Source organism: Cornus florida, unplaced genomic scaffold (genome assembly GCF_030987335.1).
Source record: "Cornus florida cultivar Cherokee Brave unplaced genomic scaffold, ASM3098733v1 CherokeeBrave_3.0.0_Hap2_Chr11, whole genome shotgun sequence".
Lineage (NCBI taxonomy): Eukaryota > Viridiplantae > Streptophyta > Magnoliopsida > Cornales > Cornaceae > Cornus > Cornus florida.
Window position 1 is genome coordinate 87,327,288 of NW_026775581.1, and position 130,585 is coordinate 87,457,872.

The window sequence follows — 130,585 nt, forward strand, 5'->3', positions numbered from 1 at the left end:
GGCCCACTGGTATTTAAGGCTGTCAAGCTCAATACCAGAGGCATTCCTTATACCGACTTTTTTGACAAATTTAGTCTATGTCCCACATCGGATAGAAATAGAAAAGAAACGCGGTTCATATATGCGTGGTCCACAACATTTGGCTGCCAAGAAGGGAGTATCAGTGGAGGCGGGTATCTAAAGTCAGCAAATGGAAACTTCGCAGCCACTGTTACTCGCTTTCTTGGCCTCCTATCATTTTTGAGTCCTCGGCCTCATGATAAGTGGTTTGAGGAAAAATATAAAACAAACCTCCCCTCAGGCTCAGCGCCGGGGAGTGATTCATTCGCCTCGGACCTTAAGTGTCCGGTTCGGCACAACCTCCCCTCAGGCTCAGCGCCGGGGAGTGATTCATTCGCCTCGGACCTTAAGTGTCCGGTTCGGCACAACCTCCCCTCAGGCTCAACGTAGAGGAGTAGTTATCTCGCCTCGGACCCTAAGTGTCCGGCTCGGCAAAACCTCCCCTTAGGCTCAGCGCCGGGGAGTAATTCATTCACCTCGGACCTTAAGTGTCCGGTTCGGCACAACCTCCCCTCAGGCTCAGCGCCGGGGAGTAGTTCTCTCGCCTCGGACCCTAAGTGTCCGGCTCGGCAAAACCTCCCCTCAGGCTCAGCGCCGGGGAGTAGTTCTCTCGCCTCGGACCCTAAGTGTCTGGCTCGGCGAAACCCCCCTCCGGCTCCACGCCAGGGAATGTATAATTCGCCTCAGCAGCTTCGGACCCTAAGTGTCCTATTTCCGAGACAGCTTCGGACCCTAAGTGTCCTATTCAGCAATATCCCTCCACACTTAGTGCCGAGGAGTAATTTGCTTTAGACCTCTGGTACCCGGATCATAACTCTTCCCACCAGACTCCAAGCGTTTAATACCCTGTGGATGCAGATATATCATAAGTTCATCATACTCTACCTCACATCAGGAACACATGAGAAGGAAAGAGTATGTATACGCCTACTACAGGCAAGTAAAAGGCAAGGGTTCATTTAACAGTTAAATCATTGTCCATATGAATCATCCTGCGATATCAACTAAACTATTAAAAGGATCTCCTTTCTCCCACAATCCTTGAGTTTTCACGGATAGCATAAATCCGAAGCATAAAGACAATGTTTAGTGTTTAAACACGTTACCAGACAGAGAAATATGAACAGTATCAAGAGCATACAGCAAAAACAAGTCAGGCGAGCCTAAAACGAAAAATTATATTCATTATCCCAAAACAGGCTGTTCATAAAAATACATGGCTCTACTTCCTCTTCGGATTGAAGGGAGTAGATTCAAAAGCATCTACTACATTAGGATTTGAGGTAGGAGGAGTTGAAGCCGCAGGAGCAGGGGAGCTAGGAGTACCCTTCAGGTGTGCCTTCACCATCTCGGCAAAGCGGATTTCAGCTTCCAAAGCCTCTGGCCCTTCATCGTATGGGAAGTGCACCCCCACTTTCTTGTCAAAGGCGTCCGGATCCATCGTCTTAGGGCCTGAGCCCTGATTATAGCCAGGCCGGAACGCTTTAGCACTAGCCAGGTGCGCCAGACAAGAGTAGCGCCCCTACATTTGCTTCCCCGCCTTGAAGCAAGTAGTAAGAGCCTCGGTCAGGCCCTGAACCTCGGCCTGAAGATAATCCACCTTAGCCTCAGAGGCTGACAACTGCCTCTTATACGCATCCTTGGCTTCAGAAGCTATCTTCAGATTGGTAGAGGCAGTAGTGGCTCTCTTCTCTGCATTATCAAGATCCTTTTCCAACTTCTTGATGGAGAGGGATTGAGCTTCAGCAGTGGAGCAGAGGGCCATGGTGTGGTATAGACTCTGTTTAACAAGGAAGCAAATATAAGCATAAATAGAAACATAAGCAAGCAAGAGTAACTTAATTCTGAAGGAGCAATGCGAACCTCTATGGCCCGGACTGGGGCAGAGGGGAGTAGTTGCTCCAACCCCATTTGGCTGATGGCTTCCTCGTCCTTTGGGAGCCACATTCCTCGAGCCACCGCCAGTGCAGCTGAAGGGTCTGTAATCACAGAATCCCCTGAGTGCAGGACTGACCTGTCAGCCCTGGTGAAGGAAGGAGTCCAAGGAGCCCCAGTCTCGGCTAGAACAAAGGCCCTGACTTCGTCTTCAGGTTTGGCCTCTCCAGCCTTTTTCCCTCTGCTTTTAGAAGAGACCTTGCCCTTGCCAGAGGATGAGGGGTTGAGGCGAGATTTCTTCAATGGTGGTTCCTCAACCTCCACTTCATCCTCAGTTGATCCAATGACGACCAAGGGTTGGGCATCCTCGGCTTTCTTTTTTAGCCTCAGCCCTCTGTATCTCCTCCTCAGTCATGGGGAAACTGTCAAAGGATGTTAGAGACAGATCTATGAGGTCTGCAGCAACGGCACTGGAGGCAATGTCCTTGCGGTTTGAAGAAGTTAGCAGGTCCTCGATAGGCGAGGGGTCACTCCAGACTCGTTCCTCAAGAAAAGAAAGTCTGTTCCTTGCTACGGAGGATGGGAATGTAGCTGAAAAAATACCAAGAAACTCATAAATACGGCGAAATATTAAGACTTGGCAAGGAAAACAGCCAGAACACTTGGTATGAAGGGAGGTTAAATATTCTATACCTAATTTCCCGAATTTGCGCGGGATAGGGAGCGCAATTGATTGGGACACGAACCATTTTCCTTTAACTACAACCATCCTTTCCTTCCATTTCTTTTCGGATGAAGGGAGGTTCGTCCATATCCTCTGATGAAGGGGAGAAGTAAAAAAGAAGCGACCAGGCTCGGTCCCGTGCTTAGATATATTGTAAGTAAACAGAAGGTCGGCAAGGGTCAAATCCAGAGCCTCTAATTTTCGGCGCACCAACAGTGCCGAAAGGATGCGAAAGAAATTGGGATTTACCTGAAGGGGGGCAAGACCTAGCTTATTGAAAGCTAAATGATAGAAGGGATGAAGAGGGAATCGGAGGGCGTTAAGGTGCCCTACCGAAAGAAGCAACTCATCCTCCTCAATTCCCTCGCCGGAGGTGAAATCAGTACCCTCGGGATATTCTGCAATTTTTACTCCCTCAGGAATATCAAATTCTTCCATTACCGAAGCAATAGAGAACTTGATGCGGCGAATAGAGATGATTGCTTCCTTCTCTTCATGGGTAAGAACATAATCAGAACCTGAGGTGGATGTTTCGGTTGGAAGAGGGGAAGTACCTAATGGATTCAACGAAGGGCGATCTGTAGAAACCCTAGGAGGGGGAGCCCTAATGCGAACGGGGGAAGATGAAGGTGTGGATTCAGAATCCCCAAGGTCTACACGTTCGGGAGTAGATGAAGTACTCATAATGAAAGATTGAAGAGAAAGATGCGAAATTAACCTGACAAAGCGAAGGAAGCGATGGAATGAAGGACGCAGAGGTGCAACAAGGGCAAATGTAACTCTTGCAAAATCTTGTGTGACGGAGTAATAATGAAAGACCACGAACCGTCTCTGAAGCAAAGTAAAAACCGGTGTCAATTCCCTCTTTAATAGGAGCCGTCACTCAATTAAAAATGGAATTTGGGGCAAAATGTGGAGGGAAAAAACGCCCTCCAATAAAAAGCGCACACGTCACCACTACCCATATCTACATTCCAAGGACGTATAAGGCCCATCATGCTCAAGCCCAAGTTGAGGGTATTTATAGCCCAAGACCATTGTTATTTGTCCTCCAATTTCCATCAAGGCCGAATCAAGAAGTCATCAGCCCAGCTTATGAGTATTTAACATCTGGCCTGTTACTCAAGCCCAGCCGGATCAGAATATATTCGGCCCAAGAATGCACAAGTCCTACCATATGGAGGATTTACTGTAGAAGAAAATTCTATAGGAAGTTCTGTACAAGGCAAGTTCTATGTATGGAAAATTCGACAATGGAAAAAACCCTATTAGCAAAGAATGGTTATATAGAAAGAATTGGAGGGCAAGCAACGCGAGTCCTACCATAATCTTGCAATCTTTTGTATATAAATAGAGGCTAAGACCTCCAATAAAAGATCAAGCAATTATACGCTTCTCTACACACTGTTCTTATTTATTTTTATTGTTTTTAAGTGAGTTGTTTTATTTCTCTCAATCATTATTGGTTGGGCGAAATTTTGCACCTACAATATTCCATATATATAAATGCATTTAAATATTGTATCTAAAATACGCCGTCTTCTTCCATGAAGCTTCCATTAATTAACTCTTCAAAGACTCACAACAACTTTTGAACTTCAAAACTTCACTTCAAAACCCAAACACACTTCAAAAACCCATGTAATTGTACGTCGTCTTCTTCATTTCTCTCTCTAAAAGCTTCATCAACTTCCATTAATGGACTCTCCAAAGACTCAACGTAACTTTTGAACTTCAAAACTTCACTTCAAAACCCAAACACACTCCAAAAACCCATGTAATTTCATTGGACTATTATGCAGAAACTCCAGAGTATCATCTATAGATCTAAGCTTTGTTCATCTAATCTCAATTTTGGGTCTGTTTTTTCTTATCTGATTAAAGAGCACAAATATGACTAGTTCACACTCTCTTTAGTATAATTTTGTTGGGATTTTACGTATAACATAAACATGAAATATAGTTAGTATTGCTTGGAATACAAAATACATATTGCTTAGGATGTTAAGTAAGATTATGTTGGGATGTTACGCACAACTTATACTGACTTAAATTACAAACTGTTGGGATGTTATGTACAAATAATGCGCACAACTTATATTGACTTAAATTACAAACTGTTTGGGATGTTATGCAGTACACAAATAATTAAAAAAAAAAAACCATACCAGTCCAGATGTTGTTCTGTTCCTATATTGCTATGTTAATTTGGAATAAAATAACTTAGCATACAAAGAAAGTGAGAAAAATTTATGGAAATTGAGAAATAGATGTGTGATTTGTTTGTGATTCGTTTTGAAAACAAATCAAAGAAAATTATTTAGATTTGAAAGAAGAAGAAGAGAATAAGTAAAAAACGATCTCTTTCTCTCTTCGAAACCTTTGGGCAAATCTAAGCAACTGGCGGGATTTGGGTTGATTGATATTTTTTGTTAAAATTAACAAAAGACTCACAACAAACAATATTTTGGAAAGAAATAAAAATTTGGGTTGTTGAAATGGCATGATTTTAGAAAGAAATCAAAATCAATATTTTGGGAGAGAAGAAAACGGCGGAATTTGGGTTGCTGAAAATAAGGGAAGGAAGAAAAAATAGTATTTGTGAACATATACATATATATAGAAAGAGAGAGAGAAAAAAATTGTGTATAAAACAAATAAGCATTTTTACCACCTTAATAACTACTATTCTCATTAACAAAAATGGAGGAAATAGGCTACTGTTGGGCTGGAGGTGATCCTGGTCCTCCACTTACAGTCCAACTCCAAAGGTATGTTTCATTGACTTTCAATTTTTAATTTTTTTTTTTTTAATACATGAATAAAAGTGCTTTAGTAGCCATTAAAAAAAAGAAAAAAGAAAAAAAAAAAAGGGGATTAAAAATGGATTAATCTATTCATTCTTTTCATAAATATAAATAAAAATTGTGATCCAAGTGTTAAGGTTTATTTCATAATGATTAAATAATGTATTATTTTTAAAGATTAAGGATTTAAGTCTCTTACTAGAATAATAGAGTGCTTACGCGTAATTTATTTATCAAATAAAAATTGAAAAAGTTCGTTGGTTGGAGATGAAAATAGCAAGGAAGGAAACGAAATGAAATTTTTTTAAACACTTCAAAATTTTGGATAAAAAATTTCTAAGTAAAATGTTTATAACCACCTAACTCCTATAAAAAAATTTCTACAATAAATAATGGAAAAAAAAAATGATTTCTTGATAAATTTTATGATTTTATAATAACGTCCTCTTTTTTTGTTTGGTGGGTTTCATACATTTCAAATTAGAAAATACAAAGTTTTCATTGGTGAAAGTATTTCATGCTGATGAAATGCATATTGGAAAATTTATTTTATTTTTCACTATTAATTTTCATTTTCATCCTATCAAATGAATGTAATTTACCATGTGTAGGGGAGGGCTAGTTGTTAGAGGGAGAGAGAAAAAGGAGGGAATCTAACGACTATTCAAGACACCAACAACCTGTCAAGAAGATTAGGTGAAGGAGAGAAGAGGAGGATGGGGTTTAAATCCCAATTCCGCGCTCAATTATTGAACACTTCCAACCATGTCATGACAACAAATTGTCACTCAAACAACTTTCTTCTTTTCGGACCATTCGGAAAAGAAAAAAAAAACTTTCTTTCTTTTCGGTGCCACGACTTACCAAGTAAGAATAAATTTATAAACACTGTCATATACATAAATATATATGCACACACAAACCCTAATGAACCGCAATCATATTTTTGATAAAAATCCATGGGACTATTTATTTTATTGCTTTTCCTAAGTGACTATATATTAATATATACATCCAATATTATGAATTTTACCATTATTTGTTATGTAAAAGGTTAATGGAATCATTGAAAAATGACAATAAGGAAATGCACTTTGGATGGTGGGGGAGGTTTTCACTTATAAAATTGGTGGTGGAATGAAAAATAAGTCTCAAATGGAATTTGTGTTCCCGGGTTCATATTCATGTCATATCATGATATGAATATTTTGTTAGATTTGTCGATAAAAACATGATACTATTATTAATTGTATCAAGAAACTTGAACTTGATATGAATTATACGGTAATAGAACACGACACACGATTTAATAAATGGGTCAAAATTTAAGTCATTTTTACACAAATACGACATGTTTGTCTGACATATTTAGCTAAATAGATCATTTTTAAAACAACAAAGTTATTTGAAGTTAAACAAATTATAAATGAGTTAGTGGTTCAAACATAAACACAACATGTTTAATTACCGTGAACCCAAACTCACTTATCCACGTTGCAGGAACGGAGCCAGTGAAGGCCTTGGGGACACGTGCCCCTTGAGTTGGCCCGCAACCTATAATATATGTGGTAATTTTTTTAATTCTTTCCATATTTATGAAAAAAAATTATACAGTGCTTCCTCAATTTTGTAATTCCTAAAATTATATCTTTATTTTTTCTTTATTTTCTCTTTTACTTTTCAAATTCATTAAATTTCCTTAATATAAAAAGTCAAAATTTCCTTCCTCAATTGAAACTTTTTAACTTTTTCCTTTTAAAGTTCTCTCATTTTTCTTTCCTTTTTCTTTTTCTACTTCTACTCTAAAAAATCTTCTTTTTAACTTACATATTTGAATAATTTTCTTCTTCGTTGTCTTTTGAAATTTATAGTTGTTATATTATATATATATACACTCCCCCCCCCCTCCCCGCCAACCCATTTGAAATCCTGCCTCCGGCACGCCGTGTTGTGTCAAATACTGTCACCCGGCCCTGCCTCAAGCTGAAGCTGATAAAACTGACACTCACTACCATGTGGGAACATGACCTGAAGCTTAGAGAAGATTGAAGAAGGCCCATACAGACTTTGCCCAATGTAATCCAGGTTGGGCTCTCGATTGATTATAAGGCCTTTATTATAAGCCCAGCATCCTTTAGGCCTGGGTTTGAGCGAACAGAAGACCAGCCCAGTATTCCCCCTTAGCATTTGGATCAGAGTTGTAGCTTGGTATGATTCTAGTCCTACTACATATAAAATGGGCCTGAATTTCAGCCCAATACAAATTTATCATACGATTTGTTTGGTAGAGTGGAATCCACTATTATGGAGCAAGTTCTAAATTTTGACGTACATTATCTTCAGTTCCATTTCTAAGACCGAGTTTCGTGTTACCAAACACTTCGCAGGTTATGTTATAAACCGTAGTTTTATTTGGTCATGTTGACATATATATCCTAAGAAAATTAAGGAAATAAGGATAAATCATTATGGTCTTTTCCCTAATTTAAAAAACTTTTTCCAATTTACGAATAAAATTAGTATGAATCATATATGTATGTCACTTTTGTTTATTTGTTTTTGTACTCCCTCTCTAAGTTATATAATTATTCTAATATGGTGTGATTATCTCAGCGCGCTATAATTTAAATTTTGCACGTCAGATAGCTCCCTCCACCCCCCTTTATTATCATTTCCCTTTTAGAAAACACAAAAGTGCTCTATGATATATATACATTGAAATAGTATATATTTTAATCTTTGTTTTCAAGTACAAATTTTCAAAAAATGCTCAAATAGAGCAATTATCAAACTGTTTTTTTTTTTTATTTTTTATTTTTAAACTAGCATTAACTCGGCTATTTATGACTCATCGGCGCTCTCTAAACCCCTGTTTTTTACACAATTGCATATCTCAGCCGAATTGTAGACAAAACCTTCTAGACATGCAAGTCCAAAACATTGTCTGTGCTGGCAAAACACTGTACCATTTCTTAAAAAGATAAGACAACAAAGCCCTTGAAAAGTACCTACATAGCTCCACCATAACAACACCATAATTGTTCTGTTGAATGCAGTTGACATTATTTGGATTTTGGACCTCATCAGTAGGCCCCACCTAACATAACAAAAACATGGGACCCACCACTGTCCCGTACCATCTCTTCTATATCTACAACCACATGTTTGCCTTCTGTGGTGTCAAACTCTCGTACGTGGCTCCTTCTCAGTCGTAGAACACCTTCCAACCCAGAAAGCAACAGTACGGCAATTTTTTTACAGTGGCGATGGATAATATCAACAAACGTTTTTTCCATTTCCTTGCTGTGGTGTGCATGACGTCAGCACTGGCTTCATCAAATGATAGGACCGTGGCTCCACGCGCCATTCTCTCTCCTCGTTTTTATTTGTTTGGGGCTCAGATGATGGGACCCAGGTGATATGTGCCGCGTCAGCGGGGCTGAGAGCCGTTGATGTATGGAGGGACCGTGGAGATGCCTTGTTTGTAGAGCTCAGTGAGGACACTGTCAGTGGAAGGAGGTTTTAGCCCCAAAGGCAGGGGAAGCCATGGCTTGCTGATTGCCTCCTTCACAACCTTATCAATTACCTCCTCCGCCTGCACAATTCATATCAAATTTAAGGTCACTTTTGACATTTTGACTCCACATTTCCGGGTTAGAGGAAGCACCACAATGCATCGCGCTGGACGGCTATAATCACTCACACATGTGAAACGGTCACAGTTGAGTAATCACAGCCATGCAGTTCAACACTGTGTTGTGCACCTTGGAGGATCCAATCCGGACTCCATTTCCTAATGAGTTCCCGCCAAAGAGTTTGAACCAAATGGGGAGCCGCAGACTCCCTATTCAATGAATACACTCAACCAGGTCCTACATCACTCCTAATTGAGTCTAACGGATATCACATCAGAGACACGGTTCTTACTCTAAAATAACATGCCTTGGCTTTTACCATTATGATACAAACAGTTTTGCTATCTAATTAAATGATTGAACTCAACCAATTAAGAACCATGACAATGAAAAATAAAAAACATGACAATTGATCCAATAATAAGAACCATGACAATGAAAAATAAAAAACATGACAATTGATCCAATAAAAATAAGGATGGCAATACTTGTAGCACAAACTCAATTTATTTCACAAACACCTTAATCGACAAACTAGGATTGAATACAAAAATAGTCCAACCATTACAAGGAAAAGCATGGTTCTCATTACTATTATTGTAAATTTGGCACTCTTAGCAAGTTGCAAGCCTACAATTCACATCTTGGTTTTTCAGAACCCATTTGGACACGCTCTCATATGCATATTAAACACTGAGCAAGACAATGGCATATAATTCATATCGTAAAATTGGGAACCAGGAATGTATTAGTTCAAACTTTATACTATAATCTAATTTCAAGTCAACATACTGATTTCATGCTGCCAATTGCAACACACAACAAAATTTTCTAATTCTAGGACCTCAGGATTTCATTTCTAAATCAAGCAGACTAAAATTGTTTTCAAAACATTAAATAATGAAAGATGTTCAATTACCGGTTGAAGGTCAAAAGAATTCTGAGGCATGCTGTAGCTGTTATGCATCGTATCAGCTATATGAAATCCAGACATGTTCTTCATTTTCCAAGCAAGACACCGTCAGTCCAACTAGCATAACTTCACTTCATGAATGCATAAGTGCAAGAAAACACTGTTCAATGCATAAATGTAACATAAAAGTTTAAACCAGAATATTCACCTGAGGGAAGGAGGGGTATGTTCCATGTGGTGGCGGCATCACAGGGCAACCCCATGCATCAGCTTGCATCTGAAACATTGTAATTTCAACACATCAAATATTACCGTGTGATGTAAACACCACTGGTCACCAGGCTTCTCTGGCTAAAAAAGAAAAATGGAAGCATTTTCGATTTTGAAGAGAAAAAATGTTTTACCCCAGGATAAGGTTTCCAATGCCAAGTTTCTGTAGGCTGCCACGCAGGATAGCAAGGTTGATTCCACATCTGGACACCGGCCGTGTAACTGCTAGGTGATCCCCACGCGGGATAGACCTGACCAGCTGGGACGGTGTGATTAGAACAATATGGAGGGAAGGCCATGACTGGCTTATGTGGATAATAATTCCTTTGCGAAGGATCTCCCGGATTAGGCCATCTCCTGTTATTTTCCTTTGGCAAAATGTGTCGTCGATGCATTCTGTATTTCTGGTTGGAAATGAAAACTTATCCTCAGCTAAGAGAATTAGGAAAAACAAAACAATATGCAAATTAAAACACTACATCCTCGTGACATAGCTCCAAGTTTTGGTTCCGATATCAATTGTTGCACTGAAATAATAAGTATTGAGGTAGCATTTTTAGACAATTTCTCAAACTTTAGTAAAAATATAGGATCAGATTAGTCATCACTTTAGGATTAAACAAATTTCAGATGACTTGGAACAAAAATGAGAGGTGAACATTTTGGTAGAATCATCATGTTGGTCCCCCAGTTTTTGTGATTGACTATCACCAATACAAACTTTAACAACATGATCACGAACCATATTCAGTTTTTATATTATGTCAAGTTTAGTTATGCATAATAACAAGCGAAAAAAATATGACCTTTTCACGAATAATGAACTTTTGAACATGAACAAGAATGAACTATAGTAATCTAAATGTTATAATATCTGAGATATCATACAGAGCGTGTTTGACTATTTACTCTTTGAGGACTTGACAGAACCATATCCGAAGGAAATTTCATTTTCACCAAATAAAATGTTATTCAGATTTTTAGGCTACTGAGTTTCTACAAGTGATTGACTGAGCTTTTCCACCTGATTTTTAAATTTCTCCTAAAATTTACTGAAGAACATGCCACTATTCTGAAAAACAAAAAATAAAATTCATACGAAACATCTTATGTGCAATTAGGTAGAGTTAACAGTACCTCCCACTAATTGATACATGAATTTTCTGTCAAAAAGAAATGACTTAATTGAACTAAATGGAGAAGTATCAAAGGGAAATGTCTACCAACCTGGAGATGACTTGCCACATTATGTCTTGTCAAGCCTTCCACTTTCATCAGCTCTAATATTCGAGAAGGAATGGCCTGATCTACACCTAGTTGCTCTACAGCATGCACAAATTTTTTGTGAAGTTCAGGAGTCCAGTCTACCTGAAACCCAAACATAGACGAATGAAAATCTATATATGTTTATACCAAAATTACTCAAGATCATTTGAGAATTAGCTAAGTTGATTGTGGACAGTTTCATATTTAGAATGTAATCCGATATTTGTGAAGAATTTGAAGTTTTAACCAAGAAAATTGAGGCACATAAGACGAGAAAAACTAGTTTACATTTTGTACTTCTACAGAATCTGAAACATTAGTAGTTATGACTTGCTTGAGCAACTATTCGTGGAACGTTGTAGTGAAAGAGTCATGTTGCTTGTGTAGACTGAGAAGGAAGTGCTCTCAAACGGATGTATTTTACAGGACTAAGAAGATAGTGAAGCCATAGCTGAGGCATGGCATTTTGTAAGGGAAGCGACCACAATGAAATTTTGCTGTTTGATCTTATAACAGTTCGAAAATGTCTCCAGAAAACAAAAACTAGCCAAAGTTGGAATAGAGTTCAATTGAAACTAGATAGAAAACTTAAGTCTCTAAATAGAATACTTGCTTGGACCATTTGAATCAAAATATCTGGGGATAATACACGAGCATAAACAAATTCAAAACTGGGGATAACAAAGACATGCAATTCTTTACATTTGAAGTTGTTATGTACTATTCTTATGCAATATATTTCTCATGGGTGAGGGAGAGAGTTTTATGGAATTATTTTCAGTAATAACTGGGAACTATTGATAATAAAGTGGGTAGTTATTGGATTATACAAGATGAAATCAGGTTATGCACTTCTATTAAAAATTCAGGCGGAGTTCAGAAGTTTAAAAAATTACTAGCAATGCTCGCTCATGTACCAACTCTACCTTAACCTTCTTCTTATTTGATTTAGCCCCACAAGAATTTTTCAGCCCAGATGCTTTAATGGGGTTTCCAGCATCACCAGCAAAACCGTTGAGACGGTCTGTATTTTGAGGACGAGGAGATATATTACTTCTTTCATTTTTAAAACCATCAGTTGATTCATCCTCCTCCTTAATAACGGTATCCGACATTGTCGGAGGTGGGCTTGCCTGAACAGCAATCTCAGCAACTGAATTGCCACAAGTAGTTTCGACGGATTTAGATTCCCCATCTTGCTCCCCACTATCTTTCTCCACTGAACTATTAGTTTGATCTTGGCAATCTCCATCATCCAGTAATCTCACTCCATGTTTAAGTTGCGGAGTTGAAGGAGCCGGGTACTTATCACTTCCTGCCGAGTGCTCTCGGTCATGTTCATCAACTGGAGCCACATTTTCTGTTTCTTTCGACATTTGATTATTTGATTCACCCTTTTCCAGTCGGAGCTGCAGCATGGAAATCACAGATTCTTTGACGGGCAGTAGTGTTTTGGAGAGATCATTTCCTGCATTGAATGCCTGCTAAAAATGTTAGATGCAGAATCTTCATTTTCAGACAATAGCATTGTGATTTAATAGTATAAGTCAATAAAGTGAAGCCGGTCGTAGACTCACCTTGTGAACTACATGCTGCCATATATTTCTAAGTTTTTCCTCAGAAAGTGGTTTTAAGAGAAACTCAACTGCACCAAGCTGAAAAGGTCAAAGAAACCAGTATGAAAAAGGCTTTCCGTATCTTAGAATTACAACTTCATCATCAATGTCAGTCTCAGCCAAAAGTTGATTTAGAATGTTTAGGTCAAGATCAGTTAACTTTGAAATGTTAAAATATTTGCAACATGATTTAGTATCATAACAGGATGTGAAAATTTATAATAGTGCTCATGATCATAGAAATTTGTAAATGCATGGTAAGTAATATAGGAGCTTAGATTAAAAATCTCACCGCTATGCACTCCATCATGGTGCTCAGACATTGCACATTTGAAGTCACTGAAATTAAAGAGACATAACATATCAGGAGCTGTTAAGTAATTTTTAAATAAAAACCATTTATACATTGATTTAACAAATTAGCCAAAAAGACAAAAAACTTAAGACGCCGTTTCAACGATAAAGTTGTAGAAAGCAAAGCAAGCTAAAGCTATTGCATAAAGCCAAAATCTACTATTACTTTATACAAGAATCAGTGTGTTCAGCAAAATTGGAACATATTCACTTACTAATGGTGGGCAAATCCTTTGTAGTTTCGAGAAACTTTAATCTACCATGGCTGTTGTCTGTACTGACCTGTGACATTGGATACAATTTAAGTCAACTAGACCTGTGAGAAATACTCTGTTTGGTTTAACAAGAAACAAATTAGGGAAGAAGTGAATTTATGCTATAGGATGTGGTGAATATAGTTCCTTCGATAACTATGCAATACTATAACTTACCTATAGATTAATTAGAAATGAATGGAACATGTAGCCTGACCTATCTTCCAATATCGACTTTCTGAAAAATAATGAGTCAATCTAGTATTTGATTTCCTTTCAAAAAAGTAGTGTGTGCTCCTCGTATATGAGTTTCTGTTCTAGCAAAACCTTCCCCGTGTCACTTTTTCATAATACCAAATGCAGCCTTATTTGTGGACTTCCTAATACATGTATGCAAATGATTTTGTATATATAGCATATTACAAAGCTAACTATTTTTGGCTCTTGAGATGGAACTATTTTTAGTTCTTGCAATTTGTTGGAGTTCATTACCTCTACAATAGCAACATGGAAGCTCTCAGAGTTGTTCAAAATTGCAGACAAAGCTTCACTCTCATCGCAGAATGTGGAAACTGTAAATGACAGCCATAAAACGATGTCATCAAAAGTATTTACATTTTACACATACAGATACACACAAAAACATATAGAGAGAGTTTTTAAGTAGGACCAGAAGAACAAAAATGCAGATGCATAAAATGGCTAATCGAGATTCGAGAACAGATAAAGTGTACTTATCCAAAGATTTAAAAAAAAAAAAGAAAAGGAAAAAAAAAAACAACTATCTTGAATATAACACAACAAATCACAAGTATGTAATATCTAAAAATTATTATTTCTCATTGCTCAGTACATTTCAGAATATTCAATGCTCACAGGATAGACAAAATTGCAAGATCAGAATAATATAAACAGATACTAAAATGGGGAACCAACAAAAGGGGGAAAAAAGGAAGGAAATAATGAAATTCAAATTTAAAAGAAGCATTTTAAAATTGTCATCTTCTATTCCAATAAAGTTTAAATCCACAGGAAAAGAAGTTCAATGCAGTAGCAAATTTTTTTTTTCCTCCTATCATTTATCAATTTGAGAACTATAGGCATTGCAAGAAGAAAAACAATTACTCTATGAAGTGCCAAATCACATAAAGCTAAAGAATCACTCACATTCATTTAGTTAGGCATTGCATGGTCACCATAAGTTACCACTTAGGGAAAAGGTGGGGACCAAAATAAAGAATGTGTGGATTGAAATAAACCATTTCTATATCGGAAATAAAAACTGCTTAAATAGAGCATTAAAACTCTAACCAATATAGTCCATTTCCTCCAGCTTTGATCTTATTTCGGCTGCAGAATTATTGTCTTCATCAAGAATAAGGACCCTAAGGCCCTTAGGAAAATCTTTCCACTCTAATAAATCATTAGCAGTCCAAACCATTGCTGATTTGGCATCGTTCTCAGGCCACCGACAATTGTGCCACTACCGAGCAGAAATGGAGGATCATAACACTTGACAGATGATCCCTGCTTGAAAAGAAGGAGACAATACCTCTTGTGGGGACAAATCGAGTTTCAAAAGCCCATTTATCAAAGATCACCACTTATCAGCATATAATTTATTTCTGCAATAACCACATAACATTTCATATCAAATTTATCATCCCCTGATTTACAATTGTTAAATTCCTAACTCCAACAAATATAGATGTATATTGGGGTAGAAAAAGAAAAAAAAAAACCATTATAATCTTGAAATATGGAAATTTCCCAATAAACATCCAACAGATTGGAGGCACCCAACGTAAAATAAAAAAATATTTTACAGTATCAATAAATTAAACAATGAACATAGAGCTTAAATTAAATAACTCAGCAATTAAGCATAAAAAGGCTATAAGGCAAGTTTGACACTTCACATGAATGCTTCTATTATTGGATCATATATTTAATTTCAATTTCTGTACCAAACATTGCTTATTCAGAATATCCATATGAATAAATGATGAAAAAGGCATAGCAGTCTATGTTAAGTTTAAGATCATATTATTAGCTAATGTCACTTTTAAATAAAATATATATGAGATCTTAAGAGCAATGATAAAAAGACAAAAGTAAACACACACACACATATCAATTAGTCATAGAGAAAAATATGTAGGAAATCATAAAAAAACCATAAGAACACCTGAGAATACTACATAGTGCAACTAGATACAGGGAGAAAATTAGCCAAAATCTTCACAAATGCATGCATGCATAACAAGAAAATCACAATTCACAATGGTCCACTAAAATCCCAGAAATATAGTTCAAGTCATGTGTACATATATACATAAACACATATTATATATATATATATATATATATATATATATATATATATAAACTAAGTGTGATTATACCTTTGATAAAGGAAGAAAAACTCTTGATCTCTGGTCTTCTTATACTGCTAGTTGTATATCAAGATTAATGTTGGGGGAGAGTAAAAACAGAAGTGCAGAGAGAGAAATACAGAGGAGAGAGAAACAAAATTCAATGAGGGGAGTAGAGACTAGAGAGAGATTGGTTTAAGTGCGCTTTCTGGAGCTGTCTGTGACTTCTGTACACTTTTCTGCGGACCACAGAATATGCAAAAGACTCTCTCCCTATGGTCAATACAAACTTTTCTTAAACTTTTTTTTTTTTTTTCCTTACTTTTAAGTTTTTCAACTTTTTCCCAAAATCTATGTAAAATTACTAAACTTTTTTAACCTTTTATGGGTAAATACAAGACTTAACGACTCGACACTGACACTTTTCATCATGAACCACTTTAGGATCACAAAGTGAAAATTTTTGGCATGACCTTTTTATAAGGAGAAAAAGATTACAAATAATTAAAAAATTATTATATATTTTGAAAATTGTGATTCTATCATGAAAACTAGTTCTGAATTCTTTATTTTACATACCTTTCGAAAAAAAAAAATTCTTTATTTTTCATTTTGAAATTTGTGAGTCTAATCATGAATACTGGTTATGAATTTTCTCTTCATTGTCATACTTAAAAGTATGAAAAATAATTGGCGCCTTGTATTCTGAAAATGGACTGAAAATGATATGAGATAAATCTTAACAGTACTTTTAGGGGTTGTAATCTAATTATATTTTCTTATCTATTAAAGTAAAGGGTTGAATATTCAAATTTAGTAAAGTAAGTGCGTATTTCTCACCGACTTAAAAAATAGAAGAACGAAAAAAAAGTCTTAATCATAATAATTTAGTTATTTTTATTGAATCTCCATTTGTATGAAATTTTAGTATTAACTTTTTACACAAACCGTTGAACATCCAAAAGTAGGAAAATATTATAATTAGAATAATCGTTCTTGCTTTTTTAATACTTTTTACTAGTGTAATTTTTTGATAAATTATCTTAACAGACAAATCACACGTGTCAAGAACACAATCAACTACTTAAAACATAAATTGTGCATCACAGCAATACAAAAATATTTATGTGGTTCGGTGCATAATCTACATCTATGGTAAAGATTGACGAAAAAAAAGGAGATCACAAATTTTCAAATACTCAAACCTATCTATCTTTATTTCGACTTTCTCTCGGTCCGTGCTTTAAACTCTATCACTTTTACATGTTACGTTACAAGATATAAATGTCTATACAAGAAAAAAAAACAAGTCAAAAATGGATAATAATTTTGAAAGCCATGTTGTTACCAAAATTAAGCTAACATGTGACTCGAATCAAAACAAAATTCGAACAAACCATCAAACACCTCATTTATGGATAAGATTGGCACTATGAATTTGCACAAATTAATTGCCCTAAACGCTTATACGCGTCCTTACGCTTTCAACTCTCACTTATTTTCGTGTACCAACGAAACATCCAACTAAAGTTTTTAATGAGTCACAAGACTCACCAAAGTCTTTGATGAAGGTAAGTTGTGGTGGTCCTAGGTACTATTTTTGTTCATCATTTATTATTGTAGTTAAGAAAAAGTAAAAAATAAAATCAAGTACTCTATTACTCCTTTTTATGGTATGATGACAAAGATTAGACTATGTTTTCTGATTTCCTATATAAAAAATTTTATTTCTTGCTTTGGCAAAAGAATTAAAAAAATAAAATAAAAATAAAATGTCGTGTTAGGTAAATTACACATAAATGGTTGAAGAAGTTGTTGCACCACAAAAATCATACAAGAAATTGCTTGAAATATCAATGTGTCCTGTTTCTATAGAGTCATAACTCGTGCATAGAATTGGAGTGCAATGGAAAATATGTTTTGACTTTTAAGATTTATAATATGAAATATTTTTGTATAGAAGTTTATATATATATATATATACCATAAAAGAATAACAAAAAATGATATATATATATATATATATATATATATATATATATCATTTTTTGTTATTCTTTTATGGCATAAAAATGCCACTAGTTTGTTTCTGTTTTGTTTACCCATTTTTACTAGTGTTTTTTTTGTAAATTTTTTATCTCTCTTCATTGTTTTGTATTACTGATTTTAAATATAGGGGAAAAAATTCTAAATATAAAAAGTACCTATTTTGAATATTTTATACATGTTGATATTTGCTTACAAGAGTATTTTCGACAAATAGCCTAAGTATATACTTGAAAAATAACTTTAAGAAAAAAAAAAAAAAAATTTCTAAGGTCAAGTTTTGTGTCCTACTTCAATTATTTTCAAGTATAAGCAGCTAAACTTATGACAATAATGTCAAGAAAACCTTTCAAAAAATATATATATATTTTTTTGTCAAATCGAAATATTCCAAGCTGAAAAAGTAAAAGGTTGAGGGAGGACAAATTCGAAATCTTCAGCCTTAAGGAATTGTTCAAGGATAAGTCGGTAGTTAGTTTAGTTAGCAATTTATAAGCTAAAGAATGATTATAAGATTCACTTAAGTCCATTTTATTATAGCCAACGTGTAACCGATTAGTATACCAAAATTTACATATTATTTGTTCCCATGGACATTTTTAAGAAGGACAAGTATTTGTGTGGTTTCGTTATTAATATTTTTTAAATACGTGTGAGACACTAAACACTTTACATAAATAAAAATAAAGAATTATTATTTTAGACACTTATATTACACTTTTCAATCACTTAAGTCTGACATTTTTCACATTTCTAACATAATTCTTATATACACATTTTTTCACATGTGGAGTAGTGATGTCCACAGTAACCATGAAAATAATGCCAACAAATTATAAAGTGTTTAACTTTTTTATTTAAGAAAAATTGACATGATATATATGTGAAACATAAAATGATACTTGCAACTCTTAATATAAAACTTAAAGAGTAAATTACAGTGAAACTCTTGTACAAGTTAATTCTTTGTTTTTTTTTTTTTTTGATAATGACACTTATCACATGTTGGATCCAAATAGAGCTAAATAAATGTGAATTGTCTAGTTTGTCCTTCAATAAAATATTAATTTTTGACGTGAAATATCAGCTCATTTAAATGACGAAACTACCCTGGTGAGTTTTTTATCTCGGTGCAGTTGCAGCAAGTCTATTGAAATTGTAAGCACAATAATTGGTCCGGATATATAAAGGTCTGACATGTTTGATCAGTTTTTGGCTACTCTGCTTTTTTGCTTGAAAAGGTAGTGAGAGTCGAATTGGTGCATTAAAAGTACCATGATTTAAGTTAGGCAAAAAAGCATTAAAACGTCCTTTCGCTGTTAAAAATTAGCATTTTACTTATTTGGATTACAAAAATCGGACAAATCAGTATCTCAATTATAAAAAATGAGCAGTTTAACCTTCTGGCAGTTCTTTCTGGCTCATTGTCGATCACTGACATTGTATATTTATAAAAACACCCATTATAATTAATAATTAAAAAAAAACAAAAAAAATTAAAATTGTGAAATACTACCAATACCCTCATAGTTATTCTAAGTGTAAAATTGAGTTTGTGACTAACAAAAAAAAAAAAAAACAAAAAAAAAGTATTATCCAGTTATGCTTAAAATCTATATATATATATATATATATATATACATATATGTATATATATTACATGTATCAAGGAAGACTTTTACAAATAGTGCACAAGTATTTCTGAGACTAACCACTTTTAAATGATAGGAACCAACAATGACGACGAATGGCAAGGACTTATCGGCGAGTATGCAAGTCCAAACTGACTGTCGGTGAGTGAACTGGCCAGCACGCAGGTCTAAACTGCAGCCACAGAACTTACCGGCGAAGACGCAGGTCTGAACTGCTGCCATGGAATGAACAGGCAAAGTGCGGACTGAACGGACATGGAACTTACCGGCGAGCATGCGAATTGAATCAACGATGAGAAACAGCTCGATAGTGACGGAGTGCGAGCAAGCACTATTGGTTAAGTTCTGCAGATGGGTTGGGTGTTTGGGTTACGATTGGTGTAAGGGTTTTGCAATTGGGTATTGCACATTATTTGTTGGAACCAGTATATTAAAACGGTGAGTATCGCGGCTTAGAAGCACGTAATCGCTTCTTGAAGATAGTTGAAGCCTCTCCTACGTGCAACAGAAGACAAATGGCAGCACTATCTCCAGGATTCAACTAAGCCCGTATATCAAATCTGTGCGTTCATGAAGGTTGCACTTCTTCTTCATGAACCTGTGTATTTATCTCCGTCTGATCAACTGAAAGTATGAAACTCACACACTTAAACTCAATAGTTTGAAAACACTTTTTCAAATCTCTTTTTTTCTCTTACTTTTATTGAGAGTGCGTATTTTGTAGGATTTGTAAACTTACTATTTATATTAGTAGAAGTGGGAATGTTATTAAAATGGTATAAATGAATATATATTCATTATGTTCGTAAATAACATATTAAATAAAGTAGATTAAATGTATCAGGTGAAGAACTTTTAAGTTTAGTGTTTGTAAAATACTTAAAGTCTTAAATATAGATTAATAAAATCAATTTGAAACATAACTCCAACATTATTTACACGTTGAAGAAGATGAACAGTGACAACATGATGCTATTTGTAAATTCAGAAACTCTAAAATTCAAGCAATTCTCTCATCTGGATCTCTCTCAATCGCTCCAAAATCTTTAATTGGGGAAAATATTTGGTACTCACTTTGCAGCTAATCTATTACCTTTTTACTCTAGTAAATAACTAATTTAAAACTGCATACAAATTGAAGTTGAAAATATGTAAGTGAGGTGGTGGTGGCTTATAGATAGTGTAGGTGATAGGTGGTTTCAGTGGGTGTGGGCCCTTTGGGTTTGGATGGCGTATAATTTGCTGAATCTAGTGATTACATGAAGTTAGGGTGTGGTTGCTTTGCAAGATGGAGTCCGCTTGTGTCGCAAATTGTGATGACAATTGTGCCTTACATTCTTTTTTATTATTAATGAAGTTTTTAGATTAGTTTTCAAATTTTTAATTTTTGGCATTCCAGAAGAGTTAAACCTCTAGGTGGCTTTCTTGCAGGAACCATTACGTTTCAGTACCGATCATTTGAGCCCTATTGCTCCAAGTGCTTTCTTAACTTCTACCAGTTATGATATATATATAAAGTATAAAAATAGCTTAACTTCTTCAACTTTGATGGAGTTGTTTTTTTAGCACTTGGATAGGGGAGCAGTTGCAGTTAGATGAGGAAAAAAGGCATTTTGGAGTCAATTTATAGAAGTTGCAGGGCTACAACGGTCACATTGCAAGGGCAATTATGTAATTATATCATAAAGTAAACTCACGCACTCCATCTGTTGCCAAAAAGGACTGTCAGGGGGTCAAACTGCTCATTTTTTATAGTTGAGATACTGACTTGCTCGATTTTGTAGTTCAAGAGAGGTAAAATGCTGATTTTTTATAGTTGAGGGGGGCTTTATGTTTTTTTGCCTCTAAGTTAATTCACAAGTCAAAGGGTAATATTGTCAATTCACCTGGTGTCAAATGTGGCAGCTGATGGTTGGGAGTGTATTTGTTAACTTTTCAAACTTGATGGGTGTAATTGTCAAAAAAAAAAATGAGCTAACTTATATATGGGTGTATAAGACAAATCTTAGGGGGTAACACCTAAAAATAAATTTAAATTTTATAAATAAAAATTCATATTTATATATAGTTATATTACATCGTACCTATGCCTTACTTTTTTGGTCAATACTACCACGTGGATTCCAACTTTTAATCTTCTGAAACCCCAACGGATAGCCTAATAGTAAGGCATTCGTCTTTGAGAATTCGAATTTTTTTTAACACTCTCACTAAATTTTCCAAGTAATTGTTTGATACATATAAAATAGAGTATGTGTCTGAAAATAAATTATGAGATATTCTAAGATGCACAATACTAGTGTTGTCAAAAAAGGGTGAAAAGGAAAGAAAAAAAAAAAAAAAAAACTATGATAATTAATTTTATCATGGAGTGATTAATTAATATGCAGAGCAAGCCCCAAATTGGATAAGGGCAGGTGTTTCAGGTCACGTGCCATTCGTGACAATGCCCTTTCTCACGGGAAATTTGACTTGAGATTTGAGAGTTGAGGACCTCCAAGGACTCTATATATGTGTGTATTAATGTGTATGTATATATACGTGACTACACACAAAATGCATAAATTTGTGCACACTGCATCCATGAAAATTATTAGGCTTTCTTTAATAACCTGCTAGCATTGAACTCTCTTATAAAAACACCAGAGGTGTGTGTTTATGAGGTGCAACTCTGACCGTTTAGAGTTGACCGGATCTCACAATTAAGCTGACATTTATTCCAACAGTTTCAATCTGAGTTCATTAATGGATAGGGTTAATAGGTTACACTTGGGGTGAATTCTAATTATTAACGTTTTAATATAGTATGCTAATAATATCAATAGGGTACGGTAAACTTGGGTGGGGCTCGAGTTACATGACATGTCTGATTGAATCATAATAGACTTGATTGAGTCCGATTGCACCATCTAGACATTTACCGATGAGACTATGAATGACATTAAAATATTTGAATATTTGTTAAGGTATGTAATTGTTAAATCTTGAAATGAAAGTAATTTTTGAAAATATTTAAGAATTTAATGAATTAGATTTATTTAAAAATACCTATTTGTGAAATTAACTAAGTATTCAAAATTTGATACATCAAAACTCAAGGTGGCAATTAATGTAACTACTCCTTCCGTTCTAAAATAGTTGTCTATCTTTTCATTTTGGAATATCCTAAAAAATATGTCCCATTCCAAATTTGAATGTACTATTTTTTATAACATTTTCAAAGTATCCTTTTAACTAAACAATTACACTAATTATGTAACACTACTTTGTTTTTTAATAAGGGCATATTTGAAAATTCACTCTTATCAATACAATAAAAAACTATTAAAATTCTATTACCATAAAAAGTTGGATTCTCATACAGGACATATATTGTGGGACGGAGGGAGTAATATTCATAAATAATGCTCTACCATGAAGTCGACCTCATGCTAATTGTTATGATCTCTCTGTCTTTTTGTTGTAAATTATATACAAATTGAGACATGTATCTAATTGTTTTAAAAAGAATTGTATGAGAATTATATTGTCACACGAATCAATTAAACTTTTATATTCTCTTTCTTTTTACTCTACTTGATTAAATTATACCATCATCTTTGATTGTCTCGTATACTTTTATTTTATGCTATTTTTGGCTGATTTTTTTTTTTTTTTTTTTTACATTGAGATCCTTTGACACGTAGCCGATGCACTATTTTGTATCCAAAATATGTTAATTTAAAGAATAATTCCTGATAACTATTATGAGATAGATCTCATAATGTGACAAGTAATAAGGCTGGTTTGGTTTACGAAAGGATGATCTTACATAAATGGATCGCAAGCAAAAAATACTCATATGGGATAATGAATTTTATACGTTCTATAAAATTTTTAATATTTAATTTTAGAGCAAACAAGGACTTGACTGGTGAAAATACTAAAGTCTACCTCCATAATTGAATAAAAAAGAGGTAAAAAAAAAAAATTAAATGTAAAATGACTATAGAGTCTCTCTTTTTGGTTCATTATATATATACATAATGGCATTATCGAAAGATATATGGGTATTTAAGAAATTTTATATCTTAAAAAATGTAATTTTTAACAAAATAACGACTTCTAATCATTTTTTATTTATTTTTTCAAATTTAATGGAGTGATATACACGACATAAATAATAGAGACTTTATTTGTCTAAAATTTAAATATTGGTGATGTTTTTCTCACTTTGCCCTGCATAAATTCATCACCTTCTTTAGAAAAATAGTAAAAGGAGTCTAAGAGTTGGAAAAAAAAAAAAAAAAAAAGCTTGTCCATTTTCTTTCCTATTCTTTTTTATTTTCCTTTCCTTCAACCCGAAGGTGTTCTCAAATGGCAGTACTAAAGTTCTTTTCTGTTCAAGTTGATCCATCCAAGTCACGTGTTTAGTCAAAGTTAGGGTGATAACATGTTCTTTTTGCAAAGATTCAATAAACTAATGAGTGGATAGAGTTTAACTAATCTAATTGTACCATCTCATACCCCATCAATATCCAATTTTTTGTCAAAATTAATCTAAAGACTCCTTTTAAGCACAATAAATTTATATTTTAAAAACAAAGTGTAACGTTGTTCGAATTGTTACATTAATTCTTGTGTTTGGAACATCGTATTTGAATTTTGCCTTCTTCCTTTACTCTCTAATCACTAATTTTTAACATTCTTATCATAAACTCTCTCTCTCTCTCTCTGTATATATATATATATAACATTTTAAGTATATATAGTTTATGTCTTAAAATGTTTTATTGAAGTGCAACGGGGGTTTTAATTTCTAGAAGATGTTAATATTCAAATGTCATATAAATTGAAAATTCAACCATTTAAACTTAAAGAACATTCAAACAAACCCTTAAAACCATTAAAATTACATGTAATGTAGTCCCAAATAATTAACCATATGAAAGTGTTATACGTGTCACTTTATTCATCACAGAATGGAAGATATTTTTAAAAAAGCGTCTTTTCTAATCAGCCAATTAATTTCTTCCATATTACAACAAAATATATCTCTTTCAATTAAAGTCCACAATGGATATATATCAATATCCACATCACTCTACAAAGTACAAAGACACGTTGTTAATCTTTTCAAACACTGATGTCATATGTTGTATCATGTTTTCCTCTATAAGGGCTATAAAGTTTCACATCTTTTGGTTTTGAATTATAGCATTGGGTTTAGGCAGTTTTCCCTCATTTTCCCCGATAAACAAATGGAGAGGAGAAAATAAATTTTAGAATCTCACCTCCAAAATAGCATTTGGGGCCTTCTATATTGTTGAATTTATTATGAAATTATATCAATAGAGAAATGGTTAAACGACATTGGTTTTAATATAAAATAATGATACTTGTACCGATTTGTTGTACTAAATATTTCTGATTAGATATTTATGCATAGTACATGTGAGTGGAAGGTTTCACTTCTTTATTTATACGATTTGTTATAATGAATTGTCAAACCTATTTATTTTAATTGGTCAATTTATACATAAATAAAAAAGTAAGGTCCTCCACTTACATGTACTATGCATAAATAATCAATCAGAAACATTCGGTGCAACAAATCGATGCAAGTATCATTACTCTTTAATATATAATTTAGTTTTTGAAAGTTGAATCCAAAAGCTTCTCTTTGCGTTAATAGTAAAAGAAAAACGATACTTTTCACCAATTATCGCGTAATATTCATCTTAAATTGTGCGATGCAAATAGTTTTAAACTTAATCAAACAATAATGATTAATTTGATTGTTGAATAAAAACATGATTTGACTACATGTTTTTGGCCTTGTTATCAATAATTTCACCACTAGATTAATGCATCTGTGTTCAACAATTTATTATGAGAGTCAATAGATGCCTTTTTATTTTAGAAAACAAGGCACCTTTTCACTTTTTCAGCTTGGTGCTCTTTGATATTTGAGACTACAAGATAAATTTTGAATATATATATATATATATATATATATATATATATATAATCATTCACATATTATACATATCATTTAGAGGAGAAGGAAATAGATTGGTGAGTTGGCATATACCTATATAAACTAGAAACTTCTCATATCATGCTTTTTTGGTACATAAAATAAAATAGATGAAATTGTAAAGAGTAGTAGTACCATTTGGAAATAACTAATTAAAGGTAAAAAAGGATTATTTATTTATTTATTTGGCTCCCTTTTGAAATTAAAAATCATATTCAAATTCATGTGACATGTCCAAGAAATATGCTAGCCAACAAGCTTTGGCATTAATGCAAGAGCATCTGGAGAAAATAGTAGTTGATCAAATTACATTTATGTCATTCATGAATAGTTTCCTTCATTGGATTTTACCAAATCTTGTAGACAGAAATGGTCATAATGATAAACCTTATCCACCCCTACCTTCACTTTTTGTTAGGGGTAGTGGATGGGCCCACATTATCATACTCTAGATCTATTGTCCCCTCCAAACTTCTCTCTCATTTTTATTCCTAAACTTCAAATGATTCAATCATTTGGAAATGGTGAGAGTGTGCCTATTTTCATTACCCACACACAACTCGAGAAGTATCATTCACCACATATGAATGTCATTGCTCTAATAATTGGACCACACCTACTAGTAAAACTTTGTTGTCATTTGTAGGTTGTGTTTGGCTAACAAGGATGGAGAGACTCAATACATAATTTAGTAATTGAAATTGCATTTTCATTAAAGAGTTTTATTTATTAATTCAATTTCAATTATTAAATTCTGTGATGGATTTCTTCTGTGATGGAGAGGATCCTTATCCTGTATTTGGCAGCATGAAGTTGAAATAATAAAAAAAAAAAATTTAATTTTTTAGGTTACTTTTTTCAATTCTATTAATTTTTATTCCAAAACCACGAAAACCCAAGTCTTTTTAATTTTTTAAGTTATTTTTTTCAATTCTATTAATTTTTATTCCAAAACCACGAAAACCCAAGTCTTTTTCCCAAATTTTTAGCTACCCTTTTTGATATTGAGCTTTGCTTCATAACCACTTTTTGATTACAAGATATCATGTTTATAATAATTTTGTCTTTTGTTTCTTCTTACACTTCTTGATTATCAGGATACATGCTTTTTTTTTTTTTGTGCAGATACATGTGGTTCAACACAATGTTCAAAATAGATATGATCATGCTTTCTTTGTTTGAAGCTCTTGATTCAATGTATCTTTTTTATTTTATTCTTCACATTCATTTTACTGCTTATGGCTTTGGTGTGTCCACGTGAAGAAGGGAAAAAATAATTAAAGTTTGAATAGTCAAATATCTTTTAGCTTTCATACGGTTTGATTCAGTTTTCTGATAATAATTTTTTATTTTCACATAATTGAAAATTAAAAAATTATATAAAACTTAGTTAAAAACAAAAAAATGCAAATGTTTTCTTAACGAGCTTTAGAAAATTGTATAGTTATCAGAAAATTGTATAGAAATTGTGTTTGATTTGTAAGTAAGAAAATAAAAAATTATTTTCAAAAAAGTATAAAAATATTTTTTTGAAAACAAACATTTTTATAACAGAATTTCAAAAAACAATTATCAACAAGTGTTAAACAAATAAATTTGTGTACTGTTTTTTGATTTTTAATTCTTAGAAAATAAAAAACGATTCTCAATTATATTTGGTTGTAGTTTTTCAAGAAACTCTATTAAAAATATTTATTTTCTTCCTAATTATTGTTTTAAGAAAATAAAGAGCCTATTTGATTTGTAATTCTGAAAACAGTTTTAAAAAAAATTTTAAAATAAAAAATTATTTTTAGATTATTATAAAAGACAGTTGTCTGAAAGCATGCATTTTTATAACTGAATCTTCGTAATACAGTTTTCAAAAAATTGAATCAAACAAATTTTTTTATACAATTTTCTAAAAATAAAAAATTATTTTTAAAGTTACCGTACGAGGGCCCAAATTAACCACAAAAGACGTGTCCGGCTTGAAAATTTTGAATCCAAAAGTCCAACTTGAGTCAGTAGTGCCAAGTACTCTCTGTCTCTCTTCCTCCTGTGTGGTTTGATATCTCTTTTATGGAGTACAAAGATTTGCATGTGCCCATGTTTTATACATGTAATGTAGGATTGAAGTTGACCTACTTGTTTAAATCTAGTGACTCAACTTCAACCATCCAGTCAATTAATCAGAAGGGAAGATTTCTCTATTAGTTCCAAAGTTTTATTTATCGCATAATTAAACAAACACAAAATTTAGTAATTCGTATATATATACACCATATATGCATCTAGAAACTTCACATATAGAGCAAAAGAAAATCAAAGCAAAATAGAAGCCTATATATTATAAAGTTGAAGTTCAACTTAAATTTTCAAATGACAATATTTGAATATGAGGCTTATGAATTAGGATCAAAGTTTTGCACAATGATTATTTTTTTTTAAAAAAAAAAAGCTCCATATATAAGCTTCCAATGACATGGTTACACATTTTTTTGTCATATGAAATGTATGTAAATAATTATGAACATTTATATGCTGAGCCTCTATTAAAATATATATATTATATATATGTATTATATTCTGTTTCCTTCTCTTTTTATTTTTTTTATATATGTATAATATATTATATTCATTTTCTTTCTTTCCTCCTTGATTTATCCTTTTGTTTTCATTCTTTAATTGTGTATCAATATAATATAAACTTATCAAGAAATACAATCAATAAGAAAAATGTACTCTCAGTGACTCTTGATCCATGAATATAGGCATTAGTGCCGAACCATATATATGCTGTGTTATTTTTCTCTCTTTCATCTTCTTAATTTACATCTTATACTTTCGCATTGTAAATTTAACAGCCTCAATGGCAAATATATATGAAATGGAAGATTTTGTATTTGTCTATATATTTTTAATTTAGGCAAGTATACGTGTCATTATTTGGTCGGGTTAGGAATATACATATATATATATATATTGTCAATAAACAGAAACTCACACACCTCTAGTTGTTCAATTGGAAATTTGAATCTCACCATCCATTTTGAAAGGTAAAAGAAATACTACTAGGCCACAACTCAAAAGGCCTTGGTGGGTTAGAAATTCAACTGTTCAAAGAAATTATTACATTGCACTCATAACCACACACCTAAACAAAAATTAAATAAAATTATTATGTTTATTTGCGTGTCGAGTTGTGATTAATCCCAAATACATTTTCGAACCATGTAATTATTTCTCATATATCTTAAAATATCCATATATATATACATACATACATACATATATATTCTTCCTAAATTCCCTTGGAATCATATCACCAAATCATAGGCTGGTTCACAGCCTGGTTGGATTCAGGGGCGAAGCCAATTAAGGCCCAGAGGGGCACGTGCCCCCCTTCACTTTGCTCCAACCTACTATACATAGGTACATATTTTTGGTATATACATATACTTACAAGGTAATTTTAAATAATGCCCCCCTCAAATTTTCAAATTCTTCTAATTTCCTTTTGAAAAAAAAAAAAATTACAATATATTTTTCCTTTTCTAATTTTTGTTTCCTTTTTCAAAATTTTTTTTCCCACTTATGTATAATTATTTATATTTTTTTATTTTTTAAAACTTATTTATTTTTATTGATGACATTTGTGATTCTATTTAATTAAAATATTATTAATTAATATTTTGATTCTTATATCTGTAACTATTTTTTTTTTTACACCATATTATTTTACAACTATTTTTTTCTTATTTGCCTTTTTGATTTAAAAAAATTATACTTTCTATTTGTCATATTTATTATTTATTTATTTATTTATTTTAACAATTGCATTGTGCCCCCTCTAAAAAAAAAATTCTGGCTCCGCCCGGTTGGATTGGGTAAAAACACCAAATAGAGTGCCCAATATGTTGTACTCATTTGAATGTTTCTATTATTTTTTTTATTTTTTATTTTTTTCCTTAGGTAAAAAGTTAGGTTAAATGAGTACATGATGATTGTTCATCTCATAAATAGCATACGTACAATTACAAAAGGTGCCAATTATGAATGTATAAATATGATGGTTCATCTCATTGGTAAAATGATATATCTAGTTATATACTCGTGAGTATGGTTAGGGCTGGCAACGGGGCGGGTTTGGAGCGGGTTTTCCTAAATCCCGCCCCGCCCCGCCCCTTTTAATTTTTGTCAAGTCCATGCCTGCCCCGAGACCCGCGACAGGTTGAATTTTCATATCCAACCCCGTCCCGTTAGGAAATACTGTGCCCCCGTGCTCGCCCCACTAACAAATTTTTTTCTCCCACTTTTTGGAACTTAAACTCCTGCTATTTAAATGTGCAAAGCCTAGGAATGACACAACATAAATAAAATTATGTATTCTAACAAAAATAAAAAAAAATAACATGCACATAACATAATTCAAAGAACATAATAAACAAAAATAAAAATTTAATACAACCAAATCACAAGAAATTCTAATCTCCAACTTCCACCATAATCAAAACAAAAGCAAATTTAATACCAAGTTTACATCCCAAATTAGGATTGTAAGAGATGGGTTGGGTAAGCCGCTAAAATAACTTATTAATATATATATATATATATATATATATATATATATATATATATATAGTTATATGCGGGGCGGGGCGGGGCGGGGCCCCTAGGATATGTATATTGAACCCTTACCCGCGCCGTGACCCTCGACGGGTACAAAATTTGTATCCATGTCCGCCCCAACGGTATAATAAGTGTTCTCATATCCATTATTAACGGGGCGGAACGGGGCGGGGCCCCGGCGGGGCGGTAAAAATTGACATCCCTAAGTATGGTGATGATTCACATCATTAGTTTGTTATTAGATGCCTTTTGTAATTAATAATTATATAGTTTTGTATTATGGTAATGATAGGTATCTTACCATTCACAAAATTATTATTATAGGTATCTTTTTTACAGGAATATATATATATATATATATATATATATATATAATCTTTGAATTTGGTCACATATTGATGATGGCTCACATAATGAGTATTATGAGAACAACATTATCATTCTTGCAAGGAACCAAGATTATCTTCTATGATTCTTTTGCTTTAATGGTGTTGTTCCCTTTTTAACATATTACATATATTTTTTAGTAACACATTATATTTGAATGAAAAAATATATATATATTAAAAAAAAACATAATGGTGTTGAAAATTGTTATATAGCGGTATAACAACACTACAACATCATAATTTATAACATTCATCATAATTTATAACATAGAATATGAGGTCCTCTATAACGATGATAATGATAATGATGAATGTATGTGACGTGTCATGAGTATGGTTAGTGGACTTCAACATACAAAATCAATGTTACTAGTAATTAACCAAATAATGTACCCTTTATTCATGTCATTAGCAAAATGTCATTAGGTAATTAACCAAATAACATACTCATAACATGGTCAAATGAATCAAATTTGTTTTCGTGTTAGAAATTTAAAATATTTTCAATTAGGTTCTATAAACAAAAATTAATTGCTAATAAAATTAAAATAAATAAATATTACAATTTGTTTCTTCACATTTTTACAAACAATGTATATTCATGATTTCCATGAATCATATTCGATAAAAGAGAAATAAGAATATTCTGTTTAGTTATTTTCATTACTTTCTTAGAGATTGTGACAATTCATTAACCAAAAAAGAAAAAAAAAAAAGAAGAAGAAGAAGAAGAAAGAAGAAGCAGCTGAAAATGAGACGTGTGGCATAGGAAAATAGAGGCCTAAAAACTGAAAATACAGAGGCTCAATGACAGAAAGAGAGAGATTAAATTGGAGGCTAAAATTAAAAGTTTAAACAGTTTTAGAATTTCAAAATTATATGTACAAAATGCAAATAAAAAAAAAAAAATTGAAGGGGGCAAATTTTAGATTTTAAATTTTCTATATATATACAAAGAGAAAATTTAGAAAATTTGAGCAAGGTGGTAGTGCCTAAGTCACATAAAGCGAGAGCGAGAGTGACTTTGAAAGCGAGAACGTGAAAGCGGTAAAATTAAGTTACAAATAGTAAAAATGGGAGTGAGAGCGTGCGCGGAATATGAAAATGGGAGTGCGCTCAAAACATGTGAATGACATTCATTAAAACGATTGTGTGATTTAGGGTGACAGTTGCCCCCTAAGCCTCATTTGGATCAGTCTTTGCATATGTCCCTAATATACATGTCAAAGATACCAAACAAACACAAACAAAAACAAAAAACAATAATAAAAGAAAAAGTTGTAACTATATATTAGTTAGTTAAATCTCAACCTAAATTCTAAAATAATTATTGTTGAGGGTGAAATCTACGCGATCCGATACGATACTGTTTTCTTGCAAGGAAGAGAGGAGAAAATTAATGAACCTTGACGGCACCAGTGTGGTGCCTTCCAAGAGCTCTCCGACGATCCAGTTAGTCACCGGAGGTCTAAAAGGAAGGCAGGGATTTAATAATAATTTTTTCGCCGTACCTTATTCCCAAGTCGTCTTCTTATTTATCGTCACTTCCCTTATTCTTGATAAGGGAATATCATAATCCTTATCTCATGGAACTTATCCAATGGAAATCTTATCTTTGATAAGATTTGTCATTATCCCATGAAATTTATCCAATGGAAATCATTATCCTTGATAACGAAATATTATCTTTTGAAAGTAGTAGAGATTGGCCGGCTGGTTAACACTTAGTTGCCTCTATCGTTAAGTCAAGATAAGTTAGATTTATTTTTCCCTATCAGTTGCCTCCCATTCCCAAGCTTGCTCATCTAGCTTTGGGAATGTAAAAATATTTTTTTTTTTTTTTTTGCCTCGGCACTATTCCCGAAGGAATAAGGAATAGTGCCAGCTGGTACTGTTCATTGAACAGTAATATATATATATATTGCCCCCGAGGGAATAGTGCCCGCGGGTACTATTCATTGAACAACAATTCTTTTTTTTTTTTTTTTTTTTTTTTTTTTTTTTTTTCACCCTTGGGTACTATTTTTAGTACCCTTGGATACTCTTCCCTTGGGTATTATTTTTGGTACCTTTGAGTAATCTTCCCTTGGTAAAAGAATAAATTATACGAGCTTCACTCAGGTCGTCACTCCTTTAATAAGGGAATTAAATTTTACGAGCTTTACTCAGCTCGTCCCTTTAGTAAGGGATTTTTATTTACTATCCTTTATAGTAAGGGGATAATGATTACGGGATTCATTTAGCCCGGGTCCTTGTAATACAGGACACTCATTTACTATCTCTTATAGTACGGGGATCTGGATTACGGGATTCATTCAGCTCGGATTCTTGTAATACAGGACACTTATTTACTATCCCTTATAGTACGGGGATATGGATTACGGGATTCACTCAACCTGGGTTCTTGTAATACATGACACTCATTTACTATCCCTTATAATACGGGGATATGGATTACGGGATTCATTCAGCCCGGATCCTTGTAATACAGGACACTCATTTACTATCCCTTATAGTACAGGGATATGGATTGTTGGATTCATTCAGCCCGGGTCCTTGTAATACAGGACACTCATTTATTATCCCTTATAGTACGGGGATATGGATTACGGGATTCATTCAGCCCGGGTCCTCGTAATACAGGACATTCATTTACTATCCCTTATAGTATGGAAATATAAATTATGGGATTCACTCAGCCCGGGTCCTTATGATACAGGACATTTATTTACTATCTCCTGTAGTACGGGGATATTACATGTATAAGGATAATTGACCAAGATTCAAGGCAACTGAAAGGAATTTCATTAACGACCATCATTGCCTCAAGGCTTATTGAAAACAAGATAACACGCGAGGGAGTTACTCTCCATTTAAAATGATTAACTGAGATGCATGTCCCCAGTCTTTATTGTGAATGACTTGATAAGGATAATTCCAGTTGTGAGACAATTTTTAGTCGGTATATTCATCTGAGTCCTTCTCACGATATATGTTATCGCTCTGGCTGAAGAACGATCTCTTATATTTGGTATCATTTTCATCCCTGGCGAGAGGGGCTGGCCTCTTCTTGTCCTCTCATTCTTTCCGTGCACTCATGGTGTCTTCAGCGTTGATGTGTTTTTGCACTCTGATCAACACCTCTACCATGCTGGTGGAAGGCTTTTTTGATAAGGAGAACAAGAATCTGGAGGTTTGAAGTCCTTCTATGAAAGCGGTCAAAGCTACCTTATCATTCACCTCTTCAACCTGCAACATCTCTGTGTTGAATCGGGTGATGTATTCCCGGATCGACTCTTCCTTTTGTTGTTCCACGGTAAACAGGTAGGTAGCCGGCCTCCTATGCCTCTGACCTGCAATGAAGTGGCTCACAAACTACTTACTCAGTTCTTCGAAGGTGTTGATGGTTCCTGGCTTTAGTTTGTTGAACCAAACTCTTGCTGATCCCTTAAGTGTAGTGGGAAAAGCTCGGCACATGATTTCATCTGGCACAGTGTGTAAATGCATAAAAGCTTGAAAGGTTTCCAGATGATCGAGGGGATCTTTGGTCCCATCGAAGCTTTCGAACGAAGGCATCCTGAACTTGCTAGGCAGTGGGCATTTCATAACGGCGGGACTGAACGGCAAGTTGGTCTTTTGTACCAGGTCATCTATGGCAGCAGGACTTTTCCCTTTCATAGCCTGCATTACATCTTCCATTTTCCCCTTGAGATCATCAGTCTGCAGGTTGAAATAAGTAACTTTCTTTGTCTTTTCCTTAAGACAAAAAATTGTGCCTTCATGAGGTCGGGAACTCCGTGGGAGAGATGGGTGAACCACCTCTCTATATCGGTTTTGTAATACCCCTAGTTTTAAAAGGGATATAATTGAAATTTTACTATTTATTTTATTGTTTTCATTATTTCTTTTATTATTTTTAGGTGCTTATGTGGCTATGTGTTTTGTTGATTTCTTGTTTTATGTGAAATTTGAATTACGTGTTGTGTGAATTGATTTGTTGGTTTAACTTAGGTATATGTTTAATTTTATTTAATTGTTTAATTGTAGTTAGATTAAATGTGTATTTTATTTTTAGTTTAGAAGGATGGGCTTGGACAGTAGTGATAGACCAAACGTCTGGGTCTCATAGATTACGCGGATAGGAGGGTAATGGGTACAGTTAACACCCATAGATGCTTATACATATATTTTAGGGTATATGTATATGGGGTAAATCTAATTAATATGACTTTAGGGTTTTATATAAATATGAATCCGTAGCCGACTTATATATTATATATTTTATTTTTATATTCTTGTCTTTTATTGTTAGCCGACTTAATTATTGGATTGGAATTAGGGTTTTATTTAACTTATATAAATAGACACGATGGTCTGCAATAGGGTTTTGGGAAAACCATTATGGCAGCAATAAGGGATGAGAGAAATACAATGAGGTTTTTTAGAGAAACTGAGAGAGAAGAAGCTAAGGTTTTGGCCAACGACTTAGGCCGGACCAAGGAGAAAGGTTGGGGGTTGTTCGAGGGTTAGAACCGGAGCAGAGGAGTCCTTGACGACAGTCACGAGCGCCGGAAAAACTTAAGAAGACGACGACGATTTTTTTTATTCAAAAACCACATAGGTAAGTTCTATTTTATCTCTCTCCCTTTGGCCTGTGTTCTGTGCATACTTAGATGTTCTTTAGGATCTTAAATGAATATGAATTGAACCTTACATGCTTAATACACGTAGAATTGCTCGTCTGTATGTGTTTAATTTGCTCTTGAGTTTGGTCTTGCAAGTTTAGGTTTCACCGTTTGATCTTACTGACTAAGGAATCGGTAATTGTTTTCATTATCATATTTAATGTAAACTGTCTTAAATAAATCATAGAAAGGATGTTGGATGAAGTATAGACTGTTAGGATCACTTTGATGAAAAACAGAATGGGTTGAAACGGCCGGACACGAAGCAGAAGACCGTAAAAGTTGCAGAAGGCTCTCAAAAGAGTGAGAGCCAGCTCTCTAAAGGAGAGAACCTGCTCTAGGGCAAGGAGAGCCGGCTCCCCTTGTGGGAGAACTGGCTCCAAGCTAGGGAGAGCCGGCTCCTTCTTGTGGGAAGCCGGCTCCATGCAAAAACCTACACTATAAGTGTAGTTCTGGGATTATTTTGGGTTTCAGGGACTGCGGTGTGGATCTGAAGTTGTAAATGGGCTTCTAAATAATTTTAAATAACCTGTTAAAGTCCCAGGATGGTTAGTCTATGCAATTAAACTTAATTGACTTCATGAAATTTAATCGTTTAATTGTATGTTGTCCATGGAAGTGAATGATTTAACTATACGTTGCTGTTCTAACAAGTATTAACGGTTGGTATGATTATACTCTAAGTGTAATTTACTATGATATGCTCTGTTAGGTATCGGATTTGTAATATATCAGTCCCTGGATTTTTATTTATTTATTCGCATACTGTAACCGAATAGGGAATTGTTAACTACTTGTTGTAACTTTGGCAAGTTAAAAGGATTGGTATGGTTGTAATCAAATATAATTGAATGTAGTATGCGTGGTGGATTTTCTGATTTATATTATATCATTCTTTGAGTTATAATTGACACTTTACTGGTTGCTAATGTTGTCAACTGTTGGACTGTATTATGGGTTAGTTGAAATTTAAGTTAAATGAATTAAATTATCAATTATATGGATGGATTCTGGATTTTAACTTGATGAACTATTAAACTTTATCTCGTTAATTACATGGATGGATTCTGAATTTTTAGTTGATGAATTGTTTAAATTTTGTATTTATTAACTATATGGATTATGTGAACTTTATTTGATGTACTGCTTATAATGTTGTATCATTTATGGATCATTTGCATGATATGTACCGGTATAGGACGGAGGCATATAGAGGGATGGATTAAATCAAAACGCTAATTCCTACCCATTCATACATACGGAATGGATTAACTAAAACGGTTAAATCCTACATAATTTCATGTCATGTCAACTAAAACAGTTGAATGATATATTGGATGGTTGTTTATATTTTTATATTAGGAAGGATAGGGATTTAATTAAAACATTTAAATCCTAATTATGTGTCGTGTCTGGACGACGAACAATTGACCGGCACAACATTTTATTTGGATGGAATTTATATACATATAATTTATGTTAGTCTGCATGGCTGAACAAGCTGAACGACTAACGGGATTTCTTATGGATGAATTGGGTCGGACTTTAAATATATATTTATGGTACCGCGGTATGAGTTTGAGTCTCAGGATCGTCGGTTAGGGAGCGTATGTGCAATAAGATGCGTAGCTGGCTATGGTGGTTGAGGTATACCCTGTTAGGCTTAGGTAGTCATGCCCATTCAGGTGCGTTTTACATGTTGCCTTCTATTCAGGTTAAGACCCTCATCATAGTCCAGTGAGAGTCATGTAGTGTGGATTTATGTATATATATATTTTACGGACTATATAGATATAGTTGAGACGTTTAGGGTGTATCTGCGTATCGAGTCTCTGTTTGGATTGCAGTTAGGATAGAACTTGTTCGTGGGCCTGACCCACTATTATTTTTCAGGTAACAGACGGTTCCAGGTCTTAGAGTTTGTTCGTGCTGGGCAGAGACGTCTACTCATTCTTCCGACGACGTAGGAGTTTTCCTCATGATTTAGCATTGGAGATCTTCGGTTGTTGTTTTCAGTGTTGGTTTTTATTAGGGATCCACCAGATGGATTCCCGAGTTGTATTAGAAATGGAAAAGTTGGATGTATCTGACTAATTTCATATTTATAAAATTTTATTCTAAGATTTCAGTTTTTGGATTACCATTTTAGTTTCTTTTTAACAGTTTAATTTATTTCTGTTTATCTTAATTGTATTCTGTGTTCGTTTATTACTAATTGGTTTGATATCCTCGGGTAATCGGGCGTGTGCCTGGCCAACCCGCATCCGAAAATCCGAGGGTATCACAGGTTTCCCACCTGGCTTTGTTCCACTTCGGTCTCATTTTGGGGAGGATGATTATCACGCTCTTCAAGATTCTCATTACCTCCGTTTGGATTTGAGAGATCTTGTCGTGGCAAGCTATGTTGAACCGGTGGAACAAGATGTTATAGGAGCATTGCATTTTGCTGGATCAACTAGTCCATACCCTGACTCAGAGTTTGGACCTGTAGTTCCAACACTGCAAGCCGTTCCTGGTCGTTTGGGACGTCTAAGTTCTCACCCGACTCTTCCCCTTAACCAGATCCCTGCAACGATATTCCTTTGGTAATCATACTGGACCACAAACGCATATACCTAACTGAACAATATATAAGGAAATCGTAGTTTCCCACAGACAGCGCCAACTGTTGAGGGTGAAATCCACGCGGTCCGATACGACACCATTTTCCTGTAAGGAAGAGAGGAAAAGATCGATGAACCTTGATGGTATCGATGTGGTGCCTGCCAAGAGCTCTCCGACAATCCAGTTAGTCACCAGAGGTCTAAAAAGAAGGCAGAGATTTAATAATAATTTTTTCGTCATACCTTATTCCTGAGTCGTCTTTCTATTTATCGTCACTCCCCTTATTCTTGATAAGGGAATATCATAATCCTTATCTAATGGAACTTATCCCATGCAAATTTTATTTTTGATAAGATTTGTCATTATTCTATAGAATTTATCCAATAGAAATTGTTATCCTTGATAACGAAATATTATCTCTCGAAAGTAAAAAAGATTTGGTGGCTGATCAATACTTAGTTATCTCTATTGTTAGGTCAAAATATATTAGTTTTATTTTTTTCTATCAATTATAATTAAAATTGATCAATTGACATTATCAATAACTTAATTGATATATCGCCTAACTCTTCAAATGAATACAAGTGACCACGTGGGGAGATTTTTTTTTTCCATCAATCATATAATGTGTCTTATAAAAAGACATAAAAGGGACAAACTATATTTGCAATGTGACCCTTTGACTCAGCAGAAGCTAGATGGGGAACAAACCAAATAGATAGTACCAAGTATGCACATGTTGGAGCTACCATATATATATATATATATGTGTGTGTGTGTGTGTGTGTTGTCATGATGTTTATCACCGTTATCACCGAGAGGGCAGATAGATGGCGCGAGCCATCAAAGGTAATATTGTTGAGTCGTATCACTATAGTCAATTGGTGATTTATATATTTGTACTTTTTATTTTTCAGAAAAGAAAAAAAAATAAAATAAAATAAATATGTACGTACTCGTTTGAAATACACAAATTAGAATCCTTTAATGTAATTGTATCTGTTATATAACACATAATGATCATGATCATCCGCACATATGAGTAGAAATTCCGTGCTCGAAATCACATACCTACATGTCAAGTAGTGAACTTTGATTTGGAACCACAAAAGGGAGATATACTACGGAGTAATAAAATTTCGAGTCTTCAAGCTTGAAAACATGAGTTTGAGTAAAAAAATAGTCATATTATATTAATGATAATAGGTATATATATTAATATAGCTAGAGTAAGAGAAAACTATCATTTAGTGGATTGAAATGATTTAAATCGAGATAACATGTAATTTTAGGCTATGAAAGTGATTTTAACTTGAATTTCAACAATGCTCTTTTCAGGCTATGGAAATATTGTGCATTTGAATTTTGATATATACCATCCAATTCAAAACTGCAAATATATATATATATATAATGAGGGTAGCGTACGGCGTACCATGCTTTCTTCATACACCGGAATGATTATTTGTGTTTGGCAAAATATTTCTCTCTCTCACACACACAACACACACAATTAAGGAACTTCTGTAGTGGATATAATTTCACATTTGACCTTTGCTGATTTGATAAAATGATGAACTGCATTAAGTAATTTGCTTGACCAAAATTTAGCATGGTTGTCTGTTAAAATTCATTTTGTATCATACATTTTAGAAATATATGGTACTCCATTCTATTACATGCATAGAGAGTAATCGAAAAATCAGATAGTCTCTCTTAAAATTCTGAAGACACTAATAATATAAAATTATTTTTATAAAATTATAAAATACACTTATCTAAAAATAAAAAAATTTTAACTAAATTTTTAAAAAACATACTCCCTCTTTTTCAAATTAAGTGTCCTGTTTTGTAAGTCACTGTTTCCAAAACAGAGCACTTATTTTAGAACATTGTGAATCAACGTTTTCAAAATAGGACATTTATTTTGAGACAAATGGAGTATCTCATAAAATGTCAAGTAAACACATTTTTGTATAATATTTCTGATTTTCATTATTAATCCCATCTCACGATATTTCAATCTTGATTTCAGTATTTGCCTTCAATGATTTTGCAATATGTAATAATGTAAGGAATCAATGTCCTGTTTAGTCCTTTGTTGCAACCCAATTCAGGGTTTGATGGGAACAATTGTAGGGTAAGGGGGGTAAATGTGGTGTCTCAATCATGTAGGTGGTTTTGTGTGTGTGTGTGTCCACTACACAGAAATCACAACCCCAAGGGTGGGCCCGGGAATTTATTATCATGATCTTCATAAGTACAAAAGATAGGGTTTTTGGTCAATCAGAGTTATGATGAAATTATCCTCCAGTTATTGGTGAAACCTCCTTTTGTAGGTGACATGCACACAGAATCAGCCCACCGTTTTGATTTCTATGATTGATAAAATGTGTATGGTTTTTTAATTAGCAATGAGGCCCTTCTCAGTTCCGTCACTAGGTACTGTTTGAACATAAAATATACTGGTAGGACATCATTCATTTATGGCTTTTTATTTATTTATTTATTTTTTTTATTTTGAAAGCGAAATCTCACCCAAATAATTGTGTTGAGGTATTAGGAAAGGAATCCCAATATCCTCTAGTGCAATGAACCACATCGTAAATTCATAATACATAAATAATATAAAGTTGTTACAGAAATAAAATAACAGTACATGATGCGCGAGGATCTAAGGATTGGGCAAACATACGAAATTCTAGTTATTTCATGTGATTAGTGAAGTTACGACTTTTAATAGTAAATTTCACATTAAGTTTTCACCTATTTGTATTTATTTATTTGTAAGATTTCATCACTAAATGTAGTAAACTTCACGAATGGTATGGAATCAAGGACGGAGTCAAGATTGAATTTGAGGGGGGAGGACCAAGGACGGAGTCAGGATTGAATTTTAGGGGGGGCATAGTGTATTTAACGAAAAACAAAAAAATCCAACTAACATTAGAATATATATATTTTTTTGGACATAAAAAAAATCCAACTAATATCAGGAATTTTTTTTTTTTCAAATCAAAAGGCAAACAAAAAAATTATTCAATGCCAATATTGATTTGTTGAACTGAAAATGACAGCTAAAATACTTGACAAATATAAAAACCAAATATAGATTTTGATAATATTTTCATTGAATACCAAAATAAACATTCCCAAATTGGAACCATAGATTTTGAAATTCAAACCCAAAATGTCGACACTCACAACACACAAAAATCCGTATACAACTGGTATACATACAATATCTTACAAATTATAAATTTTTTTATAAAAACAAAAATAAATGTGAATAGTGTGAAATTCAAAAAATAAAAAAATAAACTAGAGTTTCTAATTCTTAATTGTATAAATGTGTATGGTTTGGGTTTTCTTTTTCTAATCAGCAATGAGGCCTTCTCAGTTCCGACAACAGGTACTGTTTAAAACATAAAATGTAATGGTAGGACATCATTCATCTGTGTGTCGATATTCTCTAGTGCAACAAACTATATCACAGTACGCAAATAATATAAAGTTGTTGCACATAGGGTGCAGATTTGGACTGATTTGAGAGTTTGTTTCAGAAGGTATAAAATCAAATCAAACCATTTGATTAAAAAAATCGAACCAAACTAAGTCGTAAAACACCAATTCAGTTCAGTTTCACAGTTCCTATTTCTACATATATTTTTCTAATTATAAAAATATTCATATTTCAAAATCCAAATACACAACAATAAACCAAATTGACAACACATTTGCCAATACATTCAGTTAATACATTCAAAATTGCTAATATATTCATTCTTCTATGTCACGTGGAACAATATATATATATATATATATATATATATATATATATACATACATACACAGTACACACACAAGAAGAGTGAACCTAACATTTGGGAAGCTCTTGACCTAACTCAAATGGTGCAATATGCAACTCAATTGAAACCAAAACCAATTGAAACAAGGGCGCTGGCGGCAAAAAATCTTTCAAGAGCAAAGCAATAAAAATTTAAATATCTTCACTTTGTATTCAATCAAAAAGTATCTCCATTAACTTCATAATTTGTTATTATGACCGTAACAATCATTTCCTAATTATTTGGGAAGCTACACATTCTATTCCGCCACCCTCCACAATCACATTAAAAAACATCACCTAGGATAAAATTTCACAAACGCACCAGATCAACAACGACGATCCAAAGGTACTTCTTTTGGTTGGTGTTCACTGTTCGGAAAATCCACTCATAGATGCCATCACTGATAAACCCTAGAATTCTTCCACCCAGAGCAGTTCATTTCCAGTGTGTTGTAGTGTTGTTTTCAGGTTAATTCCCATCTAATGACATGGTTTACTCGTCGTTAGAGGTGGTGTTCTCTCCGCTGCCAACCCAATACTGCTTCACAGCAACCAAAATCTTCTTGGGAACAAAGGGACCGTCCTCATGATCCATCAATTTCATATCCCATCTCATGCCTCCAGCGATTTTCTTCACCTTGTTAAGAACATCAACTCCATCTCGAAAGATGACCGACCCTTCAGGCCGCAAAATACGATCCATCTCTAGAAGGATGTCTTCAAATTTGCACCTGTTTTTATTATACAGTAATACCTCATGAAACCTTAGAAGTGCAAATCTTTAGGAAAAGAGCCCCAAATAAACAGGATGAGTTAAAGTAAAATCTTAGAAAAGAAAAAAGAAGAAGAGCCCCATGGAAAGATGAGAGTTGAGAAACTCTGCGACTTACAGCATTGATTATATTTTGCACACTTCATCAGCCAAATATACAACAAACACAAGATTTTAGAACAACGCGTGTGGGAATACTTTAGTAATCAATGAAAGCCCATAAAAAAACTCAATCAAAATTGTTCCATATCTTTTAGTTCAATAAATCTACTAGCTTAAAGCTTGGTTATCAATTTTCATGATTTTAATCAATAAAACTGGATGCTAAAATCATAATGTGACTTTCTTTATTTTTTGATTTTTTGTAATATATTCTCAAACATATATATATTTGCATGCATTATAAAGAAGGCACTCCCAGTCCTGCTTAAGCATGGTGCAAGAAGGAGAAGCAGGAGACAAACACGTCTCCTGATTTTGACATTATATTGCACAAAGTGATTATTCTCAGGCTCAAACCCGTATCCTTAAGCTTGCATAGATGACATAGAGGGTAAAATTAATAAATAAATTCTAAGCCACTGCAGGGATGTAGAGTAATCTTTTTAGAGTTGGCTTCTCTTAGCCACTTAAAGCTTCTAGAATCATGTTGCTTTGCTATTTGCCAACAAATAACAAATAAACACAACAAAAATGGTTATAAAATATTTCATTTGGGGATTCTAGAATTTTCAACATTTAAAACTGTTAATTCTTTTAGTATCAACTATCATGTGGATCCATATTACACTTTCTTTTCATATATACGTATATAAATTATAAAGTACCACATACACACCCAATCCCAATTGAGACTTAAACCTTGCACCTCCCCTTTAAAAGTAGCAAAAGACACCATTCAAGCTAACAGACGGCAGTAGTGGAGCCATTAACATAGTAATAAAACACAAACCATATTTTATGGCTTCAAATTGGCTTTAACCGGAGCAAGAAGAGACTTACTTGTTTTCGTACAAGCTAAATACACCACTGGCATGAATGAGGTCATATGTCCTTGGATATGTAGAAAAACCTTCACACCTGAAAGAAGACAGGAAATACAATTTCATTGGGATTCCAAAATAAGAAATATATGGGAAATGTAAAGATTCCAATAATGTTAACCGCTCTTGTAGAAATAGTAACACAAGTAGGAAATAACTAGAACCAACTTCAGAGTTGTTTCTGGTCCAATGATCTTAAGGAATCTAGAAGAGCCCTTGCCTTGATCACCAAATTTTTCAATAAGGGAGAGCCTATCCACAACCATCAAATTCAATATAAGTCAACGTCAATATTTATTACACCATCCAATGGTTAAAGACTTATGCAGGAATTTGTTATTGTGGAACTCCTCCCAGATAGTACCAAAAAGGCAAATACATGAACAAGAAAACCAGCCTGCTTAAAGCTCGACCATCATAAATTGTGTCACTAACATTATCTCATGCTACAATATCTCAACATTACTTCTGTTTTCTTTCTTTCTTTCTTTATTTCTTATTTTTATATTTGACGGTACAAGTTCTGAAACATATCTGAATGACTTGTCAAATAATGTGTAAGATCAAAAGGTAGAATATAATAGAGTTCTTTGATATGGACAACAAAGAGAAGATTTAAGTGAACGTACCAGTCATGATATATGCCAATAAGACCTCTCTCATAAATTACACCTAAAGTGTCCGTAGCAATAGTAGGCACAACATTCATCACCCATAATTTTGGTGATTCGAGTGCTGCTGCAAAACTTCCGAGGCCTGCATCCATATCCATTATGTTACGATATCTTGTAGTGCCAATCAATTTATTGATCCTTTTGTAAGTGGTTACATGTTTTTTCCACAGTTTATTATCCTCTTGATAAGATTCGACTGTGACTCCCGAAACAAACCCCTTAGCTATTCGGGGAGGAATTGCAAACAATCTAGCTGGGAATTTTTGTAAATCCCCTCCTGCTACTTCACTAGCAGAGGCAACCTCTGGGAAGGGGGTGATGCATGTGTCCATTTTCTTGTACCTATGATTCACCAAAACAAGAAAGATTATGATAGAAACCACAGAAACAGTTAAAACTACAAATTAAGAATTGAAAGAGCCTTAACTCATTATAGTAAATGTAAACTGACGTGAATTAGGAACAGGTTACCTTGTTGCACTTGACCCATTATTTATTTGACATACAAAAATAATTGTATACCTAATTTTGTGGAAGTTGCATAAACTTTAGTAGATGTGAATTAAGACACAATTTTATTTCTTTTTTTTATTAGTGATAAGACTCTGTTGATGGCAACAGTATAGCATCCTTATCAGTGTTGGGGAATAGTTTCTTTTCGGTAGCCATGAAGGGTGGCTACAGTGATTATTCTGAGATTTAGTGGTGATGAATTGTTGATGGTGGTGGCAAACCTCTGATTTACCTCGACTGTAATTAGTAAAAGTGACAATGGGCTAGGGACCGTGGCGAAGGGGTCATGTAATTGGCAATGATGGTTGGTGGTCTGTTTGTGGAAACTGGTGTGCTGCAAATCGTCCAAACAAACATATGCAGGACAAACTCAAATAACCCTTAATTTGATAATTAAGTTATTCATGATTATCATTCCGATATATCTCTTGTCCCCTAAAAGTAAGAGAAATAAAAATGTCAATTTGGTAATTCCTTTAATGCCATTCAAAAAATTAACCTACTAAATAGTTTCAAAGAGAATATTAATGCATTTAAAAATTCAGGGTATTTTTAGTGACACTAGACGTTCAGTTTCTCATATGTTCTAGATGCCAGAAGCCATCATGTGCTTGCCTACTGAGTATGATACACTGATGCTGGTACTGAAGCAGAAGATGAAGTGGCATTCTCTTTCTTCCTTCTTCCTTTTATACACACACACACACACATATATATATATATTGGCAAAACTCCACTAAGGAGTATGAAGGAGTGCAACCCATGTATACACCAGCTGAAATTTTGTGGAAACATTTTAAGGCTTGTGTGTCTGAATTCCCCATGAATAATGAAACGTATGTTTCTTCAAAGACGAGAATGTCATACGTGGTTTTATAAAGGAAACCGCAAGTGTGGAAACCCTATTGAAGATTCAGAAATCCCCTTTAAATGGAATATCCTTTACAACAACAAAGATAGGCTCCTAAAAAAAGGCCATCACCCAATGCTGGTCCCATCTAAGCGAGATGCAGTGAGGTACTCCTAGTTTCGTTTAATTTACTTCTGGCAGAAATTATTAGAGATGAAGCTCGTAAGAAGGCAGCATCCATCATTCCACTAGATTTTCTATCAAAAAATGAAGGCTCTAACGTGAAAACTGAAAACTGATGGATGATGCAACTTTCATCATCTCAACTGCTACCATTTACGACGGACCAATAACACAGCGACTGCCAAAATAAAGTAATTTAATGAATTAAAGATGCATCATGACTCACCAGACATCATCAGTATCCATGGAATCACATATATTTGCCGACTTCCTTTGGCAGGATTTGGCATTTACTTTTTTTTGCCAGATGGCAATATCTCCTTTCTCGTACTTCTTTTCCCAGCAAAGATTTTCAGCCAGCTCTTCAATCTTTCTTTGCTCTGCCTTGAGATCCTCCTTAGACCGTTTCCATGTTTGGTAGTAGGTCTTCCAATTAATTGGAGGGCCAGACAAGATCCAGTATCCACCAGGTCTGAGAACTCGATCAACTTCCATTAGGTACATCCCTTCTGGAAATTTTAAAGTCCATGTGTAAAGGTCATCAACTTCCAATAATGTACACATATTTGACTAATAAGATTTAAATTATCATAAACACTGAAATTAAGAAATTACAGATAAATGGAAAACCCACTAGTTCTTTTTTGTTTTTTATCCTGTTAACCACAGCTTCTATAGAAACTCGTGCAATACTTTAAGCACCTTCATAATGTTAAAAAAGACTGAATACATCTTAGATGCAATTCTGTCACTTTCAGAGTTAAAAACATTAATAACTGGGTATTAGCTAATTCAGAAGTAAGTTGTTCATCATAATCATTGATGGTGCCGATTTATTACAATTAAAAAAGGAAAAAGAAAAAGAAAAAGGAAAGACATACAAGCAGATGACTCATCAACGCATTAAAAAGTTGTTTGCAACAAACTATAATTATTTGTTTCCTTGCGAGCCATAATAATCATGTATCAATATCATATGATAATGATATTAACATGTATTGCACACAGGAGGACATTACCAATTATTAGTTAGAAGCATATCATGAACTTATGCACATATACATGATTCTGTTTGTGCAATTTAGAAATAATGGACAGATTATCCGTGGAATTATTAGAACAGCCATTTTTGAACTTATATTTTTCAAATAACTACTAGAAATTTAGAATATTGTCTTCATTACTTTTCAGGGTCAAATTTTATTTTAAGGTTATTTAATATCTTCAAGTGCTTTCTCATTCTTTTTATTTATAAATTAGCTATTTATGTATATACAAATCTCTATAAAATTTATCATTTACTTCTACTTGTTTCTATCTTTTTTGACACCATATGACAAAACGTAATTTTCTTAAAATAAAGTAGGGAAATGACACTATACAAACCTGAAAGTTGCAATTTATAACTGGACCTCATATCTTATGACTTTAAATAATACACATTGGCCGAGTAATACTCTTATCACTAAAGAATAAAAGTTGCTAGATGCAATCTTGCGACATCATTGTTTTGACCTGGTATAACAATTAAAGAAGGTCAGACTGCAAATGACAGAGATTTTGTCTATACTTCATGAATCAATATAGTGAATCATGAAAAGCTAGATTGTACAATTTGTTATCTAACCTAACTTCCAGTGCTAGATATGAAGCATTGTATGCCTTCGGGACTTTAATTTCACAGGAAAATAACCATCGGTTGTTAACTATATATCCATTGAGTACTAAATAATAAGGATTGTCACAGTAAATGCATGTTTTCCATCTATGCACAAGGCAAAGAATCTATGGCAATTCCTCCATACTCTTACTTTGATTTATATTATCTTATATTATATATATGTGATAAATAATATATAAAATAAAATAAAATAAAAATCATGGATTGACTCATCAAAATCAGAAGCGCCCCCCAATTATTGAAAACTAAAGGAAAGCTTTAAGAGGGACAGGACAGAAGACTTGTCAATGGCAATAGTTTGTTGGTTGAAAAAGGGCGGTTGCTGCCTCATTCTTTCTCTATTCTATATGATACTAATGAATAACTATATATAGTATAAGTTTTTTTTTTTTAAAAAAAAAAACATCATTCATACTCAAACAAATCTGACTTCAATTTGCCAAAGGTAAGCAAGGCAGATGGTAATGGTGTAGGCATCAAGGGCATTTACTGAGACGTCAGGCCAATAGCAAATTTCAATTATACATGTACAAAAAGATAAAAAAAAATAATAATAATAATAATAATAAATCAACAATTAGTTCCATGTTACCCAACTTGCAAAAGCAATGATTTGAAACATTAATATTGTGTTTCTAAGATAAGTTTCGAAAGAATACCTAAAACCAGGGAAGAAGAAGACCTTGACTTAGAAGTTCTCTCATTCGCCTCCCCTTTCCCTACCTTAAACAGTCTTCGATTATAAAGAAGAGAAGAGAATCTTTTTAAAAATATATATATTTTTTCCACCATTTGGTTCACTTAATAAGGAGAGAATTTTTTTTTTTTTCAAAAAAAAAAAAAAGCACATCTAGAGGATAACATGTCTCTGCTTGCCCTCAAAAACTACCAGTCTACCACCTCAGAAATTAGGGTGTTCTGGAGAGAAGTAAAATATTTAAGCAATAAGCATAAAGTAGAAGTACCTAGAATGGGAAATGAGTTAGCCCCATTTTCTCTCTTTAATTCCTATCTCTCCACTTCTTCTATAACCATTTTGTAATAAATTTTAACTTTTCTCTTTTCTCTTTTCTCTTCTCTCTTTTTCTTTTCTTTTTTTTTTTTCTTTTTCTTTTCTCTTTTTTTTTTTTTTTTTTTTAAATAGCTTTGCTGCACTTCTTTGCAATTACTTGTAGAAATCTTGTCTTCTCTGTCATATAAGAAGTTCCTTTGCTTTATGCATAAAAATAGGAGAAAAGGATGTCGTGACTATAATTGTCCCATTATAATGCATTTCTTCTAATCTTAAAAAATATATCTACAGAAGTCAGTGGACAAGTTGACGACTTTGATGTTTTTGATTTCTACATACCATTTGATGTCCACGGTATTAGACACCGCGAGCATTGAGCCATATCAAATGCTCTTGATGGGAACGGAAGACGTATTGATCCAAGAACACCAATATAAGCAGGCACACCCCGCTCCAATGCAAACTGTACCTGTGCTTCGTGATTATCCTTTGGTGCAAATGATATAGTCAACACATTTCTTTTCAGCAAGTAAGCACCCCAACTTGCAACCTATGACATCATTGGTTTCATCAGTCCAGCAACCACAACAGAATAAAGATGCAACGAAATGGTACAAAGTAGATTTCTGCAATTACTCCAGCCAAAAAGTTGTGATAAAACAAAATAATTTTAACTAGATAGCCAATACAGGAATCAGAGAGGGAAAGTCATATATCAGATATACGGTATAGAGATTAAGCCTCATTATAAGCCTTTCTTTAATAGATACTCACAGCCACATATCATCATGTATAAGTTAACCTAATTGTCTACTAATGATAGTCATTTGATGTTTAAATCTAATCTGCAATTCTTAAATGGTCCAGAAAAGATTAAAGATCAATTTTAAGAGCAAACGGTTGATTCTAATTATAAGAAGTTATCCACCTGTCAAGAAGTAGTTTCAGCCTTATTTGAGCACAGCCTATGCAGAAGACATCTTCAATGGAAGCATTATCTAAGTACAATTGTAAAAGGTTTCCAAATCATATATAGATATTTAGACCCAATAAGTTAAGATGCATTTGGTCTTCAAAATGGAACATTTTAAGCAGCTGTAAACGTTCATTTGGCCTTTGAAGTGGCACATTTTGGACAATTGGAGACCTGCAACAACTTTAGCTAAATGCAAAACCATAACTATACACATTTGTAGAGATAATACCCAAAACAAAGCAAAGAGTTCAGATGGTTAAAGTGAATGCCCGCATGTTAATTGGAAAAAATAAATAAATAATTCTAAACTATAGTTGGATTTGCAATCAATGGTACTTGAATGGAGAAAGGGACAAAAGCAACTTGAAAAAAAAAATTTTGACTTCTTAAGTATAGTTGAATGTGCAGTCAATGGTACTTGAATAAGGATAATGATGGAAGTAATTTCGAAAAGGAAAAATAACATACTCCACAACCAGTATCCAGAGCCGTTCTGACAGAGCCATCTGCAATTGGAATCACTGATGCAAGTTCATCAATATACGCATCTGCACCATGAGGGAACATTGTTCCTCCACCTGGAAATTTGAATACGTTACCCTGAAACTGTACCCAGTTCTGGACGGCCTTCTCAACTGTCAAGCTTTTGTGAGGAACATTAGCATAGTAGACATAGTCACGGCTTTTTGGCCAGGAAAATGGAGTTGTATATCCTTTGGGTGCTGGGATAAGACAATGCAACTTCTCTTCTTCTGGAGGACAATGTCTTTCTCTGTATATCATATTTTCCCTTGGGAAGGTCATAGCTCGGTCTTGTTCTTGACAAGGAGTATAATCAGTGTATTTCATATCACATGGCTTAAACACTTTGGCTTTTGGCTCAGAAGATTCAACTATCGCAATTTCATTGTGCTGAGGTTCAAAGTTCAGAGTGGAAATGACATTGCAGTCTGTTTGCTTAGTTAGTTCCAAGGCTATACTATCTCCCTTTCCGAAACCACTCTTTTGCCATGCTCCAAGTAAATAAAAGAAACAGCAAAGACCAAGTACAACAAATATTGACACTGGGCTTCGTGCTCTGTTGCCCGATGAATTATGCTTAGAGCCCATAATAAGCTTACAATAGCACACAGATGCTCACTGTAATATACAGGAAAGTTAGAAATCAATGGCATGCCACACATAATTAATGGTCAGGCAAGGCAAAACTGAGCATGAAGAAGATATTGATAGAGTAAGATTTTTTATGATGCCTCACATTTGTGTTAATTATCAAAAAAAAAAAAAAAAGAAAAAGAAAAAAAAAGGAGTATTTATGCTTACAAGTTACAACAACACGCTGATGCTCACTGTAATATGCAGGAAAGTTAGAAATCAATGACAAGCCACACATCATCAGTGGTTGGTAAGCCAAAATTGAGCATGAAATGGATATTTATAGAGTCTATGTTGGACTTGGGCATGTGTGTCAAAGCGTCAGGTGTACCAAGTATGCAAATGATACAGGGGCACTGATAAATATTTATTATATTTAATAAACAAATGTTTCTATGTAAAACTACGTTCCAAATAAGCATTTAACTCGTTTTGAAGCAATAATATTATAAAATTGAATTATTGGAGATGCTTTTGAGGTACATGTCAAACCAAATTCATCAAAACGGATCACATACCCTTTTTAGCAGTTCGTATAACATAGGATAGGGTAAGATCTCTTATGAGGCTCAATTTGAGTTAATTATCAAAAAATTGCAGGGTAAAAATTTAATACTGGCTACTTAATAATGATCATTTAAAGGAAAAAAAATATATATCAACATACCAAGAATAAACAGGCCTTGGATCAACTTTTATTTCAATCAACCAGACACCAGTCTGAAAAGTTATGCCAGTGTTCTAAATATAGTTTCTCTCAGCTAGACATCAAGCTTGCCATAAGAAAGGTTTGTTGTTAGATTAGGAAAGAGGATTAAAAAGGAAAAAAAAAACAAGCATATGTGGAAAAGGTAATGAATTTGAAGTTATTTGTGTGCATTTATAAAGGATATATGCTGCCAAAATTCTTACTATAGTTGCCCATTCAGTGTACAACGGTCACATTCCTAATCTTTTTTCTCAACCCACGACCAGATCTACGGCCTCAACACACAACAGAAAGTCACATCAATATTACAAAACAAGCTTTTAGAGTAAATCGAGAAATTCAAAGTCGACACTCTCTACCCACCAAGATTTCTCTTCCCAACAAATGTTTCACCTGAAAATTTCTCAATCTCGATTTGAACTTCTCAAAACTCATACAAGCAAATGAAGTAATAAAAAACTACAATTAGCAACAAAATTCAGGACTAAAACGAATATGAAATGATTGCTCTAAACTACATGAATATAACACCATACATACAAACGCATATATACACAAATATTGTGTATATGTAGATCTTACATTGGTGAATTCGATGACAGCGATAATTATAATTCGATCGGGCGAAAAGCAGTAAAAACAAATTAATTTAAAAAAAAAAGGGTAACGATTTGAGCTGAATTACAGTTCATAGAGAGAGAAAGACGAATAGTTGATCATCACCTGATAATGAGAGCTCTTGAATGGTGGAAATAGGCGATCTGAGGCCAAGCTTTAACCAAGTAGCCTCAACACTGAGTTTGTGTGTGAGAAAGAGAGCAGCATGCGTGAGTGTGTGCCAAAATGTAGAGAGATACTTTCTTGTTATAAACTATCAACATAGAGGTATATATGTGCGTGAGTTTGTGTATATATATCTATATATAGATATATACAGAGAGAGAGGAGTGGGGTAATAGGAGTGTCGGTGTAGGAAAGGAAATTTACAGTAGATTGGGAGGCGGATGGGGTGAGTGTGAGGAAGAGGAGGCCAGGTCACAGGGGACTCTCTCTCATCGTTTTTTTCATTGTTTTTGAGTAATTTGCCACTAAATCGGCCAAATTGATGTACTTTCGGGAGTACAACAATGGAGTATACTCGCGCTATATATATATATATATAGGAGTATAATAAATAAATAGAAAAAAAAACTCATAATGTGCATACAAATTTCTATATTTTAAAAAATAAGAGCAAAAAATGTCCCTGATAATTAATTTTTTTATATAAAAATCCTAATATAAATAATTATATATGTGAATTATATATATAATTATTAGAGGATGAATCTAATGCAACATGTTTTTTCAAGTTGTGACTTAAAAATTACAAATTCAAAACAAAGAAATAACATATTTTTTTCGAAACAATACTTAGGTCCTCACTAGTAAGGATCTACACCATCCTCACTAGTGGTGTGGACCAATAATAAATAGACATGTCATTACAGAGTTGGTGATTTATTATGATGGATAAATACACACTTATCAAATCACATAGATAATAATTTATTATTGATCCACGTCACAGGATTGTATAAATCCTCATTAGTAAAGACCTAAGTATCATTCTTCTTTTCGTATGCATTGGATTATCTCCGAAGCCAAAACAATTCACTTGTTTAGCATAAAACTCTAAAGTTTGATAATTCTTTTTCTTCTTTTTTAAAATATGATCAAACCACTTGAATTGAAGATATTTTCATAAACTCAGTCGAAAATGCATTACATCTGCAAAATGTATGCCTATCACTCGAGGTGACATGGGTTTTCAATCGTCACCTCATATTAGTATTATTTTCCTATATGGGCCCTCCTTTTGTCCATATTGAAAGATATACTCCTACCTTCCAAAATTAATTGTGCCTATATATGTATATATATATATATATTTGTTTGTTTTAAAATCTCATTTCAAAAGTCAAGTAAAATTAAAAAATACCCTTAAAATTTTAAAAACTTTATTACAAATAACTAAATTCGATTCAAGATAATAATAACTACTGTTCATGAATGTCTCATTGATTGATTCAGAATATTAAATTTTTAATAGTATCTATCGATATTTTTAAAGTCAGAAGAAAGAATGAATTCTTAATTTTCTGAATCACATCATCGTTATTTTTGTAATTAACGTAAACTTTTTTTAACATTTTTGCCAAATATTCCCCAAAAATACACACGTGTGTATATGTGTGTGTGACACTAGTTTTTGCATACACAAGACATTTCCAGCTGAAGTGTCCATACAATAGCTATGAAACAATACTATGGCACTAACTTGTTATCACAGATTGTTGGTAGTTGGATCACACATGTAGTCAATGCTCATCCCCGTGCCACATGCTCATACTGGTTGCCAACTTGCCGACGCTAGTGGGCCCAGAAATGGAGATTCAAATAATCATGGGCCGATGGCCCATCAAGTACTCCGGAGTACCCAGTCTTGACCCGAGACTTTATGGGTCATTATGGACCTACAGATCTGACAAATTACGTGTGTTTGGAGCAGCTGTACATCATTACCGAAAAGGAATGTGCATGGGGGAAATTTCTGGAAGGGTCCCACCTCCATGTGACCTTGAAATTCCATTGGGCAGTTATCAGATGGGTTTGGTCTCACCATAAGCTTTATCACTAATCCAATTTTGGATTGGATATGGATAAATACTAGACAATGAATTTATTTGATAGCTACGAGACAATTCATGATATTGATCCGATTTAATATGATTTATGAATAATTTATTTATATTGAGTTTGGGAGTATTAATCAATAGTTTAAATTTAAAATTGAAAAAAATTCAATTCAAAGTTTTACTAACTAAATTTCATTCGACTTTAAATTTAAACTGTAAATTTGGTATTTTCAAAAATATATTAAATTTACTTGTGAATTGTAAGGTCAAGACCCAAATGTCAAATTCAGTTCTCTCTAGTAAAAAAAAATGGTACATTAAAATGTACAATTTATTTTTGAGTTGTTCATGAATAACACAAATTTAAAACAATTTTGTTCATTAAATGAAGGAGTTGAGCTCAAGTCTCAAACTATTTTTCAAAAGAGTCAAACTTGAATAATGGTTAGTTGGACTTTGGTGGACAAAATTTATGAGGTTTTATTTTGTTTTTTCAAAAATATCATTTTTATTTAAAGATAAAGAAATTAAGAAAAATGTTTTCAAAATGTCAATTCCAAGCCCACACTCAGATTTCTAAACTTATTAATAAGAAGAGTCCAAGTTGAAGCCAAACCAACTGGCTTGATTTTAAATCCTAATAATAATTGACACCAGGAATTATAATTACCATGGACCACTGTTGTGACACTCAAACGACCCTGATAATGAATTCTACATGAATGCCCTTAATTAATCTTTCTAAGTTCAAATCATTTAATAATATGATGCCACGTTAACATGGGATTTGACCATGCATGTGAAGAGATGGTGAAGGCCTTAATGAAAGACAGTTGCTTGAGAAAGAAGTTATTGTGTTTAAATCACACTGGAAACAACCAAATGACTTTCAGTAACGTAACCTTAAGAAACACACTATTGATTATTTGATTGTCAATGACATAACCTTAAGAAACACACTATTAAATGTAAACACCCAAATGACTCCTAATAAAAAATATATAAAAAAAAATAACCGGTAATTGGCGTAACCCAGGTTACGCCACGGACATTTGATCCTCCTTAAATTCTCAATGACAAAAATCTCGTGCACTAAGTTTGTCCTTTACATTACATTGGGTGCACAACTAATGTAAAAGAGCAGCACAAGTTGGATTCTAAACACAACTAATGTAAAAGAGCAGCACAAGTTGGATTCTAAACCATCCATCCAAGGATGAATCTCAAATGACTGAATATCTGAACCTCCACCAGCTTTTACATAAACAAGGCAACATAGTGAAAGAGTGATTCTCAAAAAAGGCTGTATATGGAGAAAAAGTAAAGTGACAAAAAACTCCAAGGAACTTTTAGTGCTTCAGTACCAGTGACGAAAACTCCAATGGCTTCGTGGTGCTTCAGGACCAGTGACTCACTCTACCTCAGGTCCCTGCTTAAAGTAACAAGTGAAGGAGGCTCCTAATGATGGTCTTAAACAAGAAAATTAGTGAATTCACATGCCCTGAATTTTGCGGGAACTTAATTGCAGTTGCCAGCAGCATTGAGATCGGGTGTTATACAGAGGTTGAACTATCAGGGTTTCAGATGCAGAATCTTTACAAAATGCATATGAATTGACATTATGATATAACAAGGAGGATGTAGAAAGCAACATTAAACTAATCTAATAAGAAATGAGCCTGCTATGCATTTCCATGTCAATTTATGCCTCCTTCACACTCTATTTAGCTGTCATGAACAGAGGTACATCTCACTCAACTTCATGTTTATCTGACTGAGTGCATCCCCAAATTCTTGTTATGCAGCAGATTCCATACAACTTATAGATTCTTGTTCAGGAACTTCCAAATTTCACATCAGAAAGATATCTTAATCACACTTTTAAACACTAAAAATGTGAACTATACACTCAAAGTTTATAATATCCTCCCTTTGGTACTACATCGCTTGGGCTCGTGGAACAGAGTGTGGACTTTTTCAACTTATTAACAACACTTCATGTCAAATGTACACTTTCTTTTTCTTCTTTCTTTAGCACAAAACTAACAAAATCCAGGAAGGATGCAATGACATGGAATATTGGTTTACTGAAACTGCTCACCACAAGCCCCTACTGGATGAGTCACAATTCCGTTGCTCGACGACCAGACTAGAAGAGGACAGGCATGAAGAAAATACCAAGGTACGAAATTACAACATAAAAGCATGACTGTCCGACAAAATTTAACAGTTTAACAGCTCGCCAGCCTTCAATCCCAAACATTGTTGATTAGAAGATAAGTTCATGCCTTCACTTGATTTCAATTTGCCTTCCTCACCCTTCTTTCTCTTCTTCAAAGAGCTCAATGCGCCTTCAACTATTTTAAGAAGAAAAAAGAAATGAAATGAAATGAGAAATAGTTTTAAGTTTAAAAAGTGAATAAGAAGAATAATAATAATAAAAAGAAAGGAAGAATTCATAGCTACAAACAAAAGATGCAAAACTTTTTAACCCACGTTAGTGCTGAGGCCCCTACTTCGGTATAATTGCATTTCTATGCTTCACATGTCCTCCATTTTGTTTAGAGAATGTTCTTGTAGAGTAAATGGGTATGCATATTTGGTTAATTTAGTGTTATGTCATTCTGCTAAACCGTCATCTAAAGTGCAATGGCAGATTTAATCAGTGCCAGTCTTCCATTTGCTTGGAGAATGTACTTGAAGAGAAACATACCACATACTTGGTGGTCACAATTGTCCAAATCTTCCTCAACACCAAGAAGAAGAAGAAGAAGAAGAAGACAACAATGAAGCAGAAGAAAAAGAATAGAAGAAATCAAAATGGTTTTGCACTAGTCCTTGGACAACAACAAAGAAGCCTTACATTGCCACTACTTGCTGTCGACCCCATCAATTCTGTCTGAAACTACAAAAATGATTATACCACAACTACTGGGAAAGCCATAATATGTCTTTTTCAAGTCAATAGATACCACATCGAGATCTTTCTTCCTGTCTTTAAATATTTCCATCAGTGACAATACTAAGAAAATAGCTTACATGGTCTATTACTCTATTATCCGGGTGTATACCAAAATAACTTTTCTTATATGCTAGTTCCCTGTCTTAACTAATTCTGTCACAGAATTACATAGTATTTATAACAAGATAAACACTGAAGTAAAATTGGTGAAATACCAACTATTTCCCTTGTTCTTATAAATACGAATCACGGTATTTTTCCCTCTATTTAACAGGCTTTTTCTTAGTTAGTACAGTTAATGCTGAGCAAGATCCAGATAAGAACAGTAAATTGGGGTGCAGTCTAAGAAGAGACTGTACTTCTACAAAACAGACAGGCTCTCTTTGAGAGCACTGTATCCAGTCTCCAGAATTAATTTTATGTCAATTTTGCCCCCAATAATTAAACTCTCCATGCATCAATTTTAACTATCCTGGCATCAGTGGTGTGGTGATAAGAGAAATTATAGGACTTCCAGTGAAAGGGTCGGAGAGGGGCAAAGTACCATTTGGTAGATTGGAATGCGATGGGTATTTGGGGCTGCATCGTTCAGAGGGTAGACAGACATTTAAAATACTTATGTAACGCCTGCAGTAGTGAGGAACAGTAAGCTCAAGGGAGCATCCATTCATCTCCTGACCATCATTCTCTACAATCATCTTTTCCACAGCCAGTCAATCCCACCAAACCTTCAAATCTATTACCAAAAAGAGTTGACTTAGAAGGCGAGATTGGCCAAAACCTCCAACCCACCATCCCACCATCTCCTTTCAAAACATAGATATAATCATCGACGTTTGAGGTTCCCCTGTATATTCTCAATGTTGACCAGATGATGGAGGCATGAGTAATAGGAGTATAAAAGAAGGAACCACCTTCTAAAACAACAAACTAGCCATCATTGGAGAGAGAAAGAAAGTCTTAGTATGCACCAGATAAGTAAGGATAGAAGTATATACACAAAGCCCAAGATTAATGACTTTTTCTATTTGAGGAACACTCACAACCAATCAACTCAGACATTAAGAGACTAAGATAGCCCCAGAACATCATAAAAGCATCTAATTATTCTTAATCTGAGACTTTAAAGTGAGTAACATCATTGAGAAGCAATGTATTGTCCAGAAAACTGGAGATTAGGGATCGGTTCCATAGGGATACCCATGCTCTTGCAATAAACGCAACCAGTGAACTCAACACACTTAACTAATAATAAAAAACGAAAAACAAACAAACACCTTGTCTAAGCCCTCAAAATTTCAAACCACCAGCAAGCAACCCCATTTGTAAGAAAAAAAGAAACAGTTTCAACAGACAATAAAAGCGACAGCTCCTACCAAAGGGAAAAAGAAATCCCAATTGAAAGGAATGCGGAGCTTAAGTTTCGACAGTTTGCATGTGTTGGAAGGATTTATATATTTAAGTTACACCCTCTCTAACAGCTTAAGTTATTGGAGTAGATGGTCGTTAACGTGGTATCAGAGCCAAATGTCTCGAGTGCAACCTTACCATCACCCTAATTAAAAAATTGAAAAACACATGTTGGACCAAAAGAAGGCCACACGTGAGTGGGCGTGCTGAAGGATTTGTATATTTAAGTTACACACTCTCTAACAGCTTAAGCTTTTGGAGTAGATGGTTGTTAACAGCACGCAAAAGCCAGAACACCACCCATAGCTCTAGTGTCAAATGTCAATGCATCTGATACTTTTCTAGTCTAATCAACTTCTACGATAACCTAAAGGCATTATAGGATGACATGCCAAATTGGCTATCAATAGCATCCAAATTTCTGAGCTTAACGAGTTTGAGAAACCAACTAATTGTAGACTTGTAGTTTGACTTTGGAAAGGAAAATCATATCATCTGGGAGATACTGACCAAGAAAACAATACTAAAGATTCAGTATTGAGAAGTGAAAAGGTAACTGTTGCCTTTGTTTTTTTTCTCTTTTTTTTGGCAAGAAACTCACACACCCATATTGCCCCCTACGGGGACTTGAACCCTCAACCTTCTACTTTGGAAGGCAAAGAAGTACCACTGAGCTACAGCCCCGGCGGTGGTTACTGTTGACATTGTCTTCAAATCATTAGCAATTAAAGCACAATCAGACACGATTTTGCTTCACCTCATGGATCTATCATTTGTATTCTAAAAGCAAGAAAATACCCATGGGATGATGGTTCCATGAATAAAGTAATGCCTAAACTAAAAGGCCATACTAGACTTCAATTTTTTGATACACAAAAGAGGCATCTCCTCTTCTAATAACAATATTTCTGAAGCTCTTTCACCTTAGCACATACAGAAATATTTTCACAACATTCAGGATATACGGGTCAGTAATGACTTATATCTATTTGGCCCATGAATCTCCTCCCACTCCCAATAACCACCAAAAGGAAAAAAAAGTAAAAATAAAAATAAAAAAATTCAATAAAGACAACAATAAAGATAATTTGATGAAAATGGGGTTTGCAGTATCACATTAATTGTATGCTCCAATGCCAACAAGAAGTTAAAAGGCTTCAAAAACTAAATACACACAAATATATACCCCGCAAATTTAAATGGATTAGGACCTAAATGATTTTTGGTCCACTGAAATGCATGAATCAGGGTCAATTTAGTGCAAGAATGCAAGATTTTTACCACTATATCATTCCAAAAAATGAGAACTCAGAAGAGACTCTAGATATACATATGAAGGAACAACTCATTATGCTGGAAAGTGATAAACCTAACCTACCTTGACCTAACGATAGAGGCAACTAAATGTTGACCAGCCGCCAGATCTCTTCTACTTTCGAACGATGATATTCTCATTGGATAAGAATGATAATATTTCATTATCAAGGAAAAGATAAGATGATGTGGTTCAACAGGATAAGATAACCTTGGCACGATTTGAGAAAGTCAAAGGGTTAAATCATATCCCCGGCAAATCTAGCAACAAACGAATCTCCTTTGATCTCGCACAAACGGATCTCCTCTGATCTCGCAAATGAACTGAGGGAGAGCGGCTATAAGAATGAGATCCTACCAGTCAATAAAGGTACGACAAAAAACTATTATTAAATCCCTGCCTTTCTTTTAGACCTCCGGTGACTGACTTGATTGTCGGAGAGCTCTTAGCAGGCACCACACCAGTGTCGTCAAGATTCATCGATCTTCTACTCTCTTCTTTGCAGAAAAACGGTGTCGTATCGGACCGCGTGGATTTCACCCTCAACAATTGGCGCCGTCTGTGGGAAACGACAATTCCCTTAAATCAATTACTCGGTTGGGTATATGCACTTGCAGTCCGGTAAGGTAACTGGAACAGAAACATCGTTGCAGGAATCCAATCAAAGAGAAGTGTCGGGTGAACACCCAGACATCCTGAGTGACCAAGAACGGCTTGCAGCGTTAGAACTACAGGTCCAAACTCTGAATCAGAGTATGGACCAGTTGATCCAACAAAATGCAGAGATCCTACAACATCTTATCCTAGCGGGACCACCACCTCAACAAGAATTGTCCGACCCATATCCTCCCAATCTGAATGATGGGGGACATCACGAGGAGGACTAAGAAAACAATCCTTCTCACAAGTTCGAGGCAGAACAAAACCAAGTCGGAAACCGACACAGAGAACCTCCTTCCCCGCCTCCGCGAAATTCCCAGTCTCAAATAGGCACAACCTTCTGTGTTATGGAAAAAACAGAGAAAGTTACCTATTTCGACCTACAGATCAAGGATCTCAAGGCGAAAATGGAAGATATAATGCAGGTTATGAAAGGGAAAGATCCTGCCGCCATAGATAACCTAGTGCAGAGGACCAACTTGCCATTCAGCCCCGCCGTTATGAAATGCTCCCTGCCTAGCAAGTTTAGGATGCCCTCGTTCGAAAGCTTTGATGGGACCAAAGATCCCCTCGATCACCTGGAGACTTTTCAAGCTCTTATGCATTTATATGCCGTGCCAGATGAAATCATGTGCCGAGCTTTTCCCACTACACTTAAGGGATCAACAAGACTTTGATTCAACAAGCTGAAGCCAGGAACCATCAACACCTTCAAAGAACTGAGTAAGTAATTTGTGAGCCACTTCATTGCAGGTCAGAGGCATAGGAGGCCGGCCACCTACCTGCTTATCGTGAAGCAACAGAAGGGAGAGTCGATCCGGGAATACATCACCCGATTCAACGCAAAGATGTTGCAGGTAAAAGAGGTGGACGACGAGGTGGCTTTGACCGCTTTCATAGGAGGACTCCAAACCTCCAGATTCTTGTTCGCCTTATCTAAAGAACCTCCCACCAGCATGGCAGATTTGTTGATCAGAGTGCAGAAACACATGAACGCTGAAGACGCCATGAATGCACGGACGGGAAAGGAAGGAGAGGACAAGAAGAGGTCAGCCCCTCTCACCAGGGATGAAAAGGATACCAGCTATAAGAGATCATTCTTCAGCCAAAGTGATAGGACATATCGTGAGGAGGAGTCAAATAAGTATACCGACTAACAATTATCTCATAGCTGGAATTAGCCTTATCAAGTCATTCAGAATAAAGACTGGGGGCATCTCAGTTCATCATTTCACGTGTTATTTTATTCTCCAATAAAGTCACCATCACCAATGAGATGGATGACCCTCAATTTCTACGCAATAAAATATTACGTTTTCAGTTACCTACCTATGTGGTAAAATTAAGCTCGTAATAATCTATTTATCTTATTAAAGGGACCAAGGGCCAACAACACATTCTTCCCTTATTAAAAGGACAAGAAGCCGACTACTCCTTCTACACAGAAGGGTGAGATAATTAAAGCTTCCTTCATTTACTAGAAAGACGAGACGACTACCTCCCGTATTACAAGGGATGATAATGAATGTCCTGTATGAAAAGGATCCAGGCTGAATGAATCCCGTAATCAATATCCCCGTACTATAAATGATAGTAAATAAATGTCCTGTACTAAAAGGACCCGGGCTGAATAAATCCCGTAATCAATATCCCCGTACTATAAGGGATAGTAAATAAATGTCCTGTACAAAAAGGATGCGGGCTTAATGAATCCCGTAATCAATATCCCCATACTATAAGGGATAATAAATATATATCATGTACTAAAGGGACGAGCTGAGTGAAGCTCGTAAAAACTAATTCCTTATTAAAGGGACGACAAGCTGAGTGAAGCTCGTAAAATTTATTCCCTTGCCAAAGGGATGGGCTGACTGAAACCCATAAAATTTACAACTAGTATATTGGATTTTCAAAAGAAAAATCCAATTTTACATCACTAAGAGTCATTAACCACGGGTTTGAATCCTTGCCCTTCCAAAACAGAACTTTGATTTGATATCTGTTTAACCATTGGGAATATTACCCAAGGGTACCAAAAAAAAAAAAAAAAGTTACTCGAGGGAACATTACCCAAGGGTACCCAAAAAAAAAAAAGGTTACTATTCTAGTGAACAGTACCCGCTTCCAGAGGGAACAGTGCCGGGGGCACCCCAAAAAAAAAAAAGTTACTGTTCGAGTGAACAGTACCCCCCGCGGGCACTATGTCCGAGGGAACAGTGCCGAGGGCAAAAAATATATATATATATTTGCATTCCCAAAGCTAGACGAGCAAGCTTGGGAATGGGGGGCAACTGATAGGGAAAAATAAACCTAACCTACCTTGACCTAACGATAGAGGCAACTAAGTGTTGACTAACAGCCAGATCACTTCTACTTTCGAACAATGATATTTTCATTGGAAAAGAATGATAATATTTCATTATCAAGGAAAAGATAAGATGATGTGGTTCAACAGGATAAGATAACCTTGGCACGATTTGAGAAAGTCAAAGGGTTAAATCATATCCCCGGCAAATCTAGCAACAAACGGATCTCCTCTAATCTCGCACAAATAGATCTCCTCTGATCTCGCAAATGAACTGAGGGAGAGCAGCTATAAGAATGAGATCCTACCAGTCAATAAAGGTACAACAAAAAACACTATTATTAAATCACTGCCTTTCTTTTAGACCTCCAGTGACTAAATTGATCGTTGGAGAGCTCTTGGCAGGCACCACACCGGTGCCGTCAAGATTCTACTCTCTTCTTTGCAGGAAAACGGTGTCGTATCAGACCACGTGGATTTCACCCTCAACAGAAAGTAAACATGATATTTTAACTTGTGATGCATATCACAAGAAAGAAAGAGAATTTACTGTTTAGGAATGCCTGCATAAAAATAAATTAAAAAAAAACACCATTATACGCCTTTCATACCTTGCCATTCCCACACCACTTTAGATTCACCCTTCACCAACTTTGGGTACTGATCTAAGCGAGAATCTTGCTGAATAAACTCCTCAACCTAGAAAAAAAATAAAAATAAAAATAAAAATAATAAATAAATAAATAATCCTCAAAATATGATATTAAAATAAATTAGTTTATGTTCATAAGCTATAAAACAATACCATTTTGCTTAGCTAGGAAAAACAGTGAAAGATATTTTCAGTGTTTAGAACTCAACTACTTGGTTTAAAATTATCAAGATTTCACTGAACTTTGTTTCTTTCCAATAGATGTAAACCACAAAAAATGTATCCCATATCCGCATGATCCAAGTGTTCCTACTGGAGTTATATCATTCTTAGTCAGCACAATGACAAAAGTATACATCAAAGTATTTAAACTCACAATCTCACATCTAGAAAGAAAGTGAAGCGACATTACAAACCATAAGAATGAGAATGTTGAGAAAGAAGTATCTATTTCCTCTAATGTGATGGGGTCCTAATTTTATTACAAATCTCTTGAAGATTTCTAGTGAAATATTCACATCAAAGCATGGAGAGCATAAGAAGTCAATTTTTTAGAAGAGTTATGGGCACAGACAAAGGACTAAGTAAGGGGATATGAGTTCTATCCGCACCAGCACAAGACAGGTCTAGCTGATTCTCTCGAAGTGAATGGAAGCAACAATTTGGGTGGTTCCTGAGTTAAAACAGGCCCAAATCTGTAAGGAATGATTGTTTAAATAAAAGGACTATACTTCTAACTATTCAAAACGAAAAAACTTCAGTATTGAATCTTTGATTCCAACATAGTTGGGCAGTTTAATATATTAGAACTGAGCTTTTTCATCCAATGAAAACATTATAGTTATATATTATATTGAATACACCTAAAAAAGTATTATTTGGATACACACAACTTTGTTTTCCCCAAAAATCAGGAATAACTCGCTGAAATCACAAGTAAACACCAGTTTATCTTAACTTGAAAGACCACGAGAATTCAGGAAATGTGAAAAAAATACCTTTTTCCATAGCAATGTGTTCTTCCTTTCTTTGGGTGAAAGAAGATGATCTCGTAACCATGAGGCAACTACCCAAGGTTCTCCCTCACCATTTCCACTCTTTGAAATTAATGCATTCTCTTCAAGTATGTCACATACCTATCACATTTATACCAGTTCAATAACTGCAATTTCATTCATAACCACAAGAATTCAACACATTTGTCTCACATGTTCTCATCAACATGATTATGATAGAAATAAGGTATGATGTTTGAATTGGATCACATAATTAATCCAACTAAATACGGTCTTTTTCACTCAAGGTTAAAAAAGAATCAATGATACTGACAAGTGGTCTGAACCAAGATGTCATCAAATGAGCAGGTCGTGACCTTTACATCGTAAATCTAAAGGGCAGTGGCTTCTACAGGGCCAAAATCTACAGTCGATTACAAAACCAGACATCAAGAATTTTCCTCATGATTGTACAATGACAGAAGCTTCGTATACCTTGTTGTAAAGCTGTTCAGCTCTAGCTGACAGACGCCGTCTCTGGCGAACTTTTAACAGGAACAATGTGCATCCAGCAAGCTGCAAATCTCAATGATGTCAACAAGCTTTAATATATTGATAAATGGATACCAAAAACATAGGCTCTGGAAGGATTTCTTTTATAACTTATATATAAGGGTATACCACTGCAAAAGCTGGCAATAAAACTAAAGTATAATTGGCAATCCACTCTCGGATGTGACAGGTAACTGGTTTATAACGTTCAGCTAGCAACTCTGGACACTTCACTTCTTTGACCCTATGTTGGACAAAATGAAATGCAGATTAAAATGCTGAGGACTTCCAACAAGGCACCCACAACTTGTAGACATTGTATATTTACATGGCTTAAGAAAAACAATAGCATACCCATTAATATTTGTCCTTGTCTCCAATAATGTATCAACGGTTGCCAACGCTCTTTTCTTTGCATGCATATATATGGCATCATCCAAGCCATTATTCTCCATCAACTTGACATCATCAAAATGATTCCATAATTCATCTTCCTGAGCCTGAAACGTAAATATATAATTAAACTAAAGATTTAATAACAGTTAAACTTGAGCACTATTACATTCACCAGCATACACATTGAAAAAAATTATAAAGTTCCTAGGGTTGCAAAGCAGACAGACCCAAACAGTCCCGGTTCCATAGCACAAATACTGAGCATATGCTTCGCAGACACGTATTTCCACCAATCTTGACTGCAGTTACAGCAGAATAATTGCATATTAGAAAATCAGATAAGATAGATAGGTGAATAATCATTTCTCCATCGTAAAAGAGCAGAATACCAGAATAAGTAACTGTTGTTACACACAAGTTTTCTAGCTGCTTCATTAATATCTCCATCTTCCACACATAACTTCCCAAGCTTTCTATAGCCACGGGCACATTCCAACTGGCCTTCATAACATTCCCCATTACTTGGACAAGGCTCGCAGGAATCTGTAATGATTGATATTGGTTAAAAGGGTACTTCTATACACATAGTGAGCATCACTCTACTAAATTTACCATTGATTGTGAGGATTAAACAAGGAGATTAACTGTTTTACTGATTTCAGTATCAATCAATACTAAGAGTTTCAAACAAAAAAAAAAGTATTGCAGAGGCATCATGAGACATTCATTCATCTCCTTTTTCCCTTTTATTTCTGGTGACTGGGTCAGTAATAATATTGCATTCAAGTGTGCCTGATACAAAATGCACTAACCACAACACCATAGAGACAAATTGATCTAGAAAAGACATGATATGTGATAATTCAGAAGAAGAGAACAAAGTAGGTAATATTCCTGCAAATTAATTAGTATCTCAAATTTCCATCTAACTTGTATTCCTCACTCAAATTCTCATTCTTCCCATTTCTTGTTGGTAAATTTTCCCCCATTACGGTGACTTTGCTCTGCTTAATCGAGCACGCTAGTCAGATAGCAAGCTGTTCACAGTGATCCCATATTACAAGGACATCTCTAACACATTTAGAAATACATAAATACATTGATGGTTTATAACAGCCTCTGGTACCTATACGAGGATTTGAATAAATTTAGGAAAGAGTAAAAATGCATAATGCAAAAGATTCTCACAACAATAAACAAAATGGTACCCTTCCTTGATATACATTCAAATTACAATTTACTCTGAATATCTCACAGTTTCTCATCCTAATGTCAAGTGTAAAAAGTTCATATTTTAGCCATTTGTTTCGACCATCAATGCATTGATCAACTATCAAGCGAGGTTACGGGATTAGTTCTCTGTAATATAATTGTTGCCGCAATACCATATGATACACAACAACAAACAAAACCTTTTCCCAACTACTTGGGATTGGCTACAGGAATACTAATTTTTCATTCTGCTCTCTATTCAAGGTCATAGCCCCAATCAACCACATGTAGTGTGGTACTTATTAACTCTATTCACGCCCTTTCTCCTAGGATTTACCTGAATACCAACGATGTCACTCTTTCCAACTGATGCAGCTAGTGGTCATCTTTCACATAATTATCATAAAATATGCACAATTAATGTTTCAATAACAATTAATTTCAAGAAGGAAAAAAAAAAAAAAATCACAATTCTCATTCAAGAGAAACAAATTAACTCACCAGAGTGCGATTCATCAAAATCTACACCGCTATCGCAAAAGGGTTTTGGCTGGCGATTGAGTACAGTGACTACAAAGTTGCAGGCCATCGCAACCGAAGCAGCAATGGCGATAACTGCAACGAGTCTCAAGAACTCGCCCTTCGATGGGAACAAATTCGGAGATGGTTCCATTAGGAAACTGTGTGAGGACGTTGAAGAATGAGAGTTAGGGTTTCGATTGCGTTTGGTTTTAGGGTTTTTGGAACCTGATTTCGGACGCTCTTTGAGAAAAGAAGACATTGATTTGTTCGTGAGCTGCTTCTATTGTTTATGGAAGAGAAGTGATGAAAAAGCAAGACTAGCCAGACAACCATTTTTAATTTTTCACTCTGGAATAATGAAAGCGGGAAGGTCTCGACATTTCCACGATAAGTTTCAATTGGCAGAGTGCAAAATATATATATATATTTTTTATTTTCTTTATTTATCTTATTAAAAATAAATTTAAAAAATTTAATTAAACTTGTAAATTATATAAAAATAAATGAATAAACTTGTCATTTATATAACAAATCCTATCAAAACACCACAAAAGGTCCACATCTGTCAATTTTCGGCTGATCTAGAGAGAAGTTCAAATCCCCATTTTCTTCATGATCTCCATCTCATGGATCTACCTCTGTATCACCGTCCTAATCTGATCTCTTCCCTAACTCACCATCAACGCCACCTCCCTTTGTGGTCCAGTTAGGGGCTACAGCTTTTTGTATCTCTTTTTCTGTCTCTATCTCTATCTCTGTCCGGATCTAACAGCAACATGACCATATTTTTTCTTAGATAAAGTACAGTCACACCCCCTAAAGTTTGATAAAATGACACTAAAATGAAACATACCTGTTTTTTAGATAAAGAAACCCCTTAAAAGTTTAAAAATAGACAAAGACACCACTTTATATGAGAAATTGACCAAATTACCCTTTGACCATTTATGAGACTTTTTTAACTTTAGAATTTAATAAATTGGACCAATCTACCATCATGAACAATTTATACATAAAAAAAAAAACTTTATATTGTTCACTTTTTCATTTTTTTTTTTTTTTGTTGATTATTACTTTATAAATGTCCCAACTTTTTAAAAATGTAAACGTCTAAAATGATTTTTTGATCCAATATATATATTTCAAATAAATTATATTTTGTTATTACTTCTTTTCTTTTTCTTTTTTATTTAAAAATTAAGATGCTTAATTCTTTCATCTAAAAGAATTAAACCAATATTTTTTCCTTAAAAATAAAAAATATGGTACCAATATAACTTTATGCATCTTAAATTATATATCAAATATTATGCATTTCCCAACATAAAAGAAAATAGGTACCAGTATAACTTTATGCATCTTAACTTTATGCATGCCTTTGTTTTTTTGTTTTTTTTTTCCCTTTGTTTTATTATTATTTTTTCCCACTTTTATGTTGGGAAATGCATAATATTTTATATATAATTTAAGATGCATAAAGTTATACTGGTACCATATTTTTTTATTTTTAAGGAAAAGAGATTAGATTAATTTTTTTAGATGAAAGAATTAAGCATCTTAATTTTAAAATAAAAAATAAAAAGAAAAGAAGTAAAAACAAAATATTATTTATTTGAAATATACGTATTGGATCAAAAAATCATTTTAGACGTCTGCAGTTTTAAGAAGTTGGGACATTTATAAAGTAAAAAAAAATATATATTGAAAAAAAAAGGTGAACAGTATAAAGTTTTTTTTTTTATTTTTATTTTTTTTATGCATAAATTGTTCATGAGTATATTGATTCAATTTATTAAATTGTAAAGTTAAAAAAGTCTATTAAACGGTCAAATGGTAATTTGGTCAATTTCTCATATAAAAAGGTGTATTTGTTTATTCTTGAACCTTCAGGGGGTGTCTTTGTAAAAAAAAAATAGGTAAATTTTCTCTGGTGTCATTTTTACAAACTTCAGGGGGTGTAGATGTATTTTACCCTTTTTTCTTTTCTTAAATAGTTGAATGTATGAAAGTTTGTGGATTTTTAATTTAAAATTTGTATATGTGTAATGTGTTGGATGGGTTTTTGAATTGTTGGAACCACTTTGGATTGAAATTATATATGTGTGTGTGTGTGTGGAGGAACAACTTTTGGATTGAGATTATATATTTTTGTTGGAATTTCGATGGTGTGATGGCAGAGAGCTTCGGAACGGCTGCTGGCGAGCAAGGGGAAGCTAAGATGAGATGGGTAGGCTTTGGAGTCGGTTCATCTGACTTGGGAGTGGAAGTCTGATTTGCTTTATCTGGTTCAGAGATTTTCTCGGACTGCAATGAAAGGGAGAGAGATGAATATGATTGAGGGACGGCGTCGTATGAGAAATAAGAGGTTTGCCAAAAAATTTGACAACTGCTATATGTGAAAGGAAATTTGAGAGCCCAAATGAGAGCTCATTTTTTACTCACCCCTCATATTTTGAGTTTGAGAGCTCAACTGAGAGAACATTGGAGTTGCTCTGATACTGTAATTCCTCTCAAAATATAAATTTTGTAAGCAAAAATTACATTTAGCATTGAAGATGCTATCGTACATTTTAAGACACGGAACACATTCAAACTATTGTCATACATTTTAAGAGGTGGATGAGATATCTGAGGCACAAGACTCTGATCCATTTTAATTTGAATGTGTCAATTTAGTGTTTTGTGAAATTTTTTTTATTTTTTATTTGAATTTCAATGTGTGGATACGAAACTATTAAAATTATATATATGTGTGTGTGTATATATTTCAATTCTAATTTTAATGTGTCAATTTAATGCTCCCAGATATAATACATAATAAATTATATCTCTTTTGCCAAACCTCCTATCATCCACATGCAAACCTCTAAGTTTAACCTTGCGAGTTGGCATCGTTTACTATGAAATGTTTTAAAAAAATAAGTTAAAATCGAATTTCAAATTACTTTCACAGTGTAGCAAAACATTATAATTATGGACAATGCCCAAACAAATAAATAAACAATGTTAAATTGCTTTTTTAACTAACCAGTTTATTTTTTAAATTTGCAAACATTTTTTTACTAAACATATTTTTTTCTTTTTGCTTTTAAAAATCTTGAAACAAACATAACGTTATCAAACAATCTTTAAATATATTTCACAATATAAATGTTGTTTTTGTTTTTGTAAAAAAAAAAAAAAAAAAAACATAAAAAGAAAATGGTTGCCAAACAAAGAGTGTTGACTGATAAATTGAAAATTTTAAAAATCAAAATTTAAGTGCTGAATTTGATGATGTTTTTTATATTCCGTTTTTGAGTTTTAGTGTCTAACATAGTGAATTTATTGTCCCTTAGAAAATTACCTCGTTTTATTTGGCTTCTGTTTTTTCAAGTTACTCTAAATGTGTTACTTATACAAAACATTTAATATGATAAATATTTAATTAATTCAGAATTAAATGTTTAATTGGGTTATCAACCAACAACTTCAGTCATGAAATGGTAATAAAAATTGAGGTTACTTTGATATTTTTTTTATTTTTAACAAATTAACCTTCAATATGAATACTTAAAATCGTGATATTCACGTGTTAGTAAAATTTGAAACGACAATTATTTCACATTAAAATTCAAAAGAAAAAAAATTAAAATAACCTCAAACTTTATTATACCACTTAAAAAGTTTAGCAACTAAAATTTAACTCTTAAAATTATCGGTAGCTAATTTTATATTTTACCATAAATAATACGCTCATAATTAACTGAGAAACTGACAAAGACTACCCTTTGTTAATTCGTTAATACCAGGATTTATATATATATATATATATACTGTAATTCGTTCATACAACCTTTTGCAAGGTTTCTGTGTCATACCGTCACGCAACATTAATTTCCTGAAGTTCATAAATTATATACGCACTCATCCGAGCTTTTAGGGTTTAGTCTGCATCTGTCATCATATTTATCAATTATACCTTTTCTTTTTATCCTTCTCTCTCTAAAAACTTAGCTTTCCTTGATTCGAGAATTCTCTTTCGCATTTCGATTGTCAAGACATTCGAATTCCGGTGGATTGATATCTGCATCAGGACACGGTTGAATCATTTCAGTGTAAGATATCAAAACCACGAGTTTCATTATATTTTGTTAATCAACTGCTTGTTGAATTTATATAGTTTTATTTTTTTCTTTTATTTTTTATTTTTATTTTTTTTTTCCAATTAACGATTATTTATGCTTTATGAAGTTGTAACTTTTGGTATGTGATCAATGTAGTATCAGATTATGGATTCGTCTATATGTTTTATTTTTTATTAATTTTTTTTTTTGTTGTTATTTTTGGGTAATTTGGATTATTGTTAAAGGATACAATGAAGTTCATGTCACTGTGAATAAATTTTGTCCATATTTTATTGCATAATAAAACAGAAAAAGCCTCTCTTGTCCAACTCAACTCTAGGAGAAACGTGTTTTGAATCTCAGTTTTGGACTCCCGTACAGCTCCACAGACATTAGGTTTTGTTTATGTTTTAATGGAAACAAAATACCTTTTTTTTAATATTTCTAAAGGAATGGGATATAAACTGGAATCTGTTTGATTATGGGTGGTTGCGACAATGGAGTGTGCCTTGCTAAAGTCAAATCAGCCCAGAATGCGAGGAGCCTGGAAGCACACCTTGGAATTATTCTTTGAGTTTTTCAATTGTATTACCACACATTTGTCATCCTTTTGTGGCATCAGGTTTTTTGGTTCGAGAATTCAGCTTTAAAGGATGGGCTCTTCCGTTGTTGGATTTATATTTCATTTCAATGAATTAGGAGGCCTGGCTGATTGACGTTGTGGTGTAGGGGGAGCATGCAATGCTTCTGAACTCAGTGTTTATTGAAGTCTCTGAGATGGACAATTCAAATTGTTGTCTCTGTTTGAAAAACTGTGTCATTATTAGGGAGGTTGAAGATTAGTTGATTGGAAGGAGAATGTGATGGATAAATTAATATTATTTTAGTTCTATAGGCGAGTTCTATTTATGATTAACCAAGAGCTATTGAGGGTTGTGTTGCTCCATTTGAAGGCTTGGTGCTCCTGTGATTCCTCCAATGTGTCTTTCCTTGTATGTGGATAATTTAATTTAACAATTATATTAAAAAAAAAAAAAAATTGTACATGGATTATCTAATTTAACACTTAATGTATATCACTTGGCTAGTGGGGAGTGGTTGATCCCTAATAAATGTTGTATGTGGAAGTTTGATGAAAAGTTCTTTACCTCTTTTATTGTTTGGGTGATTACAGTACTGTGAGTTGTGATAAGTGGGATGAATAACAAGAGAGTTCGGCAAGCAGCTCGTGGTGTCTCTTTGTCACATTTTTGAAGGATTAGAGTATCTGCCATATTATTTGCTTGTATTGACCCATGTTTCTTTTCTTGCTTTAATGTAATTTTTTCTAAAGAATTTGGATTGACTTCTTTCGGCCTTTGCTCTTCTCCTCATTCCCTCTCTCTATATCTCTCTCTCAAGATTTAGTCTGGAGAGAGAGTTCTGTATAACTTTGTATATGTTTGATGTACATGGATTCTTGCATCCTTCTAATATACATTTACTTAAAAAACGAAGAAGAGAATACTAATTGAAACTAGACTACTAGAGTGCTCAATTGGTCAGATGGTGTATCTTGGAACTGCCAGTGTGTGCACCATTGGTGCTGGTATGCTGTGATTTTCTCTATTTTGTCCTTGTAGCAGATTAGCAGCTACATTTTTCTGCTGCTAGTGCATCATCTATGAATCTTCATTGTTTGTTCCTTGATCAGCATTACACATTGCATGGGTTAATGTGGCACATGATTAGTTATAATTACACTGTAGATATTACGTATATAAAATCTTGCTGATTCTATGACTATTTGTATCTCAAAAAACAGATTTCAGCTTCAGAAATTGTGATTAATTAATTCTTTTAAAACCCTTTTGGTGCTTGTGATACACATATTCTTATAAAGAACCATTTGACACCATAATCTGTTGCTTGATTCTTATTAATTTGGGAGGCGATATTTGCACTCCCATCTTAATCTTAAAAGAAATGACACAACTACCCTTTCAGATATCCCCTCTCTATCACTTATCAAAAAAAAAAGATATCCCCTCTCTATCTCCAATGTTTAATGTTTTCGGTCTCATTTGACAGGACTAAAAAAAACTGCCCCAAAAAGGATTTATATCTGTCGAATAAATTATCTCTTTTGACAGGACCAAAAAACAAAAAAGGAACCAAAAAAAAATCATCTCTCTTGACAGGACCAACAAAAAAAGAAGAAGTAAAGGAAGTAAAAAGGTAAAAAAGTTAAATGGTAGTTACTGTATTATAAAATAAGGGATGACGCATTAATGAGTTTAGTGAACTTTTTGTCATTTGTTTTGAAAGAAAAGGACAAGTGGTGTGCAATCGTAGAGAAAGGGTGTGCGAATATCGCCTTCCATTGTCATACTGTTTTGTTAACTGAATCAACTTATAAGCGAGTTAAATGTGGATGTGCCTAAAGTATTTTATATTGTAGCATCACTATAGCCACACGTTACAGTAATACTACTCTTGCACAGGTCGTGATTCTCGGTGTATGCACTCACTTTTAATTAATTCCTGGTTGTCAATCAGTTTGATTAATCGTTGTTTGACCTCTCTTTATCCTGCAGAAAATATTTCTTGACCTTCTAATTGATGGTTTCTTCTATCAAGGTTTTAGTTTTTTAATGTTAAGAGAGTTTGAAGATGGATTTATTTGGAAAGAATTTGGTTTTTGAGGATCCCAGTAAAAGGGCAGGCAAGTCATAAGGATTGGTTTTCGGTGCTAGATGCCATAACTATATCTGTTTGTGCATCCCTTACAGGAAAGTTTTTCAGACATTCTGCTTCAGAAACAATCATCAAGAACATTGCAGGATTAATACCGACGGGTATTGCAGAAATGGATACTGGTCGCTATGGTCTTCAGCAAGAATGGGAAAATAACAGTGTAATTGTGGTTTACTTTTTAATCACCTATATGGGATGGTAAACAAGAAATTAGGGTCCATGTGATTGTCCATTTTTTCCGGAATCTCATCCATAAAGAACAATGAGAAAAATGTATGGGGCAGCGAGGATATGGAATGGATTTGCCTACCTCATAACATGATTATTAGTTGCTGACGTAGCTTATTCTCTTGAATCCACAGGCTTTGGAGGGGTATGGAGCAGGCCATGAGCCAAACATCCGGTGAGTGTCGACCAAAATTTATAACCTTGAGGGTAATTTAGTTGCTTCGGGGAAGTAAATTGTTTATTGTGATATTTTACATGTTTTCTTGTGAATTGTATTGGTTATAGTTGCATGACCATGCAAATGGTTTTCTAAATTTAATTGATCTATAAAATATGTCCTATTTTGTTCATATCATGCTACAAGTGTTCTTTTACATCTTAATTTTTCATTTCCTATATTCTCCCCAATTTGTTGTATCGTCATTATTCTCCTCTTTGGCCTTGTCTTTATGTTGTTTTGCAGGGTTGGTGGTTCATACGATGATAGGAGGTTTATAGGTGAAAGATTCTCCAGGGATAATATCTATTCAAGAAATGCTTTCCACCGTGACATACCGGAGAGGGAGAACTACCCCCCTTTGCCACCTGCAGGTGGTCTGTTGCCTCAAACCAGAAGAAGCCATGAAGAAGAATATGCACTTGAGAAGGACTCTTCGCGTCATGACAAGCTGTACATTGATTCATATCATGAAATGGATAATCTCCACGAAGCTGACAAGTGTCATGAGATTGATGCATTTCAGGAATACGATAATTTTCGGGATGGCTACCGCAGTGTCGACAGATTCCGTGATCATAGATTTGGTAGGCCTGCTAGGTTTGGGGGCCGTGACCATGACAATTATGCTTATGATAATTATAATGGCAGACCTCGGATTTCCCATCAAAGCAGGGAGGATAGCCACGAAAGGGATTACGATTATGGCAGGCATAGTTATGATTCAGATTATGATAGAGGTGGTCGGAAAGAGAGTAATTATAGGAGGCGTGAATCCCATGAACCTGAACAGAGATGTTTGAGCCGGGAAAGAGATCAGAGTCCATATAGAAGGCGTGAGCATTCCCGGTCCCGTGGACATGATGATCACCCAAGGTCACGGTCAAGGTCTCCTCGATGTCGAAGTCATCGAGAGGACAGCTATGATGATGGTCGATATGAGAGGAATGAGAAGCGAAGGGATCGTCAAGAGCAACACCGGCACGAGCATTATTATGTGGTATGCTTCACGTTTATATTATTAATTTGGTTTCCCAGTTTTTTAAGTTCAAGGTATTTACTTCGAGTGCTGGTTCCTTACAGGCCCCATCTGCTACTGTTGTTGTGAAGGGTCTCTCACAGAAGACAACTGAAGAAGATTTATACCAGATCCTCGTACAATACCCAATCTCTGCTAATATTGTTACCTCTTTTAATCTTATTAGTACAGCCGAATGTTTATCTAATTCGTGACATGTTTAATTTTTATTGTCATCAGGCTGAATGGGGACCCCTTCAACATATCCGCGTGATAAAAGAGAGAAATTCTGGCGCCTCTCGTGGATTTGCTTTTATTGATTTTCCATCTGTGGTACCCATTATGCACATCCTGTATATTTGATATTTTGTTTTTGTGGCGCACAAGGGGTCTCATGGTTGTGAAACAGGGAGCTGCTCGGGCAATGATGGATGAACTTGGAGATGATGGCCTTTCTGTGGATGGTAGGAAGCTTTTCTTTGAGTACAGGTAGATACATTTTGCACACATGGTTGTTACACAAATTTGTGCAGAATCTTTCCTTCATATACTGTTGTAGTAGATATTTTTGGTACATACTGAAGTTTTTAATGGAATAAAGATACATTACTTGCTATCTTTTTTTTATGTATTCTTTTATTTTTTTCCATTTTTGGGACTTAACCTGCTTATGATTTTGGGTGTTTTTGTGGGTGTTAAGGCAACCACGGCTGTGTGCATGTACAGTCTGGAACAGTGTTTAATTGTGTAATCATTATATAGAATCACTTTATTTTATTCTTTTGTTTCCGATGACCCATTTGGTTATCATTTCTCAGTGCTTTCGTCTTTGTATTTTTTTTTAACCACGTCGGTTCATGTCATGCAATCTCTCTATTTTGAGGCATTTTGTTGATCTAATAATTGTATCTGTACATTGTTTTTTTTGGAAATTGAAGACATGTCATGGCTCATAGTGGTCAAAATTAAACCAGATATTATTCAACTGTTTTATGAATTGCAGTTTTAAACATTTGTAAGAATTTTATTCTTCAATGTGATGTAAATGTTATATTAGTATACTTTAGTGTCTCACATCTATATTGAAATTATTCCCACAAGCACATTTATTCCAACTTGCGATGTCATTGCGATGCAGTAGCAAGCCAACTGGATCTTCTTTTGGACCAGACAATGTGGTTAAATCAGGTTATTCTAACCATAAAGGTATGACACTGCCATCTGATTGGATGTGCACCATCTGTGGCTGCATCAACTTTGCGCGGCGAAAATCATGCTTTCAGGTTTGTTTCTTTCTGTTCCTATCTGTATGGCATTCTTAGTGCACTGCATGTAGTTTGCTGTATTCGTTTTGGTCATCTACGAGAAAGGCTTCTTCTAATGTGGATGTATTGAAAGAGCAGGACTTTTGTTTAGTTATATATATTGTGGGTAGGTGTTTTTCTGCACACGCCCTTTTTCCTCCTCTTAGCTCCTGTTTTATGGTTTAGAGGAGTTGGTTAAGGGTGGATGGCGACTAGGACAATGTAGGATGCTGAACACCAGAAACTGTGTTCATCTCTCTGAAATTTATTTTGTGGAGTTGAACATATGATAACCCTACATGGCAGTGCCTTTGTCCAACTATTCCCCTTTTTCTTTTAAGATCCCACCTTTGCTATGCAGGAACCTATGTTACCTGGACTCGGGTATGTGTGTCGGACACTGGTATGCGTCCAAGCGTCGGACGCGTCAGATCTCCAAACATAAGGACACGTGGACACTGCTAAATATTCATTTTATTAATTTATTTTCTAGGGTAAAGTAATGTTTTTATCAAATATAGTGTTCAATATAGGCATTTAACTCAATTTAAAGTAATAATATAATATAATTGAATGATTGGATATGCTTTTTAAGTACATGTCCACTAAAAAGTGTCGGACACATATCCCATACCCATGTCCGAGCAATATGTGTCCGACATGGGTCTTCACTACATTTGAAGAGTCCGTGTAACATAGGCCAGAACATATTGGATGCGCAGTATGTGCGTTGGATACCAAACCAACTCCTTTATGGTGTTGTGTCACACAAAAATATCTGCTATCTTCTTGTTTATAAGTGGTAGACAGTTTAGATTTTGCTGTCCTGCTATTGCATAGTGTTAACAACCATTTACTCTAAATGCTTAAGTTGTTAGAGAGGTTGTAACTTTAATATTTAATCCTTCAATATGCCCCCTCACGTGGATCCTTCTTTTGGTCCAACACGTGTTTCAATTTTAATTATCAGGGTGATGGTGAGGTTTGAACACATGACCTTGCCTACTTTGATACCATGTTGACAGCCATCTACTCTTAAAGCGTAAGCTATTAGAGAGGGTGTAATTTTAATATTTAATCCTTCAACACACAATTAATTTTATAAATATGCCATCATAATGGAAAATAATGGAAAAAGAGAATTCATGTGGCTGACCTCATTCATATGGGATTTTGGCAAGGATGCTGACGTTGACTATTTGTTTAGTATAAAAAGAATTATGTTTTTAGATTTTGAATTGCACTTTTTTTGGGGTCCACCATGCATATCTAGATCTTTGAGAGTTTCTTGTCGTGTAAATTTGAGGCTTGTGTTGTATATTACCCAAGAAATATGTAGCAATGAATCAATACTAAGTCGCTGATTTTTCTTCGCCTCTTTTGGAAGCAGTGTAATGTGGGACGAAGTGATGATGCTCCGCCAGCAGATATGGCATCATCAAATCCTGCACTAGGGAAGAAAGGAGAGACAGGTTTGTTTATTCTGATGCTTTATCCTGGCTTGCATCTGGCAGATTTGATTTGGAGTAATTTTCTAAGTTAATATGTTATCAGGTCCAACACATGTTCTGGTAGTCCGTGGACTGGATGAAAATGCTGATGAAGAAATGCTTCGTTATGAATTTTCCAAACATGCTCCAATTAGGGTATGGATTGTTAGCCTCTTAACTAAATATTGTTTATTTTATTTTTCTTTGTTTTATTTTTCTGAAGCAATGATTTTGAGTTTGCAGGATCTTCGTCTTGTCAGAGACAAATTTACTCATGTTTCAAGGGGATTTGCATTTGTACATTTTCACTCGGTAGGCGGTTGTTTGACACTGTTGTTATTTTGCCCGTTGAATAGACTTATGCTCACATGACCATATATTTGTTGTGGTTTACATAATCATAGTATATTGTTAGGGGGTTCTTGTTCCACATTGGATCTGGATGGGGAAGGTCTAGGGCTTACAAGGGCGGGTAGGCGTCTCCACATAATAGCGTAAGCTTTTGGGTCGGATGGCAATAGCCTGACCTGTTACAAGTGGTATCATATCAGGCCCAATCCTTGTTTTGGTGTCACGCCAAGGGCCCACCTTGGTGTTGTCTGGGTCTGGGTTCTAGTCGGCAGTGTGGTCCAACCACAACGAAGGTTTTGTGAGTTCTGGTGGGTGAGAATGTTAAGAGGGTTCTTGACTCACATTAGATCTGGATGGGGAAGGTCTTAGGCTTATAAGGGTGGGTAGGCAGCTCCACCTAGTAGCTTAAGCTTTTGGGTCGGATGGCAAGTGCCCAACCCATTACAATATGCCTATTTTGAATTTTCATGCGAATTTAGAACATCAAGAAATGCAATCATTTTCAATACAAATTGTATTGATGGACGCTATAAGAGTTAGCTATTATGAAAGTATTGAATCGTTACTTAGCAACCAAAGGCTATTATAGAAGTTAAAAATTCTAAAATTAACATAAGTTCATGTTTTGGACTTGCCATATAGCCAAATTTATCATAAAAGGCATATATATTTCTGATTGTAAGATATTCATGCATCTAAAAGCCCTTGAACTTTAAATTAATTAGGTTTACAATATGATGTGCTATGAAGGTTTTCCCATCTTTGTACTTATAAGACATGATATACTCTGTAGAAAACATCCATAAGGACCATAACCCTCAAGTAAACATTTTTGCGTCTCGGTGTAAACTGTTTTTGCGATTCTGTTTATGTAAACTTTTAGCCATTCCCTTTTTCCGGTCATTGATGAGGTGAGCATTCATGCTGGTTTAATTATGAATTAGTCATCTGACCAATCCTTTTTTTTTTTTTTTTTTCCTAATTGGTACTCACACACACTTGCCTCTTTTGAGACTTGAACCCCTAACCGCCCTTTGGGAAGTAAGAGGCTGATACCGCTAGGCCATTGGCCCGTTGGTATCTGACCAATCCTTACCTTAGTCATATTTTGATTTCACTGCTGGTGCATTTTGGAGTTGCAGTTGTTGCTGTAGAAGTTATCTAATTTGATGTGATCCGACTACTAGAGTCTGCCACAGGATTGATGGATGGTTGAAGATGTAAATGAAATCTAATGTTTAGAAGATTAAGAAAATTAGCAGAACTAATCTTGAAAGTATACGTAATACTTCTATATTATATATTATAGAAATATATAAGGTCCATAGATTAGTGCTATAGCATTTTATCTCATGCCAAGGACTCTAGTTTTAACTCCATGGGCCTCGCTTTCTATGTGAAAAAAAAAACCTTTTAAATCTGGCCCGAGCTGATCAGCCTGCTCTCATCCCTACATATGGTTATCTAGGCTGTATGTTACATTTGTGTTTCTTCTGAACTATTACAATCATCATATGGTGATCCCACTCCTTGGAGAGAGAAGCCGTGCATTCAAGGCTCATTTGCCCTCTATCAGCAGTGGAGCGGGGGATTATAGAAGTTCTCATCTGCCTTGGTTCTGTGCTTACAGTTTGTTAGTCTCTTCTTTTTCCCCAACAAGTGAATACAGCGAAGATGATAAAAATGGACAACTGAACCAAAGAGCATATATTTGTGCCCTAGGATTGGTCATTGAAGTTTGTACCTCTATTTGCTACTCATGATGTAAAATTGTAGATTCTGGCGGAAAGGATTTCTGGGCAGATAGGAGTACACACTGGTTGTTTCTGTTTGGTTAGCATAAACCTAGAACCGAAGCCACCCAAGTCAGTTCTAAAAAAATTCAACCTGAAATCAAACTAAAGATAGAACTGAATCAAATAAAACTGATGTGATTTGGATCGACCGACTACTTTTTGGTTCTCAATTAAAGGAAACATTTTTAAATATAAAAACAAATGTGCACCATAAGAAGAGGCTTTCTTGTCATTGTTTCGTCTTTGTTCCTTTGTACTTCTTCCCCTTCTTAATGCAATTTTAGTCCTGATAAAGATAGACTGTGTTCACATTTATATTGTTGTCTGAAACACACGCACATATTGGTAGGTAAATCACATGCACACATTCGCTATTGTCCCATTGGGGACTTTAACCTTTGAACCTTCCATTTGGAAGGAGGAGGAAATACCACTTGGCTAAGTCTTCGGTGGTTGTTTCTTGAAACATATTGTTCAAGCTATAAATATGTTTCCGATTTGTTTTCTACCTCTCTTACCTTGCAGGTTGAGGATTCTACCAAAGCTCTTGAAGCAACAAATGGTACAACTCTTGAGAAGAATGGGCAGATTCTTCGAGTTGCATATGCAAAAAGCATTCTTGGACCAGTATCTGGAGCATCCGGACCTTCTCAGTCAAGCAGTCTTGCAGCTGCTGCTATTGAGGCAGCAACATTTTCTCAACAGGTAATGTATCTTCCCACCTTTCATTTAATTATATATTTATATGTGGCTGTCCGTACAGTAGTTTGAAATCTTGATGCTAGCTTGGTTATTTTCTGCTGAATTATACCATGAACATAAATAGGATTAGAGAGGAAATAGAATATGATTGGAGAGCATGGTATGGAACTTAGTCAATTTGTAATTGTATTGTTTAATTTACACTAATAATCATCTCTCTGATCTAGTTATTATGAAATGTCCCAAATTGGTGTCAAAACAATGCATTTGTACATCTGGTTTACATGGATGGAAGCTGCTTGTTGACTTTCACTTGTATGTGTAAACTATTGATTTCTACATGAAAATAAGATAGGAAAACTATGCTCTGTCAATTAATGATTTTACAATTGAAACATAATTTGACAGACGTATCTGATAAGGGAATGGGTTTTTATGTGTTTTTCTCTGTGAAGTATGGTAGACCCACTCTAAGGCCTTAAATAACAGTCCCTAAATTCATTTGCTGCCACCTCTCTCTTCCCCTTATGGGCAAGGGTTTGACGGGTGGAGGTTTGAGGGGCCGATGTTGACTAAGAGCAGATTTGTAGAGAAAAATATGAAGAGAAGGGAACACAATCAATAGCGATTGGCAGACCATTTGGCTTTTTGTTAGCTCTATTACAATACCCAAGAAGGCAACAGTATCGGAGCACAAAAGATGTGCGGAAAGGATTTTATTTTTCTTTATAGAAAACTAGGTTTCTTCTTCTTCTTCTTCTTCAACTTAGGGGTAAAGTAAGGATAGGACACTCTTCAATGAAATACAATACATGTCGACTCAGCAAAACCTTGGCCACATTTTGGGATAGATTAAATAAATCTTTTTTGTCGTTTTGTTTAATCATGGGCTATAGCTTTAGTTGAACTGTATACTGTTATTTTCCTTAAATGTCTCAATCCATCGACCCAGGCTAATTTTTGTTTGTCTCCTCCTATCCTGACATTTAATCTCATTGATGTAATTTTGCACGAGCAAACTATTTTAGGCAATTTTCTATCTTAAACAATTGTTACTTCAACTGTCTCACTAAAGAGAGAATGCAACACAGTAAAATATTTCACAGAACTTCTCATAGAAAACTGACAAGGCGGTTTAAAGTTGAACAGTAAAAGTATGGAGAGGGATTGCTCCTCTCCTAGCCAAGGAGTTGACTGTTTGACTACAGCATTGGAACTTCACTTCTATAGAAGCAGTAAAATCCTAATCTACGGAGGGAAGTAATTGCATCTCCCAGGACCATTGCCTCCATTATATCCATATATCTGTTCGACTTCTTTGGTGGAAGCTTCACATAGACCCTCAAGCAGTGAAGATCTCAGTGTTGATAGCAAAAACTGATTTAGATGATCTAGAGAAAGCAAAAATCATTTTCCCAGGTGCCTCAAATCAATTAAACCTCCTTGCTCAACTACTTGGGGTTCATGATCTATATTTAGGAGTATTGCTTGATCAAATCAAATTTAATGTGATCAGCGTTTGTATCTTATCGGTTTCAGTTGGTTATGATAGAGGTGATGTATTGCATTAATAGAGTGTTGTTGGAGCATAATTAACTCAATCATTTAAGCCATATTTGGAGCATGTGTAGTCTGATTGCCAATTGAAATTTATTCAAGAATAAGCTTAAGAACAGGATCTAGAAGAGTGTTTAGCGTTCACATCCTTAGAGATAGGATTGAAAAATTTCAGCACATAGACAAGCCACCTTATACAGCAACTCATGTGACATTCCAATTGGATAGTTATTAAAAGCAAATAATTTTTGTGAAGAAAACTGTTGAAAAAGATTAGGGATTTCTAGACATTTGACAAACTAAAAACCATGTAAAAGATTTGCTAAGTGGTAGAGGTCCAGCGCGTGATGGTTTATGCTCGTATTTGTATTGGGAATAAGATAATAATACATCTCGATGAATCATAAGAAGAGGTGTTGATATAAGAATGAACAAAAGGAAATGGCATCACTAACTTAGTGCATTGCACCATACTCAATCTATGATGCGATGCAACCCTTTTTTCTCTCCTTTTCGCAAAATTGTTATTATTATTTGATTGTTATAAGGTACCTGTTCCCCAACTGCTGACAGCTTGTAGTATCTCCTCTCACCTCTAAGACAAAGGTTGATGCAGGACTAATATCCTCTGATACGAAACTGACGCAGGGTCAAAATTGTCTGAAACCAAGCTGATTAGAATAAAAAGAAAGAAGGGAATGAGAAGACAGGAGATGAGATGAGGGTAGAAGGAGATGAGAAGACAAACGAAGGGGGTGAGAAGATAAACTGAAAGGGGAATTCTGAAACTCATGATAATAATTAATTATCCAAAATTGAATTCTGAAATCCGAAATTGAATTGTGTGCCAGTAATATCTCATTCTCCATAAGAGGTGTAGAGTTCAAGTCCCAACTGGAACACCTGTGTGTTATACTAGGGGAAAGAAGAAGATAATTATGTGCATTGGACATGTTGCAGCACTATCTGCAGCTTGTGCTTGGGTTATTGATCGTTTATCCATCCCTTCTTTTGTAATTCCCATGTCATGAAATGCACTTAAAACCCTTTTACTGTGCTGATCTTGATGTGTTTTGGAGGAATTCTTGTCATCTAAAAAATCAGGGAGAAGCATGCGGGTTCTATATACACGCCGACACATATTTTCCCCCCCTCATATCCTGGCTGGTCTCTCATTTTGTTGTATTGAACAATGCTAGTAGGTTTTTTTATGTGCTTGACTAATTTTATTGAATGAATATTCACTCCTTTGATCCTTCCAGTATGATTCCGCTGGATGGGCACCAAAAGAATATAACCCAGATGACAAACAATCCACTAGAGGGCAGGAGCAGGGTGGTGGGGAGCTCCCAGTTAAAAAAGATGTTTTGGCTCAGAAATCTGGTTTTGTGTGGGATGAGGCATCTGGCTACTATTATGATTCTGCTTCTGGGTTCTATTATGATGGGAATACAGGTTGGTTTATTGTTTGGATTTTCTGTAGGCTGCTTTCAAAATTTAATCATTTTGTACATATGGTTGAGAATTGATTTTATGTTGTAATGTTAACTCTTTAAATTTTAAGTGGAGTGTCTGTTTTAATTGCTTGATACTGTTGCTCACGCATCATGCTACTATGTGGGACTCACACATTTTGATTCTCTGTCATATTTTGGCCTAGGAACTTTTACTTTAGAACTTATAGGCCAGACCACCAATGCCTCCCTACCTTGATAATAGCAGAGAATAATTCTGTTTTATATCCTGTTATGTCATGTTCAATTACATTCGAAATTTTCTTACGAGCAATTGAGGTTCTTTTTTAGGTTCGTTTGGGGAATGAAGAATGATCTCCAGAAGCTGTGCTCTTTTTCTTTAAATAGGAGCTTGCATTTCTTCTAGGAATCACTTTTGCAGTGATCTTTTATTTAGTAAAAAGAATAATGTAAACGTGTGCATGTTTTTCATATCTATATATGTGTACGTGTAATACTTAAATGGGTTTATCCTGGAGAAGATCAGAGTTGATTATCTCCATTTCAAATGCTGTAAGATTTTTGTAATAAGTAAAGTTTATTATTATTATTATATGTATTTATTTAATTTTTTGGAGGGGTGGGATTGAATCTACTTCTAAAGATATGCCTTGGAAGGAGGAATTATTTTGTGAACACTTATTGCTGCTAGATTTTTAGATGATGGGCACTCCTGCCATGTTAAGATATCGGTCCAGTTCCTGAATGTTGATCCCTACTATATTCTGTTTTATATTTTTCTTGAATATTTTATCACTCTACAGGTTTGTATTATGATGGTAACAACGGGATATGGTACTCTTACGACAACCAAAAGCAGCAGTATGTCCCCTGCACCGGTCAGAATGACGACACAACATCTGGAAAACAAACTGAACCTTCCAAGGCATCTGATGGTTCCATAAATAGAAAAGTAGTCATCTCTGCACCAGCTGCTACAATCACATCGGCTGAAAAGGCTGCCTCATTACCAGATGTTGTCCAGGCTGCTGCCAATGCCGCAATAGCTGCAGAGAAGAAAGAAAAGGAGAGAGTAAAGGAGTTGAGACTTGCTTCAAAGAGTAGTATTTTGGCTAACAAGAAGAAAATGAATAATGTACTGACAATGTGGAAGAATAGGAATCATGAAGGGAAAGCACCCCATGTGACTCTCGATGACAATCAGCCATCTGGTTCTGCCGAAGACAGATCCTATTCTGCTGGTTCATCCATGAAAAGCAAGTTTAAAACTGATGCAGTGACCACGAAGGAGCATATTACATCGGGTTCTGGATTTACCACAACCACACTTGCTGCTCAATCTATTGGTCTGGAGGCTCCGGATAGGCCAAGGCCTGTGGGTAACAGTTCAGGCAGTACATTAATGGGAGTAATTAGGGGCTCTGGAAGAGGTGTGGTGAAATCAGACACATATTCAGGATCATCAGGGGAAACTTCCACCTCTTTATCTGCTGCTTCACACAATGCAGGTTCATCTTCACTGACAAATATGGATGTACCCACAACTGTGACGTCCTTTAGAACAGATGCATCTTCATTGGGTTCTTATGCATCGCCTGTGGCTTCGGGAAGTGGTAAGAGGAGGTTTACCGAGATGCCACTGCAGCCAGCTTCTACTCACAAGGAACAGCCACAGACTACCTATAGGGATCGTGCAGCTGAACGAAGGAGTTTGTATGGTTCATCGTCTTCTATTGGAGATGATCTAACCAACCAGGGGATTGGTGATTCAAGTAAGCTTCTCTAACAATTTTTGTTGAGTGGCATGCCTCTCCTCTTTGTTACTAGTTCAATTTTGGATGCATCATTTGTATGTATTTACGAAGGTCCTTTTTATTTCCCACCCCCCCTCCCCCCCCCCCCCCCCCCCCCGCGCGCGCGCGCGGTAAATAGGTCCAATAAGATTAGACCCATTGCAATTGGCATTTCCATTACTTTTTATATACATAGTTGTGGGTCATCTGACAAAATTTAATTGCGAGTCAGTTGTATTGTTGTATCTTGTACAAGCTCAACGATTGGTTGCTTTACTTTTTTTTCACAATTTATGTATTAACTTGTGAGAAAATTGTGTTGTTACTATTCCCGTACTTTCAAGATCGAGATTTGGCATACAAAAGGGGTTTAGTGGATTCAATGCCTTTTCCCCCTGGTGTTAGCGGAGGACGGGGTGCTGCGGATGCTAATAGCGGTGCTGAGAGTTATGAGGTGATCACAGCAGACAAAGCAATTGATGAGAGTAATGTGGGAAATAGGATGCTCCGCAACATGGGTTGGCATGAAGGCTCGGTACAGTTTCCCACTCTTGCACTTGCATATATTTTAAATGTTAACAAACTTGTCAGAAGCTGTTATGAATCATCTATTCTGACCACAAATCCGACGGACATTGTCTGATGTTTAAGCTTTTTATTCTTCAGATTTGTGACTGTAAATAGCCCTTGAATGTTTTATATCCATTTGATGTGCAGGGATTGGGGAAGGATAGTAGTGGCATGATAGAGCCGGTCCAAGCACAAACCAAGGAAAGTAGAGCAGGACTTGGGAGTCAACAAAAGAAGTTGGATCGAAACCTTGTGGTGCAGGCTGGCGACAGTTATCGAACCGTCGTTCAAAAGAAGGCCCTTGCCAGGTTCCGGGAGATGTCGTAGGTGAGAGGTGGAATAGTTGGCAAGAGCAGCTTCAGAGTTGGCAGTGACGAAATGGTTTCTATGTAGATATTTGCTTTTGGGTCAAGCTGCACCAATTATAGGCCATCTCGTTACTCATTCTTTCCTTTAAGCAATGTGTTTTTTCTGGCACTTTTAAAAACCCAATTTTTTTCCGGTGTTTGAAATCTGTATCTGATATGGTAAAGCCACAGTTTTTCAATGAAATAGTGTTTACCAGTCTTATTGGAAGAGTCATATAATGTTTTGTGAAATTGTCATGTACAATGTAAGCTAACATTGGTTTTGATTAGTGTTTCAAGACAATCTTGTTGATCATTTTCCAAATCCAAAATGAGTGCTGATACAATTTTATTACAGTCAAAGAATGTCATCTTATGCTAGAGTAAGACTAAGGTCCACATGAACTTGAACGACCCACATGAGCCACATTGTACTTTAAGCATTGCTATCGGTGAATGATGGTAAGTGTCTAACCCGATCATTATATATTCCTGTTGTTGGTGAATCTTTTGGTTTTGGTTTGAGAAGGAGAGAAGACCCTCGTGTGGGTTGTTCAATTCAGGTTCGACTTGGAATTGTTTGTTTGTGATTCGTTTATTCATACGTGCACTGTTTGTGGAAGAATTTCTGATGCACCCAAGGTGTTTGATTTGAGGTGTGAGTCAGATTTGGTAGAGTCCAATGGTAATAAACACATTGCTCCAACGTTCTAGGCCAATTCACCTTATGCAGAACCTACCCACAGAATCACAAGAACTTTGATGATACCAAATTAAAAGTGTATTACTTTGTTGATTTATTTCTGCTAGTTTGTATTTTGAAGTGCCATATAGGTGTGTTACATTTTCCTGATCTGTTCCTACCGAGATAAATGGAATCAATAAGAAACAGAGTCCAGTGTAGTTGGCTATAAAGTAATTTGTACTCCTGAGTCGTATATATCTCCTCTTTTCCAGTTTTCAGGTATGTTATTCACCGGAACAACCCATTGCTCATCTCCGTCCCCGCCATTGAATAGCATCCTTATTTGCAAAGGTCCACTAGGAGGCGAGGTTGCTGTCCATACTGCTCCATAACTCCGGTCCACTAGCTTGCACACGAAATTTTGTGTCTACATGTAATCAAATAAATAATAAATTAAATGAAGTAAAAAAAGAATTTTTAACACATATTTGAGACATGTGAAATTGCAATTATTTTATGCACCTAGTTTAATTACTATTGCCAAGTTAATATCGGGTAAATTTCGAAGAAATTATTGGTTCAAATGTTGAAATAAAAAGGGAAATACCTCACAAAGCTGCACGGCTGTGATGTCCTCGTTGCCTTGTTGATGCCATATAACAAAAGCCAGGTAATGAGGGTAGTTGCTATTCTCGTCAATTTTGAATGTAATGTTTTTGTTTGGATAGCTGCATGAAATCCTGTTTGGAAAGGAGGAGAGAGAAATTTTCAGAAATCTTAAGGAAGTAGCAGAACTCTGTGTGTTATGTTAAAACAGCTTCATGGAATAATGAAAATAAAAAGTGTCAATAGATGCTAAAACACACACACACACACACACACACACATCTTACCGTCTGAATTCGATATCAATTACACCGAGGGCTAACAGAGTTGCAGCTGCATCTGTTGTCTGAGCCATCCGAGCAAAGGCTCGCCTGCTCAGGATAAAGTCGGTGCTATCACTTGAGCCATGGTCAGTTATCACTACAGTCACTCCATTATCTGAGCAATACTTACTGTCCTTGCATCTCACCTAGTGCATGAGCCAAAAATAAATAAAAATAAATAAACCATGTCCATGTCATGATTCAAAACTGTATATAACATATTTTCCTTTATATATATATATATATAAAGAGTGTTGCTCACCTGGTAGCAAGCACCACAGCCTACACCATCTCGGTAGAGATCAGATGCAGCCGATACATCCCCACCATTAATTGTTGCTCCAAACGAACTATACCCGCATCTTCCAGCTGCAAGTAAATGGAAGACGAATTATATAATTACTGTAACAAATAAACGACGAATCATATATGTGTGTGTATATATATATATACACACACACGTGTATGTATAGTTTGAATTCTCACTTTCTGTTCCTTGTTCGTCAGAATTGGGGTAGTGAGCTGCCCGAGACTGGATGAAACAGTCGCTGCACGTCGCGGCATCTCCCAGAGTTTGCATAAGAAGCAAGGTTGCTACTAGGAAGAAAAGAGACTGGTAAGAGAGAGCCATTGTAGAGAAGATTCGAAAACAGAATTAATGAGATTAGCAAAGCAGAGAAGGTGGTTGTACATGTAAGTGAACAACACTTTGTACTATTTATAGCGAAATAAGCAGCAGGCCGCCTCGAGTTTGGTAAAACTTAACTTTGACATTCTTTTCAAATTTATTTTGAATGAGTGGGATTCTATTAAAGGTGATTCTCAGCATCCTTGTTAGACTTGGAATTCCTGGTTTTAGATAATGTGGAAAACTGAATTCTGACCTTCTATGCCGTATTTTATGGCACTTTTTCCTTTTCATGTTGAAGTTTTTGTACCAACCCCACAATGCCTCATTAGTTTAGAGATTTTTTTTTTTTTTTTTTTTTTTTTTTTGATCAACCGTCAAATTTAAAAATGGTATATAATTACTCGCGAATCCAAAGTTTTATTTTTATTTTTATTTTTTTGCCATTGTACTAGTTGTGTAGCAATTATGATGTTTACGTCAAAAGCATATTCTTGATAAGCATAAGATGGGAAAAAGTTTACAGCTGAGGTTTTCAGATGATTTGAGAATGCTAATTTTCCAAATTGGGGTGTGGGGTGAATGACTGTGACTTACCTAGTGTGTGTGTGCGTGTGTGTGTGAGAGAGAGAGAGAGAGAGAGAGAGAGAGGCAAAGATTGAGTAGCTTGAATAGAAAATATCTCATTGGTTTTTCCCTGAGAAAGAAGGATAATTGGAGGGTCAGTTAGGTGATTTTGCACCAAAGGACCTCATATTAGGCATTTCTTTAATGTTCACACTCGTGTTTAAAATCTCTAGGCTTTTAACTTACTGTGTTTGGAAACTGCAAGGAAAGCACCCTTCTTTTTAAAAATAAACTAATAAATAAACATGTTGCTCATGCTGCAGCTTCTGGCTCCAAATGTTGGTTTTGTCCTGGTTTGCTATGTGCTAATCTTATAGATGCACATGTTAGTTCACAGTCACGCAAACCCTAGCAGTCACACCCAGCAGTCCCATAGGTGGCCATTAGAAATCATTAATTAAAAAAAGGGTCAGTCCAGTGCACGAGACTTTCGCCATTGCAGGGTCTGGCACCGTCTTGAGAGTCAGATGTACGTAATTTTATCTCAGCATGAAAAAGTTATTTTCGATTTTAAACCTGTGACCTTTAGATCTAAATAATAGCAAATTAATCGTTAATGTCTTGCTATTATGAGCAAGTGCATTATATATATATATATATATTAACCTGGAAAGGAGGGGGGGGAGGGGGAGGATGGGGGTGAAGCAAGTGCATTGAACTTGTAAACATGATGATGGAACAGGTCCATTGACCCACATCAGCCATGACATGGAAACCATTTTGGATGTCTTGTGTCAATTTCATTAGTGATCAGCTAAGAATAATACATAGTCCCTAAAGTATGAAAGGTTTGTAGCTATTGGGCATTTTTGCAGTCCTTTGAGGACTATTAATAGATGCTATTTAGCCTTTGGGGGACCCCTACTACACTATATGGAGTATTTTTTTTTTTTATTTGTTTGTGCATGTCTATATCAGATTTAGGACTTCAATTTTAGAGATATGATACATTCTTTGACTGCAAGACCATGGTTAAATCTTTTTTGCTTTTCATGAATTAACAATCTGAACATGATGTTACCTCCTAACTTCAATATTGAACATTTATATATATGATATCCCTATATCACAGAAGGAAATCCTAGAGGCTCTGTTGTATTCGATGGATATTAATGTGGTAGGTGAGGCTTTGGGAGTATATATATTGGTGTAATTTTGCCCTTTATTTTAATGGATACATGTTTATTGCACATGTTAAATCTACATAGGAATTTATATTTTATAGTGGATACATGTCTTGATGTTTTTTTTAGTTAAAATATATGTCTTAGATGTTGTCATAATGTCATTAGGTCATAAATATTTTTTTTGTGTTTTTCTGGCGAGATTGGAGGAATGGAAATGAAAGGAAACGAAGAGAATGGTAATGGAAGGAAAAAAAAAAATGTGTTTGGTTGAAAATGTTGGATGAAAAAGAAATAAAAATGAAGGATTTGGAGGGATAGAATAAAGTATAAATAGTAGCTTTTGTTATTTATCAAAAATTGGAGGAAATGGAAAAAAATGCTAATATTTTTAATAAAACTTTATTAATACCAATACAATAGTTTGTATAATTCTTATTGCTATAAAGAGGAGGCAACCAAATTTTAAAAATTTGCAACGATCTTGTGCAGAGTAGTCTCACCAAAGTCAGTGAAGCAAGATACTAACACAATAACATTAGCTATTATTGAGAATGAGATTTTTATAAACACGAATTTAGTTATAGGAAAATATTTTTAAAGTCCAGAAATTTTAGAGAATTTTTTGACCAAATATTTTTAATTAGTCAATATATGTAAAATATAAGCTATCACATAAGTGACCAATTAAGAATATTCCGCCAATAAATTTTGTTCAACTCTTCTATATGAGTATCACTATTAAAAAGGGTATTTTAGACTCTTAAAAGGATATTCTGAGCATCAATTTTTTGAACTTTAATTGAAGGTCACATTCTAATTAAACTAATAAATGAGGTAGTTTGGGGGAGTTACATAATAATTTAATAGTTTAGGTAACTAATAGATGAGGTAGTTTAGGGGAGTTATAGATAGTTGAGGGTGGTTTTTTTTTTTTTTTTTTTAATAATGATTTTATGCGTTATTAAAAAAGAAAGAAAGAAAAAAAAAAAAGAAAAAAAAGTGTTTATCAGTGTTGTTTACGCACTTTTCATGTTAAAGGTATAGGTTTGTTTTATTTATTTATTTATTTTTTTGGTAGCAAACAAATTTTTATAAGCCCAAAACCCTAGCCTCCCCCGCTTGGAGTTGTTTCGAGATTTCTGCTCTGCTCCCATTGGTAACATGAGACCTCCGAGAGGCCGTGGCGGCGGTGGATTCAGGGGCGGCAGAGATGGCGGCAGTGGTGGATTCAGGGGCGGCAGAGATGGTGGCCGCGGTGGATTTAGGGGCGGTCGATTCGGTGGTGGTGGCCGTGGCAGTTTTCGGGATGAAGGCCCTCCAGCCGAAGTTATAGGTTGTTTTTTTTTTTTTTTTTTTTCGTTCGGTTTTTGTGTTTCGTTTATGTACCAAACCATATGAATGTATGGATATATGCATGTATATTTATATGTATATTTTATTCATATAAGGCTTTTTGATGTATGTAGAGGTGTCGACATTTGTTCATGCCTGCGAGGGTGATGCAGTAACGAAGCTCACAAATGAGAAAATACCCTTCTTTAATGCTCCTATTTATCTGCATAACAAAACCCAGATTGGCAAAGTGGATGAAATATTTGGTCCCATCAATGAATCTGTGAGCCTTCTTAACTTGTCAATTTTTGACAAAATTTAGGGTCTTTACTCGTCGCTTACATTATTTTTGTTACAAGTTACCTATATCCTCATTTGTAATATGTATTGAAGTTTATGTTTAACATCTGAGTGATGCAGGTTTTTTTTTTGGTTATTTGTAGTTATTTTCAATTAAAATGATGGAAGGCATAGTAGCAACTTCATATTCCTCAGGCGATAAGTTCTACATTGACCCGGCAAAGCTTCTGCCGCTGTCAAGATTTCTTACGCAGCCTAAGTATGTTTGTTTTAACTTACTATTTAAATACCAAAAGAATTTGTGTTTTTCTTTGTATGAATCAGTTATTACTATGCTCTTAGAATGTTCACACGGGATTTAATAGCACTTTATGCTTCTTAAAATGTATTATTTAGATAGTTTGATTACAAAAGCCAGAGGTTGTTTTTTGACAAATAATTTTGCTGTTCTTGCTCGAACACTTTGCATCAATTGATCAATATTTATCATTAGGGAGTTTAGATGGGTATCAAGTAAAACACTCTATATTCACCATATTATGTAAAGAATAAACTATTATCCTACATTAGTTATCTCCCCTTGGTAGCGTAAATGTTCCTTGTACTGAATATTATGGACAATTTCTAGTCAAGGGAATAATTGCAGCCAGTTCAGGTAAATAATTATCGAATTTGGAACAGAAAACTAATTCTACTTATAAGCATGTTTTTTGTTTTTTTCTTAGTTGGTACTCACACACACATGCCTCCACTAAGGCTTGAACCCTTGACCTCCCTTTGGGAAGCAGGGGCCTGATACCGCTAGGCCACTGGCCCGTTGGTACTTATGAGCATGTTTTTCTCTCTGTTTTTGCCTCTCGTCCTTTCTCTCTCTCCGTTTATGCCTCTAGTCTATATCTTCTATGGTTCATCCTCTCTCTCTGTTGCTGCCTATCTATATCTTCTCTGGTTCATCTAAGCATAGCAGAGTTGGTGATTGTCTTGTTGTCATTATATATATATATATATATTATGTTTTGTCTTCACTCTCTTTTTGTCTGAGCTTAATCAAATAACGAAGTATTGAAATAAAATTTGGAGTGAGATTGACCACAACAAAATATTCATGTGTGTGTGTGTGTGTGTGTGTATGGAACAATGACATTGAGACCGACTATAGCTAGTTTGACAAACATAGACCATTTAGACTGATTTTTATTTTATTTTATTATTGTTATGATAAATCAAACAAAAGAGTTTGAACTTATTTGTGGGGGATAGAGCTAATGAAACTTCGAATGTATTAATCCTTATCAATTACTACCTTGAAAGAGTTTGGTACTAGCTATCCCTGCAAAGGCCAAAAGCTTCCTGATGGATGGTGCCAAAAAATCATATATATTGATCTTAATTTCTAAGGCGTTAGGACTTGTAACAACATCAGATCATTTCGGTTTTATCCATGATTTGTTACTTTGGTCATTTCTTAGGTTCACAGTAATAAATTTTCATGAAAGGTTTATGAAAATCAAAATTGAGAGGAAGAAGACAGATGGAGAAGATGAAGAATGAATGAACTATCAGAGACAGAGAAAGAGAGGGCCAGGGAAATCAGGGAGAGAGAAAGCCGTACAGGATTAAACATTTTAACTTTCCAGGTTTTTGAGGTCTCTAGCGCCTAAACAAATTAGGTGGGTAATCAAAGAGATAGAATTGATGTGGCAAAGTCACATTGGATTCGGAGGCTTTTTGGCAATAAAACGTTGGAGGATATATCATTACCAATTCAATAGTCGCAATGGCTTGTCCAGCATGTGTAACCTATGTTGAGGCTTTTTTTTGTAAGGCTAGGACAGGGTAAGCCAATATTACGGGCCTACTCTTCACCTAATTATCTGGTCAAACACTACTTGTATTAGATATTTCTTCTTTTTTGCATGTATGTTATGCTAGCCTTAGTATCGTTATTTTATTAACACTCATACATTTCTTCTTATGTAAAGCAATTTCAAAAATATTTTCAGAAGTTTTTGGTGTTTGATTGCTTTTTTTTAAGATGTTTTTCACTTTCTTATAATTTTTTTTTTTTTTGGGGAAAATGGAAGTTGCTTGAAAACCTGAAAATGACTTGGGGGTTGCTTTGGTGAATCATTTTCCAGATTGTCACTTGTACTCATATGCCAAATATGCTTGTGTGTGTGTGTTTAAAGGGGCAAGAAACGAATGCACATGCAATATGAACCCTGCCAATACACTTAATTTATAATTCTATAAATGTGCAGATGTAATCCATTTACAATACTTTTTTTTTGTGCATATTCTCATATATATTCACTTTTTTATGTACCTATATATTAATCCATAAGTATGTCGATGCAAAATGCTTATATTTGCATTAGTATGCATACACATTAGGGCTGAAAACAAATCGAGCTAAAGCCTGCTTGAGACCGTCCAGACTTTGCTTGTTTATGTTGTGGGCTTAGCTTGAGATTGGCTTTGGATTCATGATGTTTCAAAAAATTGAGCTTGATCTTGATTCTCGACTAAATTGTGTTCACCATTACTTTGATTTTTTAAATAAACAGGGAAGAAAGTTTTCATAAAAGATAAACTCATTAAGTATATGTTCACGAGCCACGATTAGACTAACAAATGAGCTCACAATCTATGCTCTAGCTAGTGTTGTTTTCGTAATGAAAGAACACGAACAAAGCCTTTAATGAGTCTAGTCCAGGTGGTTCATGAATAGTGAGTTCAGTTATTTTCTAGTCCTAGCTTATAGACATGTTTTTTAGTGTTTTTAGTCCTAGTAAAATGGTCGTATATTTTAAATATTGAACCAAATGACTTTCTTCCACCTCCTTTCTGCCATGTAGCTTATGCTGTTAGGCTTCTTGTGGGTATTGTTTGCTGTTCAATAATTGGTTTGTCAATTCTTTTGAATTGGAGTTGGTTACTGTTCTTTGATTCACTGCAGAGAACTCATACGGAATTAATCCTTGATCTGGTTTGTGCCTTCAAGCGCCCATGATTTTACGTTTAATTGAATTGAATATTTTATTATTTTTGCAGGGGAGCTTTTGCTAGAGGTGGAGGCCGAGGTGGAGGAAGAGGAGGTGGCAGAGGTGGTGGACGTGGGGGTGGTGGCTTTCGTGGAAGGGGCGCTCCTAGGGGCAGAGGTGGCCCTCGAGGAGGTAGCCGTGGTGGTGGGTTTAGGGGCAGAGGGAGATACTAAAATGACGCTTTGTGTCTTATTTAGTGCTCCTCTGTTGGAGTTGTTGTAATTTCCAGATGCTTTGCAATTTAGTTTTAATGCTTGTTTTCTGATATTGATGTTTGATCGTTTAAGGCTTGATTAGTTTTTATGGCACTATTAATTAATGAATTGAATGTACCAATGATTTAAAAATGGTTTGTGAATACTCACAAATTCAAAGACTTATTATGCACCATAATTTATCTCTGCTAGTAAATTTATGGTGAGACTCTTCTAAGTTTGAACTTTGCTTCTAAAATTTTTCATTTTACTAGTTGTGTAGTCATTATGTGATTATGATGTTTACGTCAAAAGCATATTCTTGATAAGCATAAGTTGGGAAAATGTTTACAGCTCTGGTCCTTTGATGATTTGAGAATGCTGACTTACATAGTGAGTGTGTGTGTGTGTGTGTGTGTGTTGCTAGAGAAAGAAGCATAATTGGAAGGTCAGTTAGGTGCTTTTGCACCAAATAACCTCGTATTAGGCATTTCTTAAATGTTCCACTTGTGTTTATTAGAAAGTGTCGGGGTTTGGGAGGGTCTGATGTATGGGGCCTTAAAAGATCGCATGAAGAGAGTATTAATCTTTAGTCTGAGTGTCTTGCCATTCTGATTATGTCTTATGAAGCAAGTCCATTGAACTTGTAAACATAATGCTGAGGTAGACAAGCATGGAGCAAGTCCATTGAGTCATTGATGTACTTCTATTAGAGTTTAGGTGAGTAAAATCAACCACTTGAGATAAAAAATGACCACTTGAGAGCATATTGTTGAATCTCCTTTATATATCTATATAATGTCGGTTGAATCTCTCTCTCTCTCGAGAGATTATATAGAGAGAGATTCAACCGACATTATATATATATATAAAAATTGCATTCACATTCCTCAGCTTTGAGTTAAAGAGAGCGGACTACAATTTAGAAATGATGACATCCCAAAGTCTGTCAAATTGAACAATAACACCCCAATTATCTTTGAAACAATATAAAATGTCTAAATTGCCCCTCAATAAAATATTATATTTTGAACCAAAATATCAACTCAAGAAGATGATCAAAATACCCTTCCCTCAATATACAGTTAAATCTCCTCCATCACCAAAGGGATGGAAGGTCTTGGCATGGATCAGGAATGTTCATCTGACCCATGAATGCCATCTGACTGTCAGCATAAAACACTTGAATGCCATCGGACTTTATTTTTCATACATGTTTTATTTCTTAAAATTTTTCTAGCCTTAAAAATTAGAATCTGATAAATTTTAATTCGAATTTTAAATGTAACATATACGGCAAGTTCTGATATTAAAATAATTTTTATATATATTTGAGTTATTGCATTCTTTTTTTTACAAATAGGAATTTGGACGAGAACTCAGTTAAAATTTAAGCTGATTTTCTTACACACTTAGAGTGATTTTTATAGTTAAGATTGAATTGAGACCAGAAAACTCTTAGTTGAAAAAGCAAAGAAATCAATAGATTTTATCTGGCATTGTGTGTATATGTTACGTTTGGTAAAAAAAAAAAAAAAAAAAGGAGGGAGGAATAAAGCGAGCAACCAACCTTTCATTAATTTTTGCATTAAAGAATGAGAAAGATAAAGAAGAAAAAAATGAACTTTTGTTAGATAAAATTGAAAAAACATCCTTAATTCTAATATATTTTTTAATATCTCTTTTCTTCCATTCCACCTTGCTAAACAAATAGTAGTAGACTCTTTTCAATTTTTTCATCCCTTCTGAAAATTGTACCATTTTATACATCAGAGTCGTCATCTGCTTCATAGTAGTCATGACTGACCATGATAGTAACCTTGATGGTAAAAAATAAAATAAAAAGGATAATTGTATTATGTGGAGAGGGAGAGAGGAGTAAGGGAGGAGATTAAAGGTAAATTGACTGAAGGGTATTTTGATCATTTTGTTAAACTGATATTATGGTCTAAAATATAATATTTTATTGAGGGGTAATTTAGATATTTTATATTACTTTAAAGATAATTGGGGTGTAATGGTTCAATTTGACAAAGTTGGAGAGTGTCATCGTTTAAACAAAACAGTACTCAAATTGTAATTAATTGTCTTTAACCGACACTTGAAATTGAAGAGTGTGAGTGCAATTTACCATTTTAATCTCACTTTTTGCATAATGGTAGTATTACATAAGCATGATGTGTGCGAGACACATCACACAATAGAAAGAGAGTGGGGAGAGCACATTTTTCATGAAATTAATATGATAGGTTAACAATCTTAACAAAAAAAGGAAACTTTAGAATTTAACCAAACCAAACCATGATTAATACCTGCAAAAATTAATTCTATTTTAATTACCTAGAAGGAATATTCAAACCTTTTGTGCTACTCTTTTTATGCTTAAAGTGGCATTTTCAAATATTATTACCTAATCACCCTTGATCTGCTTATCATCCACCAGAATGCCCATCTCTGAACTTAAAAACACACATTTTATATCTAAGAAATTTTTTATTTTATTTTATCGTCCACACACACACACACACACACACATTTAATGACTTATCAAAAAAAAAAATCGCAGTCCAAGGGATTTGAAAATAATTTATGAAAATAACTTTTCAATTATAAAAAAAGGTGCACGTGGACCAATATCTTCCTGCCACCTCAGCTGCCTTGGTTAGTAGATTCATGAAAAAGAAGTGACTCAATTTGATTTTGACTTCTTCTCTATGGGCAATTTCGAAAATACACCAAAATACATGGTTCTTTCTGTTTAAGAAACGTGTAGAATAAAGGAACTAAAGGACAACTATGCGGTGGCCAAGTTGGTTTGTGCATCCCAAGTTCAGCGGAAGAATAATTCACCTTTTTCAAATTGTTATATTCTGCCCAATTGACGAATAAATATAACATTTTTTTTTATAAAACACACTTGACTTTGGGTTATTTCTTAAAATTCTTAATTTAGGATTGTAGAATCATGCAACCTCTCAATTCTTATCAACAATAAACTTTAATTTGATTGAGTTTTAATTAATCCCCTACTTTACGTGGATTTGATGGTTTATGGTGGTGATGAATTAGAATTGTATGAGAGGGAGCGACACAATATATAGCAAGGTATTATTAAAAATTGAGTTGAGATATTTTTAAATTTTTTATAAAAAATTAAGGATATTTTTTAAAAATTTACAAATAGTTTTGTAAATAAATTTTTTTTTTAATGGGCCGGCTGCCTCCGTTGAGTCTTTGATGAATTTTTTTTCAAAATACTTTATTTTTTAGGTTGAATATTTTTTTTATTTATACTTTTTGGTGTTTAGCATATGTATAGGTCTTCATTTTTGTCGGGGATGCCCTCCTAATACGGAGAACCAAGAAACGAGCTTTAGTTATTCCAAAAATTACTAATGACATAAAGGGTATAAAGCAATAAACCATGAATACATCCAAAGTCAAGCTCAATAAATGTACTGACAAACACTCGTGGATTCCATTTAGCAGACTCCTCCGGATTCTGTGAGGATGTAGAAGTTACATTCAACCTGCATGGAGTCCTTCAGACGTATAAAATAACTTACAAAAATTTAATGAATAAACTATTTTTTTTAAAATTTTTATATATTTTTTTTCATAAATATTTTACGATAATCAAACATTAAAAAATAAAAAAATATTTTTTAAAAAATATTTTATATCCAAACAAACGGAGACTAGATTGAAACTTAAATAAAATTATATTTTGGTGTTTGGAGGAAGAATTTGTAAAAAGAAATTTGAAATAAAATAAGTTTTGTACCAATTTAACATATAAAAAAGTCGGCAAGAAGGTTTTTAGAATTAAAGAAAAAAGAAAAAAAAAAACGCTTAATAAAAGGACAATGTTGTAATTATATTTCAAATTCCATCAAATCCTGTAATTTTTTCTCGAATTTTTCCACCTTACCAATTATCCTTCTCTGCTTGGTTAGATAGAAATAAGTAAGAAAAGAAAAAAAATAGAAAATGAAAGAAAAGTGAAGTGAATGAAAAGAAAAGTTATTTTCTATGAAACATTTGGTTAGCATGAAAATTTATTCAGGAAAATTGTATGAAAATATTAGTTTGTTAGATTGGATAGCATGAAAATGAAAAGAAAGTGATTGTGTATACTAAAATTACCCTTATGATTTCAAATACTAAAAAAATAAATAAATTTGTGTTTGATGATGTTTATTTTATTCAAAGTTTTAATAAAAAGATGAATTATTAAATTTTAATAATATAATTATTTATATTGTTTAAATTAAAACAATACTTCAAGACATCTTAGGTAGAACTATAGAAACAGAACTATCTATTCATTTAAGAGAAATAAGGAAGCTTAAAAAAAAAAAAAAAAAAAAAAAAATTTGGGCTTATGGAGTCATGGGCTTTCAACCAAAGAACACAAAAAGAGAAAAATATATATATTATTCTCTGTTTATATATAATAGATGTGTATAATATATATGATACAATGTATATATTTGGAACCAAAACAAAACAATCGTCCAAATAGTATTGCAAGAGAATGTTTAGAGAGAAGTTGTCTTCTAGAAGTCCACTAAAATATAAATTGTTAAAGAACTTCCTCTATTAGAAAAGAAACTCAGTTAAAAAATAAAAAAATTAATTATTTTACATAATTCAGTTATTGGATAAAATAAGAACTTCAAATAAAAAGAACCAATTTTCACGCTACGATTTTTTTTCTATCCATCCAAACTCTAAAACAATTTTAAAATTTTCTCTATCCTTTCTTTTATAGTTGATTCCATCCAACCAAAGTCCAAATTCCTTGCCCTTTTAAAATGTTATCATTCCAAAGTCCAAACAATTGAAATTCTATCAAATTCCAAGATTCCAAACACTGTGTAAAACTAAGCCATCTATTACTCTAAATAACTCAATTGCATACATTGAGTTTTCTTTTTGAGAGTTAAAATTTGAGATTTGATCTTGAATTTTATGTGGGGATAGCTAAATAGACATTAATGTCTTCTATTTTAATACATATTACACTTTATTCTTTTATGTATTTATTTTTCCTATTTTAACAAACTAATTGTATTGTTGATTAAAAAAAAATTAAATAACTTTCTCTCTCTATCTCTAATTTGTTTTTCTTTACTAATATTTTTCATTTTATATACAAGTATGTCTATATATATATATATATATATATATATATATATATATATTATCTTCTGCACTTTCTATACTTTTTAACTATTTCATATCTTTGTTGAATATATATCATTAAAATTTAATCGTAATTAAAAGATATCAAATCAAAATACAATTATAAAAAAATTTAAGTGAATTATGTAAATTATGGTACTTATTTACAAGAAAGAAGTCACTCATTCATGGTAAAATTACACTTTTACTTTTAATTATTTAAAGATTTAATATAAAGGGTCAAAATTGAAATCAAGTTATTAATATTAGGATTTTCTATTTCATAAATTACTATTTTTCCTATATTAAAAATATTGATTTTAAAACCCACAAAACATCCAAATAAGATGACAAATATACTGCCACCTAATTGAAGATACAATCACAAATCAAAATTTGTGAAATATAGCACTTTTTTTTTTTAACCACACTCGTGAGCTAACTAACTAAAGAGAAGTCATGCTACTAAAAAGCGGACCTCATAATAATTTTCAGGAGTGTTTTTATAAGTTAATACATTTTGAACCAATATTATATCAATATATTATAAAATAAATCATACGAGAATATGATTTGTTATATTAAAATCAAAAGAAAAAAGAAGAAGAGAATTTATCCCATTTTTTTAAAATTTTAGAGACTCGTTAATCTATTAATTTTAATACAAAATTTTAACTGTTATATACCATTTTATTATAAATGTTAAACGTATTTTAATATTTGTATACGATCACGAGTAAAAAAAAATAAAAATAAAGGGTTGTGTGGCCACCGTCTTGACACTCAGGTGTGTGTATAATTTGTATATAATTATATATGCATGTGTGTGTTTTCTCATAAAGTTAGGGGGAGAAGAGAAAAGACAACTCAAAACTAATCACAGGCGCTTTTTCTTGATTCCCTGGAAGATTCCTCTATTCTCTTTCTCTCTCTCTCTCTCTCTCTCTTCATATTCGCCATCACCACCTCTCTTCGATCGATATCAAAAACCCCATTTGCCATAAAACAATTTTGCATTCCAAAATCCTCCAGAAAAATTGTTCACCACCCATCACACAATGACGGCCTCCTCCACTGAAAACTCAGTTGACAGGTGATCATCATCTATATGTATATATTTATGTATATATGTCACATTTTATGCTATGATTTGATGCTTTTATAGGATTGGTTGAAGATCGATCTGGGTTGGTTTAATATTTTTAGCTGTCGTAAAAAATTTATGAGCTCTGCTGCAATGTAATCCAAATTTTGAGCTAGGAAATATAATATAATTTATCTGATTTGTGTATGTGTATGTGTAATTGTGCATATGATTCTGCTCATACCCATTTATAGAAATTTTCATATGTTCATACCCATTAACTGAAATTCACTTTCAAATTTTTTTTTTTTTGGGGGTTTTTTGGGGGCTGTGTATCATTCTGCTTACTTCATTTAATGGAATAATGCTGTTTATTTATTTATTTTGTGATTAAATTAATTATATTTTTTCAGAGGAATGGGGTTCTTAACAAGTTTGTGGTTTTAGTCCCCTATTTTCAATCATATTTATATATCCATCTTTGGAAATGAACTTTGTTTATTTCTAAATGTTGTTGTTGTTTTTTTTTTTTTTTTTAACTTTGTTCATGGTCTCATTCATGCGATAGGCAGGTTGGATGCAACTCCTTGAATTTTCGTTGGTGTTTTATTCAATTATGTATATGGAATATATGATCATAGGGTGTTGACTTCTTAATATTTGAATTCGATTTAGATATAGTTAGTACAAATTCTCTTGATCCTTTGTTGTTTATTCTTTTCTCTCCCTTGCTTGTGATTTCGTTTCTCTGTGAGGGCTCGAGAACATTCCATCTAACTGATCCAGCTTGATCAATTTTTGATCTATAAAATGTTGGTGTCGTTGCTACTTGCTGTAATTGGAATATAGAACATTAGTATGGATCTCATCAAGTAACAAGAAGCAGAATGCACAGATAAATGTTGTTGTCTAAGCAAAATCTGTGAACTCTGTCTTGTTTCTCCTGATATACTAGTTTCTCATGTGTCCAAGATCATGATATATTCCATGTGGTGTTGGTTGTTGTAATATCTAGTTCTGGATTTGTAATATAGGCAATGCTTTCTTAACAAGACAATCTAAGTTGTCTTGCAACAGAAACAGGACTGTGAAAATTGACTAGCCTGTTAACCACTTAATACGTGAACTATTTTGACTATAAAAATTTAGAAGTCGTCCAATAAGATTTACCATATTGCTCAGGAGGTGATGTACTTGTTTTTTAGGCTGAATTTCATCTCAGATTCGTTTTCTGTTTAATTGTTCTCCTATTTCTTTTCATTTAATAACGTAATACTTTCCCTTATACCCACTCAATGATGCACCACCTCTGAAGTGGCAAAAGATTCCATAGATTGGTTCCGTTGTTTTGCTTTTATTCTATGCTATAGAGATACATTTCCTTTTCGAATGCCTCACTTCACCTCAATTTATTGGTTGCATGTCCCACGCAGGTGCTTCTTCTTGTTCCTAACCTCTCTTTTTTTGCCTTTTTTGGGTAATCTAACCTCATTAATAAGTACATGTATTTTTGTGGTTACTCCTGTTTAATCCTAGTTATGTATTTCAACTAATGGAATAGCAAAAATGTTGAAGTCAATGCATTTCATGGTCATATCTGACAGAGTGTTACTACATTCTCTGTGAAGTAGAATTCAAGTACTCTGTTCTTGCACACCATTAATTGACATGTCAACCTTTTGCCAATTCTTTAGGATCAGCTAACTATGTGAATCCTGTTTTGCCATTCTATCTATCTAAGGCAATAACCTCAGTTAAATCACATGGTGTCATATGTTTCCTACTATATCAACCCATTATTTTTTTGGTCTTCCTCCCCCCCTAGCATTGCCCTAAAAAAGTGGCACGTTTATTTGAGAAAATTGGGCCAACATTGGATCAATAAGGGCCACAAATCACGATTGTGTACGACATCCAAAGCATTGGCACTCAAACAGAATGCTTTTAAGATACTTTCTCACTAGAGGAAGTTTGGTTGTCCCTGACAAGTATCAAATTATACGTTTACCAAAATCCTTATAGTATAGGGTACCAGAGTTTGAACATTAAATGCCATAAGTTGTTGTCTCAGCACGAGATGCTCACTCAAATGTATGCTTCCTGATTTTCTCCGAGAGAAGTTGGAGCCATGCTGTAATTTGTTCACCAAATGAAATTTAAATTATTATATTCAATTTCATATCATTTAAGATGAAACCATGAATTTAGAAATGTTTAATTGATACTATTGCTTTTTATTATTACTAATCAGAAAGGTCCTTGTGCTATTCTAGATAAAATTTCATGCTAGATTGTGTTGGCTTCATATTCATTAAGCCTTTACCCGAGGAGACTTGTTAGGTTTTGTTTGTCAGTCTGAAGTTTATACTGTTACTAGAAATTACGTTTAGGAAGTATATCTCGTGAAGCTGTATCAGTTGGGAATCCAATCTTCTATCTCAGGGAAATTGCCTGCCGAGCCTCTCCCTCTCTGCAAGCCTTATAAAAAGAAACAATTAATTGGGATCATAGGATTCTCTACAATAAATGACATATGCTAAAAAATCTATAGATTGATAAATACATGCACACTTACATGTATTGATTATGTTAGTCATCTGATATGCATACTTACTTTTTCAAGCATTCTTGTGTTTTTCAGTTGCATTGAATGAATTTAAATTAAATGGGGAAAGAAGATAAAGACCAAAAAAAAAAAAAAAAAATTCTTGAAATGAAAACCCATTGGTTAGTCTCATTGCAGTTTTACCACTGAATTTTTGGGCTGAGACTTCAGTTCTTTGTGGTACCTGTGGCACAATTTTGGGTTAATTATTCTACATAAATTATTTAACTATTTATTGTCATTTTGTGGCAGCAGCGTCTCTTCTTTCTCCAAACTTGCTCCTCTTGAAGCAGTACTGTTCGACGTTGATGGAACTCTATGTGATTCAGACCCTCTTCATTACTATGCCTTTCGCGAGACGCTTCAAGAGGTGGATTTTTATTTATTCATTTTTTCTTTTCTTTCGCTTCTTTGGACAAACTCAGGGTAACATTATATTCTAGTTTCACAATGATTCTTTTTTTCCAGTCATGTTCACCACACACCGTGACACCGGTTTCATGATTGTGTTATTCTGAAATATTTTTGTATTACACCATCAAAGGGTTCATATGCAAGCACCATATATTCAATTCTTTTTCCCCCATTTTTTGCGATCAAGCACCTATCTTTTCATTGGCAAATTCTTATTTTTATAAATTACAACTGAACCTTTCATGTAATTGTATAACTTGAACGAGCTCTAAAATCATGATTTCTGAACATATTATAATGGGGATTAATAGATGCCGGGGTGTTTAACAGATAGGTTTCAATGGTGGGGTTCCAATTGAAGAGCAATTCTTCATTGAGAATATTAGTGGAAAGCATAATGAAGATATTGCTAAAGTGCTTTTTCCTGATGATCACCAAAGGGGTCTAAAATTCATGGATGATAAGGAAACTATGTATCGGAGGTAAAATCTACTTTCCTGAGAATTTATTTTTTAATTTTTCCCATTATTCAAGCTCCCACCTCATAATTTGCTTAATGGAGAAAACAGATTGGCAAAGGAACAATTGCCGCCTGTGAATGGCTTATACAAAGTCAAGAAATGGGTCGAAGATCGTGGCTTAAAACGGGCTGCAGTCACTAATGCTCCTAGAGAAAATGCTGAACTCATGATCTCACTGCTAGGCCTTTCTGATTTCTTTGATGCTCTTATCCTTGGGAGTGAGTGTGAACGTGCCAAACCATTCCCAGACCCCTACTTGAAAGCTCTTGAACTACTCAAAGTGTCAAAGGATCACACTTTCATCTTTGAGGTTTGCCCTCTCTTCCCAAACTTTATTGTTTCTCAGTAGTCAGCTTAATGGGGCATTCATGAACTTAATCTTCTTTTTTTCTCCTTTAGGATTCTGTTTCAGGCATAAAAGCCGGGGTTGCAGCCGGCATGCCTGTTGTTGGTTTAACGACCAGAAATCCCGAACACCTATTGATGGAAGCAAAACCTGCGCTTCTTGCAAAGGATTATGAAGATCCAAAATTGTGGGCTGCTCTGGAGGAGATTGATAGAAAGTCTGGTGCAGCAACAACCGCATAGTGAAACATATATCTGTGAGGTGACGAGTAGAAAATTCTATAGTAAAGTATTTGAATAACTATGTTGTAGAGGAACAGTTGGATCCTCTTTAGGCGGATAAGGGCTAACCCAGTGCACGAGATTCCTGCCACTACGAGATCTGGGGAGAATTTGATGCGTGCCAAAAAAACATATTACAACATATTATTGTATGCCAACAATTGAGTTTTGCCTCATAATTGATGTCTAGAGCTTTGATTGAGCTCTATAATTTTATTCTCAGTGCTTATCTGTTTCTTTATTGAGGCATGTCACATGCTAATCTAGAGCTAGTTTTATGCATCAACCCCAAACAGGAGTTAGTGGGGAGCAAACCTTTATTTTCTGCTCTAAGCATGCTTTCAGAAGAAATTCAGTCTTCAATACTTCACAATAGCTCTCACCCACAATGGAAAAAAATACATTTTGTTTCATTAATTAAATGCAATTTGTCTCTCAAAACCAGTTATTGAATTGAAAAATCATTTTTGCTATGTTTGGAAACATCAAATAGGTGCTTTGGATTTGGGATCAGTTGAACTGAATTTTCTCTAATCCCAAATCAAAGCACCGATTTGTTCGCTCCCAAATGCAATCTTTGGGATGTTGAATTATATGAGCCCCTCTTCTGAAATGGTGACAAACCACACAATTGAAAGGACCACAATGTCTCTCTCTAATCTCTATATATGAGAATGCTGACACACACAAAAAAAAAAAAATGTGTATCTATATATATATATATATATATATATATATATCTTCATGAATTGTTCTCTAGAGTTGGCTGACAAGCCAGAATATAATCACATATTCACATGAGCATCATTAAACAAAGCTTGTATGTCTCATCTTCCATTGAAATTCTTCAGGTTTACACAATGTTGCTTCATTAGCTACCCATCAACAAAGCTCTACATGAGAACCAGAAACCTCATTGACATCGACTTTTGTTACCTTAGATTCATAGTCATCTAGGTAATTCTGATAGACGTAGGAAAGAAAACCCCAGATAGAAAGCAACATGGCAATGACCTTCACCCCATCCATCTTGTCATGGAAGAATATCACAGCAAGAATTGGAACAGCAGGCAGAGCCAAAGTACTGATAACATTGGAAAAGAGAGAAGACACCTCAAAGATCAACCCTAGTAGACCTATCGACGAAATCTGCCACGTCACAGCAGTCCAAACCAGAGTCATCACATAGGACACCTTCCCCTTCTGATAATCTCCCATCTCTTTCTTCAAACCTCTCCATTCTCCACTCGCGAAAAGACCTACCACGCAGCCACAAGTCGCCACGAATGATGGGTAGATTTGCATGTCCAACACAGCACCAAAGGTCTCCCTCTTGATCACCTTTTGGAAAGAGAGCTGCACTAGGGAGAGGTATAGTGAATAAGTGGCTGATGCACCAAGTGTGCATAGGAATCCAATTATATACTTCTGTTTCGGGATCTTTGTCGTGTTATCAGATTCTGCATGAACTGCTAGAACCGATGCTGAGATGGTGACGAGGACTAGAGAGTTGAGTATTAAAGCAGTGAACTTTTGGGAATTTAGTAGGAATGAGAAGAGTGCATTGAATGCCAATTGTGTTGCACATAGGAGGGAATAGGTAGAGACAGGGAGGTACAAGAGTCCATAAGAGTACATCAAGTTGTCACCAGTCAAGAGTAGGCCAAAGAAGAGGTATAGGAAAGTTAAAATGTGGATTGGTGGTAGTTTTGTTAAAAAAGTGGTGGTGGAATTGGTGGATGGTGAGAAGAAATATAAGAGGGGGATTAGGATTGGGAAGCCTGCTGATTGAACAAATGTGGCCATCCACTTGCTGTTTCCGCCCTTGTCATAGTAAAGCCGCCCCAAGAGGGTGGCCGCGGATTGGCCAGCAAGGAGGAAGAGGGTGTAGAGGGCAACGCGAAGCCACCACTTGTAGTGTTTTAATCTAGGAATTCGCCGTTGATTGGCAGCTGGTAGGTCTTTATCTGAGTCTGGTTCTTCATCTTCAACTAGTGGAACTGTGGAAACCACACAAAACAAGGTTTTTGCCCAATTTATTAATGTTTTGAAGTATTCACAAGAGTAACAAAAACAATAAAAAATGTTCTACTCTACTTGGGTAATCTGTTTGAAAATCTTGCCCCTATTATGTTACTGTTTTTCGCTGCTTCTATAATTTTCTAACCTAATTTGGTACCTTATTTGATTTGTTTATAATGGTTGAAACTTGAAACAGAACATGAGGAATTACTACAACACACAAAAATATAATTGTTTGAAGTTCTGACTCCCCCTTGAGACAATAAATTTAATTATAAGTTTACTGCATCTCTCTCTCTCTCTCTCTATATATATATATATAGCAAAATTGATAATAGACTAACCTCTGGTTTGCAGTTCCAGTCCTGGAGCAGGCTCCATGTTGCTCCAGTGAAAGAAACTTGCCAAACAGAAAGGTATGGTGTTCTTTCCTTGGGCACTTTATACAAAGAACTCAAAACGTATTCTTATGAAAAGCACTATAGACCATCATTCAAAGTAATCACTCACTCCACATGCTCAATCAACAAGTTGAACTTTCTTCACTAGCTGTATACACAGCTCTGCACCCAATGAGCTAACTTAATTAGGGCTAAAATTTGGATCAACTCATTTGAAGTCTCAGTTGACTTCCATGAAGGCAAAGTCAAGTGGTTTATCTCCTTGAAGAAGACGATGGCAAATTCAACATAAGTAAGCTTCTTTTTCTTTTATAAATAAGAATAAAGAAACATCGAATTTTAATATCATGTAATAAAATTCACATTCTCTCTTACATTTTCTCATCGAAAATCTCCGAATTTAAAAAATGCATCATCATACCATAAATAAATATATATAGTAAAATGTGCTTGCTTTTGATAATGCATAACCAAGAATCAAAGGGATGAGATTTGATGAAGTGTGAGCTTATCATTTCATGGATGCAAGTCAACAGTGAATTCAATAAGATACCATAGTCAAATTGATGGGCCAAGCCACCTTTTTTTAATTTTTGTACTAGTAGTACTTGATGACTACTGCCTTTTGGCATGACTTTTGACAGATGATATTGCTCACTTTTAGATGTTCTTTTTCTTTTCTTTTTTTTTTTTTCTTTTTTTTTTTCTTTTTAAGATACAAGGGTTCCTATGCTTACAAAATGCGTTTTATTTTTGGCTAAAATAAAAACAGTATTTTTGCAATAAAACAGTATTTTTTCTATAAAATTTAAAAAAAAAAAATTAAAAATACGTTTGGGAACGATATTTTGTTGTGAAAATATCGGAAACAGTTATGCTACTGTTATAATTTTAGGTCATGAACAGTTGTCAAAATAAGAAAAAATAATTTTTTGGTATTTTGATTTTGAACCACTGTTCACAAAGTATTTTAGTACTGTGTAAAATAAAATAAGATTGTAACAAACATACTTTTATTGTCAAAATTAACACTACAAAAGTAAAAAAAAAAAAAAAAAAAAAAAAATAGCAGAAAGAAAACACATGCAAAACGAGGCTGAATGAGATCCATTTATGAAGATATATAATCACACCATTTGCATTGATGTCAAATCTTTGACAATGACTTCTATCAGTTATGCCCAAACAATGGGCTTAAATTGTAAGAAACCTTTTATCTATTTTCCCATAAACCTCCCTGATCAAAATGGTGCAAAATGTTCCTTGCCTTTAAATTTATGTTACTTTACGAAATAAAATTACTAAAGCGACTTTAAGAATGAACTCGAAAAAAATAAAATAAAAATAAATTAATTTGTAAAATATCAGAAGAATCCTAAATCAATTAATTACATTCAATGTGGCACTTGTTATGACAGCCCAAGTTTTGTAAACCTGGTGCGTTAGTGATGACCAAAAGATGACCCGATAACGGATCCGAAATGTGGAAACGAATTGTGCAAAAAGACCTTTAGGAATGTATGTCATCCCCAAGGCACCAAACTGACTCCCCATGAAGCCATGGAACTCAAGTAAGCTAAGCAATGAAGCAAGAATGTCAAACTCGATAAAAAATGAATCAAGGGTAAAATGGTCATTTTAAACTGAAATGGATGCCACCGTGCATGCCATTGGAAAGACAACGAAAAAAAAAGATGTAGTTAGACTCAAGAATCGCCTGATTCGGAGTCAGGACGTAAAAGATATGAAAAGGAACAAAGTGGTATTCTCTATTTAGGAGGTACCACGAACCTATCTCATTTAAACTGGAATAACTCTCACTACAATTGGAGTTTTGATGTGTGGTTGGAAAGCTAACTTCAAGTTCTTGAATTTAGACTCAAGAATGACTCAATTTGGATTAGGAATGAAAAAGTTATGACCCTCTGAAGTTGGTGCAACAAGGCTGTCCAAGAAAACTAGGAATAAAAGGTCCCAAGAAGGATCGGTCGACCAACGGCAAGGACCAGCCGAACCTCAACCTTTGGTCGGCCGAACCCCAATCATCGATCGGCCGAAACGATGAATTTCATTAGAAGGCTGCTAGAATGGCTCCTCGAGCATGTGCCAGCCGGCTGATGGCCCTCATCAGCCGACTGACGCAACAGATAACAGCAAAAAACTTCTGCTGTAATGTGATGAAAACTCACCCGGTCCAACCTTGATGCCATGCATGTATTCCAATTGACCCAAAACGTGTTTGAAAACATTTTCTAGCCTTAATCAAGCATAGATAACATGCTAAAACAAAAGGGAAGCATGAAACTCACTCCCACGCATGAATTTTGCATAAAAATCCATAAATCATTCCATAAATAGTTCAAAAGTTGCAACTTAAGAGTTTTATGAAATATGAGTATGCCCGCAAACATAAAATGATGTTTTAGACACGCTACAATTAGGGGTGGCAATTCGGGTTCGCATGTCATAATCGTGTCGTGTCGACCTAGGGGTATAATACTAAACATGTTAACCCGAACACGACACGATTAATAAACGTGTCACATATCTTAAACCCGAACACGACTCATTTATCAAACGGGTGACACGACACGACACGTGTAACCCATTTAATAAATGAGTTGTGTTAGACACACCAGACACGACCTGTTTAACATGTTTAACCATTTAACCTGTTTAATGTGCCAAGGATTAAAATAATATCATCATTTTCCTTTTTTTTTTTTTTTTTTTTTCATTGGTAAATCTGATTAATATGCTATGTGAATGATTCAGATAGATGAGTATGTGCATCTAAACAAGATCCTAACTAATTTTATTGATTTTACATAAACGTACATAAATTCAGAAGACTATGAAGGAGGGTTTGAAAAATCAGATATTGAGCAAATCTTGTCAAATGTAGAGTTCAATTTCAATAATTAGGCTTCACACTTTACTTCTCTAGTTGTTGATGCAAGCAATCCTCTTTCTTTATAAAAATTCGAAAAGTGCTTGAAGAGAATGAGGCCTGAAGCTGCACTCTCTGTAGCAAAACTTGTTTTTCAGAGTGATGAAAGAGACACTCTCGAGAAGGTTACAACCCCATGCACCATCATCTCGACCACTAGCGACATCGTTGTACTGTCCTGTATCCCCGACTACATGCAGAGGAAGATCAAGGGCGAAACCATGATTGAAATCATCGACACCCAGCAAATCAGCAAGGTTTAGATAAAAAATATATATTTAATTGATAACAAAGCCTAATAAACAATCAAACCCAGCAAATTAGCAATCAAGCAGATAGATCGATCCAATAAACAAAATCCAAATGAAAAACAATGGATTCATTATTTCATTACATAAACCATGAATCTTAGATAGAGAGAGGAGGACAAAAACAATTTTACCTAAACAAGAATATAGATTCGGGTGAGTTCACTAAGTTGTAGAAGAATCGATGTGATACCCTTCGGATTCGAGACACGGGTTGATCAGGCCCAGGTCCGAACCCGAGGGAATATCTGACAATTAATATGTTATAACGAACACAGAATACAAGATTGAATTTAAGAAATGAAATTAAAGCTGGAAGGAACTAAAAATAGAATCCGTAAAAATATTATAATTATTAAAATCCATCAAACCCAAACTCCATCAGTTTAACAACTCGGGAATCCATCTCTAGTGGACCCCTAATAAAAATCCCAAACTGAATGAAAGTAAAAATTGAAAATAAAATCCAAATCTAATATTTGGAAAGAAGTCCTACGTCGTCGGTAAAATGGAAGATCGTCTCTGCTCAGCACGAACAAGCTCTAGACTGGAAATGTCCGATACCTAAAAAATGATGAGTGGGTCAGGCCCATATGCAAGTTCTATACTATTACAACCCAAGCAGAGACCCGATACGCATGTACATCCTAACCAATCCAACAATAGCTAATAGTCCGTAGATAAATATATATATATAATCACACTACAGGACTCTCACTGGACTACAGGCCTGTCTTAACCTGACTAGTAGGCACCATGCGAAAGCGCACCCAAAGGTGGGCATGACTACCTAGTCCCAGCAGGGTACACATCCAACCATCATAGCCAGCTATGCATCCCAATGCATATACGCTCCCTAACCAACAACTCTGAGACTCAGGCTCATATCGTGGCATCATAAAAATATATTTAAATTCCATTCCAAACCAAAGTGTCACTCAATTATTTATTGATCTGACACAGAAGACAGGTAGGACTTAACTTTTGTAGTTAATCCATCCCTTATTCCAAAGTAGGTAGGACTTAGCATTTTTAAGCTAATCCCCCTAGTATGTCACCGTCCCATACCGGTGCATACAAAAACATCCATCCAGAATTGATAATATATATATGACAGCATAACATATCAATATCAACATACCCAACCATAAGCATCACAAGAATGTTTAACTAGCATGCTTGTTCAATACATCCAGTACCTGATTCTCTAACGAATTTTAAATGCAGAGAATAAATATAACCATCTTGTAACTCACAATAAGCATAATAACAACATTAACAGTATCTACATGCTTACTTGTAATCACTCCACAACATACCACAAGTTGACATAAACAATTCTTGGTCAACATCAACTAGTTTCTTATTAAACATTAAGTGAAATTATATTCGTCGACAAGCTTAATCCCATATCACTGTTTCATGATTTAAACATAAACTTCTTAATTCAATTGCTAAGCTTAAAAACAAGCAACTTGAATTGTCTGTAACAAAGTCGTCACACAAACTTCCTTAAGCGATGTAAACATCAATTAATTCCCCGTTAAGCATAACTGACATTATATAATTTGAGATGCTTAATCCAATACCACGGTCAAATGATTTACACATAAAATTCCTAATTCAATTGCTACCTTTAAACCAAGCAACTTGAATTATCCGCATCACCGTAAAACTAATCACTTCCTAAGAGTCTCCGGTTGTTCCTTATTTAGCTTCCTATGGTATATTATGAGTTACCATGCCTTCTTAGAATTTATCAAGAGTTTATTCATTACAAAATACCCCTAGAACCATTCCTAAAACCTTCTGGAACTTCAAAATTCCAAATACAGTAGCCTAGATTCGCAGGGAAAACAAAGAAAATAAAAAAAAAAACTGGAAACCTTGGAGGAGCCAGCTCCACCCAAAGTGGAGCCGGCTCTACTACAAAGTAGAGCCTGCTCCACTTTTTAATTGAGCCTGCTCTACTTGAAATAGAGCAGGCTCCTTCCCCTGTGCGTCGTTTTTCCAATTCCGGCGATGTCCGGCTGTGTTGATCCTCCAAACCAAATTTCTTGCTGATTAAAATTAAGTCCTTGGGTGTTCAAAAGTTAATTAACTTCCTTGATTAATAATCACATTCAGTGGGAGCAAGAATTAAACAAAATAATTTAAAAACGGTTAACATGCACCTACAAGGAAACATGCTGTTCAACTTCTTCTCCAACTCCGGCAACTTTGTTCCTCCAACCCAAGTTTATAACTGATCAAAACTAAGTCCTAAGGTGTTTTAGAGCTAACTAAATTCGTTACTTATTAATCAAATTCAATCAGAACAAGAATCAAGCAAAACAGACTACAACCGAATGAAAACACATACATGAACACATACTGTTTTGAAACAATTACTTGTGCAACCATATTAATTTAACTTTATTACTTCCTGGAACTAAATTAGGGATGCAAAGAACACAGGCCAAAGAGATTGAGTAAATATAAAACTTGCCTGTGAGATTCGGTTCAAAAATCTCAATGTCCTTCCTCTAAGTGTTTCCAGAATCCTTCAGTTTTGTCCCACACTTCTCTCTACGTTTCTTGTTTCCAGTATGCCGTGAATAGGATTTTTATAGCCCTAGGCAGATGCTCATTACATATATTTATAGGTTTTCACAAAACCCTAATCCATGTCTAATTCAGCCCATAAGCAAACTTAGGATATACAATATCGGCTGCCTATGAAAACTATAAACCCCATGAAAATATATTCACATTACCAACTAACTAAATGTAATTTAACTAATCTAATTAAATTTAATTTTAACTTAACACAATTAAATCCATAAGTAAGACAATTAAATAAATTAACTCAATTACATGCAAGTAACCTAAACCAGTAATCAAATGCAACAATTAAATCCATCACCAATCCAATTAAATTAAAACAAAACAAATTTATTAAACAATTAAAGACAAAATAAAAACCCAATTAATAAAGTCAAATAATACAAATAATTCAAGTAAGTCAAATAAGTCAATAAAGAATTTAAAAATTCAATTAAAACAATAAATTTATATACCAGGACTATCCTTTTGAAATTAGGGGTATTACAATCGAGGATTTGAAAGAGAAAGAGAGTTGTCTCTTATCTGAACTCTGAAGAGAAAAGAGGAGAGAGAGACTGAAGAGAAGAGAAAGAAAAAATATGCCGCTGCAATCAGCATAATGAGTCCAATGACTAAAGGCGTACAGTGATAGGATTTCTTATGTATATTATGAAATGACCAAAATGTCCCCTATCAGGTCAAAACATGTTATACAGGTTATACGGGTTCACAGGTGACACATTTAATTAAACGGGTCAAAACAGGTTAAACGGGTTGAGCCATAAAACCCGAATACGACACCTTTAACTTAACGGGTTAATCCTGTCAACCCGTTTACAACACGAACTCGTTTATAGTAAACCCATTACCCATTTAACTCGTGTCGTGTACGTGTCGTGTTGGCGGGTCGTGTCGAATTTTGCCACCCTTAGTTACAATGGCCTACAGCCTCATTTCAATTCGTTTACAAAATTTGACCTTTCAAACCTCCATTTTCACAAAATAGGCTATTAAGGCAAAACTTGAGTTTTAAAAGCATACATATAACTTTGAAGTTTAATAACCCTTGGCCTCATGTTATACATACAAAAAGAACATTGCAAATGTACTTAAATACACATTATACATCAAAGAAGCTACCTTAGCTTACAAAATACCATACATCCATGGTATACTAAAAATGTAATATCCAAAAGTAAAACATGCTAAACAAGTGCATGTCAATATACAAAAATACTTCAAATGGCTCATTGGCTCCTAAGGATGATGAGCATTCGAGAATATTGTCTCTTTACCTGTAAAATAACCCACACAACTAGGGTGAGTAATCAAGTTACTCGTAGGAAGAAGCAAATGCGTATATGTGATACCCCTCGGATCTGAGACACGGGTTGATCAGGCCCAGGCCCGAGCCCGAGGGAATATCAAACAATTAATATTTTATAATGAACACGGAATACAAAATGAATTAAGAAATGAAATTAAAGCTGAAAGGAACTAAAAATAGAATCCGCAAAATATTATAATTATTAAAATACATCAAACCCAAACTCCAAAACTCCATCAGTTTACAACTCGGAAATCCATCTCTAGTGGACCCCTATTAAACATCCAAACGGAAGATAAAACCACTATAATAAACATCCAGAAATAAAACTACGGAGAGAGCCCTACATCGTCGGAAGAGTGAATAGAGACCTCTGCTCAGCACGAACACGTCTAAGCCTGGAACTGTCGTGTACCTGAAAAATAGAAGTGGGTCAGGTCCACGCGCAAGTTCTATACTACTACAATCCAAACAGAGGCCCGATACGCATGTACATCCTAAACAATTCAACAATAGCTAATAGTCCGTAAATATATATATAGTCACACTAAAGGACTCTCACTGGACTACAGGCCGGTCTCAACCTGAATAGAGGTAACATGCTAAAACGCACACGAAGTGGGCATATGTACCTATACCTAAACAGGGTACACCTCTAACCATCGTATCCAGCTATGCATCCCAATGCATATACGCTTCCTAACCGTCGATCCTGAGACTCAAGCTCATATCGAGGTACCATAACAATATATTTAAAGTCCATCCCGAATCCTAGTAGTGCCGCTCAACTAGTCGTTGCCATAACACTACAATCAGTAAGACTTAACTTTTAGTTAAGCCAATTCTTAATCCAGAGTAGGTAGGTTTTGGTGTTTTGAATCCAAACTGTCCCTAGTATGCCACCGTCCCATACCGGTGCATACTCCAACCATCCAGCAGTTGATAAACTTACACTTAAGGTAAATATCAACTAAATCCATGTTTCCAACAATTGATACTGACAGTGATAATGAAGGCATCAAAACAAAATTACAGTATTTTCATAAATACACTTAATGTATAGTGTTTCATAAAATCCTGTATAGTACTAAGTTTAAATCTTAATAGCATACAACATCCAACAGTTGATATTACAGTCAATTAAGATAACTATCAACTAAATCCATTATTCCAGAAATTGACACTAGCAGTGACAAGATAAGTATCAACAACAGAACCACAGTATATATAAACATGCTTAGTTTCGGTAAAACCGGTATACTATTACGTGTAAATCTTAATAGCTTTCAACAGCCAACCGTTGATAGTATAGGTATTAAAGTAAATATCAACTAAGTTCATATTCAACAATTTATGCAAACTGTAATCATGAAAACATCAAAACAGAGTTACAGTGGGTATATAGACATGCTTATCCTATAGTACTCCCGGAATCCAGTAATGCTAAGTTTGATTTAAAACCTAGATCACTCAATACCAACTCATCCAAAATAACTATAATTCAAGTACATGATCATAATATGAAGTGAAACATGTTTTAATTATATTATCCGTCTCAGAAAATATTACCAACAGAATTTTTTAAACTCTAAACAGTGTGTTCATTGATTTAACTATTTGTTGTCCGAGCTACCCAAGTAATTAACTTATTAACACCTCTTGGGACTTAAGTAGCTGTCTTTAAGCATCATCCACACACTCCACATACATCCCCAAACCCAACTGAAACCACAGAAAACCAACCCCTGTAATCAAAACTAGCTGGAAACCCAAAAAAAATGAAAAAAATGCATAAAGGAGACGTCTCCCAAAAGTGGAGCCGCCTCCTTTAGAACCTGGAGTCGGCTCCCCCACTTGGGAGCCGCCTCTACTTAAGAGGAGCCGGCTCTCTCTAAGGGAGAGCCGGCTATCTCCCTCTCTTGCCTCGCCTCTTCATTTTCCCTCTTCTTCCGAACCCTTCTGCAACTCCTCGCCCTATGCTATGGTTTCCAAAAATTATAATTCAACCCCAATAGTTTTCCCCAGTCCATGTTTAAGTCTTTATTGCATTCCATACATAGGTTAAACAGAGATATATACGAGCAACTATCACGTTTTAACAGAATTTTAAGCATACAACACATACTGATAAGTTTCAGTTTAAGCACGAACAGAGCATGTGTTTAGTTGATTTAGTTAGTCCTAGAACTGTTTAAGAATGTAAAGAACATGAAACCTAAGGGAGAGAGTAAGGATAGAACTTGCCTTACGCCGACGTTCGCCTCAATTTGCCGTCGAATCCTTCGTTTGCTCTTTGTTTCCTGCCGTCTCTAAAACTACTCACAGACTTACTATGTCGTAGTATTATGCTAAAACCCTAGACAAACCCCTTAGATGAGTATTTATAAACCACTATAACCCTAGACTCAATTTAAACTCTAATACAAGTCACTCGGCCCATTGAACAACCTAGGTTTAAAACATTGACGGCTATATAAACTATAACCCTAATGTAATACTATCTGTGTGCAACATTCTATACTGACATGTTAAGATAGAATAAATAAGGAAATTGAATTAAATAACTTCAAGTAAAATAATTAAATAATTAACTTAAGCAATTAATTCAAATAAAGCAAATAATCACAATTAAGTCAAATAATTCAAGCAAATAATCACAATTAAGTCAAATAATTCAAGCAACTAAACAATTAACTATTAAAAATTTAACTAAATAATTAATGAAATTCCAGGACTATCCTTTTGTAAAATTAGGGGTATTACAGTATACCTTAAAGTTTTAATATCATTGCAAGATCAATATAGACGAATACAAAGGATCATTCCACTTAACTTCTATGTTCAAGGTGTTTAAGGGATCATCCTAAAATAACCAAAATCACAAGTCACAATTAAGCATTGATTGTCAACTTGAAATTAAATGCGAAATCAAATAGTAGAAAACTTGGACATCAAATATCGGATAAAACCAAGACCTAAACGGTTATTCCAGGCATTAACCCGCTGGGAATACCACCCTAGTGCGCACTATAAATGAGGAGAACTCATACCTCCCGCACTAGAGCCAAACTCTAGCCATGTCATTTGTAACAATGTCCCAAGAGAATCCAAAATATATCAAGTCAAAACTTATACACAATTATTAAGGCATATATACCACCTTCCATGCACAAGTATTTTGAAACCACACAAACCATGTTTTAGGGTTCCAAGTCTAGAATGGCATAATAAATGACAAATCATCATCATGATATAATGTACAAAACAATATCACTAACTTATCAATTTAAATCATGCCTCAACAATAAGCTTTATATGCTAATTCTTAACATCATAGTAATTAGCTTATAAAATAATCACAATTAGTCATCAACAAGAATATAAAATTATTACCACCATAATTATAACAATTCAAGTAAAAAGGAATTGTATATAACATTAATAATTCTACAAGAGTTCTATATCACTACCACATGTGAAAATACTAGAATTTAGTATATTACTAAATCATATAATTCTCCTACACAAGATATATACATATTATACATGCTTAAATCAATAAACCCTAAGTCAAAAATAAGGGTTTCCTATAATATGCAAGACTATTATATTAAAAGCATGTACACAATACATATTAAACCCCAAAGGACTTAGAACACTTGAAGTATAAATATACTACTACCCCTACCTCAATAGAGAATTGAATCTCTATAATCTCAAGCAACCAAGCTCAAAATGGAAAACAAAACAAGGTTTTGAAGAGAAGAGTGAGAGGAAACTTTGTCTTCCCAAAGTTAATGGTCTAAGGTAAATGGAAAGAGGCCAAAATGAAGAAATAAGCTATAAGCTAAGCTTTTTAATAAGTGCTTAAATGTTGCACATTTTAACACCAAAGTTAGGGTATTTTAGTCCTTGCATCTATCTTACTTTCACGTTTTAGTCCTAATTTATGTTTATATGTATTTTAGGGCAATAAAGTTCAAACGGGTTTAAATCAGTCCATTACCGCAATTTTTGGAGTCAAGCAAAGACAATCGGAAAAAGTTTAGAAAATGGCAAAAAGCGGCCGCAGCCCATTGTTCGTATAGTGCGCTTATCCTTCAAAAGTAGTCAATTCTTCCGTTTTCCAGGCCTTTGATGATGTTCCCAACAATCAAGAAGCAAACCGATTAGCCCGGGGCAAAAATGGAGTTAAACGGGGTTTAAAAGAGATTTCTAGCACTGGCAAATCAATCCCCCATAGTGGGGGATCGATCCTCCACTGTTGACAGAAAGGTGCAAAAAAATACCCCCTGGGGATCGATCCCCCACTGTTCACAAAACTAAAAATGCCCTTGGGGGATCGATCTTCAAGGCTGGGGGATCGATCCCCAAGCCCATGGCAGCATTGCGGGATTTATTGTTTACTTAGTTTTGGGGTTTTCTTGTTTAGGCTTATTTTGTGAACTTTTGGCCTCCAATAGGGTTTGTATTTAAAGGAAAGAAGGACCCATTAGTTAGGAAATGAGTTTTTAATATTTTATTTTTACATTTTATTTTTTTATAAAATATATCATTCTCTTTGGAAAAAACGAAAGAAAGAAAAAGTTAGGGTTTTGAGAAATATTCAAGGAAGAAGAAGAAGGAGCCAGATATGGAGATTGGGCTTGTTGACACCATAATCATCTCTTCTATGAGCTAGTTCTTCACTTAGGGCTTGGATGAGCCCTAAGTTTATGTAACCTAAACCTTTATATTTCTTTTCTTGGGGAATTAATATGTTGTAATTAAATGTATGGCCTTGTGATTTCTTTATATATACATACTTGATTTGGCAAATTATGGCTTAGTATTGATAAATTCTTCCATTGAAATCTCTAGTTGATTGTATGTCTATGTATGATTAATTAGGGATTTTATTTTTCATTAGATGATTGAAAATTAATTCTTCCATTGATTCTATATGAAAATTGCATGTCTATGTGTGATTAATTTAGAATTATACTCTACACTAGATACTTCTTGTAATTGTGTTTAGTGATGGCCATGGCACGGTACTTATGTGTACAATTGTCAATTAATTTGATGGATAAAGGCTTAATCTTGATGAGTTGTTTTACAAATTAGCGTACTTGTTATTAGTTAATTATAGTTAAGTAGGTAATTTGTGCTTGATTATGTTAATCCATGCTTAAAATTACAATTAGTATTATTCTCTTGATTGATGTGTGCTCTTATTAGATACATTTGTGAATGTGTATGGTGGATTATGATGTAGTCTTGAATGGGTTCTACACTTCTGTTTAATTGTCATTAAGTAGACAACTCATTCTTGATATTGATAATCTATGCTTACAATTATGATTTGTGATGATAATGTGGCTATATCTATAATTACACTAATGATTTCCCCATTAATTGAAAGCAAATGGTTAATTACATGAGCTTAGTGGTGAATCTTAACCCTAAGACTCTCTTCCTATCTCTTTAATTCTTAGTTTAATTTACTTGCATTGTCATTTCCATTTCCATGCTTTCAATTGAACTCTAGTTTAATCACTTCACTAAAAATCTTTCTCTCTCTCTCTCTTTCTCTTGTGCAATCTTATTAACACTAAAATCAAGTTTAATCTCAACACGTGCTTAATCCCTTAGGAACGATCCCTTCTCACTTCATACTTGACAATATAAGTGTTAAGCGGTTTTTATATAAATTTAAGGGTAAAGTACAACAACACCCCCTGAGATTTGCTAAAACGACACACAGATGAAACTTAGCCTATTTTGGGACAAAGACACCGCCTCAAGTTTAATATAGTTATCAAAGACACCCCAATGGTGATGAATTGACCTTTTTGCCCTTTGACTTTTATATTGACCAATTTTAATATTAAAATGACGTTTTTAACTTCAACATAAAACCATTTCTTTCATTCTCTCATCTGCTCTCTCTTCCTCCGCCCCCAAAACACCAACACATACTCAGTCTGTCACACAGATACACACATATACACACACACACACACATATATATACACACCCATACACATATTTATATATGTATATACAAATATATATATACACACACACAAGGCGGCGACGGCGAGCCGCTTCTTCTCCACCGTCCACTGACTCTAGATCTTTCAAATCCGACGAGGCCGACTCTAGATCCGTGGCCTGCCTTCGATTCCACCATCGTCGCTGCATATTACCGACCACCATAACATCGCTGCCGCAAATCGCGGCCGCTACGGCAGATCGTTCCCAGTGCTGCGATCTTATGTCAGTCGTCATATTGCTTTCACGGCAGCCTTTGATGCTGGATTGGTGGTTATGGATTTTGGTGTGGTGGCGACGTTGGTAGACCCGTGTCCCACCTTCGATTCTGTCGACCCATCAGGTTGTTTCCAAAACCCACTATGTTCTTCGTCTCTCTCCACATCCCTAATTAATTTATCTCGCTAAAAGACATTGTATTGACCTGCGAATCCAAATACCCATTTAAGATTGAGGCCTCTTGTTGAGGAATCGAACATGGATTTTGCGAGAATGGAATTAGGGGATCTAGATTGAGACCCATCTTGAAGAACATTATGAGAAAACCAAAGAGAAAGAGAAAGAAGAACCAGAATCTTTGGTTCTTCAAAAGCTTCGCCTTTGAGCACTTTGAAGATTTTTTAGGAGAAAGAATGAGAGATTGAAGCAAAGATGAGGAGAGAGAGTTGATTATCTGAGAGAGAACTGAAATGTAACATTACTTTTTTGACTTTGCCATTTCGCACATAGAGAGAGCTTAGGGAGAGAGGCTTTGTTGGTGATGAAATTGTGATGTTAGAAAGCTTTTAGAGAGAGAAAGTAACGAGTTTAGAGAGAGGGAGAGAGTAAAATGGTGTGAGCGGTGGGGATGGTGTGGTTTTGTGGGCTTGTATGTGTTGGTGGTTGCCGTCGGCAAAATATGGTTGTAAGATTGATTGGGTGCCCGAAGGATAATTTGGTCATTTAATTATTTTGATATTTTATAATTAAAATTAATAAAATAGTGAAGGGTAATGTTGGTTTTTCACATGTTTTAAGGCTCTGCTTGGCTTGCAAATCTCATCAGGGGGTGTCATTGTCCCAAAATAAGGTAACTTGCATCTGAGTGTCCTTTTGGCAAACCTCAAGGGGTGTTGTTGTACTTTACCCTAAATTTAAAGTATGATGACCGTTTGATACCATTTCCAAAACCAAAGTATTGTGCATTATTTTGTGCACACATTTGGGTCGCATCATAATTTTGGCGCCGTTGCCGGGGATTGACAGTTTAGTTGGAATTGAATTAGGCATTAGGGGTAATTTGATTATTTTTTTTAAATTACTATTTTCTTACAAATCCCTCTTGTTCAATTAGGTACTTGAAAAGAAGAGGAGGAAGCATTGGATCTTGGCACCATTGTGACGTTGTTGCTAGGGACTTTCGTGAGCTTCCTTGAATTTCTTTTACATATTTGTTTAATTCTCTACATTCTTGCGAAATAGCCTTTGTCGAGGCTGTCACATTGTTTAAATTCTTGTCCAATCATAAGCCCAAAAGGAGGTTATTACTTTCTTGATAGAAAGCATTGGCCCGTGTGGAAGCAATTTAATTTTGTGCATTGATATAACATGGGAGTATGGGAACATCGTATGTGGATGTGGTAAATTGTTGTTGTGGTTTGTTGTTTCTAGGAGAATTCTTCCCATTCTTGACTATCCTACTCTTAATGGAAAACCATTTCTAAGATCTAGGGCATATGGATAATCTAGGTGTGTTTCATTCTCTTAGTGGGTATCCACCTCAAGGTGTGCATCCACCATTGGGAATTCCTCGTCCTAATGTGTTTCCACAACCCAATCAAGTGTGCAACAACCTCCAATAATACAGATTCATCCTCAAGATCGTGTAGTGTATCCCCCAAAATCCTCAATTATCTTTTCAGGATCACTACACTCCCAATAGATACAAGGCACCAACATACATCCAGTTACCAAACTTCCGAGCACAGCGATATGAAATCAAGCCCGCAACCATCCAAATGTGCCCCCCTTTTCTATGGGTTGAGCAATGAAGAACCACATAAACATTTGGATGAGTTTTTGGAAGTTTGTTCAACCGTGAAAATCACAGTTCTTCCAGAAGAAGTTTTCTAATTGAAACTTTTCCCTTTCACTTTTTGGGGAAAAGCCTAAATATTGGTTCACTAACTTGAGAGCAAATTCAATTACATCTTGGGTTCAACTACAATGTGCATTCCTTAAAAAGTTTTACCCTGCAAGTAGAACCAATGCTATGAGAGCTTCTATCTGTGAATTCTCCCAAAATGAAGGAGAACCTTTACATGAAGCATGGGAGCGTTTGAACAATTTGCTACGAAAATGTCCATGTCGTGATATTCTTAAGTGGCAATTAGTTTGTTGCTTCTATAAAAGCTTATTCGATACCCAAAAAGGTATGGTTGATGCTTCATATGGAGGAGCCTATTTAGACAAAAATGAAGACGATGTGTGGCATCTTTTTTATCGCATGAGTGAAAATTCAATGCATCGTTCTTCATCGTTCCGATTGGGCCAAAATTTGAATGAAGGAGGGAAGAAAACTTCCAATCTTTGTCAAATGGAGAGTTCCATGGAGATTGTTGCCGAGGTCAAAAATCTTACTCAAAGGTTTGATAAATTCCTTTTGAGCCAAAACCCGGCAAATCAATCATCGAACTCTTTCCATTCTCAAAGTGTGATGTGCACGACTTACTTTAGTTATACTCACAATACTTCCAATTGTCCTATTGGATAAAGTTTTCTAAGTGAATATCAAGAACATGTTAATGCCGTTTTCATTCATCCGGGAAGTAATCTAAATTCTAACTGCTACAATTCTGGATAAAGTGATCCTAACTTTTCTTGGAGAAATCAAGGAGGAGGTATCATTCCTCTTCTTCTTCAAAATTCCCAAGAAAAACATGTGCCTCCCCACCTTCGAAATGCAAAGTCTCAAGCATACCACTCTCCATCTTATCCTCCTCCAAATTCTTCAAATCATCAATCTTATTCTCATCCACCTCAAAAGCCTCCTAGAAATTCCACTTTTGAGGACAAGGTTTTAGAAGCTTTGGGTGATCTTCGAAAGGAAAATCAAATGTTTCATTCGCATTCTCAATCAATTTCAAAGCTTGAAGCCCAAATAGGGCAAATGGCTCAATCAATGAAAGGGAAATGGCCTATTCAACTCAAGCTTAACCAAAAGGCATACTCCATTTCCACCTTGAGGAGTGGGAGAAAAATTGATAACAAAGTTGAGAGACCTAGTGAAGTTAGTGTTTCGATGCAACCAAGTGTTAGCCCATTTCCCATTCCCAATTCTATTCCTACTTCACTAGAGGCAAGTGGTCACATTAAAGAGCCAATTCCATCATTATCATCTTCCTCCCATGTAGAGAAGCCTTATGAGCTAAAAGCTCCATTTCCTCAAGCTTTAAGATCTACTCCATTTTTGAGACAAGAAGGAAAAATCCATGACATGATGGAAGTTTTTAAACAAGTTAAAATCAACCTTCCTCTTCTTGATGCTATTCGACAAATTCCACCATATGCAAAGTTCTTGAAGGACTTGTGTACTCAAAAGAGGAAGAACAATGGACCAAGCCCAAAGAAAGTGCTTCTCACGGAGCAAGTGAGCTCTATCATTAAGATTAACACCCCACTTAAGTTCAAAGACCCCGGCGCGCCAACCATCTCTTGTACTATAAGGAACCATGAGGTCAAAAGGGCTCTTTTTGACTTAGGGGCTAGTGTTAACGTTATTCCTTACTCCGTATTTCTTCAATTAGGTTTGGGAAACCTTAAGCCAACTTTGGTAGTTATTCAACACATCGATAGGTCTACAAAACAACCAAGGGGAATTGTTGAGGACATCCTCATCAAAGTCGACGAATTCTATTTTCCGGTTGATTTTGTTGTGCTTGACATTGAGCCGGTTCCCAATCCCACTACGTACATTCCTATCATTTTAGGAAGACCATTCCTTGCCACCGCTAATGCAACAATCAATTGTAGGTCCGGCATTATAGACATCTCTTTTGGCAATATGATGGTTAAGCTTAATGTTTTCAACACAAGCCAACATCCCATCGATGAAGACGAATGTTTAATGGTGAATGTCTTGGATGAAATTGTTGAAAAAGCCATTTCTTCAATTCATTCCATTCCTTCTGAAGATCCTCTTGAGGCATGCCCCTCTCACTTCAATATGGATGCATTTGACATTGAAAACTCCATATATGAAGTGAATTCTCTAATGGACTCCGTGGCCATTTTAGACTTCCCGCCATGGAAAAACTCAAAAGAACCTTTTCCTCTAATCGCAAGTACTTTTTCTTATCAAGAAGAGGAAGAAGTGGCAAGTTCGCCAATGGCCAATCCAATTTATGAGGACATTCCTTGTAATATTGAGCTTGAAGTCATTGAGGCGACCTTAGTAAATGAGGAGAAAGTGATCAATGTGGAAGTTGACAAAAAGGATGAAGAGATTGAGTTTCCTAATAATCCAACCGAGTCTTTAAAAGACATTACATTGCCAAGTGTAAGGGTGCTCATTATGGACTTTATTTTCAAGAACATGGATGAAAGGAAACAAATTGTATTTTCCATCATTTCTTTCAAAATCATTCTTTTGGGAGATATATTCATTATTGTGAGAGAAGAACCATTAGGGAAAATAGATAAACGGATCAATAAGGATGTCTCATATCCGATTTTTTATTCTTTTGACTAATGAGTCGCCCCAACATCTTGTTAGAGACGTTAAACACTAGTTTTTCGTAGAGTTTTCAAAAAAAAAAAAAAAAAAAAAGACAAAATTTGCATTTTATTATTATTTTATTTTCTTCTTTTATTTTATTTTTTCCTTTTGTACATTTATGCATTCATAAATTCAAAAAAAAAAAACCAAAAAAAAAATTTCAAAAATATGTGTTACCGTTATGCCCTTCTGCTTGGTTATACATGTTTTCATCTTTTACCATGGACTTGATCTCTTATCTCTTTGCATCGTGTTTTATATTGTTTTGGAATGTTTGATTCTTCTCCCATGTTGATATTTGATGTGAATTGCTAGTGTGGCTATTCCAGTAGGTTTTTTCATCCAAGTTTGGGGGGATATCTTTCCTAATGGATCATTGACAGACTTCATAGTCTTTTCCATCACGGTATACTCTTTCCATCATTTTTCATATTCTCATTGCACATTGAGGACAATGTACAGTTTAAGTTTGGGGGTAAGGTCATCTTGATATCATGATTCATTCTACTTTAAGTTGAGCTTTTAAATGCATGATTGAGATTTGAGAAATATTTGGCAATGATTTTGAACTTTTGAAGTATAGTGCCTTTGAAAAGTAAGTTGTTAGAGTCTAATACTTCTTGTATGCTCTAGCATGCCATTTAGGGGTAAAGTTTTAATTTTTGATATTATGCTTGCTCTTGTGGTCCACATCATCATACTTGTTGAAAATGCTTTGAGAGTTGATTCTAGAATTCTATACTTACACTTGCGTACACTAGCATTCAATTTGTGGGGTACATTCTTAGTTGATTAATGTTTTGGTTATATCCTAATTGAGCTAGTAGACTTTGAAAGCTTTCATTATTGACAAATGACCTTGCATGCTAAATAACAAACCCTTTACAAAGTAATCGGGATTCGTGCCTCATTAAGCACCGAAATCTCGCATGAAAAGTGGAGGGCCATCACAAAAAAAAAACAAAGAAGAAGGAAAAGATAAAGAGAAAGAAAAGAAAAGTGAGTGTTTCTCACCAATGTGGGAAAACGGGAAATGATAGGATAAGAGTTGTTTTGATTTGTAACCAAGTTGATTTGAGCTTGTAAGTCCTTAGGGGTGTCTTTACACCTAATACCCTAAAGCCTTCCGGTTTGGGAGTCATTGACCTAACGCTTGTTAATGGATCTTCTAGAAAGCTTAAGAGATCACTACATTGTACCATACTCTTATCTTAGATCCCATAAAAAGAAAAAAAAAAAAAAAAACAAAGAGAGCATGTTGCAAATAAATTAAATAAACAAGGTTCATTCAATGTCTTAATGATTGACACTATATTTATGTGCTAGTTTGAAGGTAAGACTGTGCCATTATTTTGATTTGCTAAGATAGCAACACATTTTGATGTCGATTCACTCAAAAAGGATGATAAAATTGATTCAATTTGCATGATTAACTAGCTTGATGTGTGGAAGATCATTTTTTCTTACATGATGTTGAAATGTTGAGAATAACTTAGAAATGGTAGAAATTTGCATACTTGAAGTAGTCTACTTTCAATACTTGTTTGATATGTGTATTTGCTTCTCAAGTAAGAAAAAGCCTTTGATGTTTGTGGATACCATTTCTGGAAACCCTCACGAGACTTCACTCGTCCACTGGGGGTAAACTAGGGGTTTAAAAGGCTTGTTGCATATGCTAAACGCAACCGTGATCCCTATGAAAGTGGTATTATCTTTATTTGCTTTATTAGTTTATAGTTGTATATATGTTTGTTGCATTTTCATACTGTAGTTTATTACTAGAGACTAACAAGATCTAAGTTTGGGGGTGTGATAAGTGCTCAAATGTTGCACATTTCAACACCAAAGTTAGGGTATTTTAGTCCTTGCATCTATCTTACTTTCACGTTTTAGTCCTAATTTATGTTTATGTGTATTTCGGGGCAATAAAGTTCAAACGGGTTTAAATCGGTACATTACCGCAATTTTTGGAGTCAAGCAAAGACAATCGGAAAAAAGCTTAGAAAATGGCAAAAAGAGGCCGCAACCCATTGTTCGTGTAGTGCGCTTATCCTTCAAAAACAGTCAATTCTACCGTTTTTCGGGCCTTCGATGATGTTCCCAACAATCAAAAAGCAAACTGATTAGCCCGGGGCCAAAATAGAGTTAAACGGGGCTTAAAAGAGATTTCTAATACTGGAGGATCGATCCCCTACTATTGGCAGAAAGGTGCAAAAAAATACCCCCTGGGGATCGATCCCCCACTGTTCACAGAACTAAAAATGCCCTTGGAGGATCGATCCCCAAGGCTAAGGGATCGATTCCCAAGCCTCTAGCAGCATTGTGGGATTTAGTGTTTACTTGGTTACGGGATTTTCTTATTTGGGTTTATTTTGTGAACTATTGGCCTCCAATAGGGTTTATACTTAAGGGAAAGAAGGACCCATTAGTTAGGAAATGAGTTTTTATTATTTTATTTTTCTGTAAGATATATCGTTCTCTCTGGAAAAAGCGAAAGAAAGAAAAAATTAGGGTTTTGAGAAATATTCAAGGAAGAAGAAGAAGGGGCCAGAGATGGGGATTGGGCTTGTTGACACGATGATCATCTCTTCCATGAGCTAGTTCTTCACTTAAGGCTTGGATGAACCCTAAATTCATGTAACCTAAACCTTTGTATTTCTTTTCTTGGAGAATTAATATATTGTAATTAAATGTATGGCCTTGTGATTTCTTTATATATACATGTTTAATTTGACAAATTAGGGTTTGTATTAATAAATTCTTCCATTGAAATCTCTAGTTGATTATATGTCTATGTATGATTAATTAGGGATTTTATTCTTCATTAGATGATTGAAAATTAATTCTTCCATTGATTCTATATGAAAATTGCATGTCTATGTGTGATTGATTTAGAATTATACTCTACACTAAATATTTCTTGTAGTTGTGTTTAGTGATGGCCATGACATAGTACTTATGTGATATAATTGTCAATTAATTTGATGGATAAAGGCTTAATCTTGATGAGTTGTTTTACAAATTAGCTTACTCGTCATTAGTTAATTGTAGTTAAGTGGGCAATTTGTGCTTGATTATGTTAATCCATGCTTCTAATTACAATTAGTATTATTCTCTTGATTGATGTGTGCTCTTATTGGATACATTTGTGAATATATATGGTGGGTTATGACGTAGTCTTGAATGGGTTTTACACTTTCATTTAATTGTCATTAAGTAGACAACTCATTCTTGATGTTGATAATCTATACTTACAATCGTGATTTGTGATGATAATGTGGCTACATCTATAATTACACTAATGATTTCTGATAGGCGTGTATTAATAGACTTATCGTTGTCAAATACACTCCATTTCAAGATAAAATACCTACAACCATTTAACTAAAAATGTCTAATGGCAAGTAGGGTTGAACCACGCATTCAAGGTGAGTTTCTATTTCCGAATATAGAGATTTAAAAATATTGATTTTGAGATTTGTCACGAACTATGGAAATGAAATTACAACTATAAAACATTAAATACTTGAATGAGAAATTAAATGAGAATGAAACTTGTGGAAATAACTTGCATTAAATTAAATAAAGCTTTAAAGAAAATTACACAAGAAATTAAACTTTCAAAAACTATAACAATTTCTAACTCTCTATTTTCTATCTCCAACTTTCTACTCTCTTTTGAATGCTTCAGAGTCGGCTATTTATAGCCAAAATTGTGTATCCACAATTGTTGCCTTCTGATCAATATTAACTTCTCTGACTCTCTCTTCCTTCACGCCACCTCGCTACACCATACTCTGACATCTTCTTTATCAACCACTTCTTCATCTTTTCTTCCTAACTTCTGACCACTTCTATTTCAACTGCTTTTCTTTTCTTCTCTTTCTCTCCTCATCGTTCTCTTTTTCTTTTTGTAATACCCCTAATTTTAAAAGGATAGTCTTGGTATTTATTTATTTGTTTTAATTGTATT

The 130,585-nt window shown here is 34.6% G+C and overlaps 8 protein-coding genes across 17 annotated transcripts; 3 read left to right on the forward strand and 5 right to left on the reverse strand.

The window, feature by feature from the left end:
- Positions 1 to 8,397: 8,397 nt before the first annotated feature.
- LOC132280841 (two-component response regulator-like APRR2) lies at positions 8,398 to 16,405 on the reverse strand. Of its 6 annotated transcripts, none has more exons than XM_059782594.1 (12): positions 16,180 to 16,402; positions 15,086 to 15,399; positions 14,267 to 14,346; positions 13,736 to 13,802; positions 13,459 to 13,505; positions 13,128 to 13,205; positions 12,447 to 13,031; positions 11,512 to 11,652; positions 10,419 to 10,688; positions 10,223 to 10,291; positions 10,021 to 10,098; positions 8,398 to 9,061 (listed from the first exon to the last, which is right to left on the reverse strand). In XM_059782594.1, the coding sequence occupies exons 2-12, from the start codon at positions 15,213 to 15,215 to the stop codon at positions 8,897 to 8,899; spliced, it is 1,710 nt and encodes a 569-aa protein (XP_059638577.1). In that variant the 5' UTR covers positions 15,216 to 15,399; positions 16,180 to 16,402; the 3' UTR covers positions 8,398 to 8,896. The 6 variants fall into 6 exon arrangements, with proteins under 6 accessions (XP_059638577.1, XP_059638578.1, XP_059638579.1 ...); XM_059782595.1 differs by having other exon boundaries at positions 12,477 to 13,031; positions 16,180 to 16,401; XM_059782596.1 differs by lacking the exon at positions 10,021 to 10,098 and having other exon boundaries at positions 16,180 to 16,404.
- A 25,743-nt stretch (positions 16,406 to 42,148) lies between these two features.
- On the reverse strand, positions 42,149 to 52,645 carry LOC132283774 (probable methyltransferase PMT14). 2 transcript variants are annotated; one of them, XM_059785784.1, is made up of 7 exons: positions 52,297 to 52,645; positions 50,178 to 50,849; positions 49,073 to 49,283; positions 46,267 to 46,549; positions 44,450 to 44,836; positions 43,780 to 43,857; positions 42,149 to 42,736 (listed from the first exon to the last, which is right to left on the reverse strand). In XM_059785784.1, exons 2-7 carry the CDS (start codon positions 50,817 to 50,819, stop codon positions 42,499 to 42,501), a joined length of 1,839 nt encoding a protein of 612 aa, XP_059641767.1. In that variant the 5' UTR covers positions 50,820 to 50,849; positions 52,297 to 52,645; the 3' UTR covers positions 42,149 to 42,498. The 2 variants fall into 2 exon arrangements, with proteins under 2 accessions (XP_059641767.1, XP_059641768.1); XM_059785785.1 differs by lacking the exon at positions 52,297 to 52,645 and adding an exon at positions 51,532 to 51,662.
- Positions 52,646 to 55,845: 3,200 nt separating this feature from the next.
- On the reverse strand, positions 55,846 to 67,641 carry LOC132284183 (uncharacterized). Its single transcript, XM_059786267.1, has 9 exons — positions 67,212 to 67,641; positions 65,914 to 66,041; positions 65,726 to 65,797; positions 65,457 to 65,602; positions 65,232 to 65,346; positions 65,046 to 65,126; positions 64,554 to 64,691; positions 63,515 to 63,602; positions 55,846 to 56,608 (listed from the first exon to the last, which is right to left on the reverse strand). The coding sequence occupies exons 1-9, from the start codon at positions 67,489 to 67,491 to the stop codon at positions 56,475 to 56,477; spliced, it is 1,182 nt and encodes a 393-aa protein (XP_059642250.1). The 5' UTR covers positions 67,492 to 67,641; the 3' UTR covers positions 55,846 to 56,474.
- Positions 67,642 to 71,067: 3,426 nt separating this feature from the next.
- LOC132282395 (SUPPRESSOR OF ABI3-5-like) lies at positions 71,068 to 87,247 on the forward strand. Of its 3 annotated transcripts, none has more exons than XM_059784066.1 (16): positions 71,068 to 71,329; positions 73,915 to 74,234; positions 74,437 to 74,477; positions 74,766 to 75,519; positions 75,603 to 75,674; positions 75,778 to 75,870; positions 75,947 to 76,026; positions 76,676 to 76,820; positions 78,232 to 78,313; positions 78,396 to 78,487; positions 78,575 to 78,643; positions 81,004 to 81,183; positions 84,000 to 84,192; positions 85,016 to 85,984; positions 86,350 to 86,540; positions 86,723 to 87,247. In XM_059784066.1, exons 2-16 carry the CDS (start codon positions 74,187 to 74,189, stop codon positions 86,900 to 86,902), a joined length of 3,189 nt encoding a protein of 1,062 aa, XP_059640049.1. In that variant the 5' UTR covers positions 71,068 to 71,329; positions 73,915 to 74,186; the 3' UTR covers positions 86,903 to 87,247. The 3 variants fall into 3 exon arrangements, with proteins under 3 accessions (XP_059640049.1, XP_059640048.1, XP_059640050.1); XM_059784065.1 differs by having other exon boundaries at positions 74,110 to 74,234; XM_059784067.1 differs by having other exon boundaries at positions 74,110 to 74,234; positions 76,679 to 76,820.
- Positions 87,248 to 87,688: 441 nt separating this feature from the next.
- Positions 87,689 to 89,232, reverse strand: LOC132282397 (expansin-like B1). The gene is made up of 5 exons (XM_059784068.1): positions 89,023 to 89,232; positions 88,799 to 88,905; positions 88,501 to 88,682; positions 88,215 to 88,347; positions 87,689 to 88,034 (listed from the first exon to the last, which is right to left on the reverse strand). Exons 1-5 carry the CDS (start codon positions 89,165 to 89,167, stop codon positions 87,831 to 87,833), a joined length of 771 nt encoding a protein of 256 aa, XP_059640051.1. The 5' UTR covers positions 89,168 to 89,232; the 3' UTR covers positions 87,689 to 87,830.
- A 2,763-nt stretch (positions 89,233 to 91,995) lies between these two features.
- LOC132285148 (putative H/ACA ribonucleoprotein complex subunit 1-like protein 1) lies at positions 91,996 to 96,005 on the forward strand. Its single transcript, XM_059787318.1, has 4 exons — positions 91,996 to 92,251; positions 92,385 to 92,533; positions 92,694 to 92,809; positions 95,605 to 96,005. Exons 1-4 carry the CDS (start codon positions 92,080 to 92,082, stop codon positions 95,765 to 95,767), a joined length of 600 nt encoding a protein of 199 aa, XP_059643301.1. The 5' UTR covers positions 91,996 to 92,079; the 3' UTR covers positions 95,768 to 96,005.
- Positions 96,006 to 101,813: 5,808 nt separating this feature from the next.
- On the forward strand, positions 101,814 to 106,448 carry LOC132283971 (haloacid dehalogenase-like hydrolase domain-containing protein Sgpp). 2 transcript variants are annotated; one of them, XM_059786028.1, is made up of 5 exons: positions 101,814 to 102,068; positions 104,917 to 105,034; positions 105,409 to 105,560; positions 105,648 to 105,909; positions 105,999 to 106,448. In XM_059786028.1, the coding sequence occupies exons 1-5, from the start codon at positions 102,034 to 102,036 to the stop codon at positions 106,185 to 106,187; spliced, it is 756 nt and encodes a 251-aa protein (XP_059642011.1). In that variant the 5' UTR covers positions 101,814 to 102,033; the 3' UTR covers positions 106,188 to 106,448. The 2 variants fall into 2 exon arrangements, with proteins under 2 accessions (XP_059642011.1, XP_059642012.1); XM_059786029.1 differs by having other exon boundaries at positions 101,815 to 102,068; positions 104,920 to 105,034.
- Positions 106,449 to 106,930: 482 nt separating this feature from the next.
- On the reverse strand, positions 106,931 to 108,924 carry LOC132285469 (probable purine permease 11). Its single transcript, XM_059787661.1, has 2 exons — positions 108,593 to 108,924; positions 106,931 to 108,226 (listed from the first exon to the last, which is right to left on the reverse strand). Exons 1-2 carry the CDS (start codon positions 108,627 to 108,629, stop codon positions 107,109 to 107,111), a joined length of 1,155 nt encoding a protein of 384 aa, XP_059643644.1. The 5' UTR covers positions 108,630 to 108,924; the 3' UTR covers positions 106,931 to 107,108.
- Between the last annotated feature and the right edge of the window lie 21,661 nt (positions 108,925 to 130,585).

Excerpts from the sequence above, each read along its gene's own strand:
- LOC132283971 (XM_059786028.1), top strand. The coding sequence starts at position 102,034 with ATGACGGCCTCCTCCACTGAAAACTCAGTTGACAG. Across the intron at positions 105,035-105,408 it reads TTCGCGAGACGCTTCAAGAG|ATAGGTTTCAATGGTGGGGT; the intron begins GTGGATTTTTAT and ends GGTGTTTAACAG. Across the intron at positions 105,910-105,998 it reads ATCACACTTTCATCTTTGAG|GATTCTGTTTCAGGCATAAA; the intron begins GTTTGCCCTCTC and ends TTTCTCCTTTAG.
- LOC132280841 (XM_059782594.1), bottom strand. The coding sequence starts at position 15,215 with ATGGTTTGGACTGCTAATGATTTATTAGAGTGGAAAGATTTTCCTAAG. Across the intron at positions 13,206-13,458 it reads CCATGATGGAGTGCATAGCG|CTTGGTGCAGTTGAGTTTCT; the intron begins GTGAGATTTTTA and ends TGACCTTTTCAG. Across the intron at positions 10,689-11,511 it reads ATGTGGCAAGTCATCTCCAG|AAATACAGAATGCATCGACG; the intron begins GTTGGTAGACAT and ends ATTTCCAACCAG.
- LOC132284183 (XM_059786267.1), bottom strand. The coding sequence starts at position 67,491 with ATGTCTTCTTTTCTCAAAGAGCGTCCGAAATCAGGTTCCAAAAACCCT. Across the intron at positions 64,692-65,045 it reads CTGAACAGCTTTACAACAAG|GTATGTGACATACTTGAAGA; the intron begins GTATACGAAGCT and ends TAAATGTGATAG. Across the intron at positions 56,609-63,514 it reads AGTGGTGTGGGAATGGCAAG|TTGAAGGCGCATTGAGCTCT; the intron begins GTATGAAAGGCG and ends TTCTTAAAATAG.
- LOC132285469 (XM_059787661.1), bottom strand. The coding sequence starts at position 108,629 with ATGGAGCCTGCTCCAGGACTGGAACTGCAAACCAGAG. Across the intron at positions 108,227-108,592 it reads ACTGGAACTGCAAACCAGAG|TTCCACTAGTTGAAGATGAA; the intron begins GTTAGTCTATTA and ends TGGTTTCCACAG.
- LOC132282397 (XM_059784068.1), bottom strand. The coding sequence starts at position 89,167 with ATGGCTCTCTCTTACCAGTCTCTTTTCTTCCTAGTAGCAACCTTGCTT. Across the intron at positions 88,906-89,022 it reads TGACGAACAAGGAACAGAAA|CTGGAAGATGCGGGTATAGT; the intron begins GTGAGAATTCAA and ends ATTTACTTGCAG. Across the intron at positions 88,035-88,214 it reads CAGCCGTGCAGCTTTGTGAG|ACACAAAATTTCGTGTGCAA; the intron begins GTATTTCCCTTT and ends GATTACATGTAG.
- LOC132285148 (XM_059787318.1), top strand. The coding sequence starts at position 92,080 with ATGAGACCTCCGAGAGGCCGTGGCGGCGGTGGATTCAGGGGCGGCAGA. Across the intron at positions 92,252-92,384 it reads CCCTCCAGCCGAAGTTATAG|AGGTGTCGACATTTGTTCAT; the intron begins GTTGTTTTTTTT and ends TGATGTATGTAG. Across the intron at positions 92,810-95,604 it reads AGATTTCTTACGCAGCCTAA|GGGAGCTTTTGCTAGAGGTG; the intron begins GTATGTTTGTTT and ends TTATTTTTGCAG.
- LOC132282395 (XM_059784066.1), top strand. The coding sequence starts at position 74,187 with ATGGATACTGGTCGCTATGGTCTTCAGCAAGAATGGGAAAATAACAGT. Across the intron at positions 74,235-74,436 it reads AAGAATGGGAAAATAACAGT|GCTTTGGAGGGGTATGGAGC; the intron begins GTAATTGTGGTT and ends TTGAATCCACAG. Across the intron at positions 81,184-83,999 it reads CAGCAACATTTTCTCAACAG|TATGATTCCGCTGGATGGGC; the intron begins GTAATGTATCTT and ends TGATCCTTCCAG.
- LOC132283774 (XM_059785784.1), bottom strand. The coding sequence starts at position 50,819 with ATGGGCTCTAAGCATAATTCATCGGGCAACAGAGCACGAAGCCCAGTG. Across the intron at positions 49,284-50,177 it reads CTCTGGATACTGGTTGTGGA|GTTGCAAGTTGGGGTGCTTA; the intron begins GTATGTTATTTT and ends ATGATGTCATAG. Across the intron at positions 46,550-49,072 it reads AATACCGTGGACATCAAATG|AAGGGATGTACCTAATGGAA; the intron begins GTATGTAGAAAT and ends TAAAATTTCCAG.